This window comes from Syngnathoides biaculeatus, chromosome 2 (genome assembly GCF_019802595.1).
Source record: "Syngnathoides biaculeatus isolate LvHL_M chromosome 2, ASM1980259v1, whole genome shotgun sequence".
Classification (NCBI taxonomy): domain Eukaryota; kingdom Metazoa; phylum Chordata; class Actinopteri; order Syngnathiformes; family Syngnathidae; genus Syngnathoides; species Syngnathoides biaculeatus.
The window spans coordinates 2,221,957-2,359,647 of record NC_084641.1 but is presented as its reverse complement, the minus strand read 5'-3'; the positions used below and the strand labels follow the sequence as shown (position 1 = coordinate 2,359,647).

The 137,691-nt window shown below is 41.6% G+C and overlaps 5 protein-coding genes and 1 non-coding gene across 16 annotated transcripts; 5 read left to right on the top strand and 1 right to left on the bottom strand.

Annotated features, from left to right (window-relative positions):
* The first annotated feature begins 19,133 nt into the window (after window positions 1-19,133).
* ngfa (nerve growth factor a (beta polypeptide)) lies at window positions 19,134-48,023 on the top strand. Of its 2 annotated transcripts, none has more exons than XM_061807990.1 (3): window positions 19,134-19,261; window positions 43,830-43,947; window positions 46,687-48,023. In XM_061807990.1, exon 3 carries the CDS (start codon window positions 46,698-46,700, stop codon window positions 47,529-47,531), a length of 834 nt encoding a protein of 277 aa, XP_061663974.1. In that variant the 5' UTR covers window positions 19,134-19,261; window positions 43,830-43,947; window positions 46,687-46,697; the 3' UTR covers window positions 47,532-48,023. The 2 variants fall into 2 exon arrangements, with proteins under 2 accessions (XP_061663974.1, XP_061663965.1); XM_061807981.1 differs by lacking the exon at window positions 19,134-19,261 and adding an exon at window positions 40,672-40,991.
* Window positions 48,024-51,432: 3,409 nt separating this feature from the next.
* On the top strand, window positions 51,433-67,008 carry LOC133496764 (tetraspanin-2-like). The gene is made up of 8 exons (XM_061812721.1): window positions 51,433-51,602; window positions 57,995-58,097; window positions 65,810-65,907; window positions 66,002-66,076; window positions 66,157-66,240; window positions 66,528-66,584; window positions 66,690-66,773; window positions 66,872-67,008. The coding sequence occupies exons 1-8, from the start codon at window positions 51,534-51,536 to the stop codon at window positions 66,935-66,937; spliced, it is 636 nt and encodes a 211-aa protein (XP_061668705.1). The 5' UTR covers window positions 51,433-51,533; the 3' UTR covers window positions 66,938-67,008.
* On the bottom strand, window positions 64,719-105,353 carry LOC133496738 (mitochondrial glutamate carrier 1-like). Of its 7 annotated transcripts, XM_061812653.1 has the most exons (13): window positions 105,234-105,353; window positions 104,913-104,978; window positions 85,683-85,787; window positions 75,493-75,731; window positions 74,170-74,295; window positions 73,261-73,316; window positions 72,267-72,357; window positions 72,065-72,183; window positions 70,900-71,095; window positions 70,483-70,640; window positions 70,324-70,399; window positions 70,029-70,222; window positions 66,786-67,167 (listed from the first exon to the last, which is right to left on the bottom strand). In XM_061812653.1, exons 4-12 carry the CDS (start codon window positions 75,513-75,515, stop codon window positions 70,063-70,065), a joined length of 1,005 nt encoding a protein of 334 aa, XP_061668637.1. In that variant the 5' UTR covers window positions 75,516-75,731; window positions 85,683-85,787; window positions 104,913-104,978; window positions 105,234-105,353; the 3' UTR covers window positions 66,786-67,167; window positions 70,029-70,062. The 7 variants fall into 7 exon arrangements, with proteins under 7 accessions (XP_061668683.1, XP_061668637.1, XP_061668647.1 ...); XM_061812699.1 differs by lacking the exons at window positions 66,786-67,167; window positions 105,234-105,353 and adding an exon at window positions 64,719-64,874 and having other exon boundaries at window positions 104,913-105,224; XM_061812663.1 differs by lacking the exon at window positions 104,913-104,978 and having other exon boundaries at window positions 105,234-105,268.
* camkvl (CaM kinase-like vesicle-associated, like) lies at window positions 90,840-119,609 on the top strand. 2 transcript variants are annotated; one of them, XM_061812640.1, is made up of 12 exons: window positions 90,840-90,978; window positions 108,888-108,994; window positions 109,802-109,933; window positions 110,744-110,818; window positions 111,506-111,644; window positions 112,311-112,431; window positions 112,996-113,071; window positions 113,149-113,285; window positions 114,654-114,732; window positions 114,808-114,895; window positions 116,894-118,259; window positions 118,339-119,609. In XM_061812640.1, exons 2-11 carry the CDS (start codon window positions 108,900-108,902, stop codon window positions 118,256-118,258), a joined length of 2,307 nt encoding a protein of 768 aa, XP_061668624.1. In that variant the 5' UTR covers window positions 90,840-90,978; window positions 108,888-108,899; the 3' UTR covers window position 118,259; window positions 118,339-119,609. The 2 variants fall into 2 exon arrangements, with proteins under 2 accessions (XP_061668624.1, XP_061668616.1); XM_061812632.1 differs by lacking the exons at window positions 90,840-90,978; window positions 108,888-108,994 and having other exon boundaries at window positions 109,511-109,933.
* A 160-nt stretch (window positions 119,610-119,769) lies between these two features.
* On the top strand, window positions 119,770-136,092 carry uba1 (ubiquitin-like modifier activating enzyme 1). 3 transcript variants are annotated; one of them, XM_061812608.1, is made up of 26 exons: window positions 119,770-120,208; window positions 122,725-122,841; window positions 122,926-122,984; window positions 125,080-125,248; window positions 125,913-126,047; window positions 126,127-126,233; window positions 126,312-126,402; window positions 126,486-126,618; window positions 126,697-126,794; window positions 126,973-127,119; window positions 127,216-127,392; window positions 127,498-127,605; window positions 127,681-127,761; window positions 128,197-128,349; window positions 128,503-128,668; window positions 128,740-128,936; window positions 129,016-129,080; window positions 130,013-130,208; window positions 131,364-131,438; window positions 131,529-131,718; window positions 132,841-132,926; window positions 133,009-133,101; window positions 133,186-133,377; window positions 133,665-133,766; window positions 133,845-133,945; window positions 135,116-136,092. In XM_061812608.1, the coding sequence occupies exons 2-26, from the start codon at window positions 122,725-122,727 to the stop codon at window positions 135,249-135,251; spliced, it is 3,174 nt and encodes a 1,057-aa protein (XP_061668592.1). In that variant the 5' UTR covers window positions 119,770-120,208; the 3' UTR covers window positions 135,252-136,092. The 3 variants fall into 3 exon arrangements, with proteins under 3 accessions (XP_061668592.1, XP_061668602.1, XP_061668584.1); XM_061812618.1 differs by lacking the exon at window positions 119,770-120,208 and adding an exon at window positions 121,318-121,599; XM_061812600.1 differs by lacking the exon at window positions 119,770-120,208 and adding an exon at window positions 121,911-122,124.
* LOC133497354 (small nucleolar RNA U6-53/MBII-28) lies at window positions 133,455-133,575 on the top strand. The gene has a single exon (XR_009794036.1). It is a non-coding gene; the product is annotated as a small nucleolar RNA U6-53/MBII-28 (small nucleolar RNA).
* Window positions 136,093-137,691: the final 1,599 nt, after the last annotated feature.

Genomic DNA, 137,691 nt, shown 5'->3' with positions numbered 1-137,691 from the left:
CCGTTTTCTGGAATGGATTGTGGTCGATAACCGAATTGAAAATAATAATAACCCATATCTGAGTTTTTCATCAACAAAAACTGCACATCTTTAAATCAAAACACGGCAACAACTCACTAACTTCCAGTCAAAGTTTCCCAGCGTTGATGAAGAGTGACAACATAATTGGCTAAGGTGCAGTCATAAGTCCATAATCACAAACGAGCGAGAATGAAGACCCGAGGTAAAAGATCTAATGTATGTGATCACATTCAAGTCCAAAAAATAAGTAAATAAGAACTACAGGAAGCAATCATGTTCAGCAGGCATATATTACGATGTGTTCAGAATAACTGGAGTTAGCTTTAAAAAAAAAAAAAGGAATGTTTTTATTTGCACTCATTCGCTTTGGGGACACTGCAAATTCTCTTCCAATGTTGGAAAACCAAAATGGAAACCAATGTGTTATTCCAGAAAGTGAAGAAAAAACAGAATACTATCCCATGTCAGCATTTTTATTTGTCGACTCAAGCATTGAGTATATAAACTGAAAAATGTTTGTTCGGATTTGGAAATCTGAAAGGGGACAACAGAAAGACAGTTAAGACAGAAAAGTTAAAAATGCATTTTGTCCAAAACTTCAATTCCGCTCCTTTGTTTAGCACTTTGCTGGACAAAGATTAAACAGATTTGAAGTGCTGAAAAATTAATCATATAAAATTGTTGCCTGCTGATGTGTGCGGGCAAACAGCAACAAGACAGCAGCCTCCTTATCAGCCCATTAGCTGACAAATAAACAAAGTACTGACACTCAGGGCAGCGTTTAAGCGCCAAGCTGTAAATTTTCTTTTTCTTGGCTCGGGTCTGAGACAGTCGAAGGTTCATTACCGTGAAGAAGATGCCTTATCGTTCATTCTTTGATCGTCCATTTTGAAGGGGGGTGGGGGGGGCACTGGATCTCCACCTTGGGTGAGGGGGTGAGGAAGGGGAATGACAGTGGGCAGTGCAGCAATTGTCCTTGTGGCCCCTTTCTCTCTCTCTTTTCATTTCTTTTCTTTTCTTTTCTTTTCTTTTTCTTCATACGCCTTCCCTCCCGCCAGGATCTTGTTTCAGCAAATAGGCAAGGTGGAGCCAGGGGACGTCTCACATGTCAAGATAGTCATTTGGAAAAAACAAACAAAAAAAAAACAATAACAACAACAAAAACGGTCAAATTGAATTAAAAACAAATTATACATTTAGTGTTCTTGTTAGATTTCCTTGGTTGATGACACGAATGTTTTAATGCTGGTTAGTGTTTGCTCTTTTGGATTTGTACCAGGATGAATAGTTTTCATAAATAAATAAGCCAAACTTGCCAAAGGTTTTGTGGCATTTATTTCACAACTTTGGAATTCACCACTGCCTCAGAGAAGTCTTTCTGGCATCATCAGGATTTTTCCTCCCAAATATATTTAGTGTCACAGCATAAGACAAAGTCCTTCTGAAGATTTGTGCCACTTTCTATTTTCATTTTCTTTCCTTGACTTCATTCTTTGCGATCCCACCAATTTTAGTCAATCCTCATGGCATGTAAATAGTGTTTTAATGAACGTCTTGGTGTTATAGACTTGTGTCCTGCAGGCCAAATGTGCTCTGTAGCAACGGGAGGAATTTTTACAGTTTAAACACAGACCCGATTGCCTTCCGAGCATTTGGAATTCCCGGTCAACAGATGCGGCTATTTTGCGCTCCAGCTTTACAAATTCCAAAGTACCGCCTCGGCATAGATAGCTGTTATATTTAACAATTTCAAGTGCTTGTTTCTTCTGCTCAATGCCGTAAACAAATAATTGCAGTGTTTATTCAAATGCACAAACACAAATGATCTGCGTGCAAGACATACACGGTATCATCTTCTACTAAAAGTATCAGGAAAATGTCCCCGAGGCTTGGTTTACGTTGACTTGCATAATCTCCACAGGAAACTCAAGGCCTGATGCAACCATGGATAGGGTTTAAATGGATTGCTGTTTTCTTTTAAATTGTAAATCATGATAAAAGCTGTCCAAGAATCAAGTAGAAACAGATGATGCAAGAATCTTTGTGCGCATATGAACTGGTCAGAACCAAAGGTGTTGTTATTGGGTTGGATCACAATGTCACGGACATCAAATCTACGCCCGTGTTTGGAGCTGTCGTAGCGGGAAATCAATCAAATCAGGCAAATGTGAGGGCTGAAAATAAATTCAATCACCATCAACAACTTCTACATTTTCATAAGCTAAATTACGGTGCTCCAGAAAGTGCAATTTCACTGAAATAAAAGTACAGGAATTTGTATATTTTTTTAAATTCCCTTTTTGTCAGTCAATATGACCTGACAGTGGTATATTAGTGAAATTATCTATGAAGTCGAGCAGCATGATGGAACAGCTGTCAAGGGTTGGCCTCACAGTTCTAAGGTCCAGGGGTCAATCCCAGCCTCGCCTGGGTGGGTGGAGTTCTCCCCGTGCCTGTGTGGGTTTTCTCTGGGCACTCCAGTTTTCTCCCACATCCCAAAAACACGCAACATTAATTGGACACTCTAAATTCCCCCTAGGTTAGACTGTGAGTGGAGCTGTTGTCTGTCTCCATGCGCTCTGGGATTGCTTGGCAAACAGTTCAGGGTGTACCCTGCTTTATTCCTGATGATAGCTGGGATAGGCTCCAGCACTCCTATGACCCTTTTGATGATAAGCAGCTAAGAAAATGGATGGATCTATCACGTCAGCTTTCAATCTTGCCGCATCTTGTACATCTAATTTGACTTTTAAGAAACTCCTGCACTCAAAGGAAAGAAAAAGTGGAAAAAAATGCAGCCAGAGACAGAAGGCCTGACTGATGAGGCACCAATCGCTTACTTAACTCTTGCCAGCTTGCTTTTTCTTTTTTTACAGTGCTAATGCTAGTTTAGCATTGGTAGCGCTGCTTTTTCGTTAAAACCAGATAGCATTCTCCATGACTATTTCCCGCGACTAAGCACTTTTAAAATGTGTGACATTATGAATGGCCGTCTTCGAGAAAGCAGCTTGTACACGTTTGTGACAAGCGTACATAGTCTTGCCAGCAGTTTTAACCCTTTAAATCTGTTTTACTTCATTAAAAAAGAAGAAGAAGAAGAAACATACAGTGTTCAGGAAATCACGTGTTGACCTATGGTGGGATTTTTACGAGGTGAACGAATGAATCGTGCACCAGCATCATATGCACAATATTAGGCGTTACGCATACTTTTGCGACCACATATGCCCCACATTGCGCCCCACATTTTTTTCCCTACATCTATTTTAGTATGTTTTGATAATTTAATCTCCACGCAAAGCAATGACATCATCATAATTTCAAGCATTTACAGTCACATTAGTCTCGTGTAGTGGATTGTGCTCACATGCCACAAGAGGTCTTTGCTCGTCCAAGGCAAAAAGGGCCAAAGCGGAAGCGCCACTAAACCTTTATGTGATAATGCATCAAGTCACCTGGGCAGGACTTTCCGAAACTAACAAGCTGGACATTGGATTCACTTTAGAAAAGTGGTTCTACTTTTTCGCCTGATTTCCAGCCACATTGCTCCAGATGTTTTCCATCTGTTCTCCAAGTTTTATTTTTTTTCTTAGTTGAACACATCACCTGGCATATCAAAGGATGTGATTTTAGACCTATTAGGCTCACTGTTGAAGAAAAAAAAAACCTTTTTGGATCAGTGGAACACCAGGAGGCAGAAGTGACAAATCCAAATGATTTAGATTAGCGGGGACGAAAAAAGGAATGTAAATGGTGTGTTACTGTGGTTTCCAAACTGAAACTCGAAGCCTCCAAATGTCGTACAGGTACACAATACAGGACGTTGCCCATGTTATGCTAAGCATATGCGGCCATGATTAGTTTACAACTGCAATGTTTTATTTAGCATGTGTCAAAGTGCTGGTGTGTGTATGTGTGTCACAAACATACAAACCGTTCTCTTTAAAGAACCACAGAAGGATGTACAGAAATATCAGTATTATTAGAGACCTTTTGGCAAAATCCAATAAACCCCTACGAATGTGTATGAACATAAATACAGAGTACATACGTGTGTGTGTGTGCGTATGTATGATCTCTTATTTAGCAGATGTCCACTGCCCAGGTCACCCTCATCTGAACAAGGAAGCAACCTGAAACTAAAGGCTTGAATGGCTCTCTTGTAATAACCCTGACATCATTAAAAATGAAAAGGCAACATGGCAATTACTACTTATTAGAGTCTGCCTCACTCAGCCACACACACTTTGCATCCAGTGCTTGCATCCATTTTCCTGGTTTATTCATTTTAGTTGGCATCAACCACAAGCAGACATCCAGTCGCAAGCACCACAATGAAATACGTCAATATCCAATGTTAATTTAACTGTTATTACAGTTTTATTCCTATTTACCCAACAGCAAACACACACACGGCCAGTCCTTGATTTAGCACAGCCGTTAACTATGCATGTTTTCCAACCAACCTCTGACCTCAATAGCCGGACCTGGAATCCTCTGGCAAGCCAACCCAAGAGGAGGGAGGAAGTCATTTTGTACGAGGGCTGCAGTCTGGGGCCAAACTCCTCTCTCTGGGTTACATTAACTGTGATCTGTTTATCCCACCATCCACTTCACAACTCTGATGGATGTTTAACAATGACTATAGAGTCTCAAACGTAGCTTGGTGGTGTTTATATACTCTATACACTACTTTCAAAAAGTCAGGGATATTCATTTTTCAGGTGATATTTTAATGTAACCTAAATGCATCATAATATTTACACCTGAATTTTTTTCAAGTTTGAAATCCAGATGTGGCACTTTACAATATTTCATTATCAGCTAGAATGAGACAACTTGCTGTTCTGTAACAAAAACCTGATTTGTGACATTCACAACAAGTGTTTGATCCTTCAATTGTCCTGACCAATTTAGAATTGGTATAAAAACATTTGTCTTTTAACAACATGCTACCAAGTTGACATTTAACAGTTGATCCACAGTACCGTAACCATGGTGAACTGGAAAATGTCACATTTGATATCTTATAAACAGTATTGTGTATTTTTGTACCTTCAAAAGTGACTCGTAAAATTTTTCAAAAATTAGAATACATTCAAAGTGACTTAATCCTTTCTGCTCCACAACAATGGAAGGTGGAACTTGGTTGAAGGTTGAACTGATGCCGAAGTTTTGAGGTTCCGAGAGAGAAAGGAGGGCTCTTGATTTACACTTTTAATTAGGCGATTCCTTGATCAAACTACTGCTGCGATTTTTGTTGATCAACTCCTTGTTAGAGAATTTGGGCAAAAGATTTACTGAAACTTTTAACAGTTAGCCGTGATTTTAAAAGTTGAAATGAAAAAAGGTCACACCCGGAAAGATTATAGTACATTTTAGCTGAATAACCCTTATTGTTTGTTATTAGTGTATAAATTGTATATATGCTGTACACAGTTACACCTATGCATGGATTGACATACATGAAAATGCAAACAAACAGTATTTCATTTGCCTCTCTCAGGGTTTTTAATACTGTTACAGTTGTGTTGGCAATTTGAAAATGAACAGTAGTGGGCTGTATTTAGTTCATCATCAGTGGGAATCATGTCCCAGTGATTTTCCATGATCGTAGACATCCTTCTATAAACACGTGCTAATCGCCATGGACACCTGTGAATACTTCACTGTGTGATACATACACACAAACACACACACACATACACACGCACACGCACACACACACTCTCAATAGACAGTCAGAGCTATGATGGTGAGCACCTGGTTACAATCAGTCAAGGCCAGGGGTTAAAATGATTGTGTCTTTAGTGTGGTTTAAAAAAAAAAAAAAAGGGGTGCGGCTGGCAGAGTGGGAAGCAAGTTAGACTTGGAAATTGATACACATAATTTGTCCACGTTTGTCCTTAACTTTACGAACGTATATGTGACACGTTGCTGATTATTACCGAAACAGTGGGATAATTGGACAAAATTGCAATTAAAATTGCAAGAAAAAATGGGACCGGACATGAGACTGATTGGAAATGCGGGGCGGGCGTGACTAATGTTGGAAATGACGCGATGCCTTTTGTTGGAAATTACTTTTGTCGGAATGTTTACACAAGCATAGCATCATCACTCGTTTGGTCCCAACGTCACATGGTGCCAAGCCAGTAGTGTTTCAAGGCCAAATGATTATTGGGGGAACTTTATAGTCATACCAGTACAGCTTGAGACTGTTTCCTGTAAAAAATTGCTCATACTAAATCAACGTCAGCGTTTATGGTTATAATTATAGGCTCAAAATCGCATCCAGCGATGTGGCTTTTGATTTTATATTTGTGCATACACTCGTAGAGGTAACGTAAATAAGGCAAATGGTGTCATTCTAAACTACTCAGAATGTGCAGATGGGCTGAATGTCGAGGCCAGGAAGCAAGCGTATGGAAATTCCACAAAAAATTCCAAACACTTGAATGGTAGTCGACACTGCTGTGAATCATCGAAATTGACCATTTTATGCCTGAAAATCACGTCAAGTGGGCCGATGCCCAACATCTTGGCAAGACATTTTACAACTGAGGCGGGAATGTAACGCAAGTGCCGCACCTCCTGTTATCTACGCACTACTGATGTAAATCAGCAGCAGCTGTCTACTTCCAAGGAAAGACACAAACATTCCTTCGGACTTTCAAGTTTGATCGGCGAGGCAGCGGACTGACGCTGACTAGAGCAGACGGTGGAACAAAGATGGTGACTGTGGAGGTTAATCCAAACAATTTGCCTTTCTGCTGTGGGGCAACCCCCCGTTCGTTCACTTGTATAAACACACACAAACATAAACACACATCCGTCACAAATATAACACAAAGGCGTTCAAACACTGGCAGAAGCAGGACCAGCCGCATTGATCACCTCCCAAGAAATTTTGACTTACTGGCTTATGTCCATGTGTTTAAGGTTTTTGACTTGATCAGATTACGTACAGGTAACAATCGATCAACAGTTCACCGGAGTAGAATGTTCGCATGGGTCAACTGCATTCGTAAAAATACTTGGTAACTGATCAAAGAACAGAACATTTAGACAGTTATACAAGGCTGATTCCAACAAGATAACTGATCTTTCAAGTGAAGTGTCAATAACACATATTCATCACAATTTTCTATTTCGCATTACTTAAGACCAAAAATACGTATAAATGAAACCAAATTGTGTTTAAAAGAATGTGAACAATATAGAGTGGTCAAATAAAATGCAAATGGTTAAAATATTGACTTTTGACCCAAATTTCACACTGAGTATATATATTTATGACCAAAATCAAAACAAAATCATTATTATTTCAGTTTTCATACTTTTGGTGAATACGTATGGTTTCCTTTGTGCAGGTGCTGTCTCAATTTGTGTTATTGCTGACTTTGTTTTTGATTTAGTTGCAATTCTGTCACGTTTTTCCCTGTATGCCTCGTCAATGTCGTCTTGCTCGTTAGGTTTTTGTTCCCACCGGTCCTCGTCAGCCCCGCCTTTTATGTCCATCAATCAGATTCCTCCAGCCACTCGTGTCTTGTCCAGGTCTGCCTCGTTGTCTCATCAGTTTGCCTGAATTTAGTTCTCTGCTTTCCTTCAGTCTGGATTAGTGCACTGTTATTTGTCATGTTTTTTTATTTTTATTTTTTTTTAAGTAGTGAATGTATCCCAACTCTTTTGTTCCTGCTTTCTCACACTTGCTCCACTTACTTGCCTCCAACACGGCAAAAAAACAAACCCTGACACGTGGCTTCCAGTCAAACACATCAGTGTCAGTTTCCAAGTAACAGCAGGCTTGAGGACCAGGCTTGAGTTTCTGTCACGGCTAAACTGAGACAGCACAGACCCGTTACTTTAGTTTTGTCAGCCCATTTTCTGTCAGTACCAGGATGAAGTGGAGAACTAGTATCACTGGAGCCAGTGAGTCCCTATATTTCATCTTTGACTTGGATGCACCTGGTAGAAAGAGACACAGAAATATTTATGAAGATAGTCTCTTGCAAGACATTCCCTCTTTTTGTTGTCTGATTCCTGTGACTCTCTCGTTTTTTTTAAGCTCAAAATCTGACCTGTCCCCCAGTGATAAGTCAAGAAAAGAGTTTGTTGGCACGATGAGCATTTCCTCACCGAGGCCTACATGCTTTTTGTCCCTGAGCCTTGGCCAACATTGTGCAGAGCAGAAACGTGGCAACGGCAACACGTGACATCATTAATGAGTCGTTGGATGTAATGCAAACAGGATATCCGTCATTCAGACACTGTTTTGTCCGGTTGATATTTGCGGAACATCCTCCACCGTTTTCTTTCTGATGGGGAGTCTCAATTGCGCCAATAAACCGGAGGGTGAGCATGTGCCAGATTTTCAAAAGGGTGAATGACCCCTTCAAAGTGGGAGGCCAGATGTTTCTTTGTACACAAAACTTTCTCCGCATCTCATAAAGGTACCGGTAAATCTATTTTGTCCGTGTTTCGAGGCCATATTTTAGGACACTCAAGCTTGTCTTCCAGCAAAACACGTGGCTGGCAGACAAAGGTGTGTTTGAGCAAGTTATACTACATGACTTAAACAAGTGGACTGTTTGCCCTCGGTTTCTTAATACACTGCACTCGATTTCTGACAGAGACAAATACTTGTTTCCCTTCTCAGATGCTTCTGGTCCATGTTTATTGGAGATGTGTCTGTGTGTCACTATCCACCCTGTGCAGGAAGCCAACTGGCTGACGCTGGGGAAGGGGAGCCGACGGGAGCAAGTGCAGACAATGACCGAGAAAACACAAAAACAAGGGACTGGACAAACATTCAAAACACATTATTCTACAAACAAGTAAAACTTATTTCCCGGGAAACACAACATGAAGTAGTAAAAAGTATACAACACATTATCACTCAATGAGAGGTCAGCATCACTCAGATGTGCTGGTTTGTTAAAAGTAGTCAAGTAAAAGATGTCGTCCAGCTTCGGTGGCTTGATTGCGCCAAAGAAGGAGTTCATGTCAGGAGGCTTGAATTACTCCTTCGTGATTTTATGCCATAGATTTGAAGCCCACTGGGTTGAATGACATCATAAAAATATGCAAAGCATGCTCACTCACAATCTTGACCATGCTTCAGGCAATTTAGTTCACTGTGATGTCATTCAACAAAAATCCACATCGCTGAAGGCGTGCCACGGTTCTGGGCGCGGACTCACAGGAAGTTGGTCAGAATCGGAGCCCGTCAGCAGAAAGACACTCCAATCACATGAGCGATGATTCAAAAACAAGCCCTCTCTTTATATTATTTTCCTCAGCTGCTCAACACCCTGTAAAGGCAACGCATGAATGACATCGGAGAGCCAAAGTTCGTCCAGACATCTGAAGGGCTTCAAAATTTGTCATTTAAAATCTCCGTGAGTAGATCTATAAAACTTTAGTAGCACCTCGGCTTTAATATTACCACATTTGAGACACAGCAATAACTTTTCTCGTTCTGATTCAAACAGAGGACAGTGGTGAGGTACTTGATTTGGTATTTTAGGTGTTAGAATAATAAGTTTCAACCAAGTACTGCATGGATCAATAGTGTTTTTGAGCTCTTCAATTTTAGGGGAGCTTCAACCCCCCCAAAATCAAGAAATACTTATACGGGTATGTAGCTGTAATATCAAAAATGTACACAGAAAACATTCTATGAAAGCAGACTGTAAAAGGTTGGTGGTGCCGTGGCGACAGTTTTATCAGAACAGGATGGACGCTGAAGACCTTCTTAAGGGAATGAGGTCACTTTTTGCTCGCTTTATAATGGCTGCTTGTGCCGGGCATCTGTGCTGAAATTATAATTCAGCGTTACTATAGAAAAAAAGTGATTGACCAGCCAGTCGTGTGACACTACTCACAAATGTGCGCTTGTGTGGTCCAACTGAAGTGGGAGGAAGTTAGTCGAACGTTTTAAGTTTGAAGTGGGAGAGACATCTTTATTACTCTGAGGCCCTCGCTCACACCACAACACTAAACACCAGTAGAACTTGGCCTCGCAGACCACCGCAAACCTCCCATCCCTGCAATCTCGTACGCACACGTATGTCCCAATGCATAAAGTTAGCCGATTCTGTCAAAGGTAGGGGTTGGAGCAATATCGCCTTATATCATTAAAAGACAAAGTATTTACTTTGAAAGCAAGCTGGACTGCAAAGCAAGCATGGAAACACAAGTTGAGCAGCTCCGCCCACACTGCAAAGACACAGAAATCCAGCAGTGGTGCCCCAAAAAGAAAAAGAAAAAAAAAAACAAAGATTGTGAAATTTCTCCATCTTTGAACAAGGGAACCTTTGCTGAAGCCACATCTTTTCTCAGTTAGAGAGGCTCAGACAGCAACCATCTAACCGGAGCGGCCTTCTCTCATTGGAGAAGTGTTTGGCATTGAGGAAGGTGGTGCTTGCTCACCCACAATCACCCAGCCACACACGCACATGCACACACAATGTGTATTTTTTTTGCCCAATACTGTTATATACTGTAGCACTACTTCCTAGTTTGGGGAATTCAAGATGAAAATCTCATGTGAGATCATACTCAGTTTGCAATGATTTGAAACATTTTACATTGACATTTCCGGTCTTGCAGTTTAATTTGAAGATGATTACAACGAGACGAAAAACTTGTGCAGTAATTTGACATTTGGGGGTGCGGGGTGGGATGTCTAGTTTTCTACAATCACCCAAAAGAACATTTGTGTGTGTCTGATAATAGGCAAGGGATCATTCTGGTTCATCCAAAAGGAATAATATGATGGGTTTGAAGTCAGGGCAATAAGTTATTTTGCACCTTTCACAATTTTTGTTGTTATTGCCATACATTCCTGGTCTTGTTTCCCTTTGTAATGATTTCATTCATTCATTGTTTGATTGTTACTTTAAATTTAGTTTTGTGCCTTGTTTATCTTTTTATGTCTTTTTTTTTTTTTAAAAAGCCCTTTCATTTGAGATGCCGCACTTCCTCTCTTCTTCCCTGCATTTGGGTCACGACCTTGTGCCAGGCCTGCCCTAGAACCCACATCACCTGACACCTCATCCTAAGACTGTTTATATGAAATATTGTATTGACTAAAAAAAACAAGACACAGCGTGTTTTTTTATTCCTTCATCCAATCACCACTTCACAAATTTACAGTTCCCCGCCACCCCACCCTTCCACCCATGACTGTCTTAAGAAAACACTTGCACTTACCGATCCAGCCCAACGAGAAACACAACAAAACCAGACGGATGGACCCTTACGTGCGAGGGGAACATTGGCCCTCCGCTTGCCGGCACGTCAAGTGAAGCGTCAGATACGGTGAACTTCACAAAATGTTTTCTCATGGGATTGATAAAAAAAAAACACAAAGTAAGGCTACTAGTGAATGCCGCATGCCTGACTACTGTATATACTATAGTAACGGCCCAAGCCAACTGAAGATCAAGATGTGACGAAGCTTTGCAGGACGGGACGCATCTGGAACTTTCACTGGCTCTTCAGCCCTCATCGGAAAATATGGCTCCTTGGGGAACATTTTAAAAATCAATTAGATGTCTTTCAAGACATATCTCAGGTTATTTCCTCTTCGCTCTAATTTTAGAAATGTTTGATTTAACTGTTGCAGACTCTCCAGTTCTACAACTCTAGAATTGAAACTGATTTATATTTTTGCTACACTCATACTGTTTTATTTCCAAAATTTGCATGTATTTACAACTCCAAGTAATCATTTTTTATCTTATTTTTCTATTCTCCTTATAGCTCACATGTCTGAAGACGTACTATGCTAAATGTAGGACCTTGAGTCTCAAATTATATGCTATATTGTGTGTAAATGTGTGCTTGTGTGATTCTTAAACTCCTTGAATACTTGAATAATCCATTGCAGTCCACAGAAAAACACAATTTTGTTGGTTCCATGTTTTGAATATAGCAAAATGACCTTATATGCTATAAGAAAATTTGATAAATTGCTTCTATTAAGTGTAGTTATTTCTGTGTCAGATTTGCGCCTTTAAGGAGTGAGGTCTAGTGAGTAATGCCAAAAACTGGAATCTTATAGGCTGGTTATTTTGTTTTGTGTGTTGAACACAGTTTGCAACAGAATTTGTGGATGTCCACACTCACAGCCGAGCACCTTCGTGGCTCAGTTCTTTTTACACTTTACATCCGCCTCACAACGCAAAGACAAAAATGCAACACAAAAACCTGTGAAGGTGGGGCCCTCCCAAGTCAGATTTCCACTTTATCCTATTTTTGTGAATAGATACACATTTGTTTAATTTGACAGACTGGGTTTTGCAAACTTACAAAGACATTCCTCATAAACTGATGTATCGCAATTGACGTAATGTCTGTGGGTGGTAAGTGCTCCTGACCGCATGTGAATACTCTTGTAAAGTAAAAGTCATAAAACAGTGCGAGGGGAAAAAGTCATCATGGGAAATTTGCCCTTGTTCCACCTGCATTAGGAATGAATGAGTCTAATATATAAAGGTTTGATTATTGTCGTACATGTAACAGGACTACTACGGCTGGTACATGTTAACAAAATGTTCCATGAATTGTTTCTGGTAATTTTGTTTCTATTTTTTACAGTCAAGTAGTTCTATATGCGAGTTAGCAAAGAGAAAATGTTTGCAGTATTTTAGACAATTCCAAGGAAGAGGAGCACATTGGAATGTTTAGAAAGCACGTCGACTTCACAGCACGGAGGTTACGGCTTTCGATCTCTGTTCAGGTTTTCTGCGTAGTCTGCATGTTATCACTGTGCTTGTGTGGCTTTATTTGATTTGATTTTTTAAATGTATTTACTTGTTACAAGGTAAAGATGCTCCCTTAAAATGTAGTTTGCAGTACAAAAACTACTTACAAGATTTTCTCTGGCCACAACTGTGGTGGCATCTGTCATATAAAAAGAACAACCAACTGCACACAGGAGTGACTGAGACAAATTATTTTTGTACAATTTATTAGTGTGATATAACTTGGGCATTTTTACTATATGTTTGTCACCCAGCCAAAAAAAAAAAAAAAGTTTCTGTGAGTGTTTGGAGACACTCCAGAATAACTGTGAGCACATGTTTTTCAAACACGACCAACAACGCGCATCCGCAGTGCCGAGTTAAAAGAAATTCTACAGAATATTATAGATGTGGTGTGTGTTTATGACTGCAATCCGTGTGGCCTTTTCCAGTAAACTTTGTGTTTTGGTCAAAGCAAAACAAATGTCAAATATGGGCTTGCACAAACTCTGCCATTTGTGTCGCTGTTAAAAGTGCACGTGTGTGAATTCATTGGGTCTTATTTGCACTTTGGTCCGGTCTCTTGGTGGCAGCAAGATCAAGAGGCTGAGCTGATTTTCATGATGTGTTATATGTGATCTTGCTATTTTCCATTTAATCCCTTGTGCATACTCACTCTGACATTGATCTCCTTTGGTCTAAGCACACCAAAAGACAGCTCAGGACCAAAGAATGAGCCTAAAAGCCCATAAAACCTTTTGATAATGCTCTTTATTCGGTAAATATTTGGATGAGTGGATCGTCATTCATTGTGTTTCCCTGTGCCTCAGAAATATGATTAATTAAATCAGTGTTTCTCAGACTTTTCAGTTTTGAGGTCCAAATCAGAAATGGGCTGCATTAACATTAAACCTTCATAGTAAGTTTGGAGCCACAAAATATCATCTTGGGGGCCGCAAATAGCCCCTGGGCCGCCAGTTTGAGACCGATGTCCTAAACTGATCCTAAACTTAGTTAACTAACGCTGATTAGCAATCACCGGCGTTAGAGCGGACAGACAATAGGTTAAGCAGACCAGACACTACAAGTCGACGGTTATTATTCACGGCATTCCCACTCACATCGCTTGTTGGGATATTTTCTGACTTGTCACAGCTCCAAACATGGTCAGCGCAAGAATTTCAAAAGTGACGAGCTGAAACTGCGTCCTTCATTGTGCTATAAAAAGTGAAAGTGTGGTCAGTTATGTATCCTACTCAGCTCTTTACTCTGACAAACTACCTCGCTTTTAAAAATTTAGGCATTCCTTCTCTGATTTTACACCAACGTGAGGAGGCAGGAGAGTGCACGCATGTGTGCACGTGAATTCCCAGGTGTGATTGGATATGTGAGAGTCCATCGACAGACGCACTTGAACCCCGGACAAAGACCTGCAAAGACGCTGCGAGAAGTAAAGCCCCAGCAGCTGCTGCTTTGTTCAAGGCCCAGGTGTCTCTTTTAACGCTCCCCTCGCAAGTGATTCCGCTGCTCTCATCTCTCCCTCTCACCCGTTATATTTCCCCCATAATCCCACGCCTCGCTCAGGCCGAGCAGGAATGTTTAACATCCAAAGAAAGACACATTTCAGACAAAGTGCACGTATAAAAGCAGGATATTTATGAATCTGTCATGAAATTTGACGAGCTCTTGTTCTTTGGCCCATCCTAAACCCTTTCGGCGAAATCTGTAAAAGTCACATGATTGCTGGTAATGGGCCAGTGGTGGCTCATCTGTGGCTGGATTTACACCACATTTCTCAAGTGGCACAATTCTGAATTTCTGCTCCCATGCAGCCCAGTTTGGATACGGGTCGCAAACATCCAGTGGGGGGAATCAAGTGAGGCCTTTTTCAAATGGAGCTAGTAGAGCCTGAATGATTGAATGTCTGACAATATGATTACACCATTAATGGACAGATTTTGTCTGTTAATACAAGGCCGATATCATCACACTACACTGGAACCAGCATGTCTTAACTAAACAGTGAACACAAGTCAATAAACAAACAAACATCAAAATACCAGTGAAATGACACTCCTCTTAATTTGGTAGCTGGTGCAAAGGAGGTCAATTAATTTGAATTTAATAACTGGCTCAGGTCCAATGTTGACTGTAATAAGCTGTCAAAGGTCACAGCGTCCTAAATGAGAACAAGCAGTGTGGAAAGTGACTGACGGGGAAGACTTGATTACTAGTGCAACATGATGATATGAGAGGGTGGGTTCTCAAGGAAGGGTGTGAGTCAATAATGGTAGCTGTTGAGACCTTATGGCTCAAATTTAGTCCGTGGAGACGAAGGGAAGTGTAGCGCAGGGGGACGTGAAAATGAGAGTTTCTAAGAACACGAGCCAAGTTATTTTCCACTTACAACACGTTAGTATCTTTTTTTTTTCCGCAGAAAAGTCCTTGGGTGTCATGGACTGGCACTCATTTAACTGGAATTGTCTTTGATTATTTCCCTCTACAGACGGCAGACTATGAAACAAGCTGTTGGGTTTTTTTCTTTTTTTGGGGACAGACAATTTGGACATTAAAAGTAGATAGTTTGGAACATAAAGTACAATGGCTGAGTCTTAAAACATGTGTTTTAAGTATCTCTAAAATATTCTTGCTTACATTGAACCAGAAAGAAAACACATGTAGTTGTGCTGGAGCAAGTATAAAGTAGTTCAAATTCAAGATAAAGTGTTGCTCCCTTACTAACATACATTTTCAATCTCAAACTACTGGAAGCATAAGCCATCCCATCTTTAATCTTGAACACAGGCAACCATTAGTCAGTTGTGGATGTTTTCTTTAAAATTGGTTTTTCTCCAGGATTTGAGTTCCAGCTGCAGTGCTGGATGTTTTTGTTTCAGACAGACATATGTATTTATCGATTATTATTTTTACTTTCCCTTCATTTTCCATCTTCTTCAGCATCATCTAAGCACCATTTCACCAAGTGAATCCCTGTGCCAATGCACTGTGACCCATCCAGAGCATGACCCCCTCCTTTTGAAAACTGGACCTCGTGGCAGTCTTCCTACATGATAAGAATCCCAAAAATGGCAAAGGAGCTGAGGGAAAACGTGATGTACTGGCTAAGTCTCTCTCCAGAACTAAACCCTATTGAGCATTTGTAAGACATCCTCAAATAGAAGGTGGAGGTCCCCTCCATGGTCCCCTAAATCCACCAGCAAAACCTGTGAACCTCTTTTACGCACAACTGTGAGTTTGTACAACCTTTCTGCCCCTTGTTCAGGTATTCTTGGCTGTGGCGCGTCTGCTGTAGCACGTACTGCAAGAAGTGAATGAGAGCACGTGCGGGGCTAGGAGCTAGTGTGTCCACGCCACTGGCCGTCCTTGACAGTACAATAGCGGGATTCTGCAAAGAGAACCCGTGGGAGGAAGGGTACAGCGGAGTCAATGAGTGAAGAGGCTTCCAGATACGTCAGCGCCAGGCCGTAACGAGGGTGTAGGAGGACAAGCCTGGCAACTCAACAATGTGCAGGATGTCACACGGACAGTTGCTGTCTAGGTAACATTTAAACATTTTGCCTGGTGCTGCCAAAAGGACGAATAGTGCGTTGGTCAATCATTCGATGGGAAGTGCTAACTTGCCAGTAAGGAAGAATGCTGATAAATAGATTTTTAAAATGAAATTTCCATGTTCTCATCAGGAGTAAGCATGTTGTTTGCTCGTCCGCTTCACTCATGTGACGCGTGACGTTTGCATGTCTCCCCATGCTAGCGGGACGTTTCTTTGGGTTCTTCGGCTTGCCACCACATTCCCGAAACGCCCATGTTGGCTTCGACGAAGATTCAAATTGTCCATAGCGGTGAACGTGAGTGGGAATGCTGGTTGCACAAAACGTTCGGGATGCTGGGCTTTCGGGTGAAATTCGGGTAATGCTTAATATGAACCACATGAACTTAATTTGAACTTAATACTTTGATCTTTAAACTTTTGAATGGACACGTGGAACAGTCCTATGTTTCAGTACTTTTTTGCACAACTTTTCTAACAAGGACTTGAAGAGAAAAATTGGTATTTGAGCGGTGAATTGATCCATTTATTTCCAAGGACTTCCTCTTCCGTGCCTTTCTGTGACTCCTACAGTCACTCTTGCAACCTGCTATTAATTCTGTAGACATTATAATTCTTATCATTATTATGCCACAAACCCGGCAGGAAAATGACAAAAGACATGAAATGAGGGCTTTTCAACTGACTCGTGCACTGGGCAGCACGAAAGCTGCACGGTGGTCTGCAATGACTTGAGTTGTCCTCTGGGATTACTGGGGCACACTAAACCTTGTATTAACCTTTTGCTAAACACTTTCAAAGGACACTGGAGGTATTTCAACTTAGAATTAAGACATGTAGTATTTCCAAAGACCTTCTAGCTGTAGTGCCCGATGCCTACAACTCCAAAATATGATGTGTTGCTTGACGTCATAAATATGACAATAATGCGCCTTTAATTCAAGCACAGCGTTGCAGAGTGTGAGAGCACTAGGAACAAGTTCAAGTCCTTGCAGGATTTTTCTGGAATTTATGGAGCTGTAAATTGATTATGACTCATACCAATTATTACTGTGTATGCATGCATGGACATGCACTGTAATAATGATTAATTGCGCATTTTTGGAACTAGCAGCATTGCAAATCGTCCTGATGTCTACCCAGGGGGCATGTAACATTAATGTTTTTGTTTTGTTTTTTTGACGAACTAAACTGTTGATTTAGTTGCGGTCAAATCATGAACGTTTTCTTCCCAAAAACCTCAAATTGCTTATGGTTAAAAAAAAAAAAATGTGAACTATGTTTCACGTGGTCTCTCTGCGGCAATGTGTGAAATCTGAGCATTGTAGCGCACTTCTGACCTCTTCAGGGTGCCCGCCCCCTCTTCAGTATTTCTCACCCTGAAACAACCCAGGAGTCGCAGGTGAGGGCAAAGTCTACCGTCTAGGGGTTTCCCCTTTCAGCCCGGGTCATGATAACAAGGGCCTAAGCAGGTCTGACAGAGACACAAGCTTGGGTGCACACATTTTGACATTCTTGAGCATAAAATCAGAGAGATAGAAAGACACTCTTCTCAAGTGAGTTTTCACCCAATAAAGTTTTCTCATTAACATCAAAACAGCATCAAATTATCAAGAGAGATTGAAGGAATTCTTCAATCGCAAGGGGAGGAGAAAGGGATGCCATCGACACACAATACTTCCTTTCTCTCATTTTTCTTTCTGTCAGAGGAAATGGGAGGGATGACTGCCTGACTGCCGAGGGCTCTGACAGTGATACGGTTCGGGTTGAAGAGAAACTGTGCAACGAGGCGGTGCTTGGAAGTTACGGAGAGGAGATGGTTGGGGAAAGATGCAAAAAAAAAAATAGAGAAAGAAATGTCACTGTTGTGTAGAGGGTAGATGAAAAGTCAATGCCGGGTGTGGCCGAGCAGATGTCAGAGATGCATCGGTTTCCTTTTCACGATTTGCTGTCAACGAGTAGGAGAGCTCACCTGGTTCTATTTTCTTCACAGTTCTGACTTAGTTGTTGCAGTCTTTTCCAAATATGTCCATCTGGAAAAGTATTTAGCATACGCCATTCTAGTAGTAACTCAGCTGTCAAACAATTTTTATATTGGGAAGGATTTTCTACAAAAGTGGTGAAGCATGACCCTTTGATCGTACCATTTCAAGAATAAGAACATTTTTAATTCTAATGCTAAAAAGAACTAAAACACAGAAATGCACTTGTCGTATCACTTGTGCGTCACAAAGTGGTGCAAAGTGGCCATTAAAAAAAGAATAATAACAAATTATTGGGCTTGGGCAATCACTTTCCTTTCTGTTCACTAGATTAGCTTTTTGCTCATGTGCTTTTTTCTTGTGCATTTGTGCATATTGCTTAGCGGCGTAATTTGTAAAGCTGTTTTCACAGTTTTTAAAAATGTTTTTTTTTTTTGGACAGTTGGACATGTACATTTTGTTGTTGGTTCTCGCTACTGTATTATTATTTTTTTCTTTTCCTCCCTCACTGTGGCAGCACATGGGAGAAGTCGGCACTAGGACCTGCAGTGACAAACACTAGGAGGGAGGGAGCAGTATTGGGACTCTTGTTACTAAAGTTTTAGAACAATCCATTTTCAAAAGAGTGTGGAAGAGAGAGAGAGAGAGAGAGAGAGAGAGAGAGAGAGAGAGAGAGAGACGCACACACATACACACACACATGCACACACTCATACATGCATACACATACACATACACACACCTACATGCACACACACACACACACACACACAAAGACACAAACGCACAAGTGAATGGCTCCAGATCTGGATGCACAGCTTTAGAATCAGGAGCTGGATTTGACTTTTGGATAATTTTGACAGGAGAGTGTGGTGGATTATAACAATAACTTTCTCTGGAAGTTTTCACTTACTTGGGAGGGAAGCAGAAGGAGCGGGGTGAGTCTTCCTTTTAAATATAAGCATGTGTGTTCTGAATATTGAGGGGTCAAGAGCAAAACAGAGTTTGTTTTTTTTTCCCAGAGATGTTGGCTTTACACCTGTTGTTGAGCGAAAGTGGAGCCTCTGAATTTACATGGAGGCCAGCACAAGCCTTCTGCTGCTGCTGCTGGGAGAAATCCCAATATCACCTCAAACACTGTCAAACAATACTTAATAACTCATAAAAATTGGGGAGGGTGATGAATTTAAAGTTTTATGGAATCCACAAATAGGCCAACCGGAGTGGAAATTGAAAATATAGAGAGTGGTTGCGAGAGGACTGGAAGCAAAGTGGCTTCTCCAAACTTCAATTAAAAGCAGTTTCGTGCTCCGAACTCCCCCAGAAACATCAGGTTACCTTCTTTCTCTCACTCCTTTTTTTCTGTCTGTCTCGCCCCCTCTCTTTCTACCGCTCTGCGTCCCTGCTCATGTTACACAACCCTGGAAGGGCTCGCAAGATTGTGATGAGCTCCGATGTCTGATGCCAAATACGCTGTAGAGGTTCCCTCTCACGCTTGTGGAGAAATTATGCCCACCACGACTGTTTGTACCCCAACAGGTATACGGTACGTATGTGTTGCTGTCTGCGTGTCTCCAAGAGTGTGTAGAGCGAGACCTCCCGTTTGCCACTCCTACCAGGGAATTCCTTTCTGGCTATGACAGGCGAGGAATGTCACTCAGGACCTAAATTTACTTTTTACATCCTCAAAGAGTCACCGCAAACTAAAAGCTTCCTCCAACCGCTCCCGACTTCTTCAATTTATTTTAAGAAGTAAGATGCAAATTCATTCCTTTAAAAAAAAGATAGTCTAGAGGTAGTTGGTTACTTAGGTGTAATTGTTGAATAAGGATTCATATCCAAAACATGCACCAATCCATAAGTCAGGAAGAGGAAAAGAAAGTTTGGTTTCTCTTCTTTTTAATAAGCTGCCAGCGGAAGCAGAAAGAGAACGTTGCTATAGTTTTTATGTTTACTGTACATGACGTCTCAGTCTGCAGACATCCAGAGCTGGTGAACCTGGTCCACAGATTATGTTTTCACACAAAAGTTCAAAGCCACACATAAGCGAATGGGCGACACAATTGAGCGTATATTTGGTATCCAACTTTGTAGGAGCAGTCAACGTCCATAAAGCCATAATTGCATGAGTTTGGTGTGGAAAAATCTGAAAGCCCTGACCTCAAACCCATCAAAACGACCTTTAGAGTGAGCTAAGTGAGTGAGTGAAATCTTGTAAAAGTTTACACTTTATAGCCGGGACTGAGTTGTTCTTTTTTTTTTTCCAATTTCTTTATGTGGCCAAAAAATTGGATCTAAGTTGCTGTTGTATATGTGTGCTTTTCCGCGAGACATGCAGTAAAAAAATATACAGATGAGTGTGATGTGGATTACCCTAAGGGTTTCTCATTAAAATGAAAAAATGGGAGGCAGGGACGAAAACCGTTTCTTATGCCAATAGCTTCCTGCTTCTTCAAACCGATAGCTATACCGATAACCGATATCATCCATCCATTTTCTTTGCTGCTTATCGTCACAAGGGTCGCGGAGAGTGCTGGAGCCTATCCCAGCTGTCAACGGGCAGGAGCCAGGGTACACCCTGAACTGGTTGCCAGCCAATTGGAGGGCACATGGAGACAAACAGCCACACTCACCATCACACCTAGGGGCAATTTAGAGTGTTAACCGATATCATTTTATTTTATTTTTTAATGCCTTCCATTAAGGGTCCTTAACAAGTTCTAAACCAGGGATCTGTAAACTGATGAAAAGCTGGATCGGGGACAGCCTACCCATGTATATTGCATAGATTTGTATTTTAGATTAAAATAGTCCAACGATAGAATGGCTTTTTTGTCACAATACACAATTATAATGAGATTGACAAAAGATGCCATGTATGAATATATGTATAAATTAAAGCAGCTTATTGTGCAATAAGTACAACTCTTCTTATTTTAAACATAACAAAGGTCAATTATTCATGTTAATGGCATTTGAATTCAAGAGTGAGAGGAGGCTGCTGTCGAGCAAAGCTGCCACACGTGTAATTCGCTGATGCTTGCTCCGCTGGCCCAGTAGATCGAGGGGGGGGGGGGCATTGTGTGTTTTGATGTTAATTCCATTTATAGATGATCTAATTTATTGTCCAGTGAGCGAATGTTGAAAAGGAAGATGGATAGAAATGGCGTTCTGCAGCAATTAGTGTTTCTATTAACTATTAGCCCACTGCAACAACCGTTCTTCCAGGTCTTGGTGAGAGCTGCGCCCTGAAGGAAAGAAGGGTCACGAGCGTCGTAGTTCCGACCTCAAAGTCTTTGGCAATGATGCCAATTTACTGCTGATGGTGATTGTTTTTACTGTCGTAGGTGAAAAACCATCAAGTGCAGCTCTTTCTACTCTAATTTTGCAAAGCTGGTCTTGGATTCTTCACATCCTACTTGTTGTACTGCATGCAAAATAGCTTACTTTTTGGTTAATGTTTGTCTATTGAGCTGTTTTTATGATCACTTTAAGTCGATTCTTCAAACCTTCGCTGCAGTAAACATAAACACAAACTGGTGTGTGAATGGAAGACAGATGGACAGTTTTCCACCGTAGACAAAGATGTCTATGATTATTCAGGACCATCTTAGGTTTCCTTTGAAGCTGAATTGCAGTTTCCACTATGGTTGCATGCTACAGGGATGGAAGGGTCGTGTATAAAAGGAAAACGAGACCTTACGGTTATCTACAGATTAAGAAGTTCGAGTTTTGGCTCTTTTGGGAGATTACTTTCCATCTGGTCTTTCACGTGAACAGTAAAAGGCAGATATCAATTTACAGGCTTCAAAGGTGAGCTATGTGGCTGCCATTTTTAAAACACTGACTTTTGAGCACCCAGCGTGGAGGTGGATGCTGATCAGTAATCGTAGGTGTACAGCTGGGACGTTTTCCAGTTTCATGGTCACCCTGAACAGGATGTGGGGTAGAAAATGGATGAATGGACAGTGTAATTAAATGAAATTGATCATATGTATGATTGCAAAAATTTGATAGCTGTACCTACAGTCTTCATATATGTTCATACATATATATCAAAAGGTTCAGCTTCTAGTGGATTTGTTTAGTCGATGTAGCGATGTGGTGTCAACAGTTTGCGGCAGAAAAGAGACTCACCATTCAAGTATAATCGCAAGACAGTAAGATGATGCATCTGTTTGATACATTAGCTTGGTTAGTTTCACTCTGGGTTGTGTCAGATTTAAAGGGACTATTTGCAAAATAAAACGGTTTTTTTTTTTTAAATCACCTTTGGTTGTACTTGTTAAAACTGTCAAAGGACAGTATCCATCCATCCATCCACTATCTGAGCTGTTTATCCTCACAAGGGTCGTGGGAGTGCTGGAGCCTATCCCAGCTATCATTTGCGGTCCACTCACAGGTGCAGCCTGCATTCTTGCAAAAACTAAAACTTCAACTTCACACTCCATTACTGCGCTTTTCAGGTGTAACAAGGTAAAATCCCTCCTCCTGGCATGATAGTTGATTAAAAACTGAGTTAGTGGCCCAAGATGATTGTATTTTTTCTGCCCAAAACATTTACATCTTTTACTGTCAGGTAAAATAACACATAAAACTTACAGCTTTAAGAAATTATACAAAAAAAGTGCTTTTTAATGAATTGCATTGTTGACTTCAAGTTAAACCTTTTTGTTGTGTGTCTGTGTTTTGATTTTCACAATTATCCCCAACAAAGTATTGCACAGAAGACAAAGTAGAAGTCTTCACGGTTGAAGTAGTGTGTGTGTTTCTTTCGGCTTATCCCTTTCGGGGTCGCCACAGCGTGTCATCTCAGATGAACGCATATATATGTTTGGCACCGGATACCCTTCCTGACGCAACCCTTCTCAGGGAGTGGAGGCCCCAGTGGGATACGAACCCACAACCCCTGGTTTACCAAACCAGTGCTCTAACTACTGAGCTACGGGGCCTCCCACAGTTGAAGTAGTAATTACGTTTAAAAAGACCCTGGAGTGTAAAAACATCGCCACGACGGTAGTCTAGTAAAGCTTTGAATCAATTTACAATAGTGATTTTAACTTGCATGGAGTAGTCTTGCAAATGTGTAAAAAAAGTGCAACACCAGCAGATTCAGATGTCACGGCACCTTTTAATAAGGCAATGCCACCGTGCCACTGGACATTTTAACGACTTCTCCTAATTGATTTCTGTCATACATGAGGCAAATTAATAAAGTAATCCAATCCTCTTATACATCTTAACTAAGCTTGTATACGGATGACAAAAATCGTATTATTGATTTTTGGGAGCTGAGCAGCGAGGTGAACCTTTAATGATTTATAATTTATCTTTTATATTAATCACCTGTTCCAACAATCCTAACAACACATCCTGAACGTTAAACATATCTTGACAGGGTTCAGAATGTGTTCAAGTAAATTATTCCAGCTTTCCAAAGCGGCCGTGTGATTTTTCAAGTGTGCTGACAGCTCAAACCACTGCGTTATTTTTTGCAGCATGTCGCTTTCACGCAGACGCTCTGCCCTCACTGTTTCCGTAACAGCCACGCTGGCTTCCAAAACAACATCTTGTGTGTTAATTACCTCAAGCTTTCTTGAGAAACCGTACAGTCTGAGGCATTTTAATGCCTTCCAACTAATTTTTAGGACCATTTTGATAAGACAATAAAAACTTTGACAAACATGTTTTAACAAAACAATATAAACTTGGTTTGAACAAACAACCCAGATGAGATGTTTCTGATCTAAAACAGTGGTTTGGAAAGCTTTTACACCAAATTACACCAAAATACTTTTTTTGTTAGCCATGTTAACATTATGCAGTGTGAACATCAACGCTGTGTTTAAATGTAGGCACATCAAAGTTACATAAACAAAAATGTTGAAATAAATGTTTGGGAAAAAATATTTCAGAACAGTGAAATGAAAATATATTGTTTTTAAAAGAAAATTTAATTTGACACATCTAGAGAAAACTCGTGAACAAGTCCAGGAAATTCAATAAATGAATGGAAGAATAGCAAAGCATGTCAAATCAGACTTTAAAATAGGGAAGAACTGAAACATTCTTTCAGCTTCCAGATGCCATGAAAATGTCACTGAATGCTTTGATAACCCCATGTCCCCAGAAATTTTAGCTATTCGTCAAATACATGTCTTCTCTCCGGCTCCTAAGCAACACGTGGGAACATGGGAACAGCCGGCAGAGACGATGTAGCCCAATTAGCACAAAACACATTACACTACAGGGAAGATATATTTTGATCATAGTTTAACAGCTAACGCCATGCTTGTAAAACAAGTCCAAGTTATTGTGAATAATGGAGTAGTGATTCGGCTGAATGGCTGCTGCACGCAATATGGGCTCTTGGTGTTTATTGTATATACGGTACATTGTGAAAGTATTCGGCCCCCTTGAACTTTTCAACCTTTCATCACATTTCCGGCTTCAAACATAAACAGAATATTTTTTCTTATCAAAAATCAACAACAAGTGGGACACAATAGTGAAGTGGAATGTAATTTATTGGCTATTTTAAACTTTTTTAATAAATAAAAACCTGTAAAGTGGCATGTGCAATATTATTTGGCACACTTGCATTAATAATTTGTAGTGCCACCTTTTGCTGCAATTACAGCTGCAAGTCGCTTGGGGTATGTCTCCATCAGTTTTGCACATCGAGAGACTGAGATTCTTGCCCATTCTTCCTTGCAAAACAGCTCATTGAGGTTGGATGTAGAGTGTTTGTGATTTGTGTTTGTCTTCAGCTCTGCCCACAGATTCTGCATTGGATTCAGGTCTGGACTTTGACTTGGTCATTCTAACACCTGGATACATTTATTTGTGAACCATTCCATTGTAGATTTGGCTTTATGTTTTGGATCATTGTCCTGTTGGAAGATACAGTAAATCTCCGTCCCAGTCTCTTGTCTTTTGCACACTCCAACTGGTTTTCTTCCAAAATGGTCCTGTATTTGGCTCCATTCATCTTCCCATCAATTTGAACCATCTTCCATGTCCCTGCTGAAGAAAAGCAGGCCCAAACCATGAGGCTGCCACCACCATATTTCACAGTCGGGTTGGTGTGATGAGCTGTGTTGCTTTTACGCCAAACATATCGTTTTGCATTGTGGCTAAAAACTTCGATTTTGGTTTAATCTAACCAGAACACCTTCTTCCACATGTTTGGTATGCCTCCCAGGTGGCTTATGGCAAACTTTAAATGAGACTTTTTATGGATATCTTTGAGAAATGTCTTTCTTCTTGCCACTCTTTCATAAAGGCCAGATTTGTGCAGTGTACGACTGATTGTTGTCCTAGGGACAGACTCTCCCACCTCAGCTGTAGATCTCTGCAGTTCATCCAGAGTGATCGTGGGCCTCTGGGCTGCATCTCTGATCAGTCTTCTCCTTGTTTGAGGTGAAAGTCTAGAGGGACGGCCAGGCCTTGGTAGATTTGCAGTGGTCTGATACTCCTTCCATTTCAATATGATTGCTTGCACAGTGCTCCTTGAGGTGCTTAAAGCTTGAGAAATCTTTTTGTATCCAAATCCGGCTTTAAACTTCGCCACAACAGTATCTCGGACCTGCCTGGTGTGTTCCTTGGTCTTCATGATGCTCTCTTCAATTTAAACAGAACCCTGAGACTATCACAGAGCAGGTGCATTTAGACGGAGACTTGATTACACAGGTGGATTCTATTTATCATCATCAGTCAACATTGGATCATTCAGAAATGCTCACTGAACGTCTGGAATGAGTTTGCTGGACTGAAAGTAAAGGGGCCGAATAATATTGCATGCCCCACTTCTCGGTTTTTTATTTGTTAAAAAAGTATAAAATATCCAATGAATTCTGTTCCACTTCACGATTGTGTCCCACTTGTTATTGATTCTTGACAAAAAATGAAAATTTATGTTTCAAGCCTGAAATGGGGCGAAAGGCTGAAAAGTTCAAGGGGGCCGAATACTTTCAGAATGCACTGTATGTAGTTAGTGGTGGTGGGCTCAATGCTGTTCCTTGGTGACATAAGCACAACCCTTTTTAGCCATGCCCACAGAAAATCTGGACAACTAAGATTGTGAACAGTAATTTTACGCTACAAGTCAGCAATTCAGCACATTATTGTTTGTAGTGCACATTTTTAACACATTGAACTTATTTCATGTGTTTCGAAATGAAACACTATGATTGACTTTTACGAGGCTCCAGATTGCATATTACCCAAGTGTGAAGACCTAGTATGTATTTTTTTTTACATCTTTTTTTTTCATTGTAGCCTAGCACAACTCTATCCTCCAATATCATTCACCTTCCCTTTTTTGTATTGCCTCATATTGTTGGTTGGTTCGTTCAACTGTTTTCTAATTGCCCCATGTCCCACACAGTTCCGTGTTTAACTGATTGTCCTATTGAATGTGTGTCAGTGTTTGTTTGAAGAAAAAAAAAGTGCGCGTGGGCTCAGAACATCTGGTGTAAAGTCAACCAGATGAGGTGTTTGGTCTGGGCTCATTGGAGAGGTGAAAGGTCAGAGTTCGAACTCAGGTTTTCCGATAGTTGTTGGTGGAGGATAACTGAGATCTGGAGCTCACCAGAGCTCAGTCTTGTGAAGCATGTGGCGAAGGATCCAGAGCAAGGCGCATGACATCTTCTGAGATTTGCCACAGACAATTTCTTTTATCATTGCACAAACAAATTATAATAACACTATGTTGTTTTGATATGACAGTATTTTCCAAATTAATGCAAATAAAGAACTTCATGAACATTCATCTGTCTCTGCCTGTCATTTTCAATTTGTTTTTTCTGTATCTGTGCAGTGCATCGTGGGATATACTGTATTGGTTTTCTAGTGACCATCAGTTGTTCACTACTTATCAAGATGCATTATGGGATACATTAAGGTCATTATATATAGGATAATGCAGATTTTATTATCTATACATGACTTCACTACATATCTGAACAGGACTATAAAATGGCACACTAGTTTGCTATATTTTGTACAGCACAATAGAGTGGGTGAGGATTGATTACGAACACAGCCGCACTGCTGCAGATGTCGTTTTAGAAGCAGGAAAGCAGTAAACAACAAAAACAGAGCAAGCTGCGGATAGTGGTGCAGCAACAACAACCACAACAACACAAACAAAACGTGGCTGGAACTGGACATACACAATGAACTGATAATAAAAGAAAACAGAACAGTCCAAAGCAAACCCTGGAGAACCAAATGCACGCAAATTAACTGACATAATGGGGCACATTTGTGAAGAATGCCAAGGGGTGGAAGGAGCTGCTCTGTTGAAAAGCAAAGAGAAATTAAAGACACACAGATGAGGCTGCTGCATAAACAATCTGCACAGAGGAAAAATAGTCAAGGTCAAAATAGTAAACTTGTCAATTATGTCTACAAACAGAAAACCCAACATAACCATGACAGTATGATTGTTTGGATTGAGCAGATTATACCGCATCTATCTATCCATCCATCCAGCCATCCAGCCATCCATCCATCATCCATCCATTTATGGAGCCGCTCATCCTCATGAGGGTGAAGGGAGTGCTGGAGGGTAACCCAGCTGTCAATGGCCATGAGGCAGGGTACACCCTGAACTGTTTGCCAGCCAAACACAGGGCACATAGAGACAGAACAGTCGCACTCACAATCACACCTAGAGGCAATTTAGAGTGTCCAATTAATGTTGCATGTTTTTGGGATGTGGGAGGATACCGGAGTGCCCGGAGAAAACCCATGCAGGCGTGGGGCGAACATGCAAAGACCACACAGGTGGGGCTGGGATTTGAAGCCCGCTCCTCAGAACTATGAGGCCAATGCTCTACAGCTGTTCCACCGTACCACAGATTAAACCACAATTGATCAGAATTATTTGGTACTACATTTTACCCATATCAACAAGTTTATGGGCCGACAATGTTTGGGATCTGCACTAATATAATCCTGTGCACTCTTGGGAAACCAGTATTGTGATAGCATTCAACAGAACTGACAGCTTCAACAAGTGCTTTGTTAAAAGGGATACTTTTGCCTGTTTGCGCATGTTTCTTTTGCCATGTATTCACATACTGTATGTATGTCCATATGTCCTCTGAACGTGTGTCAAGGAATGACAAGTAAAATGCGCAAACAGGCCAGCTGACTCCATTGGCAGCGTTGATGTTGACAAGTGGTTAATCGATGTGAAAATTAGCCGGCCGTTATTCCAGCTAACAAAACATAGTTGTGGTCTTAATGTGCTAGTTTAGTGCTGGTGTTATGTTATTTTTTTTTTCTGAAGTTGTATTGACATAGCTTCACTTTCATCACCGTTTGCTTGTTGGAACACGTAAGTGACTTGTTACCACTCACAGTTGAAGCTTTTTTTTTAATTATTCTCATTTGTACTTCTTCACCTGAAATGATACAACATGTATAACGTAGAATAATCTTTCTTGTTGGTAAAATTTGCCATTCATATCAAATTATGTGTCAGCAAAGTCTCATTAATTTACATATTAAGTCAGTCATCCATTGTAGTCAGAAGAAACGTGATTCACACGGACTGTGGTCTGAACAAGTCAATGACAAATGGGTATATGAGGATATGTATGTGTGTTTGTTTGTGTTGGATACGCATCAAACACACGCCTTAGCCCCAAGTCAACGCGCAAAGCCGCTTATTAGGCATTCACTCGGCTTAAGTCCATATGGAACGCGCACCACGTTTGACGGTGACTCATAATTAGACTCCTACACAACTGTAAATTAGAAGAGTAGTCTTTTACTGAAGGAAGGATATGATTTTCTGATTGTACTTGCTTCCATGAGTTTCGTTGAGGAGGTAATTTTTTTGTCAGGGGTATCCTAGGTGACGCCTGGTCCCGCATCAGTAAATATTAAAGCCATCTGCATGTTTGCTGGTCATACTGGGAGCTTTATGTCTTTTGGCCACAGATCCGCTCACACAGCAAACGCGGCATGCCGCGAACAGACGGAGTGCGGGCCTGGGAGGTCCCACGCAGACAGGTGGTTGGCATCAGCTGCAAGGCGTGGGGGGGGGGGGGGGTCAGCGACGGTTTTGGGGGTCAGGGTGAGATTTGGAGGCAACAGCGTGGATACAGGTGGGAAGAGTTGACAGAACGATGTGGGGACCACACAGAATTGAAAACGGCCTTGTTATGTCTTTAAGAGGAAGATGAAAATGTGGTTTAAAAAAAAAGCAGGCACGAGGAAACTCACCGCAGAAGATTAGAAGTCATGATTGGGTGACGCAATGTTTTGTACTGTACATCTTTCGGCAAAGTCAAGTAATACTGCTGAGAATAAAAATGCTCAATTTTGAATTTGAGGAAGTATTATTGACTGGCAACCAGTTCAGGTTGTTGTCTACCTCCTGACCGATGACACCTGGTATTGGCTCCAGCACACCTGCAACCCTCGTGAGGATAAGCAGCTCTGAAAGTGGATGGATGGATGGATGGATGGATGGATGGATGGATGGATGGATGGATGGATGGATGGATGGATGGATGGATGGATGGAGATCTAAAGGATATAATCATTTTTGTGTTTTGACTCAAAGTTTGTTTGTGTTTTTACATGAAGGTCTTTGTGGTAAATACAAATGACTAAAAATAAAACTTATTATTAACTATCAAATAGGGATGAGTCGATACCCCGAAAGGAGACGTAGCCTACTTTGAATTGATAACTCGCCAATACCGAGTAACTGTCCTTGAAACTGCCATTAAGTCTTTCAACTATGATGATTTTTTTTTTTATTATTATTATTTTACTGCAGTGTTGTTCAAAACCACAAACCTCTCATGAACATAGAATGTTTCACCGCAATACATTCAATGCACTTTTTAAGACAACACTTCTACAGTAATGAATCATTAACCCCAAAAGAATCATTTCGGCTGTGATTATACAGTGTATATTAACTACAGAACTTCAATATAAATATGCTAATTACCCTTGCAGTCCATTTTACTATAGGCCTACGTAAAAAAAGAAACTATAACATATCCGAACGCAGCTTATCTAGCTGTTACGTGAGTGTGCATGTAAACATGAATGGCGGCTGCACTGAACTGAACACCAAGCCAGGAAAGCTGTTACGAGCACATCGCATGGTAATATACAAAAGTCAAGCAGATTATGCACGTGTTTGCCGCTCCGAGCAGTTGCAGAGCATGATTTGCAAAAGTGTTTCTGTAACCCATCGCGAACAAAACATGAGTCGTGTCACCATAGCAATTTACATTAGAGATGCTATTGCTGGTATTCCGTGTCAGTGTCAAGATGAATTTCACATTTACAATGTCCGTCGAGATGAGAACAGAAGGTACATTTACAACATCCCATCAATCTGATGCATACGTTTCATAAGGAACCAACTGAAGAGAAAAAAATATGGAAATGTGATAATCAACTCTGTGATGATACTTTAATGCTTTTTCTTTTTTACTATTTGATGTGTGAGCCATGCAAGGCAAAAAAATTCTGCTTGGTCTTCTTTCCCCTCCAGTACACTACACAGTACAGTAGGATATCGTATACAGTAATAAAGTTCTTCTATATGTCTCATAGAGCAAAAATACTGACGTCCATTGAGGAGCATTGGAAAGCGCTAAACTTGATTTGTTATTGGTAAAACAGTGTGGGTACATTTTATTCTGAAAACTTTAATTATCTTCTCCAGCGATTCTATACAGTGGGGATATACATATAATGCTCAATGTATTAAACTCCTTGACACAGCAACGAATATTCAAAGAAAGCCATGCATGCATACATACCCTGATGTGTGACGCATAGCACACCTAATTCAGGTCTATGCATGGACCCACACCCGTACTACCGGCATCAGATGTCAGCACATCCTAAGTCAGGCGTCATGGAAAAATGACGTGGCTCCAAGACTGACATTCGGCCAAATGGTGGAAGAAGGAGATTTGGGATTCGTAGTAAACAAATGCCATTTTACTTTGTAAATTACACAAAAAAGGACCAAGTGAAATAGAGAAAAACAACTAGTACTTTTAAGTAACAACCCTCCACCTGATTACAACATCCAGTGAAGGGTTCATCCAAAAGAATATATATGTATATATATATATATATATATATATATATATATATATATATTTACAAAAAATATATGTTCAAACCACTTTGACATTATCACGCTTCTTGGGAAGTTAAATAAAAAACAAAATTAGCAGCAAAGACCATTACAAATCCCAAGGCTCCTTTCACCATTACTCTAATTCTCACAATGTCAAACATTGAAGTTCTTGGGGGAAAAAAGTAAGCATCTTGTGAATTTGACACACCACAGAGAAGAGCATAAGAATCCCACCAAATTTGTATTGTTTAAAAAAATATATGGAAGTATTTTCCTTAAAAAGTAAAGAAAACAATTCTTCAAAACCATGAAAAATCAAGACATAGTCTCTGCTCTCAAACACTATTGGCATGTCTACTGAAAGCATGAAAATAAGTCTTGCTGGAAATGTAAGCTACTTTGTCAAGAAATGTACTTATGGTTGCACATCCTTGCATGCTTGAGTCACAACCCCATCGGGTCATTGCAGGGCTTTTACGCGCAGCATTGAGAAGCGCTAGCTCACAAGCTAATCGGCCCATTCGTAGCATCACCTCCTCGTTCATGAGTTGAAATAACAACATCTTGCGACTCTGTGAACTGTGGCATCCAGGAAAGATCCATATTTGGGTTGTAGGCAGAGCTAGCTGGCTAACTCCACCCTATTTTGGTAATAATTGTATAGTTATGGAGGACTCACGCTGGATGCCCAAGTGCGTCACTGGGTATCGTTTCAATCACGCCAAAAATATGGTGAAAAATTCCCTTCCACATTCATTCCACATTCAAAAAGACTGATTCAAAGCAGTGCAAACATGAGGTCATAAAGAGCAAAAAGTCACTACGATGAAAAAAAACAGTGAGTCATTCATTAGTGAGTGATCTTTTTCTAAAAGGTTTGTTTCCCGTAATGCGATTTCGACTGACGTGGCTGTCCTCTCTCCAGGAAGACTCGCAAACACCAAATATGTGTTGCTCACATAGAATGGAGGAGGGATCTGCTCTGCAGCATTCCCTTGCAGTCAACATGCAACATGTGCTGCAACAGCTTATGGTGCTGTGGGCTTTGCTGACAAGTGGAAGAAAGATTTAGTTGTTAAACTAAATGAAACTCCATGTGTCCCTGAGTGCTGCAACTCCCTCATATGTCTTTGTTCTCAAATGTTCCTTTATTTGGCCACCCTCATTTTGCTTGTTGCCTCTCCCTATCCCTTGATATTTCAGACTACTTCCCCCCTACTATCCCATCTTTATCGTTGCTCAGAGATCTCAGATTCTCATCGGCGAAGAGGAATCAGAAGTAGAGCCTTGGCAAAAGATTGAACGCCTGTCATGAGCGGATTGTTCAATGTCAAGGTCATAAGAAAACACAGGTGTGGAAAACACATTAGGCATTGTGACCGTCCGAGCTTCGAGGCCTCCCACATCTGCGCCTCGTGTACTGGGGGAGTCATGAGGAAGTTGGGCTCGGCTCGGCTCTCGCCAGCAAAGATGGAGCAGAGAAGACCTCATTAGCACCGTCATGCTGCTTTGAGTGTGGTTTGGCTTCAGCGCCAGAGTAACCTCTCATGGCGGGATTCTCACTCACTATGTTCCAAAACAGGAGTCAGCTTTATTATGGGGACGTAAAAATGAGTTGCCTGTTACAACATCTTAAGTCAACATGTCAGAGATCACTTTCTTTGATGTGTCATTGCTCTCACAGTGTGATCCATTCAAAGTCAGACATTTGGATAACTCAAATGTAAGACTTTTTTTTTTTGTCTTTTTTTATTTAAGAAAGCCTGCTATTCCACTTGATAACCATTTCCCACCATAAGGAAAATCCATAATCAATTAGGGCACTGTCACAAATTTATCAATCCAAAGAAATGTGCTTTGTATTTTCCGACATCCACTGGGGAGGATACAAAACCTGGCCAGAGGATTAAAATACAGAAATGTAAGGAAGTAAATGTGAGTTGTGGATAGAGGATTATAGATTTTAAAAACACGACAACATGGCAGTCAAATTATGCAGTAAAGGGATTATATACGGCGCTGGTTCTCAAACTTTTTACACTAACTCACGCCTCAAAAAATACCTCGCTCTCCAAGTACCACCATAATTACCATCATTAAAATACAGTGCTTATCAAAAACAAGGCAGCGATTTTGGTCATAAAAAGTACTATTTTTTTGTACACCCCTGGAACATAATTAACAGTTTGAACATGAACACTGCATTTAAGCATAGTAAACAAACAAAAAAAATCTGTAGTTAGTGAATGATACAAGTGAAAAGGAAAGCACATCAAAGTTGAAAAAAATTTAGAGTACATGAATAAATGCTTAAAAATGAACAGTTCTTGAAGATTAACACCAAATGTACCATAATTTACATGAAGTTTGAGTTCAGTTAACTATTGTCAGATGTGTTATACATACATGACATACAACATACGTGGGGTAGCATTCCAGTCAGAGCTGCGGTGGTATAATAGACTAAACAGTTTCAAATAAATGGATAAAATGTAAATAAACTGGCCTGTCTGAAATATGTACATTCTGCCTTACAGACAATATAACCAATATGGTCAATCTGGCTAATTTAACAAGAACTGCAAGAGCAAATCAAAATAAAAACTCACTTATAAGAAATATGCAAATGAATGTACTGCACATTTTAAACAGGCTGTATGATGAGTTACAAGCTTTAGTTTCATATGTTTGTCTGTAATTCGAGTTTTACATGTCGTACATTTTGTTTTTATTTAATTTGGTGATTCTTTCACATTCTTCCAGACAATCACACTTTAAGAGTCGCTGACATACAGTTTAGCAGAATTATTTACCACAAATGCTATTACTGTGCTCATGGATATCGAACCAGAGTTTCATTTGTAAGATCAATTCAAATTATTTCAACTCCCCAGCTCCACTCATGTTTTCTGGGTTGTTTAATGATTACTTTAAACAAACTGTTTTGCTTCTGTGATAGTTGTGGAACAATTTAGTTTTGTCAAATTTTAGAGCAGGGAAGTTTTCTGGAATCCCGCAACATTATTCAGATGCGGTGTACTTGTTGAGTGGCTTACGATAATCACATGTAATGTTTCATAATATTTCCTGTCTACTTTGATAGAACGTGATGATAGTGCTAAGTTGTTTTTAAATCACTGACGTGCAGTCATTGAATTTACTTGGAACATCCGGACCCGGCCAGCCAGACTGAGACCTCTTCTCAGTAAGGTATACAAGTCGGGCTGAACTTTTGGTGAAGACATTGGCAATCAAGTGGTATGTGTGTAGGTATGCGGTAGAGTGTTTGCAGTATCTGTTATAAACTAAGAACAAATCCCACATGAGAAAACACTCGTGGATGCCACAAAGAGCGAGAATTCCTCCTCACCATTACACTGATTGAAGTGCCATTTAGCAACATAGCACAAAGCTGACATCAACACTTTTCTTGTGCCGAACAAAGTTGAAAAACATTTTTACTGTAAGTGTTTGCAGTTTGTTTTTACTGCTTGGTAATCTTCCACTCATATTTAATTATTTTATTCAAGACAGTTGTTCCTATGTGAACCAACCCTGGGATTGTGGAAGAAAGATTCAGATAAATAAAGTAATGGGGATAAAGTTACATTGCAGTGAAGTTGCTGACCTAACCCGAGTAAGAAATGCACTGCAATCAATTGTGCATTGCGCTCAGTCTGAGAGATGAGGTGCAGAAACAACTTAAGTCGACAGAGAAAAAAACATCAGATGCAAGTGATTTTTGGGGTACATTACCTGCCTTGTTTTTCTGAACCCTATTTAAGTGTCAGGCATATCAATAGCAAACAAGGAATTTATCTTCATTAGTTGGAGTCACTCCAGTACAACACTAAATAGCCATTCTGACAAAAAAAAATATATATATATATATATATATATATATTTTTTTTTTTTTTTTTTTTTTTTGAGAACTAAAAAACAAAAAAAACACAACGATGAGTCATTTAACCTCCATCAATTTAATGGCAAGAGGGAAACAGCGGTTGGAATGTCTGCTTGTTTTTGTTTGCATTGCTCGACAGCACAGGTTTTCACCAGGATCTGGAGGCTCCAACAGGATTTTGCATGCTCTTGGCTTAGTTAGTGCAAGTCCTCAAGAGCGGGTACGAATGAAACATCGGAGCCCTCAGGAGCTCTCGTCATCTTGTGTCGTGCTTCCTCAGAAAGCGCAAGAAGTACATCCTCTGCTGGGCCTTTGTCAGGATGGACTTGATGTTGGCCTCCCACTTATGATCCTGAGAGATGGTATTTCCCAGGAATTTGAAGGTCTTGATGGTAGACACAAGACAGTTGGACAGCATGAGGGGCAGTTGTGGTGAAGGATGCCTCCATAAATCCACAATATTTTTTGCATTACATGGCAGCGGTGTATAATCTGGGTTTCCTTAGTATGGTAGTCAATGTGGTGCTTGTATTTAGGATGGTGATTCTCAACCAGTTTGATGGTGCAGATTCATGTGCTGTGAGTGCTTTTTGGGTGTGCCGTGGTAAATTATAACATTTTATGTCATTGCTTAAAACATTTTTTATTTACAAGAAATATTGTATCTTTGTTCGTCTATTTTGTTGTTGTTGTTGTTGCCTGTGCACCATAGTGACACCGAACAAATAAATGTTCTTCGATTAGACAGCAGGAAGTCCTAACAGTAATTAATGTAACCGGTTTTTATCACACGTGGTGTGTTGACTTGGCTCCATAAAGGTTGGAATTCACTGATATTGTGAGTTCATGGTTGAGTTTAGCTTTGTTCAAGTCCCCAAGAACATTGATGGGTGAATCTGTGTGTGTGTGTGTGTGTGTGGTGTGTGTGTGTGTGTGTGTGTGTGTGTGTGTGTGTGTGTGTGTGTGTGTATGTGTGTGTGTGTTTAGCTTTTTCAGCAACCATTAGCAGTTTGGCATTCGCATTAGCCTGGCAAGGAATGTAGACAGCGGCAGCGATGGAAGAGACAAACCCGGTCACCAAGTAGAATGTCTTTATAGTCCAAATACAGCAAAAAGTGCTGAGTGTGTTGAGGTCTGACGTTTCATCATGATTTTCATGATAAGCTCTTCTTGGATACTTAATGTTATAGACATAAAAGTGAAGCCATACGCAGTCACACGTCCCATCTGTCTAAATTATTCTTGTTCCAAGACAGATTCCTTTGACTGGGATGGCTGGGCTCTACTTTACTGATACCAATTACAACTTCTGAGGCAAAAAACAGTTATTCTATTAGATCTCAAACGTCAGAAAACACACAACAAAGTGAGTGTGAGTTATGATTCAGCAGACGCAGATGTACAAGCTGTACATAAATGAATATTGTATTGTTTTGATGATTGAAAGAATGTGACCCATTGCTGAGGTCTTGTTCAAGCAGAGAGAGAAACTGAAAATTCTGCAGGAAATCTCACAACTGTGAGGTGGATGTGCTCACCACTCTCGCCAAGTGCGCCACCAGCGTACTGTATTTCATTTGGTGAAATTATAAAATAAGGCCATAAAAATCTCCACAATTGGTCCCAGTGCTCATTCTTTTTATTAAGGCCAACAGCTGGGGGTAAAAGAAAGGCTTCCTATGTTGTGTGCTTTTATTAAAATATTCTGTTGGATCAGGAGGCTGTGGGTTTTGAATTGCATTTTGTACCACTAAAATCTCATGATTTTACATATGATTGACTTATTTGCTTTTGATTATTATTTTTTTTTAATTCCCGTGGGAAAATTTCTGTGGATGGTATAGACCCTGAAAAATCAAAATGTGTGGTGTGTGCGTGTGTGTGTGTGTGTGTGTGTGTGTGTGTGTGTGTGTGTGTGTGTGTGTGTGTGTTGTGTGTGTGTGTGTGTGTGTGTGTGTGTGTGTTGTCAGCAGAAAACAATGATTGTTTTCTGAGACAAGGCAAAATCGAGATTAGAACCACGAATAGCGTAGGACTCTTGAGATACAGTTGATACAAATAGAGATTTTATTTAATTAATTAATTTTATCAACATTATAACGTATTGTGACCAACCAATGGAACCCAGAGGACATATATTTTATTTATATGTCACACAAACGTAGCAAAATTTTCATGCAAAAAATGTTTAAATTCTCGACATTGGAGAACAACAACAACCACAGTGAGGCCCCATAGCCCAGTGGTTAGAGCATTGGTTTGGTAAACCAGGGGTCGTGAGTTTGTATCTCACTGGGGCATCTACTCCCCAAAAGGGGTTGCGTCAGGAAGGGCATCGGGTGTAAAAACTGTGCCAAATAAATTTGACCGTTTATCTGAGACGTCATGCTTTGGTAATCCCGAATGGGACAAGCTGAAAGAAACTTAATTCAACGCAGCAGAGATGAAATAAATTAGCGCCAAAGTGCACATTTCTTTTGCAATCCGAACAATCATACACACTGCAAGTAGGATCTACTGGAGCTAGACAGCAGTGATGAAGTTTTTAAGGGATGCTCTGTAGAAGAGATATGAAGTGAAGAGGAGGAATTTTGTAATGCTTCCCATGTTCAAAAAACAGGTGTAATTCAAAAACAGGTGTAATTACGTATACATATACGTATGTTCGAACCGGAGTTGACGAATGTTACACAAAGACAGGATTCGACGAGACCTGATGAAGTTGATGTGCACCCAAAATACATACTGGTAGGTGCCTCAAGAAATCTACGTACACTTTGTTGATGAAATAATCTAATTCAAACATGCTTAAACGTCTGATGCTGCTTGTACACAACAGTGAGTCGTTTCCTGTTGTTGTCGTTGTACTAGTGACTGAGTCGGTGAAAAACAAAAATCGAAATCTTCGGTATTGTTCTGCGTTTAAAGATCACATGTTTATAGCCCATTCTTCGAGTTATTTACATGCATTTAGCCGGTATTTTAAATAATGTACCCAACACTTGAGAGCACACACTGCCAAAGTCGAATTTCAGGAAGACCTCAGAGTCAACAGTACACTAACTTTACACAGTGTCTAAGTTTCATCACCTCCTAAACATCACATGGATATGGATATTAGCTGACATACTGTATATATCTGTATCGCTATTATACTTACATTTAAAATGAGGTAGATACTTGTCAATACTAAACAATTGAACATGTACGTACTTACTTGCTAACGAAGCCAAGTGAACGCTGTACCTGGTTTTCCAAGCAGTCCTCCGTGAAATGCTTGGAAGATATTACTGTCAACTTTGATTTGTAAGTCCAATGCGCCTGCTTTGTCTTCACAAACCTGCCTACCCGTTCATGTTTTGGCCATTCATGTAAGCTGACTGCGTCAGCGTTTGACGCAGAACAGCCGTATGCAGCACATGTCCTCACCATCATTGCTAGCTTTCTCACTCTCAGGCTAAATGTTGTCTTGCCGTGATGTCTCATTCCGGAGAGTGGCGGAACTTGCCGAATCTAGGTGACATTTTGAAATCAAAATCTTCAGACTAACTTTGACACTAATTTATTTCATTTCTGTTGTGTTGAGAATGTTTTAAAGTATTTTTTAGGAAATTTTAGCTACATTTGTGTAAATAAAATACATTTCCTCTGGATTAGACCTTTAATGGGGCCCTAATTTGAAAATGACCATCATTTGCCCTCTTAGAAGTGAATGTCTAGCCCTGTACCTTGGGAACAATCAAAATTTTTTTCGGCTGCTAAGCATCGTTGGGGTCACGGGTAGCTGCAGCTTTTCCTAAATGTCAGCAGCTAATCGCAGGCTGCATACCATACAACATACAAACATTTAAACCTATCAATAATTTTTAGTCTTCAGCTTACCTAACAGGTGGCACGGTTGTGCAGATGTAGAGTTTTGGCCTCACAGGTCTGATGACCTGGGTTCAATCCTAGCCTCGCCTGTATGGAGTTTGCAAGTTCGCCCCTGTGCCTTCGTAGGTTTTCTCCAGGCAATCCGGTTTCCTCCCGCATCGCAAAAACATGCAACATTAACTGGACACTCTAAATTACCCCTGAGTGTGATTGTGAGTATGGCTGTTTGTCTCTATGTGCCCTGTAATTGGCTGGGAACCAGTTCAGGGTGTATCCTGCCTCCTGCCCATTGACAGCTGGGATAGGGTCCAGCACTCCCCATGACACTTGTCAGGATAAGGGGCTAAGAAAATGGATGGATGAATAATAGAAAAACACAAAGATTTGTAGAAAAAAATTGGTTGGTGTCACAAGTTGATATAACCCAAAGTGATAACTTTTACATTTTACTAGTTTTATACACGATATATATATATTTAGAGAGAGAGAAATACATAGATAGATAGATAGATAGATAGATAGATAGATAGATAGATAGATAGATAGATAGATAGATAGATAGATAGATAGATAGATAGATAGATAGATAGATAGATAGATAGATAGATAGATAGATAGATAGATAGATAGATAGATAGATAGATGATAGATAGATAGATAGATAGATAGATAGATAGATAGATAGATAGATAGATAGATAGATAGATAGATAGAAATATATGAGCAGCAGTGCATTTAGTGTGTGCATATGTGAAGTGGGGAAGGTGAAGGCACCAGCTGTTTAATGTTCTCTGAAAGGAGCCTGAGTGTCCTAGACTTAAATGAAAATCTTGTTTTTATTATGCTGATTTATCTTATTTATCACTTGCCTTTTGACATTTTTGAGACTGTATTTAAATCCTCTTAAAGAACACTTACAGGTTTTAACCTAATTCTGCATTCACACACCAGATGGTGCATGACCTCAGTGTGCGTGATAAAAGCATATGACGACATGAGATTAGTTTCAAAGGGGTGATTTGTTTAAACTGTGCCGATTTTTAATTTGTCAAAGGGGAAATTTCTAACACTGCCGGAATTTCAACTGTGATAACACGTCAGTTCTGTTCAGACATACTGTATGCGTTGAATTCATTCTATTAACATTGCACAGTGTGCTATTCATTTTGACCCTCTACAATGAAGACTTGTCTTGGCAAGAAAGGCGCATTATCAAAAGACAGATTTATTTTCACAAAGTGTGTATCAGTGTGATAGTGAGCGCATTGACCTGGCAGTCATCCCCCTCACTAATAATTTCCATTGGAGGACAGAAGGCGGAAGTGCTCTGGACTCATTTGATGAGCGACACAATGAGAATGTTTAGCTTCCTCTCAATTTCCTTGCTTTATCACCACAGCTGTCAGTGTCGCTTTCATGCGCTCTGGTTATCTGAGGCCGCTGTCATCAGCCGCCGACGTGAGGTGTGTGTGTGTGTATGTTTGTTGGACGAAACCGTTGACACGCTTCTTTTAGCGAGGGCTTTGCAATTCGCGTTGACTACTGCATCTGACGAACCATCGCTGAGGCTAACAATGGGTTTCGTCCTGCTCTTAACCTCAAATGCATGCGTAGGTTTTGCAAAGTCAAACAAGTACCGAACTAGCATACAAAATGAAATTATGTCATCAGCTCATTCTACATATGCATCAACATGAGACCGCCTTCCCCGCCCTTGGTGCCCAGTCGCTTGCGTCCTGTGAGCAGCAATTACACGGTAAAGTATGTCATCCCCAGTTACACTGAAGAAAATGCACATTCCATAATTAAAAAAAAAAAAATCCAAGTCATTCGTCACATCTAATATTTTATCTTTGAGCAAATGGAAATGCTTCATTTAGTGTATTCAGAAAGGTTGACTGTTGGAACGTTGGAACAAACATCAGCATTTTTAGCCAAAACGTTAGCTCTTGCTAACTTAGTTGAGTTTAGTCTAAAGGCACAACTGCAAGGTTCAGTGCTCATACAAGCTTAACACTACCCGCAAGCTTGAGCTTTGTTTTTAAAAGTTTTAGGGTGACTTTCATGTTTATATGAGAGAAATATAAATGTTTAAGCAGCAGCTCCTCACCATTACCACTGTTAGCCAAAACGTTAGCTCTTGCTAGCCTAGATTGGTTTAGTTTAAAAGTACTGCAGCAAGGTTCGGCACTCATACAAACTTCACACACTTATACAAGGTACACACAGGGCAAAAGGTTTTACATTTGTTATTTAACAGCATTTTATAGCATCTTTCTGGTTCATCAGAGAGAAATATATATGTTTAAAATGCAGCTCTCCCATCCCCAGTTGGCTAGCGTCTACTTGGCCTGCACCCGTCGGACAATAATGTGTTGGTTGCGAGGATTGACTATTCCTGCACAAACATAAAAACATAATTGCATAAAACCATAAATGACTTTAAAGTAACTGGACCATTACCAAAATGTAAAGTTGATTAATTTTTCATATCGATGTGAACCTTACTCCTTATATGTTAGTCTGCAATGTATGCCCAGATAACATTCAATTAAATTAAGTCCTTCATTCAAAAATGTAATATTTCAGTTTTGAGACAAGCTTTAAATTTCAATTAGAGTAGAAATAAAATATCTACTTTTAAAAAAATCACGGACCAAATCAATTATTTTAACAATTTGAATAAAAAAAAATCAACATGAGATAGCTTTGTTATATTCTTTCAGCGTATTCATTGGTCTTATTAAAACCGCAATGCATCGATGGTTGGATTTGAACATGTTATGTGACTCACAGGGAATGGTCTTGATTTCCAATGATGCAGAGGGGACATAAAGTCACAAACATTTTCTATGGTGCCAATTTAAGGACCTTACAAGGAATGACTCATAAAGCCATATTGAATAACTGCTTTGTTTATGCTGGTCTGTATTAATGTAATGTGAAGCATCGTGTGTTTGTCACGTGCGAGATGTTTTCACATAAGAAACTGGAGAACGTTTGTCATAATCAGAAAGGTACATGTGAGCAAGACTATTTATTTTTTCTTTAGATCACTGCCCAGCTGGCACACCACTCTCTCTCGGCTTTATCAGTTCCATATGATTCTAATGTGATACTGAATGTAACTCCCTGGGTCATTTTGTATTGTGTTTTCTTTTCCAGATGCATTTAGTACCCTGAAATTGTGGTTGAAACTTTACATTTCACAATGCAATCAGCAAACCATTTCTGCAGTTGAACTGTTTTGTTTCAGCAAACAATGAAACCTGAGGAGTATCTCACGAGGTTCTGTGTGGATGCGTGGCAGCAGATACCGTTTGTTTGACATGTTCATACTGTTTGTGTGTGTGTGTGTGTGTGTGTGTGTGTGGTGTGTGTGTGTGTGTGTGTGTGTGTGTGTGTGCGTGTGCGTGCGTGCGTGTGGGTGTGTGTGCACTAAGGTCACACAAGACCGACCAAGCATGGGGAGAGGAGTGAATCCTGTAAGTCAGAGGTGCTCTGTAAACCGCACTGACCCCTTTGCTCCCAGGGCAGCATTTGTGCTGGCTCCACCGGCATTAAACACAAGCCACATATTTTTAACATTAGGAGTCTCCTGGCGCATGCTGGACTTTTTACAGAGGGAGTTACACGTCAGCCTGGATCAGTCAACTCACTGCCTGCTTGGACCAGATCCACTTGTATGCGAGAGACTGCATGGGCTTGTTGAAGCCAAAACGGTGGTTCCGGAAGAAATGCCTTGATTAGTAAGATTATTTCATGCTGGAAATTTTTGAAATGGTCCATCACAGTTTATAAAAAAGAAAAAAAAAAGACTTGCCTGATATTTTTCAGGTTCTGTAGTTATCACATTGACTCAGTGTTTCCTAACTATGTATCGTGTCATGACACATATTAGGTATGCTTTTCCAATTTCACTTAATTAATTGTTTGGGGTTTTTTTGGTTTAAACCCACTATTGCATCTTTGTTTATTTAGCTGTGTCAGCAATATGTATGCTGGCACCCAGAACCATTAAATCTTCTTAGAATGTATGGAAGTTTACTGCTCAGCTGACTGCACAATTACATCAGCGTATGCGTTTGGCTGTTTGTGTGTGCGTGTATTTGTGCAAAGAAATTATATGCGACAAAATGAATGCATTTGTGCATGTGTGTACAGTATATGCATTTATATTTGTTGACTTTTTACTTTCCTTCAAATAACCTTCACAGTCTACTGTGATCTAAACAACCAATCAAAAGTGAGCATTGTTGTGTTTGCAAAGGTCAGCGACAATGTTGGTCTCAAGCTTGAGTGTACCTAATGCGATGTGTGTTAGTGTATTTGTGACATCTAAATGAGGCGAGAGACGAGCGACGTCGAGCATTCTAATCCATGGCAAGTCTGAACTCTGAGTGGTAAACATAGCGAGTGTTTGAGCTCTCTGGGGTGAATATTTTTCCCACTTTTGATTCTGCTTGTATTTCTTTACATGTGTATGACATACCCAGCAACTAACATTGTTGGCTTCATCTTTGTTTGATTACAAGAGATATATAGATATAATAATGAATCAAAATGTGTATTCTATGCATTCCTTCTGTTACAGTGTTGCAGAGGTGTGGTTCGGGGAGGTCCAGATGGCAGGCATGAGGGGCCCGGCCTGCACTGGAGTCTGGCTCTAGAGTCCACCGAGGGCTCCCACTTTAACTGGACACATTCCACAGGTGCAACTTTTGGGGTGAAAATTTATGAGGTTGCTTTGTTTGACAGACAAAAAGCAGATCATTCACGATTACTCGTTACTTTATATTTAGCATATGATATGCTACATACAATGTTATACTATAGTGAAGTGGTGGATCCAATAGCAGAAAGTCAGGTTCATAAAATGGGTTTTATTTGCCCCAAAATAAAGACTGAGTCTGGAACAACAACATTTTAAATCAAAATGACAGGCAAAAAAAAATTAAATAAGTGGCGTAATTGTGCGTTTTAAATAATTTGTCTTGTATAGTATGACATCTTTCAGATTGAGTTTACAGTCTTCCTCCATTGATTTTACATTATATTTTGCATCAAAAAAAATTTGTTATATAAACCAATATTACTGCAGTCTCACATAGCAATAAGCACAAGTCAGGTGGAAAACGTACATAAAGGACAAAAAAATATCCCAACTTTGAGATCTTATCACACTTAAAAAAGGCGATCAATTGTAATGTGTACAGTGACGAAAATAAGTATTTGAACACCCTTTTATATTGCAAGTTTTCCCACTTAGAAATGATGGAAGTGTCTGAAATTTTCATCATAGGTGCATATCCACTGTGAGAGATATCATCTAAAAAGAAAAATCCAGAAATCACAATGTATGATTTTTTTTAACGATCTATTTGTGTGATACAGCTGGAAATAAGTACTTGAACACCTAAGAAAACCAATGTTAACATTTGGTACAGTAGCCTTTCTTTGCAATTACAGAGGTCAAATATTTCCTGTACTTGTTCACCAGGTTTCCACACACTGTAGGAGGGATTTTGTCCCACTCCTCCACACAGATCTTCTCTAGATCACACAGGTTTCTGGGCTGTCACTGAGAAACGCAGAGTTTCAAATCCCTCCAAAGATTTTCTCTTGGTTTTAGGTCTGAAGACTGGCTAGGCCACACCAGAACCTTGATATGGTTCTTACGGAGCCACTCCTTGGTTTTCCTGGCTGTGTGCTTCGGGTCATTGTCATGTTGAAAGACCCAGCCCCAACCCATTTTCAATGCTCTAACTGAGGGAAAGACGTTGTTCCCCAAAATCTCATAATACATGGCCGCGGTCATCCTCTCCATAATAGAGTGCAGTCGTCCTGTCCCATGTGCAGGAAAAACACCCCTATAGCATGATGCTACCACCCCCATGCTTCACAGTAGCGATGGTGTTCTTGGGATGGAACACATCATTCGTCTTCCTCCAAACACGGTTAGCAGAATTATGACCAAAAAGTTCCATTTTGGTCTCATCTGACCACAAAACTTTCTCCCATGACTCCTCTGTATCATCCAAATGGTCATTGGCAAACTTGAGACAGGACCTGACATGTGCTGGTTTAAGCAGGGGAACCTTCCATGCCATGCATGATTTCAAACCATGACGTCTTAGTGTATTACCAAAAGTCACCTTGGAAACGGTGGTCCCAGCTCTTTTCAGGTCATTGACCAAGTCCTGTCGTGTAGTCCTGGGCTGATTCCTCAACTTTCTCAGGATAATTGAGACCCGACGAGGTGATAACTTGCATGGGGCTCCACTTCGATTGAGAATGACCGTCATGTTTAGCTTCTTCCATTTTCTAATGATTGCTCCAACAGTGGACCTTTTTTCACCAAGCTGCTTGGCAATTTCTCCGTAGCTCTTTCAAGGCTTGTGGAGTTGTACAGTTTTGTCTCTGGTGTCTTTGGACAGCTCTTTGGTCTTGGCCATGTTACAAGTTTGAGTCTTACTGATTGTATGGGGTTGACAGGTGTCTTTATCCAGCTCACAACCTCACACAGGTGCATCTGATTCAGGATAATATATGGAGTGGAGGTGAACTTTAATAGGCGTCTTTGAGGGTCAGAATTCTAGCTGATGGACAAGTGTTCAAATACTTATTTGCAACTGTATCACACAAATAAACTGTTAAAAAATCATACATTGTGATTTCTGGATTTTTCTTTTTAGATGATCTCTCTCACAGTGGACATGCACTTACGATGAAAATTTCAGACCCCTCCATGATTTCTAAGTGGGAGAACTTGCAATATCGGAGGGTGTTCAAATACTTATTTTCTTCACTGTATTTACATTAACACTGTTTGTTAATCTGATATAACTTGTTAAGTGTTGCTAGTTAGAAGGTATTGTAATGCCTTCACATTTGACCGAGGATAAACACTTTCAATTGCTTTATTGGGAAAACAGGAACAAAATATACGCATAAGCAGCTTCGGACACCAGCTAATAGTGGCACAAATGATTGGTTGGTACGCAGGATAGTCAGTCCTTCACCAGCTTCACCAGGCAACGACCTTCAATAAAATAAAATCTTCAAAAAAGAAGTAAAGTCGATCTAGTTGCCTCGATTCAACCTTGACAGATTATCATGCTCTGGATGGCACACAGTCATTCATACCTACAGGCAATTTTGAATGCCGTTAAGCGAACAATTATGTTTTGGGGACATACAGCAGGAAGAGAGGGAACATGTTCCACACATGCGCAACTCCAACTACCGGAGAATAAGGCCTTGTGTCTTGTATAGATATTTGGCCAATAAAACTGATTCTGAATCTGATTCTGATGCATTATGGTAGACTTCCCATATTTCTGTGTATTTCACATAGGCATTCCAAATTTGAAATCCCACACAAGCCCAGTTGCTTTCGTTTCAATTGAGGAATATTCAGACGTAACTTTAACTCTTTATGTTGGTCTCAGGACGTGTGCCCATGAGGTCGTCACCACTGGTCCTGGTCCTCCTGATCGGTGCCCAGGTTGTACTGAACATGGGAGGTGGATTGGCCCAGAGCGCTGGCTTAGCCAACCACAAAGCAGGACAACGGACAGTCGCCAATCACCAAGTAGGACAGCAGCGTGAGACTGCGGCGGCAGCGGAGCAGCATGCTGACCTCCACAGGACCGGCCACCACAGGACCAAGCGGCGTCATCGGGCAGCCTCGTACTCGTCTGACCCCTCAGTCCCGGTGGTGGACCCCAGGCTCTTCTCCAAGAAACGGTACCGTTCCTCACCGCGGGTCATCTTCAGCGAGGAGCCGCCTTCGCACGACGCCCTGGAGAGTGAGGGGTATGACATTGAAGGTGTGAGGGGTCTACGGGTGAGGCGTAGAGCGGGGGCGCACACCATGCACAGAGGAGAGTACTCGGTGTGCGACAGCATTAACACCTGGGTGGGCAACATGACCCGAGCCACAGACATCACCGGGAATGAGGTGACCGTGCTGCCCAACGTCACAATCAACAACGTGGTGAAGAAGCAGTTCTTCTACGAGACCACCTGCCGGACCCCGGCACGGAGGGGCTCGGGAACAGTCAACGGAGGAAGGATGGGGGGACGAAATGGCAAACAGGGCTCCAAACTGACGAGCCCAGGCTGTCTCGGCATCGACAGTCGCCACTGGAACTCTTATTGCACCAACACACACATATTCGTAAGCGCCCTCACCATCTTTAAGGAACGGACAGCCTGGCGTTTCATCCGTATCAACGCCGCATGCGTGTGCGTCCTCAGCAGGAAGTCTTGGGCCGGACGACTCGGACACTGACTGCGGAACACAAGCACGTGCATTTCTCCCAAGTGACCACTACAGCTTTATTGCCAATACTGTACTGTATTCCTTGACCCTGCCTACACACACACACACACACACACACACACACATATAGATCGTCATCGTTCCGCCCCCCATGGCACCCCCACCCCTCACCCTACCTCAGCCCAAGAAGTCCTGGTCTGGACTAAATATTATATTTATGGTTTATACAGTAAAATATGAAATTATACAGTATGTGTGCATGTATATGTGCACACACCAAAGAAGCTTCTGTTGTTGTCGTTGTTGTGTTGTTGTTCTTATTGTTATTTATTCAACACACTTGCCTGGTTTGTTTTGTCAGTTTTAAATATGCACATTCAGAATTTTTACATGAATTGTGGATAAAAAGAAATGACCAAAGCTGCAGTTTTATTTTTTGACTTCCTGCCCCGCCTTTTTCACTTTGATCATCAGTTTGATAATGTTTGGATGCTCCCCGTCCCAAACAAACCGGTTTACTGTTCACACTGTACTTTGATTTAGTACTGTGTAATAATGTGCAACTCAGTTTTATCAATTCAGTACAATTATAACTGTTTCCTCTATTTAACAATATGTTTTACTGTCTAGCTTCAGTATGTACCTTAATTTTAAACGTTGTTGCAGTTCATTCCTGGTAGAAGTAAAGAATGCTCATTTCTCACATAGAGGTTTAATGAAAATTTCATCTTTGTATTCCTTTTTTCCTCAAATATGGTGCTCAGAAGTTTCTTTGAAAAAGGCTCATTTACCTTTAAAAATGGCAAAATTGTTCTCACCTCTGTTGTATAATTACATTTCCTTTGAAATTGCAACTGGCCCTCGGCCTGAACTAGCTCCAAAAAAGACACGAGATATATGAAACAGGAGAAGATGATGAAAGAGATGAGAAATGATCTTTCCTACTGTACGTGCAAACAATGGCCAGGCAGTAAAAACGGTGCCACTGCCTGATGATTTTGACACTGACATCACTGTTCAGGCATGCAGTGGACTCATTTGGCACAGAAGCTTTACTGCTTGGTACGACATGCAGTCGAGTAGAGGAGAACTTAGAGCAAAGTGTTACAGTCAAAGCATCCCTTGCATGCAACGTTGTTCACCACATGGCAGTGCATCTAGAGTACTTTTATGCGTTTGATACGCATTAATAAAGACGACCAGGGTGACAGATTCTGTAACTTTTGTTCACACAATAAAAACATAAACTCATGATGTCATGTATCTCAACATAAAATTGAAGTACATGAAAACGTAAATTGATTTTTCAGAGCTCCTTGACGGAAATGCAGCTGGAGACATAATTGAGACAACGAAAAATGCACATACATCAAGGTTAAGATTTCGAGCCATCTCGGACATTTTTATTCTCAAACACAATCTTTCCCAACCTTGCGCAAGCCAAAGCACCCATTTTACATGAGAAAATTTGCATTAAACGGTTTAAAAAAAAAAAAAAAGAAAAATATCACCATACAGAAAACCAGGCCACCGACAAGCCAGTATTATCTAATATATTGTGGCGTTAGTACCGTATGTTCAAAGGTTAATGTTCCTCTTTCTGGTTACCTTATTCGGAGCCTTTAACTATGACGCAAGAGAACTACCAATCTGCACAGTTAAAGTAAAACCAGAAGGTGGCGCTGTGCTTCCGTGAATAGAATCTTACCCGCTTTTGAGCACCGAATGATGGCTGCTGCTGCAGAATTCAACGGGCATGCCCATATCATGTCTACCTGCTAATACAACACACCAAGTGTGAAATATAGTCATTCAAATATTAATTTGGCATGAATGGGACTGCTCCTACCCTGCACTATCATCCGTTTTCTGCCATCGGAACATACTAACCTCTGACGAAATGGTCTTGGGTGGAACAGGTGAGGGAAGAAACAACATGAGTACGCCCACCAATGTAAAGCGGGAAAAAAAAAAATCAAGCCTCGTATTTACATAAGGTAAAGGCGACTGGACTCAAAATTTGGGACAGAGAACTAGAATTGATGGATACCTTGAATCCTCTCTAAGGTGTAACACAACATGCACCACAGCACTGTTCATACTGTGGATGGCATGTTTAACTCAAATTGCCATCAAAAGCAGAGCTGAGTTGGAAAAGCTTCTGGTGTGTTATTGCTTACATTGTCTGCATATATATATTATTTAGATCAGTATTTTCTGGGAAGGGGAGTCAAATGCTCGTAAGTGTGCTCAACAAATCACAAGCTCTTATCAGTGTCTCCATTTTTTTTTTTTTTTTTTTGCATCATTCTGGTCAAAGTCCAGCCTAAAGCGTTTTGTTTCTTTTCTTTTGTTTTCCTCCCCAATTTCCCGACTAAAAGCTAATCTGAGACTTTCAGGAGTTTCAGATGTGAGTCCCCAAAGCGCGTTTACAGGCTCAGACAAGCTGCCTGTCCCTGATTATACACGCACACATGCACATACACACACATGGACACACATATACATGTATATGTATAGCAGCACGGTGGTTCAGCTGGAAAGCGTTGCCCTCACAGTTCTGTGGTCCTGATTTCAATCCCGGACCCGCCTGTGTGGAGTTTGTATGTTCTCCCCATGCCTGCGTGGGTTTTCTCCGGGCACTCCGGTTTCCTCCCACATCCCAAGAACACGCAACATTAATTGGACACTCTAAATTGCCCCAAGTTTTTGTAAGTGCGACTGTCTGTTTCTATGAGCCTTGTGATTGGCTGGCAACCAGTTCAGGGTGTACCCTGCCTGCTGACAGCTGGGATAGTCTCCAGCACTTCCGCGAAACTTGTGAGGATAAGCGGCGTAGAAAATGGATGGATGGATGGATGGATGGATAGATGGATGGAGGGATGGATGGATGGATGGATATATTTATATATCTATACATCTGTTTTTGTCTGATTCCTCCTCTCCAAGAGGGTTCATCTAGGCTTTGTTGCTCTTCTAGGACATTTTCAGAGCCTCACCACATTTCTCTAAGAGATAAGAGGTGTTCATTCCCTCGGGGTGATATTTATGTTGGACCTGGTGGTGCTGATTATTTGCACTGAAGGAATAAATCAATTTCATCATAATGCTTACTTGGTGTTAATGTTTTGATTTAGCTTATGTGTTTGGTAGTTTGAACATTACACATTTCTGCCTTTTTGTAGTGTAAAGGAAAATTTTGTCTCTTGGTTGTGTTTTAATGCGAACGGCTGCTATGTGGGTGCAATTGTTTTGTCAGGATGCTCTTGTACTTTGATGTTTTATTAATGAATGTCTTACTCTTTAGAAATGAACTGAGGGAGTTCTACCATTAAGAAGGCTGCTTTGCATACTTGTATTAATATGTGCATGACCATACGGGATGCAAGCAGGTCCCGAAAGGAGATTATCATATTAAAACACAAGACTCTGTAAGATGTTTTTCTTTTTATTGCCCCCAGTGACATTGGTGTTCAACGTCTTAAAGTAATTGCGGTTGTAAATATAACCTAGTCAAGCCTATTGGATAAATGAAAGAGCATTTTCTTTCAACTGCTTTGTGAACATTTGCCAAATCCACTTTGCAGTCTCCCCCAACACACACACACACACACACACACACAGACGAACTCCCACAAGAAGCCCTCCCTTCCTCCCTCTGCATTATACAAGGGGGCAGTCTGGAAATTACAGTTAACGTGTGTGTGTGTGTGTGTGTGTGTGTGTGTGTGTGTGTGTGTGTGTGTGTGTGTGTGTGTGTGTGTGTGTGTGTGTGTGAGAGAGAGAGAGAGAGAGAGAGAGAGAGAGAGAGAGAAGAGAGAGAGAGAGGAGAGAGAGAGAGAGAGAGAGAGAGAGAAAGCAAGACAGAGAGAGAGGGGGGCTACCATGACAGCGCTTGCTGATGCACAAGTGTTTTGACTCACGGGGACTATCCTTGTCATCTTGTACGGAAGCAACTCAATCAGCTTTCCCTCAGGACGTTTTGTGTGGATAAAAGCAGAGCCAGCTGACATGGGAAAAGTGGAAGGTGGGATGAAATGTGTGAAATATCTCCTGTTCCTGTTCAACTTCCTATTTTGGGTAAGTGCCAGTGGATGTTGCACTGGTGCCACTTGTGGGTGGATGCAGGTGCAGCAAGTGCTTTCTTGTGCTTTCGATTGTTGACATGCATGCTCTCTCTTTTTTGCACTCTCTTGGTGTGGTTTCATTCTGTGAGAGACAGCCAGAGCTTTCTGTTGGTATTTAACTCCTAAAATCAAATTTTCCATAGGGGAGGGGGAGATACCATTCATTCAGGGATGTTTTTTTCTTTCCCCCAAAGGAAAATCTGAATGGGGAGTGGTTGTGGGTCACGTAGGAAATTCAAGTCAGCAGTTGGCACCACATTACGTCACTGACACATTTTTAACACAAATCACTTGCGGTTTCGGAATGAGACTTACGATGAGTCAGGTGGTCATGAAAGGTGTGTGTGTGTGTGTTGTGTGTGTGTGTGTGTGTGTGTGTGTGTGTGTGTGTGTGTGTGTGGTGTGTGTGTTGGCGGGTATTAAGGAAGACGCACTCACAACCACACACCTTCCTTATTTGAAAAATGTTGCCAGAGTGGAACTTTTCTTTGTGTATGTGAGAAAGAGATTTTCCAGCTAGCGTCTGTGTTTAGTCTCAGTGTGAATGGATCCATTGTGACAGCAGGACAATAGCATCACTTCAGCCTTCTGCTCCTGCCTGGATAAGCAGCAGAGGTCTGCTTGGCTTCCAAATGCAGCAACAGTCCCCCCCGTCTGGGTTTCTCTATGACCACGTATAGAATCATTCATCTTGGACCCCGGTGGGTGTGGCTGATGCACAGAGAAAGGTGCACAAATGATGGCAGCCAAAAGAAGAATTTATTTAGAGAGACAAGAGGGCGAGGGCACATGGAGTGAAAAGCGTCATAGTGAGATCACCAGGGATGTTCGTGTTCATGTACCCGCTCACCCAGCAAAAAGAAGGTCAGCATGCATGAACTTGACCCAGTTCAAGGCAGAAAATCGGGCTGAGGATCAAAGAATGTCATACGGGTGCATGTGTTGATGTCACAGTTATTATATTTGGTTGTGCTTTGTCCACTTATTAGCAACGATTCGTCTCATCCCATGATTGTCGCAATTCAATGCCTGCAGAGCGCCTACATCCTCCTATCTTTATTTTCTCTATCCTGTATGTTTCAGTAAAAGGCTCACAATGATATATCTTGCTGGTACCCGGTCTGCATAGCTCAACTAGTGACTTTAGCCAGATATATAAATAGTGGAAGACTATACAAAAATGCACTGTGGAGTTATTCTATCATCATAATAATACAATTTCATTTCAACTTTTAATTCCCATAGCAATGCTTAAAATCCTTGTAGAGTGAAAATAAATGCACTTTCTAAATTTGGCATGCTTCGAAGAAGCATTGTTAGCAACCTTGCAAAATTTGGATGATGAAATAAATCACCAAGTATACAAAAATGAGGCATCAAAATCAAATCAAGGCATTCTCTTTGCTCTCAAACACTGTGGGCGTGCGATGAAAAGATGACCAGCTAACTGTCAAGGAATGCTGTTTTGTCTCGCATCTTTCTTATGCCTACTCCTAAGTAAATGTTTGAGCCAGGAAAATATGATGTATCTACTTAAACCATGGCTTTAAAAAAGCCCACCGGGTTGTCGCAGGGGGACAACGAGTCACTCTAACACGGGCATGACAGCAGGCTATCCAGAAAGAAGGTGTACTCTTAGGCTGGCGGTATACTGGAGCTAGCTAACTCCACATTACCATTGTACTGGACAACAAATGCACTTAAGTTCTTATTTCATAGGGGAAAGCGACTAAAATTCACTGGGCCCTGTTATTGGCACACCCCGAAAATTTAGAAAATGGTGAGAATATATTACCACATAGTTATCAGTCTTATCGTGTTATCTGCAGCTATCTTCAAACATGTTTCATAAATTTATAAACAAACTCAGTTCAGATTCTTTAAGGGTTAGGCGTTGGGATTAGGTGAGGTTAGGTGAAATTTAACCCTTAACCCTTTCAATCACTTGCCCAAGAAGCCAAGTTTCATATCCAGCGTACGTCCAATATGAAACAAATTGAGATGGTTTCAGTTCGAGTCCCATCCCAACACGTACACAAAAACCTGTAAGGCCTTAGGCGTTAGGTTAGTGGTCAGAGTTTGCCTAACTGAGCCAACTCAATCCCTAACCCTGCATGTTTTTTTTTTTTTTTTTTTTTGCTTATTTTGGATTCTTTGCCTTTTATCACCATTTTAGGGGAGGGGGGGTAAAATGCACAGAACCTCCCAGCTTCTTGCATGTTCTCGCATACAATGGGCTTCACGCCACCCATAATTTCACTTTATACTTTCCTTCTGCTCATTCAGTTTAACATGCCCTTATGCCAAGCATTCATTCAAAAAGACAAGACTCTCAAAACCTTCTCTGTTTTCATTCATCCATCTTCTAAAGTGAAGGATTAGCTTGAATTTAGAGTCAAGCCTGTTTTATGAAGAAAAAAAAGATTCCACACTGACTGACCCTGAGTGAGATCAGATCCATGTGTCCGTTCCCAATGCGCTTATGGAATTTCCCCTCACGAAAACACCATTTAATTTCACTGTCTTAAAAGTTGCCCTTACACCATCAAAGAACTATTGAAGCTTTGACAGCATTGAAGCTTTCCATCACTTTCCAGAATCTGCTGTTTCTTTTGGCTTGTCCCTTTCGGGGTCACCACAGCGTGTCATCTCAGGTGAACGCACTTATATGTTTGGCTCAATTTTTACGCCGGATGCCCTTCCTGACGCAACCCTTCTCAGGGAGTGGAGGCCCCAGTGGGATATGAACCCACAACCCCTGGTTTACCAAACCAGTGCTCTACCCACTGAGCTATGGAGCCACCCATCACTTTCCAGAATGGGCTAGAGAAACAATTTATGTGAGCAAGTATGCATTATCGTTACGCATATATTTACAGGTCATATCTGTAGCGTGTGTCCCTAGGCCTAGTGGACAAGTTGATAGTGTATACCCTCCCATCCTCATTTCATTCTCTCCTTTATAGTGATTGTCAGTTTCCCTCCTTTTGTGCGCCAAACCCTATAGATGCAGGGAGACAGTGGGTCTTTGTCCTCCGGGGGAGATTGCGTAGGAGGGTGTGGAGGAAAGTCGAGGGGGCGGGTGGAGAGATTTGAGATGAGAGGTGTGGGAGGGGAAGGGTGTGTCTGGTTTCAGGAAGGGAAACAATTCAAGACAAAGTGTGTGGAGGGTAGAGCAGGGGGTCTGTTAGTAGTGAGGGGTTGCTGGGACTTTTTGGTGCCCTAAAATGCTATTTGTTACGACATTAGTTGTTCCCTAGAGGACGAATTTCAAATTTCACATTGACTCAGAAGTTTGTAGGATGTTCACAGAGAGGCTGTAAGAACATCCAATCCATGTATGTAGGATTGGATGGAATTATAATTTATTTGAACTCTAATGCAGGCAATAATCCAATAAAATTAGAAAAGTTGTGGTGTAAAAATATAATAATAGAGAAAAGAATGAACGGATTTCAGCTTTGTCATTCATGTCCCTTAAATGAAGACAAAACCTTTTTGCATCATTAGCTGGGTGAACATCTTATCTTGAAGATCTCTGGTGAACTGTTAGACTGTTTATATGCTACCTGATCTATTATGATCTGGCATTTGTAGGAAAAGCTATTTAACAGTTATGTGATGTCCACGTTTGATGTAAACATCAGGCATTGTATTTATTGATTCTTTGAAATCACTCATCTGTGATTGTTTTTATACTTTTATTAAAGCAGCAGGGCAGCATGGTGGACCAGCTGGTAAAGCATTGGCCTCACAGTTCTGAGGTCCCCGGTTCAATCCTGGACCCGCCTGTGTGGAGTTTGCATGTTCTCCTCGTGCCTGCGTGGGTTTCCTCCGGGCACTCCGGTTTCCTCCCACATTCCAAAAACATGTAACATTAATTGGACACTCTTCATTGCCCCGAGGTGTGATTGTGAGTGTGGCTGTTTGTCTCGATAAGCCCTGCAATTGACTGGCAACGAGTTCAGGGTGTACCCCGCCTCCTGCCCGTTGACAGCTGGGATAGGCTCCAGCACTCCCCTCGACCCTCGTGAGGATAACCGACAAAGAAAATGGATGGATGGATAAAGCAGCAGCTTGAAAAAAACAAGTTACAATAACGGATTCCTTTATAAACACACAAGATTCACAAAAACATTGGCTTCCACTCACGATAATAAACATTACAACGCTTCTCCAGTAGTGAGTACTTTTACTCTGACCCACAGCGACACATAAAGTACTGTAACTCACATTCTCCAGCCAAGTAAATAACATTGAGTACAGCACTTCTCAAAGTGTAGTATGCAGGCTCCCGCTTGTGGTACATGAATGAATAACTGCCCAAGTACAGTTCAGTTGTGTTTAACGTTGGAGTTTGGAAACTTTTGCATTTCATCTTGAAGAATGCTTAATTTTTCAACTTTTATTTCGGTAAATTGGATTTTTTGAATTTTAACTCTATCATCACTAGAGTATAGCTTTGGTTCCTAAATTTCTCAAGTTTTTGCTTAGATCAATTTACCATTGTGCCTGTGAAATTACATATTTTCCCCATTTTATTTGTTTCACATTAATCACAAGTATTTTTCATGTAAAATAACAATTGCTTTGTTGTTTCATTTGGATGTTTTTCTCATCATAATATTAGTATGTAGAATATTTTTTGTGATAATACTATTCCATTTTTACTTTGAAATCCTGTTTTTGTTACAATATTTCACCTTAATTCCTGAAATATTTGGGGTGTTGTCTTGTAATTTTCACATAATAATCTCTAACTAGTTGTTAGTTCTTCTCTGACAAAAACGACTGACTGACGAAGCAAATGTAAAAATAAAGCAGTATACCTGTGTTGGCAGTAGACATTTTCGTATGAACACTATAAAAGGGAAGGTAGTAGAACCAGAACCCGGCATCAAGGCTACAGATGGAGAACAGCTTGTCAAGGCCAAACCCGGACACAAAAACTATCACACGACCGATTGAGAGAAATTCTGAGATTTAGGACACAGACGGGCCACGTGACAACCGCTGCATAATACTCCTCATCGTGTTTCCCTGTGCACATGAACATGTTTTGAGCGTGTGTGCAGTGGATTATCCTCAGAGGACACGAGGCGGTGGAAGCTTTTTGTGCCGACGTGAAACAGACTTGATGCCCTCCACATAGCCTCCAATCTCACAGGAGGGCTTTGACCTTAGGCTTGCCCTATCACGCTTTGCGCTGTGTGGAGAACGCTTTTGTTCAACATATTCGGAACGAAGCAAAATGTGAGCACCATGAAACAAACAGGAGGGCCTGGTGAGGCTCGAGATGCCAATTGTAAAGCCAGAGGTGGTTTGAGTTTTTTTAAACACTCCTTTAATGGAATTTGTTGGTCCAGACAGAACCTCAAACATCTCACAAATACTTAATCCTGCTGTGAAGACATTATTTAATTTTGCCCACACTGACAATTACACTTGTGTATACTACGGCTTCAAGGGCAAAGGGTGGAGGGCCTCGCCTGGAAACTTCCTCTCGTCATTTGCTTTATTTTGGTGGAAAACCAAAATTAGGCAGTGCAAAAACAAACAAGTCATCTGTTAAGCATAAAAACATGCACTTATAGCAGCTTTCTTTCCATTGTAAGATTGTTGCTGAGACAAAGCTCTCATTCTCTAATAGAAATTCTTCATGCAAATAATTTCCAAATTAGGTGGAGATCGATAATTGGCAGCGGCATGGTGGTGTGACTGGTGACCCCGTTCGCCTCACATTCTGAAGACTGGGATTCAAATCCCGGTCCCGCCTCTGTGGAGTTTGCATGTTTTCCCGTGCCTGCCTGGGTTATTCTCCGGGCACTCCGATTTCCTCCCACTTCCCAAAACATGCAACATTAATTGGACACTCTAAATTGTGCCAAGGTGTGATTGTGAGTATGACTGTTGTCTGTCTCCATGTGCCCTGTGATTAATTGGCAACCAGTTCAGTCCCTGCCTCCTGTCCGTTGACAGCTGAGATAGGCTCTCCCACCACCCTTGTGAGGATAAGCGGCTCAGATAACAGCTGGATTGATAACTGGCTATAAACTACAGACGGTAGCTATTCAAATTGTCAAAGAATTCCTGTATATTACGCGTACTAAGAGGGAAATGTTTCCACTCCATCCATTTTCCATACAGCTTACTCTCCCTTTTGCATTTGTTTCTCTACACATTTTGTCAGAAAATTTTCTGTTAATAAACATTGATTAGAAGAATCCATACCATTTAGTCTTTCAGCTATTGTTTTGCTTCTCTTGAGTACATTTTTGATTTTGTTATTTTCAGTCTGAATTACATTGGATATGATTCTAATATTTCTGCTACATCCTCCCACAGTTGATGGGATCCTTTGTTCTGGCAGTGGGACTGTGGTTACGTTTTGACCCGGAAACCGTGTCCCTGCTCAACGGTGATAAGGCTCCAGACACATACTTCATTGGTAGGTACCAAAACACGTCGTACGTTATATTTGTAAAGCGTCAGTGGTTGAAGCGAACGCCAAACCAACCAATTACAGAGGCTGCGCTTAAAAGTCTTTTATCTCAACTCAATGTCCCACATTGAAAGAATGGAAATTGCATTCATCCATTTAATCTAAATATCGCTCTCTATAATATTGCACTTTAAAAAATATATATATACAAGAATTACAAATTAAACCTAAAGGACTAAAATGGTTTCCCACATTTTTCCTTAATTCACTGGACATCGTGATGCTCCTTCTGCTGTGTGTCCCTTGGCCACCTGGGTGCAGTATAATACATAAAGAGACACACGCCAGGACGTGTTTTACAAATGACTCAATAAGCTTCTGTCATATTTGTCATTTTTTTTCACAAAGGATAAAGAATAAATGCCCGTGGGTGTCATTATATTGTTTATCGACATGTTACTCCTCCTTTGTTTTTAAATATCCCTGGCTTAAAGTGTCCTAACACACCACACACACATAGAGACACAATTGATTAGCCCGTCAATGGCGTTTTTATTTGCTATTGACCATGTGTTGCTGTCTTGTTGACATTTTCCCCAACTTGGTCACAAATTGAGCCATGGTGCTCTCTTCTGATTCTACGTCTTGGCTTCAAATGATGCCATCAATGTGTTTCCGTGCTACTCCCTGCTAAATAAGCACTGGGCCTGACATCACGAGGGATATTTTCACCACCGTCTTGTGGTCAAGGACTCAGTGGCCACACACAAAAAGCCACATTTGCACACATTTTGGCTACAATGGAAAGACATTTGGGTTTGGGGATTTTCCCTACAGTTCACCACACTCGGTACCATAGATGGAGAATTGTTATGTAGATTGTTTTTTTTCCCCCCATCATGATACAACAGCATGCTTCAGAAATAACCAGACATGAGCACAGAGGTTAACTTTGTTTAGTAATGGAGGGTTTTATCATGTAAAGAGAATAATCACGGCAATGAGTCAAAGCAAAGCCACGGTGACAAATAAACGACATGACGTGCTGTGAAGTGAAGCATTTTGAAATAACCTTCTTGTAGTCATGCAATAGAATCATCAGCGTCATATTAGATTTTTCAGCCATTCATCATCCCCTGTTGCCTGGATTGAAGCATCTGAGGTCAACTCATCCCGACAAGCGTAATCTGAATCACTGCAACGTTTGAGTGTTTTTGCATTCAGCAAACGAGTGTCTGGTCATCAGAGCAAGAGTCTTTTAGAACTGCAAACCACAGCGTGAGTCGTTCAAGCAGATGTGGCAAGTCCAAACAGAGCGAAAGAAGAGAGATGTTTAGCTGCTGAACAGAGGACAAGCCAGCTACAGCCGCAGGACTGACATTGGCATTTACTGTATTTGAAAAGATCACAAACTGTATGAACATGGACAGCACAGAAGCCCAGAGATCCCAAACCATTCCAAACCACCGCCAAGACTTAAACATTAGCCCATTGCAAAATCCTGCCACAAATGAATTTTCTCTGGAAACACTGCACGCCAATCTGTCAAATTACAACCTGGTCTGATTATGTCACGATGCGGGGCTCAAGGGTGGACCCAAATGCACGACTCCAGAGACAGCAGACAGTACAGAGGAAACCTTTATTCGGTCCGAGGTCTGAGATCAGGTAGACAGTCCAAACAATTCGTAGTACCAGTACGAATGGGCTTACGAGGGTGGTCAATGAACAGGCGTGGGTCGGTGCACGGAGGTCAGAAGTCGAGAAAGCAGGAGTGCGGGAACGAGGCATGAAGAGCAACGATCTAGCAGAGTAATAGTCGTCCCCCGGGTCCTATATGTACTGGGTCTAATCAAAGGTCATGAGGCGCAGGTGTGCACCTTCAGATTAGCTGGCCACGCCCACCCCAGGCTGGAATCCAGGAGCATGACAGAACCCCCCCCTCAACGGCCGGCTCTGGACGGCCCAGGAGCATCAGGGTGAGCCGCGTGAAAGTCCCTGATGAGGGAGCGGTCCACGACGAAGCGGGAGGGGATCCAAGAGCGCTCCTCCGGGCCATATCCCTCCCAGTCCACCAGGTACTGGACCCCCCTTCCTCTGCGACGGGAAGACAGCAACCGGCGCACAGTATACACCAACCCACCGTCGACCATGCGGGGGGGCTTTGAGCGGAGGAGCCAGCGACGACGTGTGATTCGGGCGAAGTCTGCTGACGTGGAACGTAGGGTGCACCCTCATCGACCTGGGCAGTTGCAACGAGACGGCGACCGGGTTAATAACTTTGGAAACCGGGAACGGGCCAACGAACCTGGGAGCAAGTTTGCGGGATTCCGACCGCAGCGGGAGATCTTTGGTGGAGAGCCACACTCGCTGTCCCACTCTGAGCTCTGGTGCGGCCCTTCTCTTGCGGTCTGCTGCGGCCTTGTAGGCGCTGCTCATGCGCAGCAGTGTCCTCCGAGCTGCTTCCCAGGTCCGTTTGCAGCGTCGCACCACGGCCAGGGCTGACGGAACTGCGGAGTCTGTGACCAGTGGAGGAAACAGGGACGGAGGGTAGCCATGCACGACATGGAGTGGAGCCATACCTGTTGAAGCGGAGGGTAGAGAATTGTGGGCATACTCCACCCACTTGATGTGCTGGCTCCACGTGCTCTGGTCCCTGGATGCCAGACATCGAAGACCGGTCTCTAATTCCTGGTTAATCCTCTCAGTCTGGCCGTTAGACTCTGGGTGATGACCCGATGTCCGACTTGCTGAAGCGCCGATGCGGTTGCAGAACTCCTTCCAGAAACGGGCGCTGAATTGCGGACCCCTGTCCGAAACGATGTCCTGGGGTAGGCCGTGGTAACGGACGACCTCGTCTAATACCAACTGGGCTGTCTGCTTGGCCGACGGGATCTTCGGAAGCGGCACGAAGTGGACCATCTTGGAAAAACGGTCCACTTCGGACAGCACCACTGTGTTCCCTTGAGAAGGCGGCAGGCCGGTGACGAAGTCCCGCGCGATGTGTGACCAAGGACGAAAGGGGATGGACAGGGGTTCCAACTCACCAACAGGCCGTAGGCGGGAAGTCTTATTGGCAGCACACACCGGGCAGGCGTTGACGAACTCCCTTACGTCCTTGCTGAGGTTAGGCCACCAGAACCTTTGTTCGACCACTGAACGTGTCTTCGCCATACCCGGGTGGCAGACCGTCTTGTTGGTATGGGCCCAGTTGATGACGTCTCCCCGCAGAGATGGGATGACGAACAGACGGCCTGACGGACAATCCGCGGGTGACTGTGTCTCTCCCAGGGCCTCCTTCACCCGGGACTCGATCGCCCAGGTGAAACCGGCCACGAAGCACCCCGCTGGCAGGATAGTAGGATAGCTAGAATGCATCCGGCTTGCCGTTTTTGGAGCCTGGGCGGAAAAACACCTTAAAGTGGAAGCGGGTGAAAAATAGGGCCCACCTGGCCTGACGGGCGTTCAACCTCTTCGCAGACTTCAGGTATTCAAGGTTCTTATGGTCCGTGAAGACAACGAACGGTACTTGCGAGCCCTCCAGCCAGTGCCGCCACTCCTCCAACGCGCTCTTGACCGCCAGCAGTTCCCTATCTCCCACGTCGTAGTTCCTCTCTGCCGGGGTCAACTTTCTAGACAGGAACGCGCACGGGTGGATCCTTCCATCCCTGGGACTCCTCTGCGACAAGACTGCTCCGATTCCTGAATTCGATGCATCCACCTCCACCACAAACTGGTTATCTAGGTCCGGAATAATGAGAACGGGCGCAGTAGTGAAACTTGCCTTGAGCCTGCTGAAGGCCTCCTGGCAGGTCCCGGACCAGTCGAAGAGGGTATGTGGCGAGGTGAGCGAATGCAGAGGAGCGGCCACGGAACTGAAGTTCCTTATGAATTTCCTATAGAAATTGGCAAATCCCAGAAACCTCTGTACGTCCCTCCTGTTGGTGGGGGTAGGCCACCGCAGCACCGCGTCGACCTTCCCGGGATCCATCCGTATCTCTCCCTCAGCCAGGACGAAGCCCAGGAAGGACACGGATGCCCGATGGAACTCACACTTATCCATATTCACGTATAATTGGTGCTGCTGCAGACGCCGGAGCACCTCTCTGACTTGTTGAATGTGAGAGGTTAGGTCTGCTGAAAAGATGAGAATGTCATCCAGTTCTGAAAGACGGCCGGAGCGTTTGTCAGTCCGAAGGGCATCACAAGATACTCATAGTGCCCTGTGGGGGTGTTGAACGCCGTCTTCCACTCATCCCCTTCCCGAATCCGCATCAGATGGTAAGCGCTGCGCAAGTCGAGCTTGGTGAAGATCCGGGCTCCCTGGAGGAGTTCGAATGCTGTAGAGATAAGCGGCAAAGGGTACCTGTTCTTGACTGTGATGTCGTTCAGGCCTCGGTAGTCGATGCAGGGTCGCAGCGTGGAGTCCTTCTTCTTGACAAAAAAAAACCCCGCACCGGCTGGTGAGGATGAGGGGCGAATGAGTCCGGCTGCCAGCGAGTCCTCGATGTAGTCCCTCATGGCTTGATGCTCTGGTCCTGTTAAAGAGAACAGTTTCCCTCTGGGAGGAGAGGTGCCTGGCAGGAGTTCAATCGCGCAGTCGTATGACCGATGTGGCGGCAGAGACTTTGCTTTAGATTCAGAGAAGACCTCCCGTAGGTCATGGTAGCAGGAGGGCACTGCGGTCAGGTCCAGGGCGGTACTAGGTTCTGTTAGCCGAACCGGCGCAACTTGAATACCCCTGTCTCTCCGGACAGTGACACAGCGACTGAGACAGTCCTCTCCCCAAGTCTTGATCTGACCCGTGGTCCAATCTATGTGCGGATTATGTTCTTTGAGCCACGGGCTGCCCAAGATGATGTCGCTACTACGTGCGTCGAAGACATGAAAGCTAATACGCTCTGAGTGAGCGTCCGGAAAGCTCATACGTAGCGTCTGAGTGCGATGTGTAACCCGACAAAGGAACTTGCCGTTGGCGGCATAGGCGTGACGAAACCGTTGCGTGGGAAAGGTTGCTGCCCCCAGCTCCTCGACCACGCGGGGATTTATCAGGTTAGCTTCCGACCCAGAATCTATGAAAGCCGTCACAGTGCATGAACGGGAGTCCGTTCCCAAGGTGAGGTGAAGAAGGGACCTCCCTGACCCCGCCGCGGTGTACCGCACACTCACCGGAGCAGAGATCCTGATGTCAGAGTGCCCTGGTCGAGTCGGGCAACGGGCGATCAAGTGTCCCAAACGCCCGCAGTAAAAACAGCGTCCCTCTCGTCGCCGACGTAAGCGCTCCTCCGCTGAGCCGCCAAGGCCCTCCACTTGCATGGACTCCGATGAAGCTGACAACACGGGTGGCCGGGAAGCGGAAGCAACCGGACTGCGACTCTCCCTCTCCTCCTCCCTCAGACCCTCCATCTGTCTCTGCACGGTGAGGTGCTGGTCCACCATGAGGGCCAATGCGATGAGGGAGTTAAGCGAAGGCGGAAGATCCATGGCCACGAGGTGACCACGAATCTGTGGGGACAGTCCCTCGTAAAACGCGTCATGGAGGGCTTACTCATTCCAGCGGCTCTCAGCAGCCCGAATCCGGAACTCAATGGCGGAGTCGGACACGCGTCCCTGGCGAATTGTCATGAGCGAGGACGCCGCCTGGCGTTCCGGAGCCGCATACTGGAACACCTGGGTGAGCGCGCAGACGAAGCTCGCCCATGAGCGGCAGGTCTCCGAGTTACGGCTCCACTCGGCGGCGGCCCATGCCTCCGCCCTCCCTGTCATGTGGGAAATGACGAAGGCGATCCGGGAGCGGTCCGTGGGAAAAGCGGACGCTTGCAGCTCAAAGTGGAGATCGCCCTGCGCCAGGAAGGGCTTGACGTTACCGGAGTCGCCGGAGAACCGCTCTGGTCGAGAGAGCGGAGTGATGGTGGCACGGAAAGGCACAGGAGCGGCCGCGCTAGCTTGGGAGGCTAGCCACGGTTCCAGCTGGGTGCAGAGCTCCTGGATCTGGTGAGTCATACCCTGGAAAGCAGCCTCTTGCTCACCCAGGCGTTTGCCCTGCACTTGCAGCGCACGGCGAATGGCTTCAGAGTCGGCTGGGTCCATGTTCTGGCTAGATCGTTCTGTCACGATGCGGGGCTCAAGGGTGGACCCAAATGCACGACTCCAGAGACAGCAGACAGTACAGAGGAAACCTTTATTCGGTCCGAGGTCTGAGATCAGGTAGACAGTCCAAACAATTCGTAGTACCAGTACGAATGGGCTTACGAGGGTGGTCAATGAACAGGCGTGGGTCGGTGCACGGAGGTCAGAAGTCGAGAAAGCAGGAGTGCGGGAACGAGGCATGAAGAGCAACGATCTAGCAGAGTAATAGTCGTCCCCCGGGTCCTATATGTACTGGGTCTAATCAAAGGTCATGAGGCGCAGGTGTGCACCTTCAGATTACCTGGCCACGCCCAGCCCTGGCTGGAATCCAGGAGCATGACAGATTATATATGACGGAGATATAAAAAACCTCTGAACATATTAAATAAATCCATGTTTTATTTTTCTTAACCTGACCCTATGGGCACATATGAAAGGTAATCATATTTGCATGCTTTTATGCAGCCCTTTATAAAACATGGAGATGCGTGTGTAAATGTTACAATATTTGATGACAACACGGATGACTGGAAACATTTTTGGAAGACTTCTGCCGGCTCCCGGGTGCGCATGCAGTCCCCACCCGAAGAGAAATATGGGACGATGAAACCTGAAGGAGGCTTGGCGCGAGTGATGTTTCTCTTCGGCGTATTTCTGGAAAAATTACATTTTTCTACCTTAATTGGAAATTTGTTTTTTCCGGATCCTCCCATAAGAAGCTGAGTGATCAGCAGTCTCTTGTGGTTGTTGCCATGGTTGCAAAATCACACAAAACTATCTAAAGATGAACAACATATCAAGATCATTTATGGTGTCTCTGTGTAGTTCTTTCGTTGCCACTTGAGCCCACGCCACCTGGGGGCCACTGGTGGTGGGGTATCTTAGCAACCCACCGGTTGCACGAGAGAAGATGGCTTGCAGCAAACTCATGATGCACTTGTCCTCGCCGGAAACTTGCCTGGGAGATGGGGGTTGTATTTCTCCCACTCGGATATTCCTCAAATTTGAGTCTTTGTGAGGCTTTACATGCTATTACACTGTTTTTACACAATTTGGAACAATTTGGATCAGCTGGAATGCGTTGGATAGGCTCCAGCACTGCCCGCGACCCTTGTGAGGATAAGCGGAGAAGAAAATGGATGGATGGATGGATGGATGGATGGATGGATGGATGGATGGATGGATGGATGGATGAACCTTTGCCTACTGTACATGACATTGCCATCTGAAATGATAAAGGCACTGGGAACATTGTCGTGACAGTTCAATCAGCAGTTTTATGTTTATGCTGCCCCCTGCTGGACAACAGACAGACACACACACACACACACACACACACACACACACACACATAAACACAAATGGGCTGGACTAACAAAAGAATTTGTTTCCCATAAGAATATGCTGGCCACTTCTGGTCTTTTCAGATTTGTCATTAGAAATTCCTCACAAAATTTGACAATAATTTAAATTGTAAAAACAACATCAAGTCAGAATATAGTTGTGGGTATCAAATCTTCAAGGATAATGGGGCATTTAATCGAAATGAACTCATCCAGAAATTAAGTTGGTTTTCCCTGTTCTCGCAGGCGTGTACATCCTGATAGGAGCTGGCAGTCTGGTGATGCTGGTGGGTTTCTTTGGCTGCTGTGGAGCCGTTCGAGAATCTCAATGTCTGCTGGCTTCGGTGAGTCCAAATGTAGACATCGGAGCTTCAATCAATTGATACCAAGATTTCCTCATTATTCTATTGTCTGTGTGTATCTTTGAATCTCGTGCAGTTTTTTGCATGTCTGTTGATCATCTTTGGAGCTGAGGTGGCAGCAGGCGTGTTTGGATTTTTGAACAAAGACAAGGTACAATCATCATCTCCAAGCCCGGCTCGCTTATTATCTGCATGTGCCAAAAGATCACTTGTTTACGATTTGTTTTACAGATAATCGAAGACGTTCAAAACTTCTATGCCACAACCTACAATGAAAATAATAACAGCACGTTGGTCATCTCATACCAGAAAGTAGTAAGTTGGAAATATTCATACAGAGAATTTACAGTCCTTTTTAAATCAATGACATCAATTAGTCTTAGGAAGAGGCCCTATTTGTCAAAAAATAACAAATAATAAATCAATGAAGAAGTAATGATAATAATAATAATAGGGGCAACTATTATTTACCTTTGAATGACATTTTCGGCTTTTATTTGAATAAAGACTGACAAATTATGTCAGCATCATAAAAACAAGAATTTTGCTGTCATGTCTCTCCACCTTTGGTATGTTATAAAACGTTTTGTAAACACTTTCAGCTGAACTGTTGTGGAACGTTAGCGAACAACTGTTCGGGTCAAGAACCAGGTACAAAGGTAAGTTTCTGCTCTTTAAAAAGAAAAAAAAATTGTACCATGCCATATTTGTATTTGACATCCACATGACAGGAAGACATTTTATTTCTTTTCTACATCATCCAGGACTGTGAGACGGGTGTAAAGGATTTCTTCAACAGTAAACTTTTCATCATTGGCTACGTTGGCATCGGCATCGCTGGCGTCATGGTGTGTTAGCCTTCGAGTACCGTTACCAAAAGTCGTGCTCCCAATTGATTTGACTACTTTTTTTTTTTTTTTTTAAACGCTGCATTTTCCTCTTCCAGATCATCGGAATGATCTTCAGTATGGTGCTCTGCTGTGCTGTGCGTAACAGCAGGGAGGTCATCTGACCAACTCAGAGAGACCAAAGACAAACATTTGGTCCCACGTCCGTCATCTGCCGAGCGATCCGGAAAGCGGCACAAGATCCCGGCTGTTGTCCAAGGATCTCCTTTTATAAGCTTGTGCGCTCTTTTATTTCACAACTTCTTTCCATGCCGATGGGACTTGGCAATTTCTTTTGCAGGCAATTTTACTGTACATTGCCCCTTCTTATCTTTCTTCTTGTCTTCCCTTGTCGCTGTTTGGCAAAGCACAAACACAAATTTAAACCCACGTAGTTTTGAACTTATGTCCAAAGTTTTTCATACAACCTTGAAATCGACTTGACACGCTTTTCTTAACTTGAGGAAACGTTGCAATAGGTTAACATGCTTATCTTCATTGACTCTGACATGAGTCCACAGCCAGCAAATCCAACATGGTTTGTCCAACATGATGACTCAAAACCAGAAGTTGTCAATCTCATTTTTATTACGAGGCACATTGTTGTGAGGTTTTATCTTAGAAGGCCAGCATGAATGTGGAAAATCTAAATACTATAAAACAAATCTATCTTCACTTTATCATACTATGGAACCTCGGGTTTCATATGTATTCAGTTGTTGACATCTATTCTCCACAAAATATCCCAGTTTTCATACATTGACTTGTTTTATATTGAAAATGGTCCAAACGTATTCACCTGTCCAGGTCAGTATTTTTTTATTTTTTTAAAAAACATCTGCCATTATTAAAAGTGAAGACAATTGGGAATTTTGGTCCAGAAGAACAAAATGAAGATGCACATGATTTACTTTTTCAACAGATTTACTTGCGTGGGTTACATGAAAGGATATGGTAGGACACATCTGGCCCCCTGGTCTGAGTTTGACGCCAGTGATCTCAACTAAAGAAAATAAGGACCTTCTCAATACAAAATAAATGTTTATTTCTTATCCAATATTTGACAGTAATTTTAGCCATTTTTATTATGCAGAAGAGCAAGATGTTATCATTTTTTTTTCATTTTCCCCTATTTGATTTTTCAACTATATTTATCTGTAAAATTTTCTCCTTTTTTTTTAAAGATAGAAATGACACCAAAATTTGTCTCCAGTACAATCAACCTTTAGAACCTTATGAATGACTTAAAACTCATTTGGTTGGAGAATTAACCCAATGCCACGAATGTTTAATTTTAGTCACCGTCGCAATCTCTGTGAATCTGGACCATCGTATTTGATCAAAAGCACCAGGGCTGAGAAATCCACTCATCAAGACCAGCAACAAATTTGCCAATTTCTTTCCTCCCTCTTTGTGCTTTGGAGGAAAAAAAAAAAACTTTTCACAGGAAAAGTGTTTTTTGTTCTATCACTTTGCGCTCTCCTATGTAAATATTTGTCACGTTTTTGTAGCTGTACATTTTTGTGGCTGATTTGATTGTACTATGTGTGGATCACGTTTTGACGTTCGGTAGTTGTACAGTCAGCATTCGCGTTTAAAAAAAAAGAAAGAAAATCAATGTGAATTTCAATGTGCCTTTTGTCAATGACGAGCTTTTTTTAAGCGACAATGCGCTTTCTGCCTGACTGGATGTAGAGCGTAGAAACGGTGGATATACAATAGTGACGTTGGACTGCATTTCATTAGCACATTTTTAACAAGTCGCACATATGAGTCAAGTTCTTTTTGTTTGTGGTGTCGTATTAGCTGTTTCAGTCGACTCTAAGAACTTTACAAATGAATGTTTGATACCCTGTAATGAGTGACATACCACTAGACATGCAACCGTGACTGTAATGCGTAGTGATTTTTTTTTTTTCTGTTCATCTAAAAGAACATTTGTGAGGTCAGCAGTGACTCAAACAAGTGAAAGTCACGTTGTGTACTGGAGCAAAGTCCTGTTTTTAGCAAGATGACGATTCAGGCGCAAATAAGCAATTTTGTCCAACCTCAAAAGGGTTCATTCATTGTTTAAGTCATTTTTGTCAATATTTTTGTCTATATAGCAGGATGGACAACATTGCTCCGGAAGTTAATTTATTTTGTTAGTATTCTGGGTTTCTCAGGTTGACACAGTAGGTGTTTGAAGTAGAATAAAGCATCTAAAGTTTGAAACAGTTTCCTTCATCTTTTTCAGCAAATGTGATGTACTTTTTGCCTGTCGAAAATTTGCATATAACTATTGACGCCAGTCAGTAAAGCTGCATAAACTTTCAACATGTTCGAGATCATTTTTTAGGAAACCCGCTCTGGATTATTTGAACTGATTTGAAAAGCCCTTCCATTTTGGAAGCGTTCAAATGTGACAGGAAAATCGGCGATTCCCACAACGGTACTAATTTCCTTTATGACTTCATAGCGTACAGTATTTGATATCGTCTCAGTCGAGAAGGTACTGCACTTGACTAGTTGAGACAGCTGAACATTTGAGTTATGCGAGTGATGCTGCAGAGGCCACAGGATTACGGCGGCTCGAGTTACTCCACAACTGCGGCACGAGCAATTCTCGGGCCACGTGCACGCAGCGCTGCCGTTCAGTGACACTTTGCACGACAAAGTTTCACTCGTCCAAAACAAAAACCACATCATTTGTGAATCAGAATTTGTTTTCTGTATTTACACATCCATCCATCCATTTTCATAGCCGCTTATCCTCACAAGGGTTGCTGGAGTGCTGGAATCTTTCGCAGCTGTCAACGGGCAGGAGGCAGGGTACAGCCTGAACTGTTTGCCAGAAAATTTGTATTTTCACATTTAATTAAAAAATGAAGTCAAGACAAAAACAGCTTCTGGTTAATTTAAGATGGTTGTTTTTTTTTTTTTTTTTCTCAATTTGGAGAAAGGAGGAACTACATCTGTGAAAAATATTTACAGTGGTAGAGTTCCTAATTTTTCATCACAATGTGATGTTGCAGACACGTGCACCCACATTTGTCAAAGAAAAAGTGGGTCAATGGGTAAGTGTATTAAGTGTATTAATTATGAGTATTTGGGCAAAGCTTGGAAATCTTTGTGTTGACAACATATCGTTTGTCTTGTTATGGGGTTGTTCAGCGCCAACTTAGACCACATCCAGTACATGCAGGCATTTTTCCCCTTCTTAACTTGACTCCTCACCTTTTTCCCTTCATGAGACCGGGAGACATCTTGTCTAGGCGGAATAAATGCTATATGGTGTGTAACCAAGCAGCATCTCTCCAACTCCTACAAAGTACACAACCTGGGCGATGCCAAAGAGAGGCGCGATGACAAGTGCCCGGCAACTGGCCCCCTTTAGGAAAGCCGAAGGACCCTCTTTTCTCATGATTTTTCTGAAATGAAAAGAAATGCAAACATTTCATATGACATTGGGGCGGCAATACACATTCGTAAGGATTCGGTTCTTTCTGAGGACAAGATGTTTACAGCATACCTGACACAGTCCACCACTCCGTTGTACGTTTCTTCATTAGTTCCCTTTTTCAGGGACTGAAGTCTTGTTTTGACCACTATACAAGGCGGAGAGGGAAATGCACTCAGTCCGAGTTGGCCTCATTGTGTGGGCTCATTTCATTCAAATGACAGGACTTACCGTCACAAGGGCTGACAGCCACAGCTGCAACAGATCCGGCCAAGCACCCGGACACAAAGGACCAATAAAAGGGCACTGTCGGGTTTTCTGATGAAGGACGACCAAGCTGGTGCAAGTGCGCAAAAAGGGGGAAGTAGATAACTGAGAAAGGAATGTCCCTAAGGAGGCCAAGAACAAGCATGTTAGCTAACGAAGAAGGTGAGCACTTACATGAGAATAGCGGATCCCCACGGACACGCAGTTCGGAACACGCGGACTCACCTATCCACAGATTTATTTATTTTTTGTTCAAACCACAAAATTGCTTAATGGTAGTTTATCTGCACTCATCCAAGAATTTGGGGTATTTAAAAATTTTCCGTGGTCCGAACCTGTCCCAAATAGCAGGGATCCACTGTGCATGAAATTAAATCTCACCGCATTAATGTGGCTCCAAGTCCTCTGTACAACCCCGTGACACCTTTGGTCTTCAGCAGGTCTCTGGCGATCTGTGTGGCTGATACCGTCCTAACCTGAGGCGCGGCGTGAGCGTTGTAGGAACGACTCAGGACGGCGCTGGTTCCGCCCATCTTCAGAGTGGTTACCACACTGGGCATCATCCTCTGCTGGGCCACTGGTGGATGAAGCAAAGTAACGTTCGCCATTGCATTAAAATGTTGAATATCATCACGTTCAAAATTATTTTGCAAATGACATTTTACTTGGCTTTTTCTAGATGCAAATAAAGAGCATCATTTTCAAGTCATCAACCTTTGCAGTATAATTAAATGTTGAATATAGCTCTCGACGATCACATTTTTTTTTATTTAAATGAACTTCAAATGCACTATTGCAAATGATGACACAACAGAATTTTAACAAACATTCTATGGCTTGTAAGGAACAGAAAATATTAATTTGTTGAATTTGCTGCATTAGACGTTCACGTTTACTGAAATCAAAAATTGTTTCAATCAAAAGATCTCGACAGCTCAAGACACGTTTTAACATCCATCCATTTTCTTAGCCGCTTATCCTCACAAGGGTTGGGGGAGTACTTGAGCCTATCCCAGCTGTCAACAGGCTGGAGGCAGGGTACACCCTGAACTGGTCGCAAGCCATTTGCATGGAGACAGACAAGAGTCATACAATCACACCAAGGGGCAATTTAGAGTGTCCAATTAATGCATTTTTTTTTAGGGATGTGGGAGGAAACCGGAGTGCCTGAAGAAAACTAATAAAGGCACGGGGAGAACATGCAAACTCCTCTCAGGGAGGGCCGGGATTGAACCCGTGTCCTCAACGCTTTATACTTGAGCCACCGTGCCGCCTACGGTTTTACAGTTATACCATTTTATTTTTTGTTTCCTTTTTTTTGGGGGGGGGGGACTGAAAATGTTTACTGTGGTTTATCCCTGTGTATTCATTTTTTTTTTAGGTTTAAAAGAATATATATGTTTTTTTCAATGTACTGTCAGTGTAATGGGTGTCAATTTATTTGTGGAATTTTGATTTTGGGGTCTGGCTCAGTCCCCACAGTTGCAGGGGTGTCCCCCGTACAGCGCAAACAGTGCGTATTGTCTTCAAATCGTAACAACCTCACCAAGCCTGCCGGCATCCTGGAGCTGGATCTTCAGCATCTCCATGGGCGTGGTGACGATGACCTGGCACATGCCCGCGCAGCATCCCGCCAACATCTCCTTGAACACGGTCAGCTTACCGCTGACGATACGCCACACACATAAGTGAGGTTAGGCTAGGAAATGGGAAAGCAGGTTTCAATCTTTGTGTGTTGGACTGCTCACCCATTTTTGCTTAGCTGGTGGCGAAAGAAGTCATTGGCAGCAAGTTTAATGGCCTTCTCAGGCGTCACCAGGGTGAGATTGACAGCTGCGCCTACAACATGGATTTGATTACCAAGGGACTGTCAGCAAAAACATTTTTTTATTGTACAATCAACATAAGAAAGTCTACTGACCTCTGTTCAAATATTAGTTATGTGATGACAACAGTGACACGATTTCAGGATTGGGCGTCCCTCTAAAATTAATTGATTGATTTATTTAATTTTTTTTGGGGGGGGGGCAAAATTCACAAAGGTGTTTGGTACAAACCGTACACATCAGGGTGAAAGTGTTGAAGTGATTCATCATCCTCTCATATTCTGCCATTTTAGCAGTATATAAATTTTGAGGACCTTTTGTGTCACAGGTGTCAAACTCAAGGCCCGTGGGCGAGATCTGACCCGCTATGTGATTTTATGTGGCCCTCAAAACTAAATCATGCTTCTTGCTATAGTATAGGAACGGACAAATTGTCGTCTCTGTTAGCAATTTTGAGATCTTGAAAGATTTTTTTTTTTTACCAAAACCAAATTGGATGATACTTGCCCAAACAAATATTACTGGATTTGCATTTAAGAATTAGTCATCTATTTATCTGTTGTGTACATGTAATGTGATGCTACATGGACTCAAAGTCACAATGGCCCAATGATGGAGACCATAACTACAATGTGGCCCGCAACAAAAATAAGTTCGACACCCTTGTTTTCTAACACATGACAATTTTTGTTCTGATCTCTTATCTGCATTGTCTTTAAACTAAAGCTGATTAATGCACAGTACTCATATCCTCACAAAGTTGAACCATTTACACAACCGTGATACAAAATTTGTTTACAATATTATCAGTGAGAGTGACAGTAATATATCCTCATTTCATCATCTACAATTTTGGACATGGATAATACACTTGTTTTCTGTACCAGTTGGATGTCAACAATTATATGAAGCTTACCTCTATACATACCAAAGTAACCCTCAGATTTCACCGTCTTTATCAGACAGTCCATCCTACCAGGATGAAAAAAAACATTCATTTTAGGATTGTAATGCACCAAGGTCAATAGCTGTTGATTAGATTACGATGATTTTAATTTCATTTCATTTCATGCTGACTTGACCGGAAAATTAAAGCAGAGATGAAAATTGTTATTCCATCCACTGGGAAGCAAAATATCAATTTAAAGATCCATCTCAATACATTTGAATATTGTGAAAAATAATCTAGTTTAGTTAACCATCCAGCCATTCATTTTATGTGCCACGTATCCTCCCAAGGGTCATGAGAGAGCAAGAACCATTCCCAGCTGTCATCAGGAAGTAGGCAGTGTACATCCTAACTCGTTGCCAGCCAATCGCAAAGCACATAGAGACAGACAGCAGTCGCACTCACAATCACACGTCGGGACAATTTAGAGTGTCCAATGAATGCATGTTTTTGGGATGTGGGAGGAAGCCGGAGTGCCCGGAGAAAACCCACGCAGGCATGGAGAGAACATGAAAACTCCATACAGGCGGGGCCAGGATTTGGACCCCAGTCCTCAGAACTGTGAGGCCAACGCTCTACAGCTGTCCCACCATTGAAACTCGTACATTATATACATGTTCATTATACACTGAGAGCAATATTTTGTTTTTATAACATTAATCATTGTCGCTAACACATATCAAAATGCTGAAATTCATCATCTCAATTAGTTTAATATGAAAAAAAAATAGAAATTGGCCTTCACATATTTGTTACTTTTGTTTTTTTGTACATAAGTACAGGACTGAAAAAAATTGAGTTTGATCCGCACATTTAATGAGGTGCACCTAGTGGTAACAAAATGAAAAAGATGTCCAGAGAGATCCTGGTTCTTACATATTCTTGTAGAGTTGCTGGCCGCTTCGTTGGTTTTGCAGGCGTGTCTTGGCCAGGTCGACTGGGAACACACATGTGACTCCAACCATGCCTGCAATCCCTCCATTAATCAATTTGGCTGGTAGGCTGGACTCAGGAAAAGTCGAACACATATTCACATAGCAATCATTGTTGCGCTTATTATGTGTACAGTTCTAATACCAGATTTATAATGTGTTGAAAAAAATAGGGCAAGATCAATTATTTCCAAACCTTTACACCATGAATGTGACTTACAACCACTAAAACTCAATGTATTTATTTATTTTTTTAATCTTTTCAAGAGGAAAAGTAAGTAAGTAAGTAAACAACTGGGAGAGTGTGGTTGCAAAACAGTGCACACCCTCTTAAACCTAGGACGCAGCAATAGTTAAATGTGAGTTGGATCACAGGTCATACACTTTAATGTGCAGCAATATGATTAGCACCAAAATAAATTCAGCTGCTCAAATGGGTAGTTCTGCAATAACATTTCTCAACCATATGTGCAGAGATGTTGTGGTCTAATGACACTAAAGTAAAATCTCTTTGCCTGAGCATTTTCAACCATTTCCGTTTGTAAATGATGTTTCTTGTACTGTAGTTTCTTTTCTCTCTCTCTTTCTCTCTCTCTCTCTCTCTCACTCACTCTCTCTCTCTCTTTCTCTTTCTCTGTTCTTCACGTAGAACTGGGGCCCTCATCACGATGGGGGGTGGAAATGAAAAAAGTTCTAAACAGCAGTCAGTGTCCGCTGAAAAGTTTACATCTATGCTGGAATCCAAAAATATCTAAGGAGAAGCCTTCTACTACATATAAAGTTTATTTGCTGTTAATAAGCACACATTCATTAAAGTATGAATGTGATTCTGGACACACCCAAATACACATCCACATGGGGTGTGCACACTTATGCAACGTCATTATTTCAGTTGTTTATTTTTATGTCCCCTCTCAAAAACATAAAAAATATCTAATTTTGACATACAAGTTACGAGTTACAAGTCACATTAATTTGGAATAAGAAATGGTTTTGGTATCATTTACAAAAACCTGGCATCTGAACAGAAGTGTGCGGACTTTTTCAATCCACTGTACGGGTGGAGTAAGACTCGACACTTTTACATTACTGAATTGCTTGAACAAATAAGTTCACACTGGAACTTCAATAGTGATAAATTCTGGTTTCAGTGTTCGCACTTTGTAGTCACTGGGGCTAGTTTTGCAGAGTCAGTGCAGCAGAAGATAATCAAAACTTATCCTGACCGAAGGCAACAAAATAAAATATAACGAAAGCTAGTTCCTACCTGATCTGTTCCTGGCAGGCCATGTCTGGGGTCGTTGTTGGTGAAAATGCTCAATGATGGCAGAAGAGCAGCTGAGGGTCCCGGAGAAGCGCTGAGCAAGACAAGAGCTAGTCCAGGCTCAGCGTTGTATATATAGACAAGTCCAACTCGATGCCTCCATGGATCAATTCCACTCACATCACTCCACAGCCGCCACCATGCTCGCCGGGGGAATGGAGCCCGGGTAGCCATGAATTGGCCTGCCAAAAGCAAACCACAATCAAAATAGTTGTCAGGGGTGCCTCTCTTGGCTGTGGAAATACTTTTTTTTCTACGCACCTAAATCGCGTGTTCTATTTTCAAGCAAATAATAAAATTGTCATGTCGACAATTCTATTTTAAGAAGTGGAAGCATCAGAGATGAATGGCAGGCCCTAACAAGCGTGTCAGATGACCCATCGGTGTTACTTTCTCCTCGTTAAGGTTAACCACTGCCACTGAATGAAAGAAAGAAAGGATGAAAGAAAGGATGAAAGAAAGGCCAACACGCCGACAACTCGTCCCCACAACAGGGGACTAATAATAATGAGAATAAATTGGTAATAATAATACCCATCCATTTTCTGTATTACTTATCCCCATGAAGGTCACAGGCATGCTGGATCCTATCCCAGCTGATACATTATATGCGGAGAGAGAGAGAGTGTGTGTGTGTGTGGTGTGTGTGTGTGTTGTGTGTGTGTGTGTGTTGTGTGTGTGTGTGTGTGTGTGTGTGTGTGTGTGTGTATTGGGTTGGTTACATGGTCAAGACCTGCTGACATAAGTATGGCGATTCTAATTTGGCATACTAGAAATTTGAACCACTAGATGGCAGAAAAACCCAATCCGAAAATCTCGCCAGGCTCATTTTGAGTCCACCAGTGCGTTTAATTCTCGTGGGTCGGCTGTAACTAAAACAATTCTGATCCAAAGTTTTAGGTGTGTGTGTGTGTGTTGTGTGTGTGTGTGTGTGTGTGTGTGTGTGTGTGTGTGTGTGTGTGTGTGTGTGTGTGTGTGTGTGTGTGTGTTGTGTGTGTGTGTGTGTGTGTGTGTTGGGGTGGGGGGTCACGTGAGTCACTAATCTAAAAGCAAGACAGCAAGAAGACTAAGAAGAACAGTTGGAAAATAAGCATGGCCACCTGTCACAGCTGGCTTGGCGTTAAACATGATGCCTGCTGGGTAAATTTTATTGTGAAATCAAAGCATCCAGGCTGAAATGCATCACCTGCACATTTGTTGTTTTTAATACCACAGCAGAAGTTCCTTGATAGATAGTGGCAGACATGTTGCTAAACACATCGTCAAAAAGTGGAAAAGTAAAGAAAAAGTTCAATCTGTTAAAAATGAGAAATTGATTTTTTTACCCAGTGTTCTGGAGCTGAGCAAACTAAGATTTTTTGGAGGGTGGGGTGGAGTTGTCATGAGGACAAAGAAATAGTTTGACCCAAATCATTGCTGGACTCCTCAAGGAGAGTCTTATTAATAACCTCAGGAAACTGGAGACCATAACACCATTCCTGCCCACCTCTCAATTTTAACTTTCCTTGCCACAAAGTTTTTCGGATTATTATTGTACTTCATTTTTTGACTGTGTGCACCATTTACTTCCTTGACCCTCAAGGTCCCCATATGGCCTCCACATCAATCTCACATGACTCAAAATAATAAGCCGAGGTAGGGAAGAGGGCTTATCATAGTTTTAGGCAATCATAGTTTTCCTTTCTGCGTTGACTTCAGCACATCTTTATTACAATCATTTCAGTGGTAGGTTAGTTATATATTTGACGGTCAAGTGTCGTCAAACGGATGATTTTTGGTATATTATTAATGAAACTCCCACAGCCAATATGGTCCCATGTGTTTTTTCACCACAAAACATGATTTTGACGTATACAGATTTTTGTAACTCCCACCATGAAAATCCTCTCAGGGATTTGTTTTCAAAAGGAAGCAGGAAGTGACGTAAATGACAGCGTCGCCCCCTTGTGGACTCGTTTGTTTCCATTAGTTTTACCTCAGGGAATGTAGCTCGTTGTTCCTTTGTGTTAGCCAAAATGCCGGCTCATTGCATTGCTGGACATTGCTTGAACACTCGGGAGAATGGAATTACCCTTCATAAGTTTGAAAGAGACCCTGTTCGTTGTGAAAAATGGATTGCACGGGTGCAGAGGACGAGAGCTTAGTGGGTTCCAAATAACAGGTAGGTTTGTATAGAGCTCCAAAAAAAAAATAATAGTTTGGGGCGGACCACATAATCGGTCTCTCTCATAACGTAGCAAAAGATCCGCGTATGAAATGTGTGCGCATACAGCTACTAAAAAAAATAATAGTTTGGGGCGGACCACGTAATCAGTCTCTCTCATAAATGTGTCAAAATCAAATGCGTCAATGTGCGCGTCGCCCAGCCAACAATGTCTCGATAGTGTTCATTCCATACTGCGGCGACTTTGAACATACCCCTAAAAGCAACATAGCTTGTCTCCACCTCCTCCTTATAAGCCAGCATGGGCCAGAAACTCAGCAACACAGCTGAGGCGCTGAGACATTCGGAGGTCACAGTTTCTGCAAGGCTGTGCGTCGGGCTGCGCAACGCGGTGGCTCTGAAGAACCCAGCCGAGAATGCGTTACTCAGTTCAGTGTGCACATAAAGCACCCCGGCTCGACTGTGAGCACCCCCCTAAAGCAGCACCGCTCGGCTCTGTCATAAGCCACACCGGCCGGCTGCGATGAGCCGCGATGGCTCATCTCGGCCGCGGGAGTGGATCGGACGGGATGCGGTTTGGCCGTGATCGCATATCATCTGAATATGGCTCGAAACAATAGTGTAATATTGCCCGGAGGGCTCGAAACAATAGTGTAATATTGCCCCGGTAACTTCACTTGGTTGTGTGGTGTTGTCCTTTTCGAAAACAGCTTCGGTGTCAGAAGGGGCGTCGGAAAAATGCGAATATCTCTGTTGTTCGGCTTCCAAAGTACCAGGCACTGCTTGGAAGTGACGATGACGTCAAGGACAGAGGACGCGACTAATATGGCGACCACTTGGATGTTGAGGGACACTCAATTACGCAACTTTGTGCATGGATGACGCACTTTCCATCATTTTTTTTTTTTTTGTATAGACAATACATATAAAATACTGTTTTATGTATTTTTCATTACAATATCTACTTTAGAATGTTTATAGGGATGTCAGTCCCACTTTAAATAATAGCAAAAGAAATAACGCATTTTATACCTTGGCATTTTTGCTTGGTTATCATTGATTTCAATTGCTTGAATCCTCATGACTTTTTGAATTGTTTGTGGAAAAGATTAATTCATACTCTGCAAAATGGGAATAAAAACACATCCATTTGTCGTCCAAGGCTGCTGCTATAAGTGGGTGAAACATTGAAAGAGGTTCATCATTTCAATTATAGAATATTGTCTGCCTTTCCCTGGACGTAATGAAAAAAAACACTGCTAAATTCTTTAATGCAGCCCAATTACATGAGTTCCACTGCAGGTGGAATAATACGGTTAATTTAGGAATATTCATCAGGGCTAAGGACAAAGATGAATCAGAGCCGTGGTTACGCAAAAGGACCCTCTTCACCTTAAAAAAAAATTCGATCAGCACATCGACAACCAACTCCGATTAGAAACAATCTGAACTCAGGTGCAGGTATTACATGTCTCAAGGGGAAAAAAGGCTCAACTGAGTGCTTGTCAGCCTGAACATGACCTTGACAAGACTGTAGTAAAAAAAAAAAATAATAATAAAGAAAAAAGCTTAACTGACTGAACGTAAAGGCTTTGGACAACAGATGCAAGTTAATGACATTGATGGTTGCTAAATGCGCAGATGAGATTCTCGGGCCCATTGTCTCGCCGTTTGATTACTGTAGCACATTTTGTTGAACATAGCTTCCGTATTGAAAAGATCTGCAGTCAATTCCCACTGAAAGTGAAAACATTTCACTCCTATTGTGCAGATGTTTATTTAGTCTATTACAAGGCTCTATTGAAGGCTGAAGGCATCGTAATATTGTGCGCGAAGGCTTTGCCAATTCAAGGGCTCTTTCACAGATGCAGCCTTCTCTCGGCATGCCTGCAACGCATCGGCCCGCCAATAATGACGTGGCCCTTGGGTAGGATCGCAGCTAGCCTCTTCATCTGATATTCCGATGAATACAACCAATGCAACAGACGTGTGGCATTACATGACGTAAAGGACCGTACGACATAAGCCAACAAACGTCAAATTTGCGACACTTGCTGGATTTGTTTCCTTATTTCCCCACACAATCACACATACTACTCTAAATTAATGCATATGTCCTTTGATTTTTGTCTGCGCATGGGTCTGTGCATTATAAAAGATGACTCACCTATATGTGACAGAAAGCAAAGGAAAGAGAAAAAAAAAGGTTATGGGTGCACTCTAATTGGGGACTTTGTCTCAGAAAGTTGTGACCGTCGACAGCTGAAAAAGAAATTATCCATCAGAGAGGATGAAAATAGAAGCTGTCAGCATTGAATGGCTTCTTCTCCTCATTTGTACAATGTAGATAATTGATGTCAGTGTTTAAAGTATGCGTGTCAAATTCAAGGCCCGTGGGCCAGATGCGGCCGGCCACATGATTTTATGTAGCCCGCGAAGACAAATCATGTGTATCAACTTCCATGATTTCTGTTCAAATCTGTACCAACATTTCAATTTGTCATACAATGAAAATTATGACATTGAGATATTGCAAGCATTTTTTTATTACCAAACATCAACAATAGTTGAAAAAACCGTTCCCCTCATTTCTGATTCCGAAAATAGTTGATAAATGTGTAAATATGATAGGTCATGGGCGGCACGGTGAACCAGCTGGTAAAGCTTTGGACTCACAGTTCTAAGGACCTGGGTTCGATACTTGCCCCGCTGATGTGGAGTTTGCACGTTCTCCCCATGCCTGCTTGGGTTTTCTCCGGGCAGTCCGGTTTCCTCCCACATCCCAAAAACATGCAACATTAATTGGACATTCTAAATTACCCCTAGGTGTCACGGACGAGACTCGGGGGTGGACCCAAATCCACGACTCAGGTGAGAGGTAAGCAGTGCGGAATAAGCCTTTATTCGTTCCAATGTCGGTTACCAGGGAGTCAGTCCAAACAAGCAGCAAGATCAGTAACGGCAGGCTTACGGGGTAGGTCGGGAGACAGGCGTTGGTCGGTACACGAGAGTTAGACGTCAGGAGTACGGTAGTGCGGGAACGAGGCATGAGAGGCAACGATCTAGCAGAGTCTCTGTCGTCCCCCGGGTCCTATATGTACTGGGTCTTAATCAAAGGTCATGAGGCGCAGGTGTGCACCTTCAGATTAGCTGGCCACGCCCAGCCCTGGCTGGAATCCAGGAGCATGACACTAGGTGTGATTGTGTGTGTGTCTGTTGGTCTCTATATGCCCTGTGATTGGCTGGCAACCAGTTCTGGGTGTATCCCGCCTCCTGCCCATTGACAGCTGGGATAGGCTCCAGCACTCCCTGCAATCCTTGTGAGGATAAGTGGCAAAGAAAATGGATGGATGGATGGATGGATGGATGGATGGATGGATGGATGGATGGATGGATGGATGGATGGGTTAATTAAAAACTTTCATGGTTTCAGTCATAATGGCCCTCTGAGAGAAACTGTAACTACAATGTGACTTGTGATAAAAACGAGTTTGACACGCCTGGCTTAAAGTGACCTCAGCATCTTCCGACAAACATAATGGTTACAAACTTATCTAATGAAAACTCCAATGTGGAAGAAAACAGGAGTATGGCCCAGGTCTGATTAATATATACAGGTATTAAATGATTTTTAAAAAAGAAAGAAAGAAAGCTTTTGCAATCATAGTTGTTCCCTCTTGGTATTGTGAATTTTTTTTTAAATTCAAACAACTGCCTTTTATTTTGAAAGGTATCCCAATGCAGTGTTGAAGTCAAGGAGGAGTTGCCCGTCCTACATTGCAACTCAAATATAGCTCTGCCAATTAAGGCCAACTCTCCTATGCTACATTAAGCATGGGAGACAAATCATTCTATAGCACCATATTATTCATGTCTCATTATGGGAGCAGGTGAACACACAGCTTGTGACAGGGTTAAATTGTTGGTGAGATGCATCGATTTGAATACGCAATGACTGCAGGTATCAGAAAATCATCTTTGTCATTTCAGAATTATGATGCATTAAAAGGTTTATTTAGCCCATTTCAAAACTCTGAATAATTAGCCTTTTTTTTCCTCCTCTGGTAAGTTGACAGCTGCAAAAAAAAAAAATCTCAATGTGGGTCAACACTGGCTCTGAATGACGGCCATGAGAAGCCCGACAGCCTTGAAAAGGTCAAAAGAAGTGAAAGGGAAGACAAAGGAAAAGCAGACTGGATGGGAAGTGAAGTGATGAGTGATACTGGTGGGTGACAGAAGGGGAGAAGAGGGTTGGCAAGATGCAAGTGTGAAATACGAAGGAGAGCTTCCGTTGAACGGAAACGGGAGGCTGTCCAGTAAAAACACCATGTGTGTGTGTGTGCGTACGTGTGCATGTGTGCACGCGTGCATGTGTGTGTGTGTGTGTGTGGTGTGTGTGTGTGTGTGTGTGTGTGTGTGTGTGGTGTGTGTGTGTGTGTGTGTGTGTGTGTGTGTGTGCATGCGGCCTAATCGTGTTACTTTATGCCAAAATAAAACACACGCCTTATGGGTAGATTACAGGCTGTGTGGGATTTTATTCTAAATTAAGGCCTGCAGGGATAAAATATGCATGTAAATCCATGTTCTTAGCTATTACAGCATGTATGTACAACAATAGGAAACAATTAAGCCGATTTAAGCACATTTTAAGGACGTTTGCAGTTTTAAAACCTCTGAATGTAGCCTCATATCACTGATCCCTAACCCCCTTTCGCTTTTCTGACCCATGTCACACCCCTGACTTCTCAAACATGACCGTTCGTGATGGCACACGATAGTAAAAGTGCATTTGCGATAAATTGTGACAGAGAACTCTGTCCAGCATCAAAAAACAAGAAGCACAAACAATACTTAGCTTGCATTACCACTGTTGGCTGACATTAGCCACAGCTGCCATGTTGGTAGCCACAATGGTAAGAGAGTGTGACTATAGCACTAATGGCTCAATTTTTGTGATGAGCGCAAATCCAGCACTACACTTTGGTATAAAATCTGCGAGGAGAAAGCAGGCTAGACCCAGTTTTGGTAATTTGGTAGGCATAGATTGACTTTCAGTTCCAAACCTCCGTTGCGGTGGTTTGCCCATCTTGGTACAGAACAGTCTACCTTAATTGAAAAAACACGCCAGCGAGTCTCGTGTTTGCTCGAAAAATCAAGATACGCCATCATTTGCACTCTCCCACATGTCACCTAGTCTATGAAAATAAATAAATATCATTAATTTGAAGTTTCTATTTTTTGGGGAATTTACAATCTATTAAGAATCCAAAACAGGTAATGAACTTACCCAGTGACCCGAAACTTTTCTTATTCTACATCGCTTCTGCTGTCTCAAGCGGCTTGAGGTCCCTTGCACTGCTTCTTTTTGATAGTCTTTTGCCCAGGTGTTGACTAACAACAGCTGAGCATTTATTTTCCAGTCATGGATATTCCAAGAGGTTTTCCCTATGTACTCTAGTTTCCTCCCGCATCCCAAAAAAATGCATTGACACTCTAAATTACCCCAAGGTGTGATTGTGAGTGCAACTGTTGTCTGTCTCGATGTATCCTGCGATTGTCAGACAACCATACGAGGATAAGCAGCTCAGAAAATGGATGGATAGATATTCCAACATAGTTTCAGCAAAGCTCCAGTTGCCCATGCTAACAGGTCAGCACAATGGTTGCAGGAGTGCGCAGGTGTTACCCCAACAATGAGCGTGCTAGCGAGTGCGCAATAAATGATAAGCTCGTCAGTCACACCTTCTATCTTTGGCTGGCGGTTGTTTTTAGGTGTGGCAGTCTCTTAAAAATTGAGACAAGATCGGCCCAAATGATAGATAGATAGATAGATAGATAGATAGATAGATAGATAGAGATAGATAGATAGATAGATAGATAGATAGATAGATAGATAGATAGATAGATAGATAGATAGATAGATAGATAGATAGATAGATAGATAGATAGATAGATAGATAGATAGATAGATAGATAGATAGATAGATAGATAGATAGATAGATAAGAGCTCTCCTCCCCTTTCTTTCTGTTTGTTGGCTTGAAGCCTTCCTGCCAGCTCCGAGTGACACATTTGGCACGTTTGCTCTGAGTCTTCAAAAGCCAATGACGCAGTTTTCCTTTTTGCCACACAGCTGCGCTTTTGCCTTCCCTTTAATGGCACAATTTAGTTGACCATATTCTTTCCATTTTATTTTCCTCTCCCAGCAGTGCACGGGGGTTTTAATGATGTGTGTTTTTCAGCCGAGTTTCACAGCACCAACGGAGGTGCGTCTCATTAAGAATAAAGCCATTCACTACAAAACGTAATGGCTCTCTCTTACACATCTGTCTGGCTTTTACGAGTCCTGCTGGTGCTCTTTTGGTGACACGTGATGTGTGGTCAGGTTTTAGAGACATAGTCAACACTGTCAACTTGTATCACACTGCTGGTAGATAAGGTATGGTATGATATATGAGTCCATTTCTGTCCCTCAATGTTGAATTACCAATATCCAAAAAGACACAAACACGCGACTTTAAGAAGTTAAGTTGGCACTAGTGACTTTTTGTATTTTCAAAAAACTATTTGTATCACCATTCCAAATCAGGTCTAGTGTAGTCATTCAAATAGTGAAGATAGTAGTTTGCAGGCTTCCTCTAGTCCAGTGGTGTTAGTAAGCTAGTAAGCTCGTAAGTTAGCCTCTAATTTATGTCTTCTAAACTTAAGAGTACAAAAATGAGTAGGAGAGCAGGACATTCCACTTCCATCCAGAATGGGAGGTAGCCTTTTTTTCACTATGTAATTTTAAAACTGCATTCGCCTCATGTCCCGTATGCAATCTCTACGCCGAAAACGGGAAATTTTGAGCAGCATTTTCAGACTGTTACAGTAGCCATCTGTCTGTTCTGACACAGACTTAACTCTGAAAAGTGACTTGATAGGGAGAAATGAGATGGAACTAAGATCTCAGTTGTCCAGACATTTTTCTCACAGCTACATTCAAAAGTAAAGGCAGCCACCGTAGCTTCGTTCCGGGTGAGGCACTTAATCATTAAGAACAAAAAAATCCTTTCATAACAGCAAGATAGTGAAAGAGGCTTTAATTCAACCAGCTGAGTCATTCCAAGACTTTAATAACAAAACAGAAATACTAGCTTTGATCAGAGCTTTCCAGCTATCAAGAACTATACGACGCAGTGAAGCCATGGCCAAGGATTTGACCAAGGAACTTTGGAAGGACATTGCAGATTCCGAGTACTTCTCGCTGCAGCAGGATGAGTCTGCAGACAAGTCCAGGGAAGACAATGTTTTTCTGGACATCCTTAATTACCACTGCATAACACACCAATGAGCATTATGCGCAATCTTCTCCAAAGATGTTTATTCCACGCACATCTGGATAACAGTGACAGTTGAGTTATTGAGTCATTGTTGCACACTGATGTCAGATGAATTAGTTGAGGCGAATTCCTGCAAACACTTTGAAGAGCTCACTCACAGAGGAAAATTACCCCAAAATGAGCAAATGTGTATCATCCTTGTCTCCACTTATTTATGTAAGTCAACCTTTTCCCACATGAAAATCATCAAGTCCAAGTGGTGTTCCACCATGAGGCAAAAACGTTCGGGCATGCCTGCTCTTGTGGTATGCGAAAGAATTACTGCCTTCCTTCACTGCAAAATAAAACTAAATAAAACACTGAAATTTTGAATGCAATGGTGTAAAATTATAACAGGAAAAATCTGTAAAGAAAAAAACACTGAAACGGTGTTGATTCACTCACACGGAGGTATTACAATAGAAATATTCAAAACATTGGATTTCTATGTAAAACTTACAAATCAGTGTTATGAAACAAATATGTCAGGGAAAATAAAAACAATGCATGCAGTTCCCAGAATGCACTGCACAATGCAATGTTGGCTTATTGCAGTAATAAAAACATAAATTCTTCCATCAATACATTTTCTTCGCCCCTTATACTCACGAGGGTCGTGGGGAGTGCTGGAGCATATCCCAGCTGTCAACGGGCAGGAGGCGGGGTACACCCTGAACTGGTTGCCAGCCAATCGCAGGGCACTCACAATTACACCTAGGAGCAATTTAAAGTGTCCAATTAATGTTGCATGTTTTTGGGATGTGGGAAGAAACTGGAGTGCCCGGAGAAAACCCACACAAGCACAGGGAGAACATGCAATCTCCACACAGGCGGGGTTGGGATCGAACCCGGGTCCTCAGAACTGTGAGACCGATGATTTACGAGCTGACCCACTGTGCGGACTTAATATAAATTATTTTCATTTGTATATATTAATGTTACTAATAATTTGTTTAAGGTGTACCTTATTTAACTATGGTATTTTTTTCACGTTTATTTTTCATTACTTTTTTTTTTTCATTCCCAGGTCTGGCTCTCCTGTTTCGATTCTGCTTGTTCTTGCCATGCATGTGTGGGTTTTCTCCAGGCACTGTCTAGCTACACTGGTCCAGCAAATAAGGTCACAATTTTTAATAAGGTCCAGATTTTCTACACTACACTACAAAATCAACAGACAACATGAAAACTGCAAGCAAAAACACACTGTAAGCCTGAATGTGTCATTGAGGCTAACACTAACACAGTGTCCAACATATAACACACAATTTTCCACCGTTTGCTTAAGTGTATTGTAAGCACCCAATCATAAAGTACAAATAAACAAAAGTCTTGACTGTTTTCTGTTTCTTACCCACAATTCTACATTACAACCTCAATCTAGACCAAGGCGATGACTTTCCGGTTAAATAAGGTCAAAATGAAATGCTTTCGAATCAAGATTTTTAAATACCGCAACAAAAAGCATTTCACACATTTCACACCAGTTGTTCATAATATAAAAACCAAACACTAAAACCTAATACAAGCAGTAAGTCTCTTTCAATAGGCCTATATTTCTATTTGTATTTATAAACTTTTGAAAATACATCATGAGCTCCATTCTCATTTGTATTTTGAAAATCTGTGAAACATAACAGTGAATAACATAACATATACAGTGAAGAAAATGAGTATTTGAACACCCTGCTATATTCCAAGTTCTCCCACTAGGAAATCATGGAGGGGTCTGAAATGTTCATCGTAGGTGCATATCCACTGTGAGAGAAATCATCTAAAAATAAAAATCCAGAAATCACAATGGATGATTTTGTAATGATTTATTTGTGTGATGCTGCTGCAAATATGGATTTGAGCACCTGAGAAAACCAATTTTAACATTTGGTACAGTAGCCTTTGCACTGGGGCCTCCACTCCCTGAGAAGGGTTGCGTCAGGAAGGGCATCCGGCGTAAAAATTGTGTCAAACATATGTGCGTTCATCTGAGATGACACGCTGTGGCGACCCCGAAAGGGACAAGCCGAAAGAAACTTCCTTCCTCTTGTTCTTTTGGCTGACAGCTCCATCCTCAGCACCCTTCTACCAATATACTCCCTCTCTCACTTCTGGACATGTCCAAACCATCAAAGTCTGGTCTCTCGAACCTTGTCTCCAAAACATGCAACTTTGGCTGTCCCTCTAATGAGCTAATTTCTAATCCTATCCAACCAGACCTTGAAAGACCCAGCCACGAGCCATCTTCAATGCTCTGGGAGGGAAAGAGGTTGTTCCCCAAAGTCTCACAATACATGGCCGCGGTCATACTCTCCTTAATAGAGTGCAGAAAAAAAAAAACAAAAGCATGACCTACCACCCCCATGCTTCTCAGTAGGGATTGTGTTCTTGGGATGGCACATATCATTCGTCTTCCTCCAAACACGGTTAGCAGAATTATGACCAAAAAGTTCCATTTTGGTCTCATCTGACCACAAAACCTTCTCCCATGGCTCCTCTGTATCATCCAAATGGTCATTGGCAAACTTGAGACAGGACCTGACATGTGCTGGTTTAAGCAGGGGAACCTTCCGTGCCATGCATGATTTCAAACCATGACGTCTTAGTGTATTACCAACAGTCACCTTGGAAACAGTGGTCCCAGTTCTTTTCACATAATTGACCAAGTCTTGTCGTGTAGTCCTGGGCTGATTCACCTTTCTAAGGATCATTGAGACCCCACCAGGTGATATCTAGCATGGGGCTCCACTCTGATTGAGATTGCCCGTCATGTTTAGCTTCTTCCATTTTCTAATGATTGCTCCAACAGTGGACCTTTTTTCACCAAGCTGCTTGGTAATTTCTCCGTAGCCCTTTCCAGCCATGTGAAATTGTACAATTTTGTCTCTGGTGTATTTGAACAGCTCTTTGGTCTTGGCCATGTTACAAGTTTGAGTCTTACTGATTGTATGGGGTGGGCAGGTGTCTTTATGCAGCTAACGACCTCACACAGGTGCATCTGAATCATGATAATGTCACGACCCATCAGTACGGAGGGAAGACCCAAATGCAGGACTCTGGAGACGCAAAGGTAGTTCATTAAAAGTGTTTATTCGGTCCAAACTCGTGGATCAGGCAGGCAGTCAAGCGAGGCAGCGGTAATCAGGACGTCGGGCGTCGAGAGCAGGTCCACGAGTAGGCAGGGGTCGGTACACGGAAGACCAATCGGAGAAGACAGGAGTATCAAAGATGTCAACCTTACGGACTCGGCCGGAGGACAGGCGGAGGTCGGTACATCAGGGTTGACAATCAAGAGTACGGGAGTGCAGGAACGGGGCATGAGTTGCGACGATCTGGTGAAGACCAGTTATTCCCTGGGTCCTATAAATACCAGGGTGAATCAGCGAGGATGAGGCGCAGGTGTGCGCCTCTTAATCAGCAGTGGTGTGCTGAGACCCACCCAGCTAGGGCTGGACCGTGACAGATAATACATGGAGTGGATGTAGACTTTCAAAGGCAGACTAACAGGTCTTTGAGGGTCAGAACTCTTGCTTCCAATATAGCACGGTGTTCAAATACTTATTTGCAGATGTATCACAAATAAATTGTTAAAAAAATCATCCATTGTGATTTCTGGATTTTTCGTTTTAGATTATCTCTCTCACAGTGGACATGCACCTACAATGACACTTTCAGACCCCTCCATGATTTCTAAGTGGGAGAACTTGGGTGTACAAATACGTATTTTCTTCACTATAGTATACGATGGAATCAGTTTTACTGACAGGTGCACTAAAAAGAGGCATGTTGGGTTCATTAAATAACGTGCTAATAATGAGTTTTTCAATATGCGCAGTGCAATTGGCTGTTGACATCGACTGTATCTTGCTTTTTACACCAAATCAGGACTCCAGCTCACCAGTCTAAAGAGAATCAGCACTACAGAATAACACCAAAGCCAAGTAGAACATTTGTGAGTGCCACTTGGACCTAGAGATGTACTGTTTCGTACTTTGCATGCATTAAGGATAACCATGTCCCGACAATGTTCCTCATTAGGAGCGTGATTTTAAATTCACTCTATTGATGGTTGTCCGAATCAGTGAATATCCTCCAAAAACCTTCACTGATGAGACTCTATTATTTGTTGAGTTGTGACCCTTTCGATCTCTCTCGTTTGACCCGTTTCTCGCACTGCCTCGCTGACACATTCACAGACGCATCCTTTTTCAGCAGATGAAAGGTTGCCTGCCGCAAGCTCAAAGTGAATATTTGCTGGAATGAAAATTGGAAGCACGTGGACGAAAGCGCAAGCGTGCAAGTGTATACATCCTATGAGCACAATAAATATAATTAGAGGCTTCCAGGTCCCCGGTGAGGTAAATTTGCATAAAAATGACAAAAAATGCATTTTAGAGGGAAAAGGTATTGCAGGTTGAATAGTAAGTTTGAAACATATATGATATCTACGTGGAACCTTTTCCATCACATCACTATTTGGTCTTGGCCACCAGCTTGCTTTCAGAATGTCAGGATTCATAATCTTGCCAGGTTTTTGTTTTTCCTCTGCTCTGGTCCCCTCTCCTCCCATAGTTAAACGTTGCTAAGCATCAGCTGTGGCCGCAGCTTTCTTCACTCCGGTCAGAAGAGAGTCACTGCAAAAAGTCATGGCACGACATGCCGAAATGAGATATCTCTCCTCATTCTAAGATCACAGTTTGGTTTTTCATTAACTTGAAAATATTAACAATAATAATAACCTAAAAAATGGTATTACATTAAGTTTGGTGGCACTTGAGCTCATTTGTTGAATTTTATTTGGAGGTGCAAAAAAATTGTGTGAATTGAAAGGAGCATTTTGCTCGCATATTGTAATACATTGTTAAGTGCCACATGCCACATAACACAGAGGCAGATTTTCACCAAGGGGTATACCACTTTTGTTGCCAACAGTTTCAAGTATTCTGTTATTTGGAGGCCACGGTACATTTACAATTATGTTGTAATAATTTTCCCAGTGTTGTACCACTCAGGGTATTATTTACAAAACGCTCACTTATGTGAGATACTGTATATCATAAATGATGAAATATAACTACTGCCTCTTGGGCTCCCATAGAAACCATGAAAGCATGTGCTTGAACACAGGAGTTAGCTCGTGCGTCATCACAGTAGCCATCTGTCTGCAGGCACACTGATATATTTACGCGTATGCACAGACTGTACGTTCAATGCCAAACAGTTCACCCCTGACCCCAGTGACCCCATTTAACACCCAGTAGACCGACGGGGTTCCGCATGATGCTTTAAAGATTTTTAATTTCTCTTTTTTTTCTCTCTCTCTTCCCACCTAACAGTGGTGCTCATTTGCCAATCACTGATGTCATTAAGCATCAGAACAAGCGATGAAATGATGGAGGTTAAATCCCACAGTTTAATCCTAACTCCTCTGATGTGCCGACAAAGAGAGAATATTTGTTTGGCCGTATAACATGCAAGTTTTGGACCGGGATGGAGTCGGGACTGTAGGGCACGTTTGGGCATGCTGGGCTTCAATCGGCTTCTAATGGTCATCTCCTATGAAAAAAGATTTTTTTTTTCCCAGTGAGTGAGTGAGTGAGTGAGTGAGTGAGTGAGTGAGTGAGTGGAGCAGGGAGGAGTGTTGGCAGTAGGAAGGGAGCAAAGTACACGTAATTCTTCCCACAAAAGCGTTGCACTCGAGCAGGAGCTGCAGTTACATCCCCTCTTTTCATTTTACCACGTTTGCACTTCAGACGGCTGGTGTTTTCTGTTCATCTTCTCTTTGCCTCACCCCCCCTCCCCCTCTATGCCTCCCCCCCACTCGTGAGTCCAGACAGGTTTCAGCATTTCCATTTTGGATAGTTTGGCTGTAAACGCGCACACCCACACTCCTCCAGTGCCGCCACAACTCAAGGTAAGAACTCACTGGTGTATGATGTAGGTCTTACGGATACTTTTGCACTCCACTTGGCAGCAAGCGCAAACATTAAAGAAATGTTTTGTTAATATAATGAAGATTGTGCCATAGTTCAGTTATTCTTCTGCATTATTAAGAAACTTATTGATTTGCATGTAATTTTACAAAAAGATGCCATTACTGTATCGTCAAAATAGTTTATTGAGCTTCTATTGTATTAGCCTTTCCACAGTGGATGTAAAGTAAAACAGTCCTTTATGGTTGTCTTCATTTGTGAGAGCTTTACTTGCATCATCCTGGGATGTGTTGACTGAAAGCTTACGTAGAATCAAGGCAGATGCTCCAAGGTTTTAAGTGTACATTTGAAATAAGTGCACGCAGCCAGCTCAGAGAGCTGAACGATAGAGCAAGAAAGGCGGGGGAGGGGGGGCTGTTATGTGCTATAAAGTATGGTCTGTGCCATCAGCAACATTGAAATAATCATGATGTGTCGACAGTTGCATTTTATAAAATCACACATTCGAATGAGCTGATTGAAAAGTGAGAATCTGTCAAAAACCAGGAAGTAAGAGTGTACATGTTCAGTTCACCTGTGAACCGCATCCATCTAGGCACTGACCCTGCAGTATTTTATGTTAAAAGTTATCTCCACGGACCTTTTTTTTTTTTTGGGGGGGGGGGATTAATGAGTATATATGTCTACTATATTGAGTTCCAGGAGAAGTACAAAATATTGCATGCATCTCTCAATAGGATACTGTGTGATTTCACTACAAAGTATTATAACATAGTAATTAAATACTGGTCTGCGAGTGTTAAATTTTATTTTATTTTTTTATTTTAGAACTTTTTTTTTAATCAACGTTCTCCGGAAAATAAATCTATTTCTATTATGCTTGCTCAAAAAGTGAAGCCACAGGCCAAGGACTCTATTTTGGCGCAGATCTTCATGCAGCTGTGAGGCTTGCTTGTTATTTGCTTTCCATTCTGCCGTGTTGAACTCTCGACCTTGCTGAATCAGAAAAGGCTTCTGAATGAATTTTCTGCAGATATATAATTTTCACAGCTTTCGTGCTTTTGCCATCTAAATGGTTACACCGCATTAAAAACTCATTAAAGGAGCTGCCGCTTTTGATGTTGTTCTCATCTATCGGTTATTAAATTGTTATTACATCAGAATTATCCTTCTCTGCCTTTGTTTTGATCTGTTGGAAGTCCTTCATGACTGGAAAACAGGGAAACATGAACATGTTGGAACCAGTAACATTTCTGGTATCGCACAAGGCTCACTTCGGTGATATTTTATGTTAAAGGGCTGTTTTATTAAATGAATAAACTATAGCAGACATGGGCATTATTATTGCCTAAATTATTCAACAATGGATAAGTACACTGCCGCATATTGTGGTTCTGGCCAAGCAGATAAATAACATTTTAGCAGTTTTATGATTTCATCAATAAGAGATCCAACGGCCGGTTGTGTGTAGGTGCTGTATAGACATCAATATCTCATTATAGTGTAAAGTGGCACAAACCCCAAATACTGGGCTTTTTGCGTGGTTAAAGGTTTAATGTTTTCCTTTAAGGTTCTACTGAGAACACGTTGATACACCTAGTTATACAGGCAAGTGGAACATGAGCATTTCTTTTCACACACGTACCACCAATGTTAGATAAGTGTCTGCTTCAGGATAAGCTGGAAGCGCGGCATATGTTTCCCCGATCTTAATTTGGTGCCAGAGGTTCCTTATGTCGTATTCATTTTATGCCTCCTTGCATCTCATCTGCGGCCAGATGAGTCTCTTCTCTCATAATCCAGACATTTTTATCTTTTATATTTAAGAAACCTTTTCTGGTGTGTAAACCAACACTAACATAGTCTTCCCTCAGGTATCGCGGATCCCCTATTATAGATTCAGTGCATGGCAGATTCTTTTCCCCAAATTCCATATTGTGTATAAATCACGATATTGCAGGATTTTGAGTGTATGCTGTCATTTTTTGTGGTGTAATAAACGCTTCCTAGCAGGAAGCATGAAAATTAGAACAACAAACAAAATGTACGTACATAGTGTACACTTTTACTGTGGTTTGCGAGTTTAAGAGTTTAAAAAGTGATTGAGAGAGTAGAAAATATGGTAAAGGTTAACAGGTTAATAAGAGTCGGTGGAGATCCAAACAGATTTAAAATATGTATAGGTAATCCCAAAAATATGTGGTTGCTATTTTGTTGATTTCACCTGGTCCACAACCTGAAGCCATTGATGAACGGGCATTTTTGGAGGGTCTGTTTGGATGGACGTTTTTTGTTTGTTTGTATTTTGCTTGACAAAAATCCAAGAACAAATTGAAATCCGTCGACAAACAAGTCAAAAGTGAGAGAACTGTCCAATGAAAAATGTGTTGAGAGAACAAAAACAACTTCTGCAATAAACACAAAAATAAACAACAGTGTTCAAATCCAAAACAAAGCACACATGACACTAAAGAGACAATATCAGCACTAGCTGTGGATCACTTTGCTGGAGAGACAAAAAAAAAAAAAAAAAAATTGGAGCAGAAGCGCACAGATGCCCAAACAAGTAAATAAAAATAAAAATTACAAACAGGCATGATGATGACACCTGGCTGGATTTATAATACTGTAGATGCCTTCTGGGAAGGGTTGTGGACTGCGACACATTTGTCAGTGTTGCTAGCAGATGATATCCACCCACTGGCCAAGTTATTCTTCATCATCAGCGTGGTTCCATTCAAAGCCTGAGCCATTCTTGACTTGTTTCTGCGGACTGCAATTTAAGCATTCTCAAAAAGAAGGATGCATGCACTCATTCATGTCCGGAAAATCCACATAAAGGGGCTTATCTCAAGACATCATATTCCTCAAATAGAGAAGCACGGCACTGTGCGAGCAAAATAAGTGCTCTTCTGCTGTAACTACTGTTAATGACACGCTATTAATATTTCCCAGAATGCACTCAGATAGGCAGAGAGACAGAAAAGAGATTGTTCTAAAACTGAAAATGGATTTGACTGGATTCCAAATGTTAAAAGGTCAAAGGGAGCAGCTATACAACAACAATGATCAGACAGGACAAAACTAAAAATAAAACGCAGCATTTAGACGAGAGGACGGACAAGAAAGCTGATTGGCAGAGCAGATGAAACCGATGACCAGTTGCCATTTATTATCATTCATTCTCCCACAATGGCACCATTTTTTTTCTTGTTACTCCAGAACATCGGCAACCCTCGTGACGACAAGCAGTACAGAGATACGATGGATGCTTTATGCATTTTGCTATTCGACGAATACGCTGGGTACTCGTAAAACACACCACCGGAAGATAGGAAAGAAGATCCTAAACTCATGAATTCCTCATGAAATCTTGTATTGCACATTTGTATTCGTAGTGTAGATACTGTATAGCTATAGTTTAGCCAGCCTGCCTTTGTCCTGTTTGTACATCTTCTGTCTAAGACTAAGCGATGGGATACTAGTGAAAGAACCAGAATAATTTTGTCTTTACACTTGGAGGGCTGAATGTTTTTTTCCAGGCGAGGGACCGCCTCATCTTTGTGATGTCTATTTATTAGATGACAACAACATATCTAATTCACAATAAATGCATTCGTTCTCAGCTTTTTGAATGTTTACTCAATGCTGGAGTTTGAAAGCCAAATTGTGAAGAAAAAAAAAGAAAAATAGAAGAAGGCGGTCTTTTCTGACCTCGCTGACTCCAGTCTTCCTCCAAAGTGGTGGGTGAGAAGCTGCTTAATCATTCATACAAAAGATGTGTTATTCTGCACGTGGTGAGATACGGAATTAGCCAGTATTCAAGCCCGTCTAAATATGTACTGTATGTGGTGAGAAGCTATGAATTAGTTATGAATGATCCTATCCTCACAGCCCTGTAGCGTTACAGGAGCAAGAGGAGCGATTAGAAGTACTGAACAGTGTAGAATATGGATCAGACAGAAATAAAAAATGCAATGAAGAGAAAATGAGTATATCACTGATATACCATTATTTCTCGGTGCTTTTGAAAATGGTCACCATTCCTCATTTCTCCATGTGCTTGTCCTCTTTGTCTCTTAAACTGTATTGTTTTTTGCTGTGTGCCTCTGCCTCGCTTTCTTTCTGTCACTGTTTTCTTTCACTTCCATCTTATTTGTCAGCATTATTTGTTGTGTAAATGGACAGAATGTGCTGGCCGAAGAAAGAGATCAGAAAGGTAGAAAGAGAAGATGGTGAGTAAAAGAGTGCCGGCGTTATTCCTTAAACGACATCAAATGTGAAAAAAACCTAACCCTAAAAAAAAAAAAAAAAAATGAAAAAAAGCCCATGACTCACTTACCTACCTATAATTATCCTTATTCTTAATTGCCAAACAAAATCGGCATGTAATTTCAACCTATTTCTCATTGTTACCTGTATACAGTACTTGCTTGCTTGGGCCTTTGTCATTCTTATGTGCTCAGTCCAGGCTATGAGCGCTTATGTAACACCCCAAGCTGTTGTAATGGCGGATCCAACACGGCTCTGGCTGACCAGTCCCTCAAATGCAGCTCACTATCTCATCGTGATGAAGGATGCCAAAAAACCTTCAGTTCCCCTGCTTTGACAAATATGGACATCTGTACATGTTTGCGTGTCTGCGTGTGTGTTTATTAGACGCCATGACTCAATGGAGTGATTTCTACTGGTAATTAATCCTATGAGCACAACTGATTTCATCCATCCATCCATTTTCTGAGCCCCTGATCCACGCAATTAACGCTGGCTATCAAGCACCCCAACTTTACCCACTTAAATGCATGGACAGGTTCAAGAATGGCGAGCACATCGTTCTCTCAAGTGATGCTTTTTCAAGGATCAAAAAGGAAACAGGAGGGTTCCAGGCTAAAAGCACATCTGTAGACATGATCTAAATAAGACAAGAGGAGAAAAGGAAAAAAAATAACTGACGTCGACCGTATTTATTGGCTGTGGTAGTCGTAAAGGACTTTTTATGCTCATATTATGCAAAGTGAGCGATGCTACAGGTGAATGATGACTGCTCTGTAGATGCTATGTTTCTCATCGCTCTGAGGATGGATGAGTTTAATACAGTAGTGCTTCACAACAAAGGCAGCTTTCTTCAGCACAATGCATTTTTCACTCCGGCTAACTCCACGAATTAAACTTGCTCCCATGTCCACCTTGAAACCAATTGCCCAACTTGGCCTTTTGCTTTTTTACTTTGCTACCCAATCTCTTCGCTGTGCTGGAGAGTGGCTCCTCATTAATGGATGAATTCATCGACTCATCTACGATAGACAAGGTTGTAGTGAAAGGTACTGATGAGAATGGATGACTCACTAGAGTCCAGAAAATCATGGGCTTTCTCTCTGAGCTGTACAGTATTGGGGTTGAAATGACTAGTTAACGCGTAATGACGATTAAAGCTTGAATTCAATGTATTATTACCTATCACGCTTTGTGGGATTAGCAACATGGACGCCTCACTGAAACCAATCGGTGCTGTTAACTAGCAGCGGTGCTTCAAACATGTGGAAATGTTTTACTAAAAATGAGATCGGTAGCACGTTCACTTGCAAAATATGGAAGTCAATCCACAAATAAAATCAAAGCGAAAGCGTTATGAATGGTCATCGGAAAAGGCAGCCGCCAGCGTTAGCTAACAAACAGCCTCTTTCTAGTCACTTCAGCCATTCTATCGTAAATCACAATCAGTCTGTCTCAGAGGCAGGCAATTCTTATAAAACTCGAGCGTCAATCAACGAAACACAATTTGGCACAGTACATTTTTGCATAGCAATCTCTTTTTCTTTTCTTGTTTTTTTTACATAGCAGTTGGGTTTCATGAAGAGTTGTAGAATTTTACACATTCTGACTTTCTGCAAGGTTTTGAAGTTATCTGAATGGGTTTGGATGAACAATTCAGGAGGTGCAGGGGGTTGATGGGGGCAGTGCAGATGAAGACAGTCCGGGAAAGTGACCGCAAATTCAAAAAAGCTTTTGGAGGAGAAACTACAAATTTGTATCAATCTCAATAACGCGGTCGATTTATCAATCACAACCCTAACCCTGAGACAGAAAACGGAGAGTTTTGGGAAAAATAAAATACCGCAAATAAATTTGAATATCCCCTGACCTATCTTCTATTTTCTGCTCCTGTTAATTTAAAAAGAAAATGATCTTATTCATTAATTGATTGTCTGGTACCAGATAATTGTGTGAAATACTTTGCAATGTGGATGAGAGAGATGGCGAAGGCCGAAGTGACACCACGACAGCAAGATGCTGGGAAAGGCAGCTAAATGGGAGAAAAGCTGGAGCATGTTCTGCTTTTGCTCTGACCTGGTTCCAGTTAATCCGCCCACTTTACACGATGAACATTACCTCCACACTGTATTTATAGAGCATATTCTCTGTGTTTTTGTTTCCGTGTAAGCCTGCCTGGATATGTTTTTTTCACAGTTTTCAACCAGCGTCAAAGACTGACAGCTAAGCAGGTTATCATCAAATTTTAAAAATATTATTACTATTGATTTTTTTTTTCTTTAAAGCTCAAGTAAAAGTTTTCACAGTATCCGGTCAGGTTTAGGCTATATCTCGGATTACTATTTTGATAACACATCACCAGTGGGGCAAAATTAATTTATCTCACCATGATTTAAACCAAGTTTATCCTTCCTATTAGTGGAAGAACACTCACCACCTGCTGAAAAACTGGTTATCGCGATAATAGCTGCCACAATCTAGCCTACTACCAATTAGAGCAAAACTGTTTTTCCATTTTCAATTGAAGGGGAACAGTGATCCAATCAAAGCAAAGCTTATTTACATGTAAAATATTGATGAGAAATCCAGCTGTCTCATCTGAAAAATGGTTTTGGCTGACTAACATAGGTTGATAAAGGGCATCCTAGGTATTTCCAACCCAAATTACCAAATGATCAAAGATTATTAAAATCAAATAAATGGCAACATTTTTAAAAAAGAAAGAAAAAAGTGTGACTTTTTTGCCCTTGCTTAAGTCCATACAATGTAGTGCAAGTATACAGTATAATACAACCCCTCTGAGGGGTCAGGGGTGAAACTAAACACACTATGAATGCATATTAACTTTTATCTCCTTGGGGAGTTGATTCAGGAGAATTTCCAATTCAATATTGGAGGCCATTATTAATGAATGAGCCGAATGCTTCTCCTCCCGCATAGATGGTAACCCTGCAGTGAATTCCAGCTCCATAGGCATACCGGATGCTACAACGAGAGAGCAGTGGGCTACCGCCACGTTGTTTTCTAAAAGAGAACAGGCTCTCCATTCAGCTTCAAAGCTATTGAAGATCTTGATCCTCAAGACTTCAATTGTCACTGCTTTTCTTTATTTCTCTCAATCACCAAAGAAGGACCTTTGCTTCTGTCAGTCCTCCATCATATTGAATTTTTGCAAAAACTAAGTCTTCCTCAGGCTTGGGCTGTTCGATTTCCCAAAGAACAGTTTTGTTGTTTATTCCTTCATTCCCTTTACGTTTTGTGCCACTCTGCTTTCTTTTGTCTCGTTCTTCTTCTTCTTTTTTCCATGTCATCGTCACCTCAATCTTATCACACCGCAACTAATTCCTTATCATTCATTACAGCATTCCGTTTTCTGCTCTCTGTTGGCTCCACCACGCCTGCTCCTGAAATGTTGTTAAATGGGATTTAGTAGCTTGTAAAAACTAACATTAATTTTGCTTTCTGCTTTATGCTATGGTGAGAGTCCAACCAAACGGCGAATAAATCCACGTCAGTGTTGCTACAAAGAGAATGTTTAATAAGGAACAGGAAATTAAACTGTACGTTGGATGATTTTGTGGCAGTTGTGAAGGCTTCATTGCCTCATTTAAGAGCCTATCACCGCATACTATGCAGGTAAGATTTAGTGCATAAAAATCACTTGTACTAATAAGTCCGTTTATTTGGTAGGATTGCTGATATTGCCACCAAAGTACAGTTTTTCATCTTATCACTTGACCTCTTCCCCTTTTCCCACGAAGCTCACCAGAGACGTTTGTATTTTCTACTCATTTTTTTAATGGTCAGCGTGTAAGCTGAGTCACAGACAAATGCATTTTGGAATACAAATTCTTTCGGACTGTAATGATTTTTGTTGTTGTTGTTAATTCTCTGTGTAGCCTGGTATCAAATGTTCCATGGACCGGTACACAGCTCAGTGGTTGGAGGATAGCTGATCTCGAATTAATGAATTCAAAATAGTAGAAGCAGCCCTAAATTTGATGCAGTGCATCCATGCACCATTTCAGAATTATGACCACAATCATAAACATTATTTATGTTCTATTAAATAAGTGCATATTCAATCGAAGCTCACAATAATTATGACCAAGACAGCAAAGACTCCCAAGAAATCTATGCCATGAAAATAACGCTCAATCACGTTGCGCTCCCAAAGGTAAACGACAGCACACATTGGCATTTCTCTTTCCATTGAATCGTTTCTAGGGGATGGGGGGGCTCTTTTTAATAGCATCATTCTACACCTACAGTTGGTTTCATCTGAGAAATATGACTCCTCATCCCTGGACAAATTAGAATTATTGCAGACACGTGAAAGCTCCTGTAAAATATTCAAGAATTTAGAAGAATAAAGGCAGGTGTTATTTCATCATAATGTTTATTATATGAGCTTGTTATTCTCTTCCTATTATGGGGATGACATGGTAAAGTCGGAAGTTATTTGTAATACAATGCAGATGGAAACGTTTGAAGTGGCGTTCTATTGCACGACATACTCAGTGAATATTTCATCGTATACTACTCAACAGCATACTACTCGGGAGCCCAGCTTGCTGCCTGCAGGCTAATTCCATCATGGCGACAAGCACTCCCCCTGTAACATGTAAGCCCACATAAGGGTGATGACGATGTATATTTGCTGCATGCCTATTGTGTATACAAGTCTTAAGGAATATATGAGCCTACACAGTTTTTGTTGTTCCGTGAGGCGGTCCCGAGTTCGTTCAGCAGAAAACAGCACAACACTGAAAGTGGATTCACTGAAATTGTATAAGCCACCCTAGAAGTAACACAAAAACATTTACACACCAACATATTTACATTCAATGAGGAGATGTTTGAGAGGCAAAACAGAGATGAAGCTGAGTACAATGTATAGTAGTAATTGCTTTGTGTGTTGGATTGCAGTGCACTCATTATTCACTTGTTTTCATCTTCCTTCCAGATTCTTTTGCTTTCTATATGATCTTTTTTTTTGTCTTCTGTTAACCTTCCCATGCTCTCACTCGATCTTTCCCACGAGACCAAATGTCCTGATTTACTTCTTGAGACTTGCGTGGCATCACTAAAAACACCCATGTAGTCAAAGGAGTGGGTGCTGACCGCCCGTGTACAAGTAAAAGTGCACGTTACATGCTTTTTTGTTGTTTCTGCATTAAGCTTTGTGTTGTTTGAGACTGAAACAAGTGCCTCAGTCAAACGATATAAAATGTTAAAAAATAATTTCAGTCAATTGAAACCCTTTTTCAAGCATTTAATAAGATCTTATATATAAATAATACAAAATTAAACACAACAACTACACTTGGTGTTAGTCTGTGTCACACACTGTACAGCATCTTAAGAATAATGTGACTAACAGAAATACTCCACCTAGTGTTTCAACAATTCATTCCATTTAAATGATTCCAAAGATTGGCTCAGTCGAGCATTTTGTGGAAGATTGCTGCCCATGTAAACACAGCCACCGATGCCTTGTGATTCGGTTTTAAGCTTTAGGTGCACATCGATGTGCACGCATTCTATTCTCAGCCCATTCAAGGAGAATTCTCAGGGGCAAATGTTATAACGGTGAAGGATATTCCACAGTATACTGCAGAGTCTGTGCGTCCGTGCGCCATAACAGCTCAAACACACCACTTTCCACATTTCTTCATTTCAGCACATCAACTAAATTTTTAACTGAGCGCTCAAGCTCTTTATTCTTTGAAACATGCGCGCATGTAGACTGGAGATGTTTTATTCCATGGTTTTATATTTTTCATGGGCAACATGGTGGTGACCGCCTTCTTTCTGCATCACAAACTTTGCATATACAGTATACTAGGATCAGTTGAGCATGCATGAGTGAAGTGTAACAAAAAATAAAAATGTGTTTTTTAATCATCTGGGAAGAACCTGCAAAGACAACAGAGTGCTAAAAGTAATACCTGCAGGAGGAATTTGAGAGTTATTAATTTATATACATTGTTTCTGCTGAGACAGTCAGTGATGGTGTAGTGGTACACACACCTGACCTTGGTGGGCGTGGGATCGATTCCCGCTCAGTGATGGTGTCGATACAGTATCTGCCCTGCGACTGACTGGCGACCAATTCAGGGTGTAGTCCGCCTTTCGCCTGAAGCTAATTGGGATAAGCTTCAGCTTTTCCATTACCCTTGTGAGGATGAGCGGTTTGTCCAATGGATGGATGGATGGATGTTTCTTCCGTGGCGGCATGGTGGGGAAGCTGGTTAGAGCACTGGCCTCACCGTTCTGAGCATTGAGGTTCAAATCCTGGCCCCACCTGTGTGGAGTTTGCATGATCTCCCCATGCCTGCGAGGGTTTCCTCCCACATCCCCAAAACATGCATTAATTGGAGACTCAAAATTTTCTCAAGGTGTGATTGTGAGTGCGACTGTTGTTTGTCTCCATGTGCCCTGCAATTGGGTGGCAACTAGTTCAGGGTGTATCCCGCCTTCTGCCCGATGATTGCTGGGATATGCTCCACCATTCCCACGAACCTTGTGAGGATAAGCAGCTCAGAAAATGGATGGATGGATGGCTCTGTTGTCTCTCTCGATCAAACAGAAACAATAACTGAATGAATACATTTCAAGAATAAGAATATATTTTACCAGTGATGAAAGCAGATGTATGAACTGTATCTTCATGTGAAATACGAAATGCAAAATGTTTGGCTAAAAAAAGAACATGTCATTGTAATTTACCCGGTAGCAGAGGTGTATGCACAAAACCTTAAAATAGTGAATAATGATTGGTAATTAGTTATAATTATACAGCTGAGCAGCAGCACTACACGTATGCTCTTATTTTCTTGATTTTTTTCCAGTCATAATTGGTTTGGATTCATATTTAGAATTTTGAAAAAAATCTCTTCTGTACGATGTTACACATGAATATACTTTCATAATTTATTCACACTTTGTACAACCACATCACTTTGGGAACACAGTGCAGAGGACCAAAGTATTATGCATGCATTTTTTGTGAACTTGATAAATCTATTGAAACTAAAAACAAGGAATGTATTGCCATTTCATTTACATGTTTTTTTCTCTTTTTTTAATGTATTTTTTAACAGCAATGTACCTGTGCTTTATGATAGTCTATTAGAACATTAATTAATATTTGGTTTACCATTTAACCTTGACGGTCATGAAATATCCAATCTACTTTTTAATTAAATATAATCCATGCCTGACTATGCGAATGCCACGAATATTCTATTTTAACCATAGTGTCTCCACCTCTCCGCCAATATTGGGAAATAACTGATGGATAATCTATCAAGCTCCACATTTCCCTGTTTGTACCAAATCAAATTAGATTCATTAATTATAATTGTTTATCAAAGTCTTAAAATGTTATTAAATCTGCAGTGTCTTGAAAAACTGATCACCCTTACATTTCTTTTTTTTTTTTAGTTACTGTTGCATTAAAATGTATTTTTTTCTCCCATCAATCTGTTTTTCTCCAAATGAGCCGACACTTTTGAAGCTTTTGACTCTGGTCTCGGATGAACTATTCAGTTTATCGAAAGGAGCACACAGACTCCTCCATACTGCATGTCTCTACAGAAATGTCAGAAAGGCATGCTGAGCGTGACATTATGTTTGTTGTTGTTGTTGTTGTTGTTCAGGTAGTAAAAGGGACTCTTGTCCCCAAGGATGCACTTACTGTGCAAGTCCTGCACTGGCTGACTTTTAATGAGTTGACTGAAACCTGACAAAAGACAATATCTGGAGAAATAAAGTAACATATGTATCCACAATTTGCCAATAGTCTCACAAGCTTTGTATGCATTTTACTTTACCGTTTCTTCTTTGAGATGTGTGATGAACACAGCATTTCTTAATTCAGTTCTTGTGTTTGTGCATGTGTGTGTGTGTGCAGACACAGTATTGCTTTACAGGGGCGAAGATCAGCACAACGCACACACATAATAAAGAGCTGAAATGAGAGTGGCGCTATGAGCAGTAAGGGAATTAGTGTTTAGTGCAAGCTGGAGAAGCACCCCAGTGAAAACACAGAGAAAGAAATAAAAACAATCGAATTGATTGCCCAGCACACACACACATACATGCGCGCGCACACGCAAACACACGTGCTAACTATTATATGTTGATGCATACCTCATAATGTGTGAGTTGTTGTGTACCCAATATAGTTTATTTTCAGATTATCCCTTTGCCTGCCTCTTCATTTCTCCCGGGTATTCTCTCTATCCCTTGCAAGTTTTGCTCCAGCTCCACTTTCAATCACAACGTTGTAATAAAGCTAGCGAGCGACCCGAGGCAGCCACCGCACACTCGACTCGATATCCAACACGCGCTTGTCAACTGGGGCAATGAGCTTGGGAGTCATCACTGGACCAATTTCTCTTGAATGTTTTGCAGGCCAAAGTGATATTAATGGCAAAATACGTTGTGCGTTTTCAGCCACGGCTCACATATTGATTGTGATATTCTTTCTTAATTACACCCGCTGCGATTCTTACAAGGGGCTGTGAATCTAATAACATTTCTAATGACGAATCCCAAACTCTAAGGTTGTTTTCAACGCTTTTCTTTACTACTTGTGTGAATGAGGGTTCTCAAGTATTGATCGACGAAGACTTAGCAATGATTGCATTATGCACAGATTTACACATGGAAAAGCGATATAATCTCAAGGGGACAACAAATGTGGTGATTATCACTAATCTTATTAAATGTGAGAAAGCTCATGGCAGCGGAGGACTCAATTACTCCACTGAGCGTGCAAGCCTGTTGGAACTGTGTGCTAGTACAGCTCCCAAATGTATTTGTTTAATTTTATAACACTACACACAACAAGGCAAGCCCGGCAGGACCAGCGGCCATAAAGTGCCGCGATGGCCACCACATTTCACCGTTGTCGCTTCCATGTGTATCGTGCAACATCTGTTTGCCACGCGTTTTGTAACCACTGATGTTCTGTTTTTTTGTTGCGTTGTGTGCGTGCGCAAGTGCCACCTTAACACCTTTACCACTGCTAAAATGTGAATGTGCCTCTCTGAGTTGGTGTGAGAAGAGAAAAGGAGAGAGGAAGTAGCGAAACGATGCATCCATCTGGTTACAATGCCGTTTCCCCCAAACGACTGTTGCAAATACATTAATTGAATTTAATGGAACAAGTATTAAATTTTCAACCGTATATGTTGGTCTTCTGATATTTTTAGGCAAGCAGAAAATGGTTTGCTGATTTCTGAATTCTCACCACCGGGTCTCAAAAAAAAAAAATCAGGGATGAATGGCTAAATGTGTTAAATTGAGTCAATCCTCTGTGTGAGTGCTGCCCAAATGTAGTCATGTTCTCGTCAATACAGACTTAAAGGCGAAATCCAATGCTTGCATGAACAGTGTCCAATAGGTCATGTAATATGTACCCTATTTTGACAAAGTGATGTTAAATCCTCTCTCATTTAAGAGTGCTTTGAGAAGATTTTTGTCGACAAAACACTGGATTTGTCCAATTATTCTCAAACTCTTACACTCAGAAGTCTCACAAACAAGATGAAATATATCACAAAAACAAATAACGTGATTTACATCGCAACACATGAAAGGTATATAAAAAAAATTGCATAAACTCACATACCTGTATTATAGAAGAGACACATTCACAGATGTTTACAGATTTCGCTTCACAATTACTCTCAAAACTCTGCAACATCAAGAACACAGCCACCACGCGGCTTCTGCTCACTCTCATTTGCAACGAACAAACCACATGGTCCAACGCACACATGGCAACCTCTCCACTCGTCCTCCAACTAGCAAGTTTATGCTTAAAATCCATGAAACATATTCAACATTGCGCCTCTGTGTCTACACCCAATTTGCAAACGTTTTAAACTAACTTATATTCACATTCTACAACAAAACATTGAAAGTAATTGGAGGAGAACAAAATGCGTACCTTACACTCAGAAGCCTCACAAGTAAGAGGAAATTGTACCTCCCGCCACACAATAAGTGTGGCTTCAAATTAAAGCATGCAGCCTTCTTCCTGTGTTTCTCAGAACTTCCACCAACAATTCAATGACAATTTGCACCTACAATGAACATTTTTAAACACACAATCCCTTATACCATCAAAGATGTTGAAAAGAACAAAAGGAATAAATAGAGAAAGTGCTGCCTTTCAAAATAAAAGTGCACTTCCACGTCCTGTTCCTATGGTAGCACAACATCACACTATTATACACATACATGTCCACGTGTGTAACAGATGCATGGTTCTCATGTGATGTGACACACAATACCTGTAAATTCTTGCCCACAGAGGCAAAAGTAACCTAAGGCCTACCATTGGGGTGTTTGCACAAATTAATGAACTTTTGGGCAAAGCTAGAAACTATAATATTGTATGTTAATATCATTTTCATGAAATTCAATTCCAAAAACGGAAGCACCTCATTTAGGAATAAGGAGCAAAATGCATTTTTGTCCTGAATGGATTGATGTTCTCACTGGGATTGGACCTGAATGCCACGCATTGAATTTCGTTCTAAGAATAACTTTGACATGTCACCTTTGAAGCTGATTAAAAAATGTGTTTTGTTGCATTCATTTTGTAGCCTCCCAACCACTTCCATTCTGCATTTGCAAACGAGCAACATGACAACAGCACAAGCTATTTGAAATTAATGTGTGATGTCTCATAAAGCTTAACATGCCTTCACACTCGACTTTTTCCATGTTAGTAGGTGTCCATCTCCATGTGCAAAATTTCCAATGCACCGGTGAACTGTCAGTGCCTTTTCATTTGTTAATTTTTCATCTTGACGTCACCATTTCAGAGCAGTTATGAAAATCAGTGCAGCCATTTTACTGAACAGCGAGATGTTTGTTTCCTAGCATTTCCCAGGAAGTCTTCATACAGAGTAAATGTCTTATAATGAGGTATGCCAGGTTGACATTTATTACTGTTAAAGAAAAAAAAAACATCTTTCTTATTATTCTTTGTTCAAATATTACACAAAGCAGCCTACAGTATTTTAGGCTGCTGCTCCACAGAACTTTGTTTGACATAAATGGTAAAACACATTGGCGTGTTGCTTTCTTTCCGTCCCCAAAATGTTCTTTGTGGCTTCATGCATGACGCGTGTAAACTTTGCCTTTTTTTTTAGCATAGTATCTGGCTTCTCAGTATGCCTTGGTGTCATTTGGGACAGCCCTTCATAAATAGACATGTTCACACATTCAGTATACATGTCTACACAGTTTTACTTTTGGAAACATTCACACTCTTGCACAGCTGGGAAGCTGTGAAGTCTCAAATCTGCCTTTACAGTTTTGTGTTTTGCGCTGCTGCAATATTTTCTGTTCTGTTCACCAAGTGGCAGAGTCCCTCTTTCTTTCCTCATCTTTCATCTTTCTCAAAACTCTCTTCTCATCTCCCTTCATCCCTTTTTGCCTCCAACTCGGTCTCCACTTCAAAGTTTGTTCTGAGTCAGTATTCTGCAGGCATAAATTTTTCTACAGCATCTTTACATTGTACCTTGTGTGTGGTGTGGGGGGGGGACACACTCCTGTCTTGACATTGTACCTTGGGGGGGGGGGGCAGAAAAATACCTCACAAGATATTACAAGTACAGCACTGTATACGCAAAACAAGAAAACCAATAAAGTCATTTTAAGTTTCACTGACGCTGGTTCGTGTTGATGCCATGTTCAATATCTCCTGCTAGTGATTATGTTTGCTTGAAAATCTGGGGTGAACTGTTAAATATTTGATGCTGATAGAAAAATGATCTCCATCCAGACAGAATGTCCTTTAAGATAACATGCTACTCGTTTACATTAATCGCATTTATGTCTCTAAAGATATGCATAGGCTCGTTCTCCTTCAATGCACCACGGACACAAATTTATGGACTTGTGCGCTCCTCATTAGAGGCAGTTCTGTAGGGATGTGCCTCCCTAACTCTGTGTTCCCCCACTCCCCCCCCCAACCCCCCCCCACCCCCCCCCCCCCCGTGAATGCCCCTGCCCCCTTGCCAAAATGTATTGTGAATCAAAATTTTTCGATCAGTTTGAGTGAATACGATGGCATGGTCGGGTAGAACACCTTCAAAAAACAGAATATCTATAGGATGTTGCTGAAAAAACATCAGCGATATTTCCGATCCGACTTCATTTACATCAAGCCTCATTTTCACCATTCTGGAAACTGTTCCGGGAATCTTGACGCATTTACGTAATCTTCTTGGCCTTTTTCAATCCAATGCTCAATTCCTCTTTGCCTGCTCCGAATTACCCCGGTGCACATATGGACACGCATGCGCACGCAAACATTCATCATCCAAGTCTAACTCGGATAAGCACATGTGAAATATCTGCTTTGACCTTTGTGCTTTGCTCAAACCGACACATTCATGAATGCACTTGCAGACACACACACACAAATACGCACACATGCCCATTGTGTATCCCAGTGCTCTGGATTAGAGATACAGATTAGAGATTAGGGCCAGAAGTGGGATTACAAAATTCTCGCATACCCCACCTCCCCTGAAGCACCTCTCGTCTGATCATCTGCAATGGTGACGTTACACACGGAGGGAGAGAGCATTTTCCGTCGTCTCATTGATATTTGTTCCATAATCCTAAATTAGGACTCTGAAAATGTCATTACCCCTGAGGATCTCCTTTGTTTTCTGTTGTACCCATTCTCCATTCGTTATCTGCTCTCGTCTCCTTCGGTCAGCTAATCTTCAAAAAACCTAATTCTGAAGTCCATCGCAGCCTTATTAGTTTACTTAATAACCTCTGTTCTTCAGTGCTCCCTCTGAAGTGATCCCATCGCTTCTACTTGGTCAGCTTCACGGATTCATTTTCGGACAGATGCAGATGAAGTGGCCAGAACAATCCACTCCATTGAAAGGTCGAGAGTACACAAATACAGTATCGATGAACTAACAAATGTGGAGCTGGTGAATGTTGGGATGTTGCGGTAAAACGGGAGCACGCATAGGAAGACGCGGCTTTAGCTTCCAGGGAGCGTCTCAAACGTGGGTGGGCGCAGGACTGTGAGAAGGTACACTGCATTGATTGCTGATTCACGACTCCACTCACATCAGCGCTTGGACACTCTTATTTTAGAATGAACTCGATATGCAGTGTGTGCATGAAGTCAAATATAACTTCATCCAACCCCGTAGACTAAAAGCAAAATCACCTTCTAACGTGAATATATAGATGAATTCCAACTTCCTTTTAACTGCAGTCAGTGTTGCTCATTTCCCCAGCCACTCCAGGTGCCAGGGGACATTGACCTTTATAAATAAAGCTTCATTTGAACTTGATAGATGTTGAAAATTACCAACAGATTCAGCAGAGTGTGGAGAAGCTTAGTAAGTCTCTGTTGACAAGACTGGCATGCAACCAGAAGCTTTAGTATGCCATTTTGCTCAGAAGTTGACCTTTATTTAATTAGATCGGTACCTTTCCATTAAAGACGCATTCCTGAAAAATCCTTGATCATTTATATCAGCCAAATAATTTGTGATTTTCACCTCATATTTGTGTTTGCGTTCTGTATTTTTATCCTTTTTTTGTTTTTTTTTAGGTGAATGCCGTCATGCCATTTGGGTGCCTTGCTCTGCGAGATGGGCAGACTTATGATAGTATATCCGATGTGACAGACAAATATGAAATCGGTCAGGTTCTCCGAGCGTAAGTACCGTCTATCTTTGCATAATGTGTTTTGAGTCATTCTTCTTCAGGAATGTTTAATTCATTGGCATTCCCGTTCATATAGACAGTCTGCATAAAAGGGAATTATGTCAGGATCCCCGATTTTTTCTGTCTTGTGGATCCATTAATTTATTCAAGAGGACTGAAGTGGGTCGTATGAAGGCTCCAAGTAGAAAATTTAACAGATATATTTCTGCCAAGCAAAGCCAAATAAAATTTGTATTTTTGCTTAGAGTTGTGGTGTGGAAATCACTGCTGTGTTTCCCACTCCTGGAAACCTCTTCTTCAAACATTTTGAACACACACACACAAGCACACATGCACGCGCACACTCAGAGGCCATATGGCAAATTCAGCATCTGGCCTCAGAGATTTGTGCAGATCTTTTATATAACACATAGAAGCTCAAACTTAAGTGCACTTCATCACATGGTGAAGAGAATGTCTGTGTTTTGATTGTTCTTTTTTTTTTTTTTTTAGAAATATTGAATTTACGTCATGCGTCTCATATTGAAAAATATAGCAGGATGAAGATCGTTCTCTCTGCTGCCTTGCTAGAATACACCAGATGTCCTGTGAAAAGTTTTGCTCTAATTTTGCATCTCACTGCTTCTCAATTTATTTCAAAGCTCAAAGGACCGGAAGATCATTTCCAAATGTTTGTGTTAAATCATATTCACATCATCTTTTATGCTGTAATGCTGAAATCCTGCTTCTAATAATGCTGTTGATGTACTGTTTTGGCATGTGTGGTTTTTTTCCTCCTTTCTTGTTTTTGTGGAGTAGGAAGGAGTTCTGTGAGCTGTGCCTGGCTAAGGACAGGCAAACAAACAAAGTCTTTGTCTGCAAGAAATTTCTCAAGAAAGATGGCAGGAAAGTCCGCAAGGCTGCCAAGAACGAGATCATGATCCTCAAATTGTACGCACTCAGTCTGTGGACAGAAGGAAGTATGGTTGAGGAGTAAAGGAAGCAGAAAGAGAAAATTTGACATTTTCTTTACAATCTACCTTCATTCTTTCAGTAATAATCAATATGTTGTGCACTACAGCAATGATTCCCAGCCACTGTGTCGAGAAAAATCATCAGATGTCGAATTTCAGTTAAAAAGGAGTTTGCAAAGGAAATAATGGAATAAAAAAGTGAAAATCAAAATTTTAAAAAAATGGTTTTGCAAATAAATTAACTTTTTTCATACTTTTTCAAACCATAATTGTGATAATTAATAAGAATATAGTCATAATTGACTGCGGTATACGATAATCATGAACCAGGCATCTCCGTCCTCGTCTTGAGCGTTTAATTTGGATACAAGAAACCGATGTGCCCTAGGAAGAACAACCAATTCATGACAGAAGGCGTGACTGATAAGGAGTCAATAATTATTAGCATGTTACTGTGATAATAATTGATGAAGGTTTAACAATTAATGATAAGAAACGGAACAATTACATTCTCTTCCATTAGATGCCAGCAGGTCCAATTTAATAATAATAGCTTTGCTTTCAACTAAACGGCCCCAGATTTCACAAAGAGTGATGAAATGATTTTTTTTCACTATATTGTGACTTTTATGTAGCATGAAATATGTCCCTCGGCTCAGTCAAGGTTGGGAAACACGAAACACGTGCTTTACTCTTAGTTATCTACTAACCACACCAATACAGTTTTGTCATGAGAGAAGAGTTAGCAACCTTCTAATTTATCTGATTCATTTGATGCTTTCCCTAGGGTGAACCACCCAAACATCCTTCAGCTCATAGACACGTTCGAGACCCGGAAAGAATATTACATCATCCAGGAACTGTGAGCGTCTTTATTTCCATGTAACTTTCTTGAATTTTTGTGTGTGTAAATGGGCAGTTTACACTGCATATTTTAATTATCCATGTAGCAGTGCATTCATGTAGCACACATGGAAATCCATCAAGGCAAGGGGTTGCTCTTATTACTCTGTGCACTCTGGTGTAACCCTCTTCAACAGAGAGAGGTGTGAGATTTGATGAGATATTTGCTCTCTCTAACACTCTACATTACTCTGCCCCTGAAGCAATGCTTTACCTGAAGAGGATCGATAGGCGCCTAGTGCAGCCAGCCAAGCATGTGTTGCAAGCTCTAGTCGCGCAATAAATGCAGATGTGTGGGAAAGGCGTTGAGTGAGGAGGATTCCGATGGAGAGACTGGATTACTGCAGGTGTTTAGCAGGCACTCCTGCTTTGGGCAAGGCACAAATCCCTGAACTATTATTTAAAGTCTTTCCAAATATAAATAATGACCCATAGTCTCATTTTTTTAATTGCTCACAGTGCTACCTTGGGGCCAGTAGCAGATTGTCTGACTAACTGACATTTAAAAAAAAAAAAAAAAAAAAAAAAAAAAAAAGCAAACCAAGGGTTTTTCTACTGCGTTAAAGGCAATAGATGGGATTGGAACATATGCCAAACGGCAGCAAATCGTCCCTGTCATGTTTGTGCGCGTGTATTTACGCAAAAGGGCCACAGGGGGCGATGTCTTCGACTGGATTCAGGACCAAGGCAACTACACAGAAAGAGACGCCTCCAACGTCATCAGACAAGTCCTGGAGGCAGTCGCATACTTGCATTCTCTCAACATAGTCCACAGGAACCTCAAGGTACTATTGCTCTCCTTTTGCCGATTCTCATTCTTTCATCTCATGATCCTTCTTGAGCAACACATTCAGTTAAGTGTTTATTTGGTCTCAAATGTCCTCTGGTGCTTGAAGGTGGTTTCTTTTAAACCTCACAGTATGTCTACCTGACTTTTTACTTACAGTGTATCCAAGTTAAATAAATAGTTCTACTTTACTATGTGTATGTATTGATTTATATTATTTTAAAAAGTTGGCAGATAGCACGTGTTGCTTTCTTACAATATCATTGAGGAAAAAACTACCCTTAGTTTTAAACTCAATCCATGGCATTACATTTATGACTTTTACAGGGTCCGTTGAATTCATTATGTGCCAGTCACAATATTATCAGTTGAAGTAATTATCTGTGGATGTTGTTTAAGCAATTACCATTTTGTGGGCTTCAAAGAGCAAGGCATTTCATTTTTAGGTCTTAGTGAAACACAATACATCTGCACAAAGTCACAGTATAACAGTCAAACGATCTGACAATAAAGTACAAAGACTGAATGAACTGACCTCTAAAAGTAGGATGTCCATATTCAGAGTATTTGTTTCCTTTTCTTGTTATAATGCTCCTTGACATTGTGTTCACTTTGGTTCTAAATGTGTAAAAAAAAATTGTCCCTCTCCCCCAATGTTACTTAGCTGGAAAACCTAATGTACTACACTGAGAACAACCACAACAAAGTGGTTCTGCGAGATTTCTACCTTTCTCGATTTGAGAATGGGCCCATCACAGAACCTTGTGGAACACCAGAATACTTGGGTAAGATTTGATCACATCCCGGGTTTAATAATCTGAATTCATCCATACAGTGGACCCTTGCAGATTCAGAGTTTGGCATTTCTAGATTCACCTCTTTGCAGATTTTTTTTTTCCAGAAAGCGCCGTGCTTATTTGCAGTATTTTTTCACAATTCCCCACTTATTTGCATTGTTTCAACCATATCCTCCACTTACTCATGTTGTTTTGTTTTTCACCGCAGCAGGGGCTCCCCCAAAATTGTTTTCATGGGAGTCATTAATAAGCATCAATTATTCAGAGGTTTCCGGCGGGGGTTCATTGCATTTGACTAATTCGTGTTATTTCTTCCGCCCATATTAAATTTTCCACAACACCTTTTCCCATCTCATTTTACACATCTTTACCCTTTATTCCACTTTTTTCCCCAATGTTAGGACGTCCTAGACACACAATAAGAAGGACAGAAGAGCAGTCTTGTCAGTATAAGTCAATGAAACTGAACAGTACAGCCTTGTGCATATTACGAACATAATGTGACTGTACATGGATGAAAACCCATATTGATTTTTCTGCACCAATCTTCAGCACCGGAAGTAGTGGCTCGTCATCGATATGGCCGACCTGTGGACTGCTGGGCTGTGGGTGTCATCATGTTCATACTGTAAGCGTTCCTCATTTTTACACTTGAACCTGTTTCAACTCATTTTTTTCTGAGTCAAGTGACTTTTTTTTTCTTAGCTTATCAGGTAACCCTCCGTTTTACGATGAGACAGAAGAGGAGAACACGGATCTACATAATCGCATCATTTTCTGTCGAATTGTTGCTGGTGATTTTGAGTTTGATTCTCCATACTGGGATGACATCTCTCCTGCAGGTACACGTTTTAACCACACAATGGCACCAAATAGCCTCTTAGAGATAAAATAGTGTGAGCCTGTCATGACATACACATCTGATTACAATTATCGATATTATCACAATATTGCCGAAATTAAGAAGTAATAAGTGCAGGAGAGAGATTTAATATAAGAATGTGGAGAAAACATTCAAAAGATGAAATCATTCAACATTTATTTGATTTGGGGGACAAAGTAGATCAACACTTTAGCAGTAATCATTGTTGATCAGTGGGTGGCAGAAATGCAGTTTGGAACTGCTCCTAAACAAAGAAATGGGAGGATTTGATGAATATCAAATGAAAGACAAATATAAGAAATACAAAGTGAAAGCTGAATCTGTGTGTGTATCCATCCATCCATTATCCTGACAAGTGTCGCGGGAGTGCTGGACCCTATCCCAGCTGTCATCGGGCAGGAGGCAGGGTACACCCTGAATGGGTTATACACACGCACATGGTACAAAAGATGGATGGATGGATGGATGGATGGATGGATGGATGGATGGATGGATGGATGGATGGATGGATGGATGGATGGATGGATGGATGGATGGATGGATGTACAATATGAAATGCTAGGGCCCAGTAAGTTAAGTTATTAAGTAGCGATGCTAAGTAGTAACGATGATAATTACAATACACAGTAATACTACTAATAATGGTGGCACGGTAGACCAGCTGGAAAGCATTGGCCTCACAGTTCTGACGTCTCAGGTTCGATCCAGGACCCGCCTGTGTGGAGTTTGAATTGTTCTCCCCGTGTCTGCGTGGGTTTCCTCCAGGCGCTCCGGTTTCCTCCCACATCCCAGAAACATGCAACATTAATTAGACACTCTAAATTGCCCTTAGGTGTGACTGTGAATGCGGCTGTTTGTCTCGATGTGCCCTGCATTTGGCTGGCAACCAATTCAGGGTGTACCCCGCCTCCTGCCCATTGACAGCTGGGATAAGCTACGGCATGCCCTTGTGGGGATAAGCGACAGAAAAATGGATGGCTGGATGGATGGATGGATGAATGGATGGATGGATGGATTACTCACCATTTGAAACTGGATCACATTTTAATGGTACACAAAATTGGCCCATCCCTATCTCATTGTCTTGAGTTTAGTTGCACTGATATTTTCAATTAAAACCACTGGTAGTGTAGTGGCACATGCTGCTGCCTTTCATCCAGGCGGGATAAGTTGATGCTCAGCACACGAACACACAGGCAATGTTGGTCCCAAGCCCAGAAAAAAAAGTGATGCATTACATCTGGCTGTGCCCAATAAATCACACGAGTGTCTTCCTGTGGTAAGCACTGAAAGGAAAAAGTCACTTTTTCTCCTTCTACTCTTTCAGCTAAGGAGCTTGTCTGCCGTCTCATGGAGGTGGACCAAATGTTGAGAATCACAGCACAAGATGCACTTTGGCACGAATGGTATTGGTGCAGAGCAAATGTATTTGGACACAGTAAAGGGCTTTGTCTGACATTTTGAGGACTGTCTTCTTGCAGGATTGCAGGTAATGGTGCATCAGAGAAGAACCTAAAGGATGGTGTATGCGCCCAGTTTGAGAAGAACTTTGCAAAGGCCAAATGGCGGGTAAAACGTTAGGCTCTCTCTCCATCACATGATTAAAAAAAATTACATTACTGTGCAGATAATACCCATGGCTAATTTTCAGGAAAAAGGTTGTAAAAAAAAAAAAAAGGAAGTTTGGTGGTATCAACAGTATAATTAGGAAAATGTATTACTAATGATGATTGAAATTAATGGGGAAGCACTGATATTTTGAGACCGAATGCAAGTACTTTTAGTTTGAGTACTCAAAACCAGGTAGGGATGTTTGATAATGTCATAACGTGTTTCACTTCAAAACACAAATGTTTCTCTCACTCAAACATAACCCTTCTTATACATGTACTGATATTTTAACATCCAACTTTATTATTTCCTAACAGTTTGACCACACATTTCATTCTATGTAGCCTGAAACACAAGGCACTTCCGTGATGTGGTGTCTCAGTATGAACACTAGGGGGCACCGTGCAAAAGCGCAAAAAGGTGGGCGGGGGGAGATAAGAGTTAAACGATAAGATAGAGGTTTGAACACAAGTGCTATGTTACCGCTCTATGTTAACTGGAAAAAGAGGGTAAAAAGAAATCCAAGAGTGCTTCTTGAGAATACCACCTCCATTGCCGCCCGAGTGAAATTGATCATCCATTTTGCAGAGCATGATTTAACAGTCGGCTAACTCAGTTTTGTCCTTTATGTTTACTTATTTATATTTAAGTAATGTCCACGCATTTTGACACAGGTGCTACTCCACCTCCGGGAAAGGTGTGTGTCAGGCTGGTAAGGTGATATCGCTGTCAAAGTATCAGTGCATCCCAAGAAAATATGACGGCATAAAAATAGATAAAGTAATACAGTACAGTATATCATAATGCAAGATCATTTGAAATGTTTATGTCAAGGTGAGATCAAGGGAACATAAAGGTGGTATAGCTTGCCTAGGAGGACAAGTAACAGCCATAAACTTCTTCTTTCTTTCCCCATATAATTCCCAGGAGTTGAAGGTATTGTAGATCATTATGATAAAGAATGAAAGGACAGAGCGTGGGTGGAACTGCACATTCAGTCTGGGATGATTCAGTGAAAAGGCATCTCTGTGGCTGAACATGCATTTGATTTGATCGCTTTATGGGTACATCCTCCAAAAGTATTAAACGTGAAGAAAAAAAGGCAGCCAGCCACAAGATGTGCTGGTCATCTCTTGACTGGTGTAGGTCTCCTCATGAGCTCTGTCCATGCACTTTTCACTCTGCCTGTCCCAGAGGAGATCCACTGTCCCACTTTTCCTTTTCACAGTCAAAAATTTCAAAGTGGCCTGCTCTGCTCCTTTCCCACTCCTCATCTACACTCGTCGATAAAATCAGTCCATTTCTTCGGGCAAATAACACGATAATCAGCAAGCGGGATCGTGGAATGTTGGAGAATATTTAATGCAAGTGTGGATAAGGAGTAAAATGGAAAGGAAACCATTGTGGGCCATTTAATAGTAACGATGCAATGTACAAGGCCCCCTGTCATTCCTTCTATCAAAATCCACATTGCACCTCAATGTTACCTCTGCGCTAGTTAACTAGAAGCTGCTTCGTCATATCAACATTGTTTCTGTGTTACAGGAGCTTTTGACTTCCAGATAATCAGTTCCCTGGTTTAGAAACATCTAAGATCCAACATTTTCCCATATTCCTTCCATTTTTATAGTCAGGGGAGTCAAAAGGACAAAAGAATATGTCAAGTCAGCGATGAGGAATATGAGAAGATGGAGTCTTGAGATTGATTCACACCAGGGCGCATTGTATCAAATCCACCTGGAAGTAAATACAGGCACAATTCACTTCACATGAATCGCATTTGAGGGCTTGGGTTGATGGTGCCTTGATAAGCTCTATCAGATACAACACATTAAAGCTTTTTTATGCTTTAGTAATAATTATAGTACCAAATTTTAATGTATTCCAGGCACAGTTAGTAACGAGCCTATATGTAAATAACCTCTCCGATAACCTTTTTCCTTCCCTTTCTTGCAGAAAGCAATCCGTGTCACGACCTTCATGCAGCGTCTGAAGAACTCCGAGTCAACAATTGATAGTTCAGCTGACATACAGGGTGGTCAAGATGCAGGGGATGCAAACGAAGGGCTGTCCGAGGTGACAAGTGACAAGGAAGCTGGCAGGGTCATAGAAGGCAGGGTGATAACAGGTGGTGTGCCTTTAGAGGTAATGGTTGAAAAAAGGCCAGCAGACATCGACCATGAGGTCGAAAAACAGCAGGAAGTAAAGGTGAATCTTAAAGTTGGTGCATTGCCCTCCTGCGATAAGCTTGGCACAAAGAAAGTGCAATATGGTCATACCAAGAAAACAGCTGTCAAATTGGATGAAAATATAGAATCCGAAATAACGCCCACTACGACTGCTGAACGCACCGAACCATCAGACAATATTTCATTTTCTCATCCTGAGAGGAAACAGACGTGCAACTCCCCAGATCCTAGCGATAAAGTCAAGATGGCTGCAACATTTCATGGGCCTGCACCCGCAGCTCCAGCTAACACTACACACAAGAATGGAAATGACGGAAGCTGGTGTCAGACGCAACTCCCTGAGGCGGTGGCAGAGACTTCTGTGGGACCGTCAGTCACTCCGGCAATTGCGCCGGGAACTAGGCCGGATGTAGGTCTCGGTGTTAGGTTAAAGGGTGAAGCTAGTCCTGTGTTAAGGAAGGACAGGGATGCCAAGAAAACAGACCGATATAGTGCAGAGTTTAATATTGCCAGAGAAGGTTCTGCAGCAGGTCAGGGCTGCTATGCAATTGGCAGCTCTGCTAGTTTAGGCCGGCACGCCACACCATACAATAGAGACATTGCGACCGTAGGCATGGGGATGGCAGGGACCTATGGGAGTCCATACTGCACGTTGTATGCAAGTGGAAGTAGTGTTGGAATGTACGGGACCGGTTTGCATCACGGAGGAATGGGCAGCAGTACGGCCAGCGACTGGCAAATGGACAGTGTGATTGAGCAGATAGAAAAGCAAATGGTGGCAGTGCTGGAGAAGATCGAGGGAGAGATGCCCTCATTGCTAGAGCAAATCAGTGACTGCCCCCCCGAAACGCTACGCATCAGGAGCACGCACGCCTCGCCTGCCACCTCGCGGGCACGCACCGCGCACCATCACGCCTCTGCTGAGGCCTTGGCCACACCGCCACCTCTTCCGACTTCGCCCAGGCCCGCGGTGCCGTCCCTCCCTCGCCTTACTATCCCTCCTCCTGCCTACCCTCCGCCCTCCCCACCGTCTCAAGCCCCAGTCCAGGCCACAGGAGATCAAGAGTGTGGGCAGAGTGCCAGTGAATCTTCTGGACATTTCTCCAGAGCTGGGTTAGGCAAAGGGTTATGAAGTAAGTGATGATGAACAAATGCTGTACAAAACATGTCCCAGACTTTATTTGCATTGAAATAATTGTATTCTCTTGGCAGGCAAACCATCCAGATGGGAGGACTGAAAATGGCAGCTGACTGGATGGAAGGAAGTCAATCCTATTCTTGTCTTGATTTATAAGTTACTCTGTCACACCAAAACAGTGCAGGATAAGATAAGATGGCTTCTTAGTACATCTTTTATTCTACCAAACTCTACAACAGTTGAATAAAAGGGAACACACGGGAACTTTAAAAGAAGGCTACAAAGAGCATGATTTTTTTTTAAATGTGTCCATTGTATGCTCACTACGCAACAGCATCATTCTGGAATCCAGATGCTTTTTGTAGTTTGACAAAAATGTGCGGAATGGGAAAAAACGCTGTATAAGAAATGACAAACCACTATTTGAACATGTCCTGCAGATTGTAAATAGGTTTATTGTAACTTCCTTCCTAATTCTTGTTATGCTGTGTTGTGAAAGTCCTCATGTCTAAACATCTTTGAACATTATTAATCAAGGAGTTTGGGTTCTAATTTCATAATTTTAATGTAACCATTAATTTGAGAATGAGGTCAAAATTGCAGCCAACTGATGAAACCACCGCAATAGAAATCTACTAATTTTAAAATACAGCTCCCAAAGTCACCAAAATTTTTTTTTGGGGGGGGGGGGTGAGAAGAAATCCACTTATTTCCAATCACAAATGTAAAACTAATTTTGATTTCATAAATGGTTTATTGAATCTGTATACCTCCATATTGGATCCTTTTCTCTGGGAAAAAATATTCACCATTCTACCAAAACAGTAAAATATATTGTATTGGCAAGTCTTTCATTAAAAAATAAAAATTTCAGCTTTTTTATACATTGATGTTTTTTTCATAAAGTAGTATAAACTAGCACTGACTAAAATGTAGTTACAAAGCACACAGCCTTCAAATTAACGTTGATCAATTCTATTATAGAGGACCTCCCCCCCCTTCTATTCAAGCACTTCCATTTCTACTTTAATAACTCTAAAATCGACATTTTCTTTTTTCAATAACCATTGATGTCTTACTAAAGTTGTCCCAAAAACTATATATTTAATTGGCATAAAGAACTCGACTTATTTTACTATCAGAAATGTAAAAGGGATTTAGTTTATTCATGCTTTTTGGGGTCTATGTAACCCCCATTTTATGTGCTTTTCTCTGGATCTAGTCTTATCCACGCTTCTATGGGAAATATTTTGTCTGCAAGTATTGCAATAAAAGGAAATATCTTTAGAAGATTTATTTGTTTTTATTTGTGGTGATTATTAAATTACTTAAAATCATTAATGACTGAAATGTGATTGTAGGGCACAGAGGTTTGGATTAATGTTGGTCAACGCTCCCACCCAGGATCTCAAAATGCCTACATTTCCCATCTAACCTTGCGGGCACTCTGGATTAGACCATCATTTTGAGGCCACGGGGTCTGAAGAAACACACACCGTGATAAACTATGCAAATGGGATGAAATCTTGGTCAAATGTACAACTCGATCACTTTAAAATCTTGACGTTGAGTGAAATTACATGACGATTTGAAGTTCCATTTTGAAGTAAATCATGGACAAGCCTTTGACTGAAGGCTGAGAAAGGAAAAGTTGGTTGCGTCTGTAACGTGCACATGTTGCTGCTTTGCTTTGCTTTCCTGAGTGAAATAGTGAGCAGGGCGAGGGGGAAAGAAGAGCCGCTTCAGCTAGCAGAGGGCATTAAACCGAGTGCCGACGGTCCACCAGAAAAACTCGTGCACAGCCCGCCACCGTGACACACTTCGCTCTCACACTCCCTGCAAACAGCGACGAGTTTGTCACGTGGCTTGATCAGACGTATTCTTTGCCACGGGAGGATTTTTCTTTTTTAATAGTACAGACCAGGCAGAGGAATATCGGATGTGGTAAGTTGTGCACACTTGGTCTCGTGAATGCTAGCCCGAGCTAAGTGGCTAACGTTAGCAAGCTAACGAACAAGCTGCGAAAAGTCATTGGGTGGCTTGATAGCTTTGAGTGGTAGCTGCACGCACGCTAACTACGCAGTCGTTTTAGCCGTGTTGTTGCGAGAACATTGAAATGCTTCAGTTCTCCGTTATAGCATCATCGGCGTGACTTGAGTGTCTATTACATCAGCATGTGGACATTCCCTGTAAATTTTTATGATTTGTTGGAAAGGTATCTTCATTCCATGGCAGCTCGGAAACAGTTTGTTGGTCACGTTAGATGTGCTAAAAGTTAAGGACATGCGCACTGTCATTTACGTCAAGCTACATTCGTCAGAATCTCCTGAAACGATGTAGCCGAAATGGCTTCGATTGCCAGGTAGATGTTACATTAGCAACGCTATGACGTTCATCGACATGACAGAATGCCGAACATCTTCTCGAGTTATGCAGCCCGTGCGACATTTCCTCACGTGCTCGAAATGACGGTTTTGTCATGCTGCGGTGAAAAGATGAGCAGACCGGGACCCGTGTCGACATGTGAACCCGTGAATTGTGCGGCCCACACACACGTTCGTGTGCCTTTGTCATTCAAGCAGGCAAGCACCCCCTCCCCCAATAATCATCTTTACCTAAAAACGCCTTTAACCACTATTTGGCCGATGGCTAAGAATGCTCAGCATATTTTTTTGTACTTTTACGTAGGTATCCTTAGCAGCGGCCGCCCCAATCGCACTTTATTTGTGCTGTTTGCTTCAAGTTGCAAGTTTTAGTCCTCGGATTGACTATGGAGACACTGGAGCAACAAAATAAGGCATGCATGATTTGGAACTGCCCGCGATGTGTTGACGTGGCTGAATCCAAAATGTTGCCGTGAACGGGAGAGCTATTCGATTCGATTTGCATCTTTTTGTTTGTGTCACGATTGCATTGAATGTCTTGACTAATCGATAGTGCAGTTGATTGTACAGTAGTGTACAAGTACTTCTCTTCGCGCATGTCGGCGGAGGCGGGACGAGCGAGTGCGCGCGGCCAATAGCGCGGCGGCGTGCAAGCAAGCCGACCTTTCCTGTGGAACCTTTGGGGCCGTGCGTCACGCCTTCACCGCCCCTTCCTCCCCATCTGCCATTTTGGTTTTGTTCCCGTCTTGCAGTCGTAAAGCCAGCCGCACTTCTTACAATTGAGATCCCTGGCGTTGCAAGCAGCGCAGTGACTCGACAGTATCAGGCGAGCAGGCCCGTCTCTCACAAAGCTTTTCCTCCCTCGACACCTTTTCCCATCGCTGACATCCGAACGGAACGTAACTGGAGAGGCGCGGGTTCGCATCGGAAAGGCCCCGGGAAGGATTATTGGTAAGAGAGGAGAAATCAATGGAGCGCGGCGGCTGGAGCTGATTTCGGGCGAGCGGGTTCGCACGGGGTCGCGCACGGCAGACGTTCTTTGGTGACCTCTTTGTTAATGTGCTGGTCAACTTGGCGAACGCTTGCTGCCGTTTGCTAGCTAGTTAGCTAGCTGGGAAAAGTTGTGACGGGCGCTGCTCGAGGCCTGTCACGCAGAGGCTCTTGCGCTAATGGCGTGGGCTCCGTCGGGCTGCCGCCTGCTCGCCAGGTGACTTCACCGATTAGTGGCACGCAGCCGGTCGCCCCCACGAGTCCTGACGCGGTTTTTCTGGGGCGTTGTATTAAAGCCTTTGAAAAGGCTCGCTCCTAGCTTTCATCGCGTTGCGCAAATGAGGCAGCGTCAGGCAGCGCGCGAGACACTTTCGTTTTCAGCTCCCATCCAGTGTTATGCTCAGGCGTACTTTGAATTTCGTCCTGTATGCCCACCGGCTGCTGCTTTTCCGGATCGTTCGAAGCTTTCATAAACTGCTGAACACGGTAATGTGTCACGGATAAAATTGGCCGATTCGCGTTCGTTCCACGGCGGGCGACGACTCCGACGTTGCGCGGCCTGTTTATCTCCTGGTCCGCATAAATCCCCACGTACCTGGGCGTATTTTCACTGGTCGGAAGACCGATTGGACTCGTCCTTTCGGTTTGCATTTGGTTGATTCTTGAGGCCACACCTGGCAGTCATTGTCAAGTGGACTGTTAAACCGCAGGGAAGTTTCAATGATTCAGCGCTTTTTGTTCAAACGCTGTCGCAGTTCCTTTTCCAAAAGCCAGTCTCGTACACAATAGAGAGTACAAAAAAACAAAACAAGGGAGACCTGTCTCGAGTATGAAAGCAACTCATGATAATGATGCTATTCATAGCTCATCCTAGGTTGGCTGTGCAGGCAAGCAGATTTGTTGTTGGCTCAAAGCCAAGCCAGCTGCTCCCTGGATGAGAAATCCCTTCTCACCAAAACGACTTGGATTCTTTAGCATCATCCTCCAGAATATGGAATTTCATCATCAGTGGCTTACTTGTCATTTCTTCCGTGTTGTTTGCTCAGCATTCAATATGACCCAAAGTCTATTTTGGGTGACCCGCAGATGTCCAGCTCGCCGCTGTCCAAGAAACGTCGCTTGTCAGGAACAGAGACGAAGACGGGATCCCACTGCTCCTCCTCAAACTCCGTCAGAACTGATCTGTCCCACACACCTGCCAACGTAAGTGCCCTCCCTTAGTGGCCCAGACTAGTCAAAACTTTTGAGACATTTCTGTTTTCAAAATCTCTTGGGCATTCTCTGCAGGGCATGGCTAAGAATGGCAATGACGCTGACATTGATGAAGGCCTGTACTCAAGACAACTGTAAGTTTTGGATCACTTCCTCCTTTCTAGTATCTGTCAAAACAATGCAAATGTCCCTCTAACCACCTGAGTCAATATCGCCATAAGTGGCTTTAAGATGTCTACATTACAACCATAAAAAGTTTCCCATTGAACTTAACATTTAGTGTAGCAAGCAGATTGTCAATTTTTTTTAAATGCACATTGCTAAAATTCCCAGACTTGTAAGCTAATAGCAAATGGACAATGTTCACACAGACGGGGGAAAAAATGTTGCTGATAGGGTGAACATTCTTGGCCAATGTTAGCATTTAATAAGCACATGGTAGACACCCACTGAACAAAATGACTCATCTAGTGAGCTGACTGTATTGTTGAACAAATACATTTAAAATTTGTGAAAGATTGTAATAATTTTGCGATCACAGGATGGATGTGTTAAAAGGACTGTGGGTCGTCATCGTCCACATTTCATTAACAAGTTGGGTTTAGTGTGTTTTGCTCAACAAAGATTCATAACCAGTGTCAACTCTTTTTGGAGCAAATGGGAAAAAAATGCCTTTGGACAAACCCATTTTGTTCTCCAAAATCAACAAGCTTCCAAATGTGTTGATGTGACATCACATGCAGAAGTGCTGAACAAATATGAATGCACTGTGCTATAAAGCAGCAATTCTTAACCGCTGTGCCAGGGGAAATTACCAAATTTTACAAAGTTGCTTAAAAAAAGTTATTTCCAAGAAGTAATTCTTAGGTTTTCTGTTTATGCCAGTAAGAACTCGATGATGACAAACTTACAGAACAAATAAATGCACCTCTATTAGATAGCTGGATGAACAAACTGTAATTAATGTATGCTCATTTTATGACTTTTTTGTTGTTGTTGTTGTTGGTTGGTATACTTTGAGATTTTTCTATTGTAAAATCTCCCTTGGCTCCATCAAGGTTGGAAATCACTGGATGGAAAGAGGCAATATTTCATCGTATTTTATATGTTGTGTGTTTGTGGAATTCCCCCACAACCAAAATGACAACTTTTTGGCGGGGGCCAGTAGAGACACTACTCAGCCCGTGTGAGCAGAGAAATTTACTGTTATATTCAGTGGCAGTATTAATGTTTTGCATATCGTAGCTGTCAGGGACATTCTGGTCACCTCTAAATTGATAACTTTTCAGGAAATAAAAGGTCACCTTGCTTGAGTTTCCAAATACCGCTTTGTTCACTGGTATAATATTGCCAGTAGATATTCAGAAATGCCTTTGTCATCCATAAAAACTCTTTTCAAACATCTGGGTGTCATTTGTGATCCAATCAATACAAAATTGCTCTGGCAAAACCCTTTCATACACGCGTAAATGAATCTGCAACCGCTTACCTCATGGGAACTTGTGGACATAGGGTTTTTTTCCCTTCAAATAAGCATTGTATATTTCCACTCATTATTGTCTTTAAAGAAAAGACTTTCTAAATATGCAAAAATTATACTAAAAGCTACGTAGTAGTTCAGTGAGGAAATGTCATCGCCTTCTGTGCGTGATGTGGGTGGGCCAAAAACTGCCTGGAAATCAAAATATTTCAGCAGAAACCAAACCTAAATTATTAGTCTATTTTGGGAGGATGTTTTTTTTTTTTTTTTCTGGAGGCATCAATTGTAAGTCCAGAACAGCGGAATAAGTGTTCACAGATTCGGGTAGGCCCTTTTTTAACCTTAACATCCAAATACACACGTGATGAATGCTCAAACATAATTGTAAATATTTCCTGCAACTATCCACTGTTTAATATAGTTATGAAAAAAAAGATGATCAAAATGACTTAGTAAATAACCTGCATGTTGACAAAAAAGCATGTTTAAAAATACATTACACACACACCTAGCAGAGCAGTGTGAGATGCCAAAAATCACATTCATCCAATTCATTTAATAAAAAAAAAAACAGTACAAAGTGAAGGAAACATTTTTAAGAATTATTTTAAAGCGCGGTTTACAAATGTTCTTCCACTATTAATAGGACTTGAGAGTTTAATTATTTTGCTACATTTACACGATGGTTGGGATTGTGATGACACTAATGCCACTTCATCGTGATATTGACGCACCTATTGCTTGTTAAGGTACGTGTTGGGCCATGCTGCGATGAAGCGCATGCAAAACTCCAATGTCCTCATCTCCGGTATGAGAGGTCTCGGAGTGGAGATTGCCAAGAACGTTATTCTGGGTGGAGTTCGAAGTGTCACTGTGCACGACCAAGGTGTCGCAGAATGGCGAGACCTCTCTTCTCAGGTTAGTGGTCATGTACCAGGACTTTTTTAATATTTCCTCAATATTTAAAATCAACTGATCTAATCTGGTGAGATATGGCCATTAATTTCATCTATGGTGTGCATGTTTTACTGCAACCTGACTAAGGGAAAATGTACCTGGAAACTATATGAGAATCCTTATTATTATGCATGCCAACTGGCATCCAGACAGCCACACAGCAATGTACTGCATAACCATCCATTGATATACTTTATGCATCATGTTTAAATGCAGTATTTTATCATCTCTGAGTTTAGGATGATCCTTTTTCAAGTACAAATGTTAGTTCAATGTCCATCATATAGCACATTTCCCTCTTAATTTATTGCAACTACAGGCTTTGTACTGCTTGAAATCAAAACAGTGCTGCTGGAAACCTCTTCAATTACTGTGAGATACTGACCTAGAATTATCAGTGGGGTGGCCTCTAGTTGAATTGTAATCACAGTAGGGCTCAGGTCAGTTTTTGGACATCATTAACGTTAGGTTTCTATTGAGTGATTAACTTCCGCACCCTTTAATTTGAATCTTAAGAATTTAGATTTTTCTAATTATTTGATGCTTCTGATCTTCCCAATTGAGAATACTTGGTAAAACTTGCATGCATCTCTTGATTTCTTTTATGATTGCTTTGCATTATTAGTTTTACATTCGTGAAGAGGATTTGGGGAAGAACAGAGCAGAAGTTAGTCAGTCCCGTCTGGCTGAACTCAACAATTACGTCCCAGTGGCAGCATATACGGGTGCACTCACAGAAGACTTCCTGACAAAGTTCCAGGTAAAAGCCTTCATTGAAACTAAACTAAGGGTCTTGTACAGAAAAACAAAGTGTCAATGGTCATCTTTTTGTACTTCAGGTTGTAGTGCTGACGATCTCTACTCTGGAGGAGCAGCAGAAAGTGGGAGAGTTCTGCCACAGCAAAGGCATCAAGATTATCGTCGCAGATACTCGGGGGCTGTTTGGGTAAGAACCCCACCATCCTTTCTATCTTTGACTTCCAAGAGGCATCTGACGTTGCCTGCCGCATCTGTTTGTTACTAGCCAACTGTTTTGCGACTTTGGCGAGGAGATGATTGTGCACGACACGAATGGAGAACAGCCACTGAGCGCCATGATTTCCATGATTACCAAAGTTAGTTCTTGCAACCTGCTTTCTTTACCAAAAGGAATAGCATCAGTGTTGATTGTCTGACCATATTGTGGTGCTTTCACTAGGACAATCCAGGTGTTGTGACCTGCCTGGATGAGGCCCGGCACGGTTTTGAAAGCGGAGACTTTGTAACCTTCTCAGAGGTTCAGGGAATGACTGAACTAAATGGTTGTCAGCCAGTTGAAATCAAAGTGTTGGGTAAGCGTTATTTCTATTAGTGAGAATCTAGTACGTCATATGACAGCCATCACTTGACTGACAATGTCCATTATCCAGGGCCCTACACCTTCAGCATTTGTGATACAGCAGGATTTACAGATTATGTTAGAGGAGGAATCGTTTCCCAAGTCAAGATACCCAAGAAATTCACGTTTGTAAGTTGAGTTGTGCAAAGCCACCATAAATTTACAAAAATAGAGTTGGTCATTTCCATTGTTGGCCCACTCAAGCAGTGCAGTTCATATTCGAGTGGCTCAAACAGAATGAGGTCAATGTCATTTAACTGTATGTTCATGAGTAAAATGTATAATAGTATTGATCTTTGGGCTGTAGAAATCCATTACCCCCTCCATGGCTGAACCAGAGTTCATCATGACGGACTTCGGCAAGTTTGAGCGTCCAGCACAGTTACATGTGGGGTTTCAGGCCATCCACGCCTTTCAGAAAAAACACAACCGCCTTCCTGCGCCATGGAACCAGGTAATCTCCTTGTCAATGACCGGAGGATGAGAATTTTTTTTTTTTTCCTGTCCAATGTTATGCAAAGTAATAAACATACTGGTATGCGTGTTTCAGGGTGATGGTGAAGAAATGTTGACTTTGGTCAAGGAGCTGAACTCTGCACAGTCTGGATCAGCTAAAGTCGAGCAACTTGATGAAGCGCTCATCAAAAAGATGTGTTATGTTGCTGCTGGTGACCTGGCGCCTGTCAATGCTTTCATTGGCGGTTTAGCTGCACAGGAAGTTATGAAGGTCAATTGCGTGCTGTTGGTTCATCTTTGACCAATTAATCAACTTTTATTATTTACATTTATTCAATGGTGTGTGTGTGTGTGCGTGCGCGCTTTGGTCTTTAAGGCATGCACAGGAAAATTCATGCCCATTATGCAGTGGTTGTACTTTGATGCATTGGAGTGTCTGGCAGAAGAGGAGGGAGTTATACTCACAGAGGAAGAGTGCGCCCCTGTAGGTGTTATCAAATTCCCCCCAAATATGGATCCAGACTAGCATAATGCTAACACTCTTCCCCCTCTCCTGTAGAGGAACAGTCGCTACGATGGACAGATTGCAGTTTTTGGGAACAAGCTGCAGGATTTGCTTGCCAAGCAACGCTACTTCCTGGTGAGTGTGTCATTTAAGATGGGCATTACTGGCCTTCTGTTGCTAAAGCTGATTAAAAATGACAGTTTTGATATGGCAAATGCAGTGATAAAATGATCCAAATGAAGACTAAAGAGTAATTATATCCCAGAAGCAAGAAGTGCTAAAACAATGTTGGGTTCTTAAATGGATAATGTAACAGATTGTCCTATTGTCAGTCACTTCACATAAACTACAGTCATCCTTGAATCAAGGCAACTGGATTTGATGATTTGCCTTTAATCGAAAAGCTTTATTCAATTCTGAAGTTTTAGCTGTGGAGTTTCCTCAGGGCATAAATAGGCAGGCTCCACTGCTAAACTTTTATATGTGAGGTACAAGAACAAAAAAATTTCGCTGTGTTGCTGTATCTCTGCTGTTTCTCTTTGGGTATCTGACACATTTGACCTTTTCCAGGTCGGCGCTGGTGCCATTGGTTGTGAGCTCTTGAAAAACTTTGCCATGATTGGACTGGCTGGTGGCGAGGGTGAGGTCATTGTGACAGATATGGACACCATAGAGAAGTCTAACCTCAATAGACAGTTTCTCTTCAGACAATCAGATGTTACGGTTGGTGTCTTGTTTTCTTTAAATAGCTCATTTCCTCTTTGCCTGTGTATTGTGCGTACACATTTGCTATACTTGATCTCATTTCATCATATTTCTGGTTGTTTTTGATCAGATCACAAAAAACAGTTCCTCCTGTCTTTGTGTGTTAAACAGAAAATGAAAAGTGACACAGCTGCAGCAGCGGTTAAACAGATGAACCCCTCCATCAAGATCACTGGACACCAGAACAGGGTGGGCCCTGACACAGAGAGAATCTATGACGACGACTTCTTTGAAAGTCTCGATGGAGTAGCCAATGCACTGGACAATGTTGATGCACGTAAGTAACCAAAGTTATTTCTTCTTCCCTGCTTCCCAGTGTTTAACCTGTTTTAAATTATCCACACCCAGGTTTATACATGGATCGGCGATGTGTGTACTACCGTAAACCCTTGCTAGAGTCTGGTACTCTAGGTACCAAAGGCAATGTCCAGGTCGTGATCCCCTTCCTTACAGAGTCGTACAGCTCGAGCCAGGATCCACCTGAGAAGTCCATCCCTATCTGTACCCTCAAGAATTTCCCAAATGCCATTGAGCACACACTGCAAGTGAGTCAACGTGCATAAAAGCTGCTCTTAAGGGGAATCATTGTTTGCATCAATCGAGTTATGTTCACTTTCTGTTTAGTGGGCCCGCGATGAGTTTGAGGGCCTTTTCAAGCAGCCACCCGAGAATGCCATGCAGTATCTCTCGTAAGTCAGCTCAGGATCACTGATTTTACATTTCCCCCCGCTCCTACAAAAGTGCTTTCTTGTGCGATACTTGCATTTAGTTTTAAGTACAGAGTCTAAAATTGTAACCCCTTTTCTACAGAACTGTATCTACTTGGTTTGCTACAGTTTTACTTGGTCGCACCATTGTGTTGGATTAATTGAAGCAACCTGTTCTAATCAGCCTTCTGTATATTGGACAATTGTTTCTTTAAATGTAAAATAGATCACATCAACATGCTAACTAGGTTGGTTTTGTCTGACAGCAATCAGCATGTTTAAAAAAAAATCAATGTGATTAATTGACAAAGTGAAATATGTATAGGCTACACTACAACTACCACTAGTATGTTCTTATCCAAACCAAAGCTCTGGTGCTGTTATATACAGTACAGTGTGTATCACCTGTATTTTCTATTTTACTCATCCCTACAGGAATGAAAATTTTAGCTTGCTCTGTGCTGTATATTTGTTTTGCACACCCACAGATCAAGCTCTTGAGCATGCATGGAGCAAATGCACCTCTGAAGACAAGGTGGTAGGATCAGAGCCTTGTTCAAGGGCATATAACCAGCATTAAGAAAGCAGATTTGCGTCTATCCAACTAACTTTTTGTTTAAAAAAAAAAAAAAATCCTCCTTACATTTTGGCTCCAGTTGGACTTGAACCAGAACCCTCTGGATTTCTGTCCTGAAGATTTAGTTCTGTCAATCGTCCTCTTAGTCATTATGAACGCAACAGAAAATGGAAAGAAACCATCAATCAGTATTTACATTAATCTACCTTTTGATTTAATAAACTAAATGCTGTTGTTGGCATTTCACTTTACTATTGGTTGGCTCTATAGGGTGGACCGATATTTTTGCATTATCATGACAAAGAATTTGTTTTGGTGGACGTGGGTTGTCTTGCAGAGACCCCAAATTTATGGAGCGCACCCTCAAACTTCCCGGAGGTCAGTCTGCTGAGTTGCTGGAGGCTGTTTACAAGAGTCTAGTCACAGACTGCCCCCACAGCTTTGCTGACTGTGTAGCCTGGGCACGCAACCATTGGCAGTGCCAATACAGCAACAACATCCGCCAGCTATTGCACAACTTCCCCCCAGATCAGGTATTTGTCACTAGATGAATAGGCTTTGAACCTTGAGAATTGATAATTGAATAATTTGATTTGAATGTCAAAGCAAAATTTCTGCCTCAAAGCTTTGCAGTGATCATTTTTCCACACGGTTTGGCATTGTTTTACTCTTAATGAAGCTACATTGCAATCATTACCACAACACCACATCTATGATCATCAGTTTAACGTAGCAAACAAATTGCAATGCCCACTTCATTGGTCAAGGCGAGACATGGCCGCCCATGCGTTTTCAGTCGCTTTATTGAGTGATCAGGGAGAAAATAAACATTCATACACAAGCTGCCGATGGGCACAACTCAATATGCGGGCACCTCCCAACTCTCGTCTCATTCCCCGACGCCCATGTCATTCACCAGGCGAGTCCCTGCCTTTTAAGTCCATACACACACAATGGCAACTCCAAGCAACAAAATATGCACCTCACTGCATATTTTTTCATAATGCAGCATTCTTAAGGTCTGCCAATGGTTAAATTTATTTAGAAAAATATTTGCTATTCTGGCCTGGGTAGTGTTTGGAACCTCGTAATTAGATTCAATTCTTTAAGTTACAATTCCTTTTCTTTGCAATTGGATGTTTGTTTTACATTATTTTTGTTTTGTTTTCGTAAGTCAGTTGGAAGTAGAAATGCCCTCAAAGGCTACCTGTTGACAGTTTTTAAAAACTTTATTTTCATGTCCATGTTACTGTTATGGTAGCATCATTTTTTTTGTTTGTGCATAGTAAATCTGTAAGACTAGTAAACATGATAGTTGTGCATAAACATTTTAAATAGCATGCGCAAATGTAATTTTTCTCTCTTTTTGGAAATCGTTTTGAAAATTTGAAATTTTGACTGGAACGACTGACAATAGTTCAGTATTTACTCCGAATCGTCAGATTTTAGAAGTTGAAGGTGCTTCCTTTACGGCACTGCTGCTTGCATTCGTCATCGATTTGTTGCATGAGGTGAATCAATTCAGAGACGCCCCTGTTCCAATGACAGGGTTAAAAAAAAATGCGGGGATACCTCCATTCTTGATATTGTTTACTATGTGACATTGGCATAGAGTAGATGCCACCGCTCAAGATTGTGTGGTAGTATACATGTTGCATCAATTTACACGTTGCAATCTTGCTTTTTAGCTAACCAGCTCTGGCGCCCCCTTCTGGTCCGGTCCAAAGAGGTGTCCTCACCCCTTAGAATTCAGCACTAGCAATGTGAGTACGCTTGTTGTGTCCACCTGCGTGAAAACGAACCTTAAGTGGCACGTCCTGCCCCTAAATAACGGAGGTCGTTTTGTTTTGTAGGACCTGCACATAGACTACGTAATGGCTGCAGCCAACTTGTTTGCCCAGACGTATGGTATAGAAAGCTGCACCGATCGTGCAGCCGTAGTCAAGCTCTCAGAAGAGGTCAAGGTGCCTAATTTTACGCCACGTTCTGGAGTGAAAATTCACGTCTCTGATCAGGAGCTACAGAATAGCAATTCATCTGTTGGTAAGCGGGCACGATTGGCAATATTACTGTGGTTGCAAAATGTTCTGAAATGTCTATCTGTTGACATACGTTACATCCATAACTGGGTTCACTGATTGTCCACATATTAGGGAGGAATCCAGAGTCTGACATTAACATTTACAGTTGTTCTGCTGCTCAGTGCATGATGTTTTTATGACGCCCAGGGTAGCAAGCCACAGAGAAGAACAGTTTCTAAACATCAAATATCATTGTGAAGTAGCGAATAAGCTACACTTTTTACCATGCTTCTTACACAAGCATCACGAAGAGAGGACGGGGAGTTGACAGGATTGTATGGATGATTGAAGATGTCAAAGCTATCGGCATGATGTCGCAAAAATATATGATTTGATGAAACACACTTGTCACAATGCTCTGGCTTGAACCGCGTTTTGGCGGAGAGTGGCAAACTTTGAACACCAAAATAATGGCTCATTAATACGCGTATTGATGTACATATGAAATAATACACGTCCACACAGGATGCCGTATCTAAAGAAGAAAGGGACTTCAAATGTCACTTCAGAATATGGGCGGGTTAAAAATGTTACTAATATATAAAATAACCTTTGTTAGTCCAACAATGGGGTCATATATCAATTCAGCAATTGTGCCTATCGGAAATACATGGAAGAGAAGACGTAATTACGTTTCTTCTAACAAACTATTGTCCACACAAACTGTCCTGCTCAGTATATCAGGAATGTTGTATTTGCAAATCAATGCTGGGTTTTAATTTTGACATTTGAGATAGAATTAATCTGACTAGACTCTAGGCCTTTTACTTTTCCAGGCCTGAAAATAGAATTGGCAAAGGTGAATTAAACCAAATACACATTTTTAATCTCACATAGGGGTATTTTGATTCAGGCTGCAATTGCGGCCACAAATAAAGTTGATATAATAATAATAACATTAAAAGGACATTGGAGGCAAAATTCATTAATAACTTGAATGACAAAGTTTGAAATCTGGAAATCCAAACTCATTTGAACAAATTGTTCTGGAAGTGATTTTTTATAGGTTGGCAGCTCTGCAATACTAATACTATAATGCCTTTTTTTTTTTTTTTTAATGGAAGGTGTCGTTTTACTTTAACAGATGACTCTAGACTAGAGGAGCTGAAAGTCCTGCTGCCTCCCCCAGAGTCTTCTCAGTTCAAGCTTTGTGCTATTGACTTTGAAAAGGTACGGTTTCTGTTCTTTGCTTTTTGAGTGGACTTGATTTTCTGTTGGTCTTACAACCTGATTTTGTGCTCCCTGCTAACAGGATGATGATACCAACTTCCACATGGACTTCATAGTAGCAGCATCCAACCTGAGGGCAGAGAATTATGACATCCCCCCTACTGACAGACATAATGTAGGCGCTTGCACCTTGTCACACCTTTTACATCTCAGTTTTCTTATCTCTGATTGTAATTGTCCTTCTGCTCTCACCATCCAGAGCAAACTGATAGCTGGCAAGATCATTCCCGCCATCGCCACCACCACAGCTGCTGTTGTGGGTCTGGTGTGCCTTGAACTTATCAAGATCGTCCAAGGGCATAAAAAGCTGGAGTCATTTAAGAATGGGTTCATGAATCTGTCCCTGCCGTTCTTTGCCTTCTCCGAGCCCATCGCTGCTCCCAGGCATAAGGTAGGAAGGCTTTCTGCACGCATTTTTCAGTTTGTACACGTGTAGCTTATGGGAAAAGAATGCCCACCTGTAATTGGCTCCCATGATGATCCAGCCATGCTAATACTGATGCACCAGGCAGATGGAATCCATATGCCTGGGTGCAAGTGAGTTCGACTAACCTTCTCACGCTGATGGTTTCAGTGTGTGCTGAGGAGATGATTTGCTCGTTTACATTTTTTGGCTGTGGCCCACACTGTGATGAATTATCACATTTTGGCTTTTTTTTTCCTCCTTCTCTTTGACAGTACTACGAAATCGAATGGACGTTATGGGATCGTTTCGAGGTCAGTGGCTTGCAGCCCAGTGGAGAGGAGATGACACTGCGGCAGTTTCTGGACTTCTTTAAAGTATGGCTTCTTCTGCTTAAGGAACCCCTGTTTCTCCCCTTGGTCTGTTATACTAAACTAAACATTCTTGTATTTAAGAATGAGCATAAGTTGGAGATCACCATGCTTTCTCAGGGAGTGTCCATGCTCTACTCATTCTTCATGCCTGCTGCCAAACTCAGAGAGAGGCTTGATCTGCCGTGAGTACACCTCCCATGTCATGTAGTCAAAGCAGCAATCACATGAATAACTAATAGTTTGATTACTTAAAAACAAAAAGACATTCCAAGATACGGCAAGGATCATTTTTCCACACAGATTACTGCAGTTGCTCACACCACTTAATGTATAAATAAGAGGCAAGAGGATGAGTCCATAATCATAAGCCTAGTGTTGAAAATGTGGCATGGTAATTTTTCGGGGATAAGAACCACCATGCATGTGCTTGTATTACGGAAGTTCTTCTGCACAATAGGAAATCAAAGTATAAATCCAACAAACAAGTGCTAGCCAATATGTGGTAGGGTCAAGCAATTAACGGCCAGCCAAAGCTACATTGTCATTCGTTGTCATTTTCCAGACCTGCATCTCACATGGATGTTCTCAACTCAGCTTGATCGTTGTAGTTTTTCAAACTCAATTTTTATTGAACTAATCAGAATATTACATTTTTAAACAACCACATTTTCCAGACAACTGACCTGGCTGGGTTGTAAGATGTGGCCATTTTGTGTAGAGGTTTGTGTGTTTCTACACATTCATTAGCCGGACTGGACTATATGCCGCAGATATACACATATGTTGTGAAATTAGCTATTCTCACAGAGACTAGATGTTTTATGTACCTTTTTCCAAATGGTGACTTTAATATGGCTGTAAAAATTTTCAAACATAACAGAAAAATCATTTTTATTCTTCTGTTCACTAAAGTCGTCATCGTCTAGGTATCTAAGTTGAAGAACCTTGGAATGACTGTCTCACAGCATTTTAGTCTGATTTGTTAATGTCAAGGTTCCGAACAGCAGCCCGATTCTCCTCCTTGATGTCCAGATCAATAGCTTTCAACTTAAAAGCTAAATCATACTTCGCTTTTCTAGTATTTTCCATGATGACAAAAACATTTTTTTCTTCTACGCTCGCTCGAGGAAGATTCGTTGTCATCCATGCACAGTGGAGGCATCTGCTCATGCCCAAACCCGAGAGCATTATAGGGAATGGCTGTGTTTTAAGCATTATGTTCAAACAAGTTTTTGTTGTACTTTAAAACTGATGACCTAGGGGGAAAAAAATCAATAATGTTGTCCAGAATCTATGATTTTTGATAACTACAGTTTGAAGTCCTCTCAGATCTTCTTGTCTGTCTCCTGTAGGATGACTGAGATTGTGACCAAAGTGTCTAAAAAGAAGTTGGGCAAGCATGTCAAAGCTCTGGTGTTCGAGTTGTGCTGCAACGACTTGTCAGACGAAGACGTTGAAGTGCCGTACGTCAGATACACTATTCGCTGAGCTCCACATTGGACCCATCTGAGGGAGGATGGAGGTCACTAGAGGACGATGGTGTTTGTTGTGTGGGGTTGAGCCTAAGGTAATTTTTGGGGGTGGGTAAGTAGGGCGTTTCAGGCCTTCTGTTTTTTTTTTTTTTTTTTTTTTAAAGGCCTGTGGTTTGTGTGAACTTTTGCCTCGGTGTACATAGCCCCGTTGAGGTGACTCACTGATAGCTGTGTGTGAGGGATCCACTTGTGCTTAGTACTTAGAGACGCGGCTGTTGCAGGAGGCAGGAAACCTGTATATACTGGACGTCCTGATATTTCCAGGAGCCTCAAGGCTCAGTCGAAGCCTGGGTAATGTTGCTACCCAGCTGTTCCATTATGTCACATGACTTTTGATTTTTGTCTCATAGAAATACACCCACCCAAAAATAAACAGCGATATATGTATTTTATCCCTTTGACTGTACCACACCTTAATTCTCCAGGTTTTTTTTTTCTTTTCCTGTTTTTATTGTGGGACCGCAGCTCATCCGATTGTACCTCAATTTCCTCCCCAGCACAAAAGTTACCAGTGGAATTGATAGCGGGGGGGGGGGGATTTCAGGCACCTCACCTCAATTAGCACTCGTTGCAGTGTTGTGGTGTGCTCTTTGCACATGAAATCAGATTTCTTATCTCGTGTCCTGTTTTTTGTATTTTATTTTTCAGGGGTACATAGGGCTCACACAACATAGATAATAAAACTCTTCCCTCTACCATGTAAACTCTTAATGACATTACAGTGTAAAAGCAAGGTAATGTATCTTGATATGGGAGCACTTAGCTTGATAGTAAATAAATGTCAAATCATCAATCAACCTTTTGTACGTATTTTTTCCACTTTACAGCAATGTTAAATAACTTTGGATCAACAGAATTGTAGTGGATATCAAAGTGCAGGTTGCACACTAGATAGATCAAATTCATGACTTAGGTGTACCTTGATTATTGGGGGGGGGGGTGAAAAATGCACATTAGTCAAGCTCTCAACCACTTTTTAATTTTTTTTTTTTACTACTACGACTTAAAGCTTTTGGACACGAGTGCTCCTTGAATGTCTTGCATTTCATCTTCCTTTTAGTGATGTGATTCTCCCAAGAGAGCCTTCTATTCTAACCACGAAAGTGCTTCAACGTGACCTTCACATAAGCATGAGCACCTCAATGACTTTGGTTTATTTTTATGGTAACATTATTTCGGTCAACTGGATCATAAATGTTCTGCCATTTTTCCTAGAACTGGGACTAATCAACCTTGGATTCAGTTATTGGGCCTCGAAATATGCAATTCCCTGTAAAGGTATTGCTGCCTTTTTTTTTTTTTTTTTTTTTTGCATGGTTTCCCCAAATGTATAACATCATTCCACAAATGTAAATATACAACTACAGCTCAAGTGAACTTAATTAATATGCTGCTTTGAAATTTTAGCTATCCCTGGGTGAAAAAGTAACCATGTGCACTAATTAAATCATTAATTGTGGCTAATCACAAGTTTTGGTAAATTGTCACTGATCACATCCAAGCCTGATTACATCCATACCTGTTCAAATCTAACAATCTGTTCCCACAAAAACAAGTCAGACAAAAGGTCTTTAAAAAAAATAAAAACTTTCTACAAAACTACAAAGAAGTACCAGAACAGCAACATAAAGTAATTGACATACTCTTGTCTGAAGAGGGTTCTAAAAATGATTTCTAAATGTTTTCAATTCTAGTCAACTATAGGGAGAGCCGTTATCCTCACACGGAGAAACCAAAACACTTGTAAACCTTCCTGGGAACAGCCGGACAACAAAGGTTACCCCAAGAACACGGCAATGACTCGTTCAGATGGCCACAAAGGAACCTCCCTTGCCTCGGTTAACCCTCTGTTAACCAAGCAGGGTTCCAGGTTATCTGAAATTGTACAACACTGGTCAATAATGCCAAATGCCAAGTCGGTCAGCTGTAAAAGGGTCCCTAATGTACCATCTGCAAAAATGCAACATGGGTTAAGCTCAGTAAGGAAGGGACTGAGCAAAAATGGCATCCATGGTGGAGTTCCAGATGAAAATCACTGCTGACCTAAAGCAAAAGTTTGTCTTTTACAAACATTTCAACAATACACTCGGGAGAGTGCTATAAGGTTTGATGACCTGAAATGAAAGTTTAGCTTTTTGGAAGCTACGTGTCTCCTTACATCAGGTATAAACTTACCACTAATAAAAATAAACATACAGTCAAATCGGTGCTAGTATGGTGGTTTTGGTTCTACTTGGTTCCTTGAGGATCTGGACAACTTGCTGTGATTGACAGAACCATGTGTTCTGCTCTTTAATAAAATATCCTGAAGAAAAATGTTCAGACATGACTGTGACCTCAAGCTGAAGTGCCCTTGAGTTCTCAATCTGAATCACTCTCCAAAACTCACCAGCAAG

Excerpts from the sequence above, each read along its gene's own strand:
- ngfa (XM_061807981.1), top strand. The coding sequence starts at position 40,929 with ATGAGACCGCCTTCCCCGCCCTTGGTGCCCAGTCGCTTGCGTCCTGTG. Across the intron at positions 40,992-43,829 it reads CTGTGAGCAGCAATTACACG|TGTTGCAGAGGTGTGGTTCG; the intron begins GTAAAGTATGTC and ends CTTCTGTTACAG. Across the intron at positions 43,948-46,686 it reads TAACTGGACACATTCCACAG|GACGTGTGCCCATGAGGTCG; the intron begins GTGCAACTTTTG and ends TGTTGGTCTCAG.
- LOC133496764 (XM_061812721.1), top strand. The coding sequence starts at position 51,534 with ATGGGAAAAGTGGAAGGTGGGATGAAATGTGTGAAATATCTCCTGTTC. Across the intron at positions 51,603-57,994 it reads TGTTCAACTTCCTATTTTGG|TTGATGGGATCCTTTGTTCT; the intron begins GTAAGTGCCAGT and ends ATCCTCCCACAG. Across the intron at positions 58,098-65,809 it reads TCCAGACACATACTTCATTG|GCGTGTACATCCTGATAGGA; the intron begins GTAGGTACCAAA and ends CTGTTCTCGCAG.
- LOC133496738 (XM_061812653.1), bottom strand. The coding sequence starts at position 75,515 with ATGGCCTGCCAGGAACAGATCAG. Across the intron at positions 72,358-73,260 it reads TTACTTTGGTATGTATAGAG|GCGCAGCTGTCAATCTCACC; the intron begins GTAAGCTTCATA and ends TCCATGTTGTAG. Across the intron at positions 72,184-72,266 it reads CACCAGCTAAGCAAAAATGG|CGGTAAGCTGACCGTGTTCA; the intron begins GTGAGCAGTCCA and ends GCGTATCGTCAG.
- camkvl (XM_061812632.1), top strand. The coding sequence starts at position 109,584 with ATGTCCTGTGAAAAGTTTTGCTCTAATTTTGCATCTCACTGCTTCTCA. Across the intron at positions 109,934-110,743 it reads GAGATCATGATCCTCAAATT|GGTGAACCACCCAAACATCC; the intron begins GTACGCACTCAG and ends TGCTTTCCCTAG. Across the intron at positions 114,896-116,893 it reads TTGCAAAGGCCAAATGGCGG|AAAGCAATCCGTGTCACGAC; the intron begins GTAAAACGTTAG and ends CCTTTCTTGCAG.
- uba1 (XM_061812600.1), top strand. The coding sequence starts at position 122,035 with ATGCTCAGGCGTACTTTGAATTTCGTCCTGTATGCCCACCGGCTGCTG. Across the intron at positions 122,125-122,724 it reads TTCATAAACTGCTGAACACG|ATGTCCAGCTCGCCGCTGTC; the intron begins GTAATGTGTCAC and ends GGTGACCCGCAG. Across the intron at positions 126,403-126,485 it reads TGATTTCCATGATTACCAAA|GACAATCCAGGTGTTGTGAC; the intron begins GTTAGTTCTTGC and ends TGCTTTCACTAG.